The sequence below is a fragment of the Emys orbicularis genome, chromosome 6 (genome assembly GCF_028017835.1).
Source record: "Emys orbicularis isolate rEmyOrb1 chromosome 6, rEmyOrb1.hap1, whole genome shotgun sequence".
Taxonomy (NCBI): Eukaryota; Metazoa; Chordata; order Testudines; family Emydidae; genus Emys; species Emys orbicularis.
The window spans coordinates 97244724-97388902 of record NC_088688.1 but is presented as its reverse complement, the minus strand read 5'-3'; the positions used below and the strand labels follow the sequence as shown (position 1 = coordinate 97388902).

Sequence of the window (144179 nt, the reverse complement as noted above, 5' to 3'; positions counted from 1 at the left end):
AATAATATGCAATACTGTAGTTAGAGAGAGGTAGGGATATTTTTTTTCATTCAGTTCTGACGGGTGCGGGGGAAGTGATAGTGTATTTGCACTTAAAACATATTGATGCAAAAATGTGTATAATTCTCATAGTTCCATGGAGGCTCATCACATTTTTAAGCATTAAGCAGCACTTAAGTTTTAACAATGATTCCCTGAGGTATTATTGCAGTAACTGTTACAGTTAACAAAAGAACTTAATTATTAGCCTTAACAAAAGGTCAGTCTTAGTTTAAGTGCTGGCATGGCAGGTTAGGCTCCAGCTCTTAATTGTTTCTATTTATGATATTCTTTTTAAAATAACCCAAGCAAAACACACTTTCTGAAAAGCACATAAGGGTATGGTAACACTGAAGGGAAAAACAATAAGGCAAATAGATTTGTCAGTCCCAGTTCAATGCACTACTACAAAAGGTCCTGATTCTGCTAACATCCATGTGCTTAACGTTAAGTAAAATGAGTGATGTCAGGCTCAGGGCCCAGCTTTGTGGCCTAATCCTGCAAAATTCTAAGTGCTGCCAGCCTCCAATAGAGCGACTACATTTTACATTTAGATACATTTTGTCCTGAAATGCTTTACAGACTTAAATAACACAAGAAAGCAGGCAGAGTATGGTTTAAACTACAGAAAATGATGTGTTAAGATGTTACAGGACTAAGGCTTGGTCTACACTATAGACCTTACAGTGGCACAGCTGTATCACTGCAGCTGCACCGCTGTAAGGTCTCCCATGTAGCCACTCTATTCTGTCAGGAGAGCTCTCCTGCCGGCATAATTAAACTATCCCTCACAAGCGGCAGTAGCTATGTCGGTGGTAAAGCATCTCCCGCCAACATAGTGCTGTCCACACCAGCACTTTGGTAGGCGAAACTTTTGTTGGTCGGGGAGTGCGGGAGGGTTTCACACCCAGGGCCAACAAAAGTTTTACTGACAAAAGTGCTAGTGTAGACAAAGCCTAAATTTTAAATCTAGCTTCTAAGCTGTGCCCATAAGATTTGCACACACAAACATTGCTCACGTAAAATAGATAACTGCACACAATTACAAATGCTATGAGCATTACTTGTTTGTATTTTGGTCATGTTAAAAAGTGGGATATCCTCCTACCCCCCCCCCCCCACACACACACACACACATACATACAAAGGAAAATACAGTCCTTGACCTGAAGAGCTTGTAATCTAAGAAAATAAGCAACATATGAAGAGTGAAAGAGAGGAACACAATAAAAATACATAGTTTTGTATACATAGTTGTACGCATTGTTAATATATTTTGTAAGTATATACAGTATGTCCATTAGTACCAGCAAATAAAGGTTTTACACTGGGAGACATTTCGGGGCATGATGGAGGCAATTTAGGATGGTTTGGAAAATGTGGCCTTATATAATGTATGATGAATAAATAAAAAGCAGCTAGTCGTAAGACAAAGAGCACAGTGAATTCTGTTTCAAAATACACAACCTCAACAAATGTGGATTTTGTTCAGTTAAAAACTGGTTTTCATTTAAAAAAAGCAATCAAGGAACACTAAAGAAACTAAAATCATGACCAGAAGAAAGGAGTTTGCTGCTTGTTGTTACTCTCACCCTGGCATTGCTTTCATCAGTGTTCAGAGTACCAGCCTGATTTCATTTTCAAGCTGTTAAATTATTACTTGCCTCAGAGAGCTGCTGGGGGGAAAGAATTCTGACATTTGCACAACTACAATGAAGCAGTGAGATAAATGTCCTGAGTGTTCAAGCCATTTGTTGACGTATTTCTAAAGTACTGTCCAGGGGATTTGAAGTTCCTTGATCCAGTCCAACGTCTGAAAGCTGCTATGGTATTCTGCAGACCCAACAGCTCTGCCTCACACAGCAATATGGTCATACTACATGCCTAGAGCTTTTTTTTTTTTTTAATACAAACCTTGGACTTTTGTAATGAGATTGTAATTGAAACTGGGCTGGTGTAGGAGGGAGTACAATTTAATCCAAAATACTAATTTAGTCCTTTGTGGCAAATTCTAATTGTTGAATTATCAGCAAAAGGCAGGTTTTTTTCTCTGTAATGTGGTAAATGAAATAGTGTTATCAGATTTCCTTAGCAGCCTACAGCTGGGATTTATTTGTGAGCAGGCAGGAAAAGTTCCCAGCCTGTCTCAAATACATATTTTATCTGTTGGAGACAAGCTAAATTTTGGTGTGTTGGTCAGAATTATTTTAGCTCACCTGAGGACCACATCAATTCAACGCCTCTCTAGAAAAGCAGTCTAGAATGGTTGCCGTTAAAAGACCTGATTCCTCAGGTGTAACACCAGTAACTTCAATGGCATTGCCCCTAACTTGTGTAGAGAAGACTCAGGGCCAGTCAACATCAACTCTCATTTCCTATACAGGGGTATGAGAGTTACTGCAAACCTTTCCTGGTCTAAGGATGAAGAATTACTGTGGTGTTCCACACACCATATTCACTTGGGTGACTTCAATAAATGAAAAAAATATTAAGTGCCAAATTCTAGGCCAGACTGAAATATTCTTCCTTACATTGAGTAGTACCTTAATTTGCAAGTAGTCCCATTGATTTCAATGGGCCTCTGCATAGAGTAAGATACTTCTCAATGTGAGTAAGGGCATCACAGTCTGGCCTTCTGTAAAGTCAGTGAACTACATTCTTTTCTTGCTAATGTAAACCTGGAGTGAATCCACTGACTACAGTGAATTTACTATGGATTTATATCTGTATAATTGAGATCAGGTTTTGGCCCAATGTGTTTATTAAAAACATATTAAAATATAGGGGGGAAAGAGCTTAGTGGAAAAAAAAGGAAAAACAACCAAAAAAACATTATGGCCCACGTGGACCTTTCTAGTGTGGGGGGTCTTTTAATTTTGAATTTCCTGGCTTTCAGATGTTCATGTTTGTGCTTTTAAAAGGAGATTGTAAAGCACTTTTTTTTCCTCTCAGGATATTGATACGAATTTCCAAGCCTAGGGCCACCTTACTGAAGATGTTTGTGCTGGAAATATATAAAATGTATCTCAAACATTAAATTACAAAATGGGTTATTTTCAATATATTAAATAGTGTCGGTTTCCACACAATTGTCACTAGTATTTTATTAACCTGCTCATTGAAAACACTGTTAAAATTGTCTAGTTTTGCAACATTTGAAATACAGGGCCTGATTCCTCTCTCACTTACACTGATGTAAACCAGGAATAACTGCACTGAAGTCAGTGGAGTTACAGAGCGTACAACTGGTGTGAGAAGGAATCAGGCCTAGAGTATATACTAGTTCTCTTTCTCCATTCCATGGCACCAGTGTTACCCCAGTGTAACATTGCTGAAGTCAGTGTCGTTATACCAGTATAAAACTGGTAAATTCTCACGGATTTGAGAATTGAGCCTTCTGTCTTGTAAGCTATGTTTTATAGCTGTGTGGGTCCATTTTATGAAATTTTATAACAAATATGTGCAAATTATCTTATTCCAGAGGGGCAATGCTGCATATTCAGCTCCTTGAATGGAAGAGCGATGGGAGTTGCACCTCCAGATGGAGATACTCCTCTGACCTCTGAGACAGAAACAAGATACCATGATGACAGCTGCCAAATGAGATAGAAGGGATGTTTACAATGGGAAAGAAATAGAAAATGAGGCTGTTTGCCACAGTCTAAACCCAAACTCCGACCTCTTTGTTCAACCTTAATTGATGTCACGCACTTGCCATATGTGATACTTTGATATCTGAAGGAAATATGGAAGTGCAAGCATTTTCCAAGCTTATTTATTCTAAAGCTGCAAATGAAATACCCCGGGACTGATTTGCATTCTCACCATTTTTATGTCAGTGTACCTCCATTGACCCCAATGAAGGTACTCCTGCTTTACATCAATGTGAGAGATGACTCAAGTCCAGAATCTCCAGAAAGGTTTTGTTTGATACATTGTTGCCTTCCTCTGTGATAAATATGATATTGAGCCATTAAATAGTATAGCTAATTTGTCATCTCTAATTAGTACCTTACCATAGCAGCTCAACACTAAACTTCCAGTACATTGCACATAAAGATCAATAATTTTTTTCATTTATCCCATGTGCCTTGCACTTAGAAAATAAAATAGGCTGTAATGCTTTAAATTAAGGTTTCCATTTACACGTTTAGGGCCCAATCTTGTACCACTGAAGTGAATGGGAATGTTGTGATTGACTTCAGCAGAGCAAGGGCAGCCCCTTAATATATTAATAAATATATATGGATCTTGCATACCAATTAATTATTCAAACATATTTAGTAAGGATTAATATGTAAATGCGAAGTTCTGTCCAAATAACTCTTGTGAACTTTTTAAAGCCGTATTTTAAAGAAAAGGAGGCCTAAGGTCTATCACAGTTGAATACCTATAAGTGCATATTTAGTTACCATGACTGTGCCTGTAGATCAGCTATTACATTATTTGCACATGCTATCATATGAACTGTGCATTCCAAATCAGTATCGATGACAATATTTGGCTACTCATATTCGCTTACACTAATTTTCTGAAAAACTTACACCCACATATAACCCATTTATTTATCTGGCCCAGAGACTTCTATGGAATTCCACCCATTTACTTCAAGCTAAATTTGGACCTTAAAGTATTGTTTTTCATCAGCAAATATTAGGTATAATAGAGAAAAATTATATACTCTGTCTATTTGACAGTATAGCATGATGGCTTCTGTGACATTTCCTCTTACAAGGGCGGTGGTTTCAGAATTATGCTGAAAAGCTTTAATGGCAAAAGCTCAACAAAAAATTAACACAGAAATTAAACAGGGGACCTGACACTTAAGTCCCAGTCCAAAGTCCATTGAAGTCAATGGAAGGATTCCCACTGACTTCAAAGGGCTTTGGATCAGGGCCTTTTAGCTATCAGTTGGACACGCTTGCACTTAGGGCTAGTCTACATGCAGATATTTACCAGCAGAACTAGATGTGTATAATTGTACTGCTATAGTTATACCACTACTGTAATGACAGCGCTATAATTATACCAGTATCATTATGGCAATAAATTTCACCATGTAGACAAGCCCTTAATCTACTAAAATGACTAGTAGCAATAGTACAAATTCACCTTATTTGTCGATCCACATTTCTTTACTTCTGCATTTGTATTTAGATTTATGAAGAGGGAAAATCAGTTTACTCTCTGTATGTTAGGGAAATATTCCTGTATAACAGCCCAAGTGGGATAGGGGTCAATTTTTTTTTAACTATATGGTATTGTATCCTTTTCTTTTTTTTTTTTTCATTTATATCAAGTCATTTTAACAATTTATACAAAGCGTATGATAGTATGATGTGACTCAGAACATAGGGATGCAAATAATGATACTATATTTTTGCTCTTTACCTCCCAAAAGACTGACTGACAGACAGACACACACACACAAAACAAAAAAACCCTTGATGAGCTAAGACTTGGGGGGGGAGGGAGGGAAGAAAGAATTGGCAAATTCCCTATTTCTAATAATTAAACGTAATCACAGCTGACAATCAACTGTTGCCCTGGGCGTTTACAAAGTCTGTTTGAAAGGCCCAATTCAAGATAAAATCAAAGTACAAACAGTACTGAAAGGCATCCAGATAAAGTGAGCACCATTGGAATATTAAAATATAACATCAATCTTCTGACACAAATCAATTAATTTCTTATCTGGCCAGTTCTTGCCTTGGTGAAAACCCCTGTTCAATACCCATTCATCTACTTTGCCTTTACTCAGTCATTTGCTCCTTTCTCCACAGCCAGCAATAAACTCTGGAGGTGGAACAATACACTCTTTCACTGAGAGAGAATTAAATAAAACCCCTTTCACTGGAAGTCTTTTTCTTTTGGTGTCTCTTTTCCTGTAACAATGAGAGCTGGCTGGCGAGGCACTTTAAAAAAGAAAGAAAGAAAGAAAGAAAGAAAGAAAGAAAGAAAGAAGCAGTATGAAAGTTATAATGATCAAAGAGGTCAAACGTTTCTTAGCAAATGTCATGTATGTAAAATTGGGCATTCAAGGCTCTAGATCGTCAGCTGGTGTAAACTGGTGTACAGAGAGCTACACCAGTTTACACCAGCTGACTGTCTGGCTGTTTGAATATGTTAGAGATCAGACACAAACTCCTTATAGACTATTAGGCCCAATCAGGCAAGTACCTCTATGTGGGTGACTCATGCACCCTTGATGAGCCCCACTGACAGTCTGGGCAAAGAAGTCTGTTGCTGCAGAGGCACTTGGGGGATCAAAGTCTTAGGAGATGAAGATTGCACTATATATGGCATGTCATTAAAAAAGTAATTTTCGCTAGGCACATAATAATGGCTTAGATTTGACCTAGGCCTCTGATGTTAATGACCTCTATATAATGCGTGAGGAAGACAAAGGAAGTACTTTTGTTTAGTACAATTGCTAGATTTTGATAATTTAAGTGGATAAACATAATGGTTAAAATCCTCACACTGGTGCTGTGTAGGCATCAAGCTGCCCAGAGCTCTGTAGCCTGGCTTAGCTCCTTGCAGTGCTAGTCTATTTATATAGATATGGGATTTATGTGGCCCCCTTTGCTGTAGGGTTTACACAGCTATGTTGGTAAAATATCACACCCCAAGCCCAACATAACTATGTTGATAAAACTTTTAAGCGTTGACCAATCCTAACACTCAATTTCCCTGGCTTCTCTCTTCTCACACAACCCCTCCCCCCAGCCAACTTTACATTCTCAGGACGCTATGCTGCTAATTGCTGGAATTAAATGGGCTGGGGAGGGGGAGAGTCTGCCCATATGGAGCAACTTGTAGTATTGGGGTTTTTTTCTTTCCTTGTTTTTTGTTTTTTTTTTCCCCTGTGGAGTATCACAGGCTGAATGATGATTTCCATAAGCATTCCTGGAACATTTTTATAGATTCACCGCATGCACTCTAGATTTTAATTGCAAGTGGTGAAGCTGAATAGTACATTCCATCCACCATCCCAAAAGAATTTTTCTTCAAAGTTTTGTAGGTTTTGATTTTTAAAATATGTTGTTGTTCCTCTGAGCCTTTTAAAATGCCTGCATTTTAAAAAAACTTTCTCTTAGACTGTCTCCAGGAGTTTGTTTAAAAGCGAATTTCTTTTGTCACTACATCTTTTTTTCATTAGAGAAATATGTTCTCGTTTACCACGCAGACCCGAACCCATGAGAAGATCAGCAGCTCCTGCAAAGTGCTAATATTCAGCTCCTCACAGGAAGTACTCAGCACCTTGATGGACTGGTGAGGGTAATTTGGGAAAAAGCTTCATGTATAGTTCATCAAACTAGGAATGGATGAATGGACACCATGGGAACAAATGAGGTATAAATTCATAAATTAAATTGACTCCTTTTGCCTAATTTGAAACTACTCAAGCATCACAGGTTTGGAAATTTGACTCAGATTTGAACACCATTACATTCACATTCTGTTTAAGAAATAATTTTGAGGGAGAGAGAAGAGGGGAAAACATTCTAAAGAAAAAAGAGATGCATCATATTGTAGATGATGCAGGTGGTGATGCCTATAGTTAAGGTTGCCCAAGACTTTCCATTTCACCCTGTTTTCAATGGCTTTTAATTTCACCAAATATAAACAATTCAGGCTTCTGTGGCTACCAGTTACTCTGTTGTCTGAAATGGTAGAAGAATTTGCTGTGGATCTAAAGATTCCAACCCTGGTGATGACCCATGAATAGGGAGTCAGGATGGTTCCACATGATGAAATTTTTGGTTGTTTTTTTTTTCACTTTTTCAAAATTTTAGGAAATTTATATCCTCCCCTCTAATCTGGCCACAAATAAACAAACAAAAACACCCAAATAAATGTAAGTTAAAAGAACATTAATGTTGCAGAGTCACGCATTCAAAAGTTAGGAAATGTCAGAATTAAGGTTGCCAGTGCAAAATTTCCTATGGGAAAAAAATAGAATGTGATCATGTAAATAAAGATTGTGTATGCACAAAGGGGCTGAATTACAACAACCTGAGTTCTGGCATTTCCTAACATTTAAGTCCAAGGCTTTGCAGCCTTACTGTACCTTTAACACTGTTTTTTTGTTTGTTTTTGTTTTTTGGTGACTTGGGCGGGATGCAATATATTCACATCAGGGCACCTACTTCTGTCAGTCTTGCTTGTGTGGTATGTGAAAAGCACAGGCGTCTCTTTGAAAAACATATTTACTTCAGAAAAAAGAATGAGGAGTACTTGTGGCACCTTAGAGACTAACAAATTTATTTGAGCATAAGCTTTCGTGGGCTAAAACCCACTTCATCGGATGCATGCAGTGGAAAATACAGTAGGAAGATAGATATATACACAGAGAACATGAAAAAATGGGTGTTGCAATACCAACTGTAATGAGAGTAATTAATTAAGGTGAGCTATTATCAGCAGGAGAAAAAAAACTTTTACTTCAGACACATGCATAAAAAATATGGATGTTCAAAATAGTCTGAATCACTGTTGCACAAAAAGATAAACTAAAGTACACAACACTACATTAACAACTCCAATTAGTTTGCAAAATCTTAAAGTGCACGAGGCTCACCCATTCCTAAAGTCTGGCCAAAAGTTAAGGTAATGTTGATTGCAGATGTTAAACTAATGATTCCTTTTCTAATTTTTGAAAACCACTACAGAACCCCCTATCCCTGTTCTCTTTTCCAACAAATATGTTTATTTTATTGCACAATTTTTACACAGAATACCCAACCACTTTGCTGATATCCAGGGCTAGGGTCTCCAGTATTAGAACCTCGACTCTAAGATTTGTATTTAATTAGTTAGCAGAGTAGAATTTTGCTAATCTATAATTTTCTAAACTACACAATATAATCGTCACAAAATTAGGTGGTCTCTTCTCTCCTCTAAGCAGAGACAGATACCAGGTGTATGCTAGAAACTTTTGACAATATAATAATGTCAGTTAGAGGTATGATTTTTTTTATGGAATTTTTATACCAGCAAAAAGTTCGAATGTAAATGCAGTTATACTCAGCCAAAATCTTCTTTAGCTGGTATAAGGTTTCCCTTCACTACAGGGGTTTGCTGGTATAGGTACAGGTATATCTATACGGACAAGCTCTTTCTAGTGTAGACAAGACATTAGTACCAAATACTGTGGTGAGATCCCATATTACAAAAATGTCATAGTTTTTTATTAAACATAATACATTGTGCTCACTATTATACCCTGAAATATTATCTTAATCAAACACTGTTAACTTTTGTTTTGTTTTAATTAACTGAGGTATTGCCAGTTACAGCCCCGTATTCTCCAATAGCTAAACTAAAGTCAATCACTAAGATTACAAATTACTCCTACTGATCAAGGGAAAGAGAGAACCACTGAAGGAAAACAGACACACAAATGGCACTTTATCACTGTTACTGGGTCTAAAATATAAAGCTCATCCTCTACAAACTTTGGAAAGCTTTTAAAACAAGCAAACCCCAAAAGGTCAAAGTGTCTGAATGCCGCCACAGTATTCTGTCATTTGTCACTGCATTGGGAATGCTTGTTGTAACAGCTGGTTGACTTCAGGCAATACTGTACACAATCAGCCTTCTTCAAAGATAACCTTTTAATCTCATGAGCCTGACTTTTTGCAGTATGAAGTAGCTTAAAAACAGACTTTCAGCGGGTAAAACCAGTTGCAATCTCCTTTAAAAATTGACAGTTACTTCATCCTCCAAAATGTTAAACTGATATCATCATAGTGTTTTGTGTATGTTTAATGATGGCAACACACACACACAAAAACTAAAACTGTATCTGTGTTGTCTGGAAATATACTGTATACTCGGGCTCTGAGTCTCCCAGTCAAAAATAAGTGGCAGAAACACTGGGAACAGAAGACATAAAGCATGAATATTAGAAAGTCAATGTAACCTAAAAATAGAAGAAGAGAGAAATATCAGGTGAAATCCTGGCCCCATTAAAGTCAATGATACCAGGATTTCGCCCCTTGTCTTGATATGAAGTCAGCTAAATATAACAGCATAAGCAGAAATGTGATTTCATGATGCAACAGGGATAGCCTATGAATTCCCCTCTCTTCAGCAGTTTTGAGCTTGTCTTGGCACCAACAGTCCACAGAATAATGATTTCCTGTGAGCAAACCCACAATCTTGAATAAAACCTACCCAAAGCCACTGGTAACCAACAGACGGCCACAGCACTTACAAGCATGACTAATTTTGCACTTGAAATAAACAAATACACCACCCAAAAGGGATATGGAAGCCAGAAGTGTGGAAAGCCTTCCATCATTCTCCTTGACAAAACAGAACTTTAAAAAAAAGACCATGAACAGACAATTCCAGCTCCTTGTTTTCAGTTGCACAGTCACCGGCACCACTATACTGCTTAAGGATGTGATGTATTTATTTATTTTCCTGACATAGCTATAGTTTAACTTCAGTCATGTAGTTTCTAAATATAGCCTCTAGGGTATCATTTCTAGGCTGATGACTATCACCTTTATGTTTTCTTTGATTCTTCCAGTGACGCAAATGACTCCACCCTCTCTTCATTCTTTGATTCCCCATCCCCCACTTGCTCTGGCCCAGAAACCTTTATGGTGGAAACCTTAATCTGCCTCTGCCCATGTGCTGCAATGGAGATATCCCCTATGGATTTTGTCTCAATAGCACAGAGGATGCACAGCTTTCCTGCATAGCCTCCCTGCTTCCCAATGACCCACTCCCATGCAGGGGAGAATTACAGGGCTTAATTCTCCTTTCACATACACTTAGCTTTACAGCATTGTCACTGCATTGACTTCAATGGCTTCACTCCTGACTTATAATGTCATTAAGTTAGAAAAAACACCTGTTAAAAATGACAAGGACATTAAGGTTGCAAACTCATCATTTAGGAAATGCCAGAATTAAGGTTGCCTTTGCAACCATAAGTCACTTCCTTGTGCATATGCATTATGATATAATCTTTAATTACATAATTGCAAGTTTGGCCAAGTTAGTAGCAACTGAAAATGGGCTGATAATGGAAAGAGTTAGGCGACCTTAATTATAGGCATCATTACCAGCTCCACCTATAATAAGTGATAGGAAAATCAGGACTCATCACATGATTCTACTGCCTCAGGGCTTTGTGGATCTGTAGGTAGGAGGACTGAGCTTTAACTCTGAGAGCATTTCCAAAGCTAAAGTTATTAGTCTTAGAAAAAGTTCTCACAAATATAATTTCAGCTTCTTGGTTATATTTTTAGACATAAATTTCTCTTTTGCCATCAAAGTCAGAAATCATGGAGTTATCCCATTTTCAGACTTTCTCTTTACTTCGTATACTTATGAGATTTATAAATAATCACTGTAACAATATTGTTTATACACAGTATTGGCTTTGTCTTGGCAGAATCCCGTCTCTTTGGAAGAGACCATTACACCATTAGGTATAAGTCCATTGTGCCTTTTAAATGTTCAAGTGACAGATCAGCTGGATGCAGTGGAAGAGTTACTGGGTCCTGATGAATCAGACTCAGCTGTTCAGCTTCCCCCAAAAGATAAGTCAGAACTGAACTGGGGGAACATGTCACATCCAGAAGAGAAGGGTAGATACCAGAGCAGAGAAGTGGGCCTTTAATTACCCATTGAAAAATGCACATTTATGGGTAAGTAACAGGCCAATGGGCCTCCAGAAGAGAAAGCGTTAGGTGGGACAGCTGGGGCATATCGATAAAGAGGGGTTATGGAGTAGAGATCATATTGTTGAGCTTGGTGGTGGTATACGGTGGGGCTCAACAGTTTAGTTAAATCTGATAAGCTTCAGAGAAGTATTCCAATTGCATCTAACTTTAGAACCTCTTCTGTTTCCAGATCATTAGTCTTATGATGAGAAGGTCTACTAGAATAAAATGTAAGTCTATGGACAGAAAGTTAACAGGAGTGATGTTAACCATGAAAACACAACACAAGAAGCTGTGCAAAAAGTTCAAAAATGAATTAAGGAAATAAAATGAAGTTCAGTCAATGAAAGATAAAAAGGATAAAAAGAAGGTGTAAATAAAAATGCTAAACAGAATGCAAGAAGAAGCAAAGAAAGACAAGACAAGTACAGTACACTTGCCTGAAGAGTAAATACCAGCTTTTTTTCTACTGATAACACAAAAGGATATTTTGTTTTGTTTGGCTTTTGGGATGTTTATTTTACAAGAAAATGAATTGGCTTTGTCAGCCTGAACAATACAAAGCATGCAAAAGTGGTATTGTTGAGCCATGGCAGACCCGGCCTAAACTTTCCTGGGGGTTACTGGAACTGTTTAAGAGAGCAGCAGTAATTTAAGTTAGTATTGAAAGACATGGTGCTAGCTTACAAAGGAGATTCTCTCTGTACTTCAGGCTGCTACAGTGGCTTTTGACCTCTGGATTACAGAGCAATCAAATTTACCTCATGGTACAATAACTACGCTGTCAGTTCACTGAAGATCAGGACAGAATAGTGATATAACATCATCAAGAGCTATATTTGGAAGGGCAATTTTTCTCGAGATTGTCTGGAGATAAATTTGGTGAGTGTGTGTAGAGTGGCATGGATTGGTTGGGCTAATGTTTCATTTTAAGGAGTAGCATAGTCCATACAGAAGCAGTGTTTTCTTGTGGTTAGGACACATAGCAGGGCATCAAGATCCCTGGGTTCTCTTCCTGACCTTACCACTGACATGCTGGCTGCCTCTGGGGAGGTGATTTAGATCAAAATGTTCAAGACTGGGTAACTGTTAGGTAAATGAATCCATATTTAGGCACTTAAATAAAAGTGATCTCTTTTCAGAGGTTTGGAACAGAATTCCTATTTCCACTGCCAGGGGCCCAGGGGATATCTGTAGGTAACTGGATTTTCTCCCTTGTAATAGGCATGTTTATTAAAGAAGTAATAAAACAAAATATATAAACTAATGAATAATAAAATGACTACGTAATTAGCTCTCAGTGAAAAGGTCACTAATGCAGTTGCTACTTTTTGATCATTTCAGATTAGAATACACCGAATGCAATGGAATATCCAGTGTTAGTACAAAGTGTCTGGCAATACTCCCTTTTAAGTCTGCACTATATTTCATACCTTCACTGCCTTGTATTGATGCCCAATCAAATATTATTATGTTTTATTTTTATAAAGGAAATTCAATATTATTTTTCTTGTATGAAGAATCAAAAAGGCAAAACTAGTCCAGTGCTATGAATTTATAAGCGGAGTCTGTCAAATATCTGGAGGGGGCCAGGAGAATACAAAGGAACAAAGAAATCTTATAAATGATGAGCGATGGAGGGGAAGGAAAGGTGATGTTTCTCTAGGCTTGTCCCTTTGGAGTGTAATAAGGAAACTGCCTGGCCTGGTTTTCTAATTTTACATATTCATCATCTGTCATACTGTATTTTGGGGAGCTTTGTGGGAAGCTCTTTTTAAAAAATATCTTATCTCTGAAAATGTAATGTGAATGATACTCTTAGAAGTTCTAGCGAAAATTTGTTTACAATCAGGGGCTTAAAGTAGGGTGGGTCACACGGGGTTATCGACTAACCAAAACAGGTAGGGTCCTCTGGGGTAGGTCTGAAATAAACTTCTTATGTGTGAAGGACTATTGTAAATGTTTTTAAACACAGTGCTATCGTGGTTTTATGGACAGAAAAGTGGTCTCGGAGTCAGGAGCTGATCTTTTTTAGAGGGGCCGAGAACCCAAAATTCCAGCTGAAGTTATGAGGAGCCAGAGGTATTGAGAGTCTCTAGAAAGCAAGCTGCAAGACAGCTTAGTTCTATTCCTGGCTGTGCTATTGGTCTGCTGTGGGACTTTGAGCAAACATCAGGGACGATGGCTCTGAAACACTGGTCCATAGGGCTTTTAGGTATTAGTACGTTCCAACCCACCATCCAGTGCACTGCTAACAATTGTCAAAAGAGGAATTGAACTCTGACTGAGGACTCCAGTCCTGGGATCTGATTGGCAGAATGACTGGAGTCCTGATTGGCTCCTAGCTTCTATTTAAACCAAGCATAGAAACAGGAAGCTGTCCATGCCATTGGGTCCTCTCTGATTTGAACTGCTTCCCCCTGCTCCTCTGGTAATCTGACCCTACCTTACTCTCAGTTTGCTCTCTGGGCTATCTTGGATTCTGAACTCCTGGTATCTGATCCAGCCTGACTCCTAGTCTGACAACTAGGTCAGACTGCCCATGTCCCAGTCATGACAGCAAATCACTTAAGCCAAATTTTTTACTTCTATTTTTATCTCTCATGTTTTAGATGCTGAACTTGAGACATCTTGAAGGTAACTGGTTTTCCAAGGGTGGGTGCTGAGAACTTTCTGAAACCAACACCTTCAAAAATCAACACCTTCTGAAAATCAACACCTCAGGTAGGGCACCTCAGTTTTTGGGTGCCCAAAGTTGCTAGTTACTTTTGAAAATGTGATCTTAATCTGTGTCTCAGTTTCCGCTGTATACAATGGGGATAATAATGCTTACTCACCATTGTAAAGAGCAATATACAAGTGCTAAATATTAAAATTTTGTTATGAACTAGTTAGATTCCATCACTCTGTAATGACAGACATGGAACGTCTCTGCAACCATATTAAGTTATGCTTACACTTGTAACAAGTTTTACCATACTATGCCAATAATTTCACATGCATACAGTAAATTAAAATGCAATATTATATATTTCAAATGGCACATTCAATTAAACAAACTCAGTTCAATAAATAGACTCTTTGTTATATCTCATAAGTCTTAACATTTTAATTTAAAAAAATGTGTGGGTGGTTTGTACTATCAACTCCTGTGCTGAACAACTTTAGTATCGGTGCTTTTGAAGATGACGTCCTCCGTACAATATAAGACAAATTTTCAATTGGCTTTAATGATTCAAGAAAAACTTGTCAGCATAAAAACCTAGGTTTGTAGAGGGAAATCATGAGAGTGCATGTGCAACAGGGACGCTTTTTTCCCCTTCATCTTACTTGCATGCACAAATTTTGCAGGTATAATTATAGGTTCCTCGTTGAAAATTTGGCCCCAAATGTAAAATTTATTTGTAAACAGGCAATGCCAAAGTATAGTCTCCATTCATTATAAAAGTGTGATTAAGATTAATGGAGAGTATGAAGTGAAAAGTACACGCCACTTCTTTCCCTTTTCCCAGTTAGCTAGAGTCAGGTCTCTGGATCAATATTTTCCAGGCTTGCCAGTCTAATGTTCGCTCTGTATGTATTCTGCCTTCCCATACACAGTCAATCTGCTGTTTTCTTGGCCATTCTCTTGTCTCTGCCTGCAAACTCTAGTCTCAAATGCCTCCTGAACAGGATTCCCTTCATCTATCCTTTGTAGATGGCCACATCATCTCAGCCTCCTCTCACTGCTCTCTGATATTGCAGACCTTGGTCTCACTCCTGTCAAATGCTTTCTCCAAATCAAGGAAAGCCCAACCATTCTTGATGTTTCCCTTCAGCTTCTTTTCCACCAACTGTCTAGCAATGAACATACCATCTACTATATTTTTTTCCTTTTCTAAAACCAAGCTGCTCTTTTCCTAAAATGGCCATCACTGTTCAGTGAATAAAACTATTTATGATTCTCTCTAGTCTCATGCTGTGAAACAGCATCTTAATTCCTCGGTACATCGAACAGTGATGCGTGTCACCTTTTTGTTTGTATAGCAGTACTAGCATGGACTTTCTCCATTGTCTTGGGATTTTCTTCTCTTTCCAATCTCTGCACCCACATGAACCAGTGTACTCCAACCTCTTTCAAGCATTTGATCGTTTCCACTGTGCCTTCATCCGGATCTGCTGTGTTTCCAGGTGCCATCTTCAGCAGTACAGTACTTGATGTCTGCATCTGATAGGTCAAAGCAAATTTTGTGTCACATTCGCTTTAATTTTTCTTGGTTTATCTCATGTAATATTAGTTTGGTTTTTTTCCTGGGCCAGGGTTATGTTAGTTGCTGTGTACCCTCAAGTCCCATTGAAGTCCATCTAGTAACAACTGATCATCAGTAATAATCAACATTTCACCCCCTGCAGATGGCCAGCACAAGGCCTAAGAACCATTTAAATGTCATTTTAAGGGCAATTTTGAGAACTTCGGTTGGATGTAAATTTTGCATAGGCCTTGGTCTGACCCTCTGCACAGGGCATGAGTTTCACCCTTAGTTATTGGGCTTGATCCAAGGCCTGCTGAAGTCCGTGGAAGACTTTTCATTGACTTCAGTGGGCTTTTGAGAAGGCCTACTATGGACTTTTAAAAAAACTCACTGTGTAGAGTTTTCTTCTTGTGAAAGAACTGACACATAATTCTGAACTATGTCTTTAAAACTCTGGTCTTTTTAAAGATCCCAGTCTGTGTGTAAAATAAACATTAAAAATACATTTGCTTCAGTATACCTAAAGCTCTGGTACCCCATTCCTCAGAACTTTGCCAGTCTTGTATGAGCTTCCACAGTGCAGACTATGCAAGGCTTTTTCTTACATTTCTTTGTGGATCTAGTCTTATCCACTCAAAACCAAAAAAAATTCTGAGTGTGTGTGTGTGTGTGTGTGTAAAGGAGTTAACCTCCTTTCCAGGGTAATATCATACATTCCTCTCAGGGATCGTTCACTCCAAATTCACTTACCTTATTTCTCTCAAGACATTTATGATAAGTTGGTTTTGATCTAGTGCTGTAGTGCATACACAATGATCATACAGCAACGTAACTGAAGGTAGAAGCATAACCATGGGCTGTGGGGAAATGGAGGTGACATTTTATTTAGTTTGGTGAATTGATCAAGCATCCCTTTAAGCCCTCCCTGCTTCAGAGAAAATAGCAAAATAAAATTGCCCTGAAAACTCCTGTGAGTAAATGCGCCCACCCCCAGCCGACCTTCACAGTGATATTAACAGATAATTGGCAGTGTCTGACCAAATGTTCCCGTCTTTGTGGTGGGCAAAAACATAACCTATGTATCCAAATTACCTCAAGAAATGATGGGAAGGCTTCCAATTCTGAATATAATCCCTGCCCTTAGTACATGATTCATTGCATAACACTAAATGCATATGCAGAAATCTGAATAATTGCTTTCATAAAATACTTTCATCTATTTACCTCTATCTTTTTTAGCAAAATCCGTTCCTTAAATGTTTCCTGCCTTCTGAATGAATGAAAACGTGTTCATTATTTCTGTTGGATCAGGGACCAGGTTGGTAATGAACTAGGCTTTCCATGTCTGGATATGTGGCTTGTAGATATTTGTCCAGATCCAGCACCACCATCAAACATCCGTTGAAGGTCTTTGCTCAGGAGACACCCAGAAATAAAAGAGAAGGTTAGAGCAGGAAAAAGAAGGTGGGTCTCCTCACAGGACAACTATGTGGGGAAGCTCTAGCAGTGTCTCCCCAATGAGTCAGCATATGACTTTTATTAAAATGTATCTAAAAGTGTTTAAAAATTACAAAAAATACAATATAATTAGTCTGGACAATAAAAGAAAACACAGTTTGAACAAGGCTAGAAACTAAACTGGGAGATCAGTGGAAACAAAATGGCCAGCTCTGCAGTTTTCTCAGGGGAAGCATTAGGAAGATGATATATGGGCTGAGAAAGGGGAGTAATCTGGCATATGAAAAACTGTGGACAACACATGCATGGACTGTAATTTGTTAGCACTTTAGCATAGGATTTTCAAAAGCACTCAGTGTAGTCATAATTCTGCTCCCATTGAATCAGTGAGAATTGTACTGTTAATTCCAGTGGAGTGGAGTCAGGCCAATGCTATGTGCTTTTGAATGTGCTTTTGCCAAAGCTGTATGGGCCTGATAGTTTCTTGCACAATAATTCTACACTGGTGTAACACCAGTGACTTCCATGGGGCTATTATTAATTTGCACAGATGTAAATGAGAGCAGAATCAAGAAATCTAATAATAGCAGGGGGGAAATCTTTAAGATTTTCACTTACTGTTTGTTTTCATGCTTTAAAATGTAGTTCAATTAATTCAAAAACACTTCAAAAAAGTACTGGTGGAGTAGGGCCACAAGGATACTAAAAACTGCAATTTGAGCTAAAACTGTCGTGTAGTCTTGGGCACAGCTTTAGTAGTGTGGCTCCTGCCTTTGAAGTATTTCAAATGAATACTCTCAGAGCAAAGAAACCACTCATAATTAAATAGTAAGTCGATTTAAAAGATATCTTATAAAACTGGTAAATGATCTTAGGTTGAAATTCAAAAGAGGGTTAGGTGGTACTCAAGTGGTGCATAGGCCTTGTGCTGGGGCCCTGCACAGAGGGGAAATTCACCTTTTGCAGGGAGTGGTTCTCACATCTACTTCAAAGGCAAGAGTACCTGGACTAAATTCTGTGTTCCACTCTGGCACCTCAATTTACAATTGAGTTAGTTACTCCTGTTTCTCACCCATGTGTGAGAGAGGAGAATCAGGTCCTCCACCTATAAAGAATTTTTTATTGTTGTAACTGCACGTGTTCACATCAGAAATACCTGCTTCCAACTAGAGAACAGAACAATATCGTGATCTAAGTGTTCAAACAAAACTCACCAATAGTTCTTGAATTTCAAATATTTACAATACATTACTCGTGAATGATCAGCTGCCCAAGGCTTATACATTGAAACTATTCAGTGAATAGTTTTGAATGGTAAATAAGCTTGAAAATCCAGTTTCGTGACAGCATTCACCAACAGACTTTAAGATGAAATAGGATCCTAAAGTACAATGTAATGACATTTTTAATCTCTCTCTCTCTCTCTCTCTCATATCAATATAATGAAAAATGTCTTCAGCACATTGTCCATACTGTTTCCCCTGCTTTTTCATAAGCAGAAGGAAGAATGGCCTTGTGATTAAGACGTGATGAGGAGCTTGGAGTTCTGGGATCTATTTCCAACACTTCTGCAGCCTGTTCTGTGGTCTTGAGCAAGTCAGTTAACCTCTCTTTCCTTCACTTTCTCTTCTCTGTTAAACTGGGATAATAATACTCACTTACTTCAGAGCGGTGTTGTGAAAATGAACTTCATTCATATTGGTAAAGTGGATTGAAATCCTCAAATGGAAGGCCTACATAAGTGCATGTTGTTTTGTTGTGTTGATTTATTATTATTTTATTGTTATATGAGGAAGGATTATATGGTTATGTGATATATCTGTGCAGATATACACTTAGGACAGCCAGATGGTTCATAAATGTTGTTGGCCACTTAATTTTTTCTTTTATCTATTCCATTTATAACACCATTTATAAACCCGAGAAGCACAGTCCTGTTCCCATTAATGGCAGTGGTGACACCTCCATGGACTTCAACAGGAGCAAGACCTAGCAGAGTAGAATATTGGACTCTTGAGTTCTGATGTAAAGACTATTAGTCTCACTCCATTAAACCCTGGTTAGAGTAGGATTTTATTTGAACATGACAAATATGGGTTGTGTGAATGAAACTCCTAGATCCTAACATATGTGCTTTCTGATGAATAAACAGGGCAAAGGTCACAGCTGTTCAGCAGGCAAAAGAAGACAAATGGGAGAAAACCAAACAATCTCTTATTGTTCATATCTCAGTTCCTTTTTCATTCATTTTGCATAATAGTTACAATTGTAAGCACTGAAAAAAAAATACATATGTTTCACTTACCCTGAAAGTGCAGTAAAAGCAGATAAGGACAACTGAAGTTATTTCTAATAATTATTCATTCAAATCCAAATACAGATGAATGGTTCAATGAAATACATAAGGGTTTGTGACAGAAAGAAAATATTAAAAGACATCAGGGAATGTGCTGAGAAATGATCTTGCACCCACTGTCATCAAAACCAAAACTCCTGTTGACTTCAATTGGAGCAGAAGCAGGCCTAAATTTGTTTAATTTGATTCATTTATTTTTAATGTAAGTGTGATCTCTTCCCTCACCAAAAAATCGCTGATAGATAAATTCATGGAGGATAGGTCCATCAATGACTATTAGCCAGGATGGGCCGGGATGGTGTCCCTATCCTCTGTTTGCCAGAAGCAGGGAATGGGCGATCACTTGATGATTACCTGTTCTGTTGATTCCCTCTGGGGCACCTGGCATTGACCACTGTTGGAAGACAAGATACTGGGCTAGATGGACCTTTGGTGTGACCCAGTATGGCCGTTCTTATGTTCTTAATCAAGATTGTGTAAAACAATGTGAAAAGGCCAAAAAAGTCATTTTGGAAAAAGTCACAATTATAAGTGGTTTTAAAAATGAAAAACAATCATTAAAAATGTCAGGGTTGTTTACTGTTCACAAGATTTGAAACTGACCCATTTTTTTCAAAAGTTTTATCAAGATTTATATTAAAATCATTATCAAAATGGTTATCAAAAATTTTCATTTACTGAGAATTGAGTAATTAGTAAACAAATTTTCTATAACCATTTCTGTAAAGTTTTAAATATTTTGACAATTATTTTGATAACATTTTGATATAATTTTCACAAAATATACATTTTTAAAAAGTCAACAATTTTTCATGAATATTTTTGTTTTGTTTTTTTAAATGTATACGATGTAGTGCATAATGAATGTTTCAGGAGCCAAGTAGCTAGTTACTGTGCTAGCAACCTTGATGTAGTTTATGTGATGTATAGTAATATTTTTTTAAAATGTGTATTTCAGGCACAGAGCATATTTTATCTGCTCCCGGCCATTGACACAAACTTTGACCAGACTGAGGTACAGGCAGACTATATCCAACCCACACCATATACTAACAGTCTAGCACAGATCCTGTCAGTAACAGGTTGGTGAGGCAACAGTATTACAAGATTTAGAAAGGTGCCCGGCCTATTGAGCTGCAGGCTATGAATTAGTAAAGCATTGTTCTCCATCTAGAATTTTATAGAAACTATCTGCCATTCAAAACCATACAAAAGCTGTGGAAGCTAAATTAGGATCCAGACTAGTTGTCGCTGGGAGCAATATCTTCTGAAACACCTGCAGATACAGCATGGAATATCAGAGAGGAATCCTTGGCTAGAGCTCACAACAACTAAATGGGAGACAGATAGAAGAATGGAATAAAAGGAGAGAGAGAGAGAAAACAGACTATCCACAGTAGGTATCCACCAGATTCTGAGAATGAGATTGAATCCAGACAAGGCTGAGATAATAGTGGTACAGTGGGGAAACAACCCAGAAACACTGGCTGTGTTATAATGTCACCCTTAATTGAGATAGTGTGTCAACCAACTGTTTCAAAGGTCCACAAAAACAAGGGCTATTCCTGGGATGTTCAGATAACAGCCATAGCCACGAATACTTTTTCCTTTCTGTGCCTGATGAAGAGTACCATTTCTGTCAGATGCAGACCTTGCTACAACTGCCCATACGTTTCCCACCTTGAGACTGCTAGATCATTGTAAGATGCTGTCTGCCTTGAGACCACTCAAAACCAGAAATCAGTGCAAAATTTTTAGGTAGCATTTCATGCAGAGCACATGATTGCACCATTGCTCTGTAATCTGCACTGGCTACTGAATATGTTCCAAATATATATCAAGGTGTTAATTTTGACATGTAAAGACCTAAATGGTTTGGAACCTGATTACTCAAGAGACCAGATCTCTCTCCATATATACTTTACAGCTCTGATTAGCAGAGATTTTTAAATGACAGCTTCTTCTGTTCAAATGAGAGGGGACTGTCAACAGGATATTTTCCATGAAGGCCCACTGACTCTGAACCTTGCGCTATGCCTCAATTCACCAGACCCCAGATTTGCTAACCTTCTGACTACTCTGCAATGCCCATCTGCTGTCCCAGGATTGTGATATGGTACTTTTGATAGATGATGGAAATTGAATGAGATTATTATCATTATTTATTTTTGGACGATAATAATGTCTAGTTGGCAGCCGCTATCAAGCGGAGTGCCCCAGGGGCCTGGGGCCGTTTTTGTTCAACATCTTTATTAATGATCTGGATGATGGGATTAATTGCACCCTCAGCAAGTTCGCAGATGACACTAAACTGGGGGGAGGGGTAGATATGCTGGAAGGTAGGGATAGGGTCCAGAGTGACCTAGACAAATTGGAGGATTGGGCCAAAAGAAATCTGATGCGGTTCAACAAGGACAAGTGCAGAGTCCTACACTTAGGAAGGAAGAATCCCATGCACCACTACAGGCTGGGGACTGACTGGTTAAGCGGCAGTTCTGCAGAAAAGGACCCGGGGATTACAGTGGATGAGAAGCTGGATATGAGTCAGCAGTGTGCGTTCGTTGCCAAGAAGGCCAACGGCACTGTATTAGTAGGAGCTATATTAGTAGGAACATTGCCAGCAGATCGAGGGAAGTGATTATTCCCCTCTATTTGAACTGGTGAGGCCACACCTGGAGTATTGCGTCCAGTTTTGGTCCCCCCACTACAGAAGGGATGTGGACAAATTGGAGAGAGTCCAACGGAGGGCAACGAAAATGATTAGGGGGCTGAGGCACATGATTTATGAGGAGAGGCTGAGGGAACTGCGGTTAGTTAGCCTGCAGAAGAGAAGAGTGAGGGGGGATTTGATAGCAGCCTTCAACTACCTGAAGGGGGATTCCATAGAGGATGGAGCGAGGCTGTTCTCAGTGGTGGCAGATGACAGAACAAGAAGCAATGGTCTCAAGTTGCAGTGGGGGAGGTTTAGGTTGGATATTAGGAAACACTATTTCACTAGGCGGGTGGTGAAGCATTGGAATGGGTTACCTAGGGAGGTGGTGGAATCTCCATTCTTAGAGGTTTTTAAGGCCCGGCTCGACAAAGCCTTCGCTGGGATGATTTAGTTGGTGTTGGTCCTGCTTTGAGCAGGGGATTAGACTAGATGACCTCCTGAGGTCTCTTCCAACCATAATATTCTATGATTTTATGATTCAATGATTTTGACCCAGGGAATCCCCCAATGCCAAGTGGCACAGGGCACACCATTACATAACTCACATCAGGCCTCACTCTCTCATTGCGCCAACACACTGTTGTCTTAATCTGTATCTAAAAGGTGTCATGAGGTATCATATGCAAACTGGTAATACACTGGTCACTAATATGTGTGTGATGTATAACGATATACATGTTATACGGTGTATAACAATTAGAGATTTGTAATGAAAATATATTCTTAAAAGATGTTTTGCAAGCAGTGTATTCTAGAGCAGTGGTTTTCAAACTTTTTTTCTGGCGACTCAGCTGAAGAAAACAGTTGATGCCCATGACCCAACGGAGCTGGGGCAGAGGGCTTTGGGGTGTGGGAGGGGCTCAGGGCTGGGGCAGAGGGTTGGGGTGCAGGGGTTAGGGCTGTGGGGTGGGGCCAGGAATGAGGGGTTCAGGGTTTGGGAGGGGGCTCAGGGCTGAGGCAGGGGGTTGCTTCTGGGAGGGGATCAGGGCTCTGGGCTGGGGGTGCAGGCTCTGGGGTGGGGCCAGAGATGGGTTTGGGGTGCAGGAAGGGGCTCTGGGATTGGGGGGCTCAGGGCTGGGAAAGGGGATGGGGATGCAGGGTTGGGGCATGGGCTTACCTCGGGTGGCTCCTGGTCAGCAGCGCAGTGGGGATGCTAAGGCAGCCTTCCTGCCTGTCCTGGCACCGCGGACTGCGCTGCACCCGAGAAGCAGGTCTGGCTCCTAGGTGGAGGCACACAAGTGGCTCCTTATGGCTCTCGCCCGCAGGCACCACCGCACCAGCTCCCATTGGTCGGTTCCTGGCATATGGGAGTGTGGAGCCGGTGCTCAGGGTGGGAGCAGTGCGCAGAGCCCTGTGTCCGTTTCCCTCCCCCCCCCCCCCGCCTGGGAGCCAGACCTGCTGCTGGCCGCTTCCAGGGCGCAGCGCGGTGTCAGAACAGGTAGGGACTAGCCTGCCTTAGCCAGGCAGCACCACTGATGGGACTTTTAACGGCCTGGTCAGCAGTACTGACCAGAGCCGCCGTGACCCAGTGCCTTACATTCCACAACCCAGTACTGGGTCACGACCCGCAGTTTGAAAACCACTGTTCTAGACAAAGGTATATTGTTTTCCTGTGTCTCCAGTGTAAATTGAGCCAGGTAACACCTCAGAGGACAACGAGAAGTACATCCATACAAAAGATAAACAAAACCATCAAACTAACACAGTGGGGGAGAAGGCTGCTTAACAATCACGATGGGGGATGGAACCTGCACCCTCAGGAAACCTTCCTGGGTCTTGAAGCAGACACTATAGACTTTGGGAAATGCAAGCAAAGGCAGAAAGCCATTTTGGCATCCATCACTGGACGGACAAAAGAGGCCAGAGCTCTTGTAATCTGAGAAAGACGGATCCTTCAGCTAAGGGGGTAAATACCTTTTTTCAGGTATTTAAAAGGGTGTCATAAGGAGGAGGGAGAAAACTTGTTCACCTTAGCCTCTAAGGATAGAACAAGAAGTAATGGGTTTAAACTGCAGCAAGGGAGGTCTAGGTTGGACATTAGGAAAAAGTTCCTAACTGTCAGGGTGGTTAAACACTGGAATAAATTGCCTAGGGAGGTTGTGGAATCTCCGTCTCTGGAGATATTTAAGAGTAGGTTAGATAAATGTCTATCAGGGATGGTCTAGACAGTACTTGGTCCTGCCATGCGGGCAGGGGACTGGACTCGATGACCTCTCGAGGTCCCTTCAAGTCCTAGAATCTATGAATCTATGAATCTATAAGTCTCTGGGAACTGACTATAGGTGAGAAACCTGCTTAGACAAAGATTGCAACTTGCTGAAGTTAAGTTTTAGCCACCAGATAGCACATTTTGTTTTGTTTTACTTGTAACCATAACTGTGTTTTCTATTCTTATTGCCACTTAAGTATCTGTTCTCTGTTAATAAACTCACCTTGTTTTATTACAAAACCATCTCAGTGCTGTGTATTAAACTGAAGGGTGGATCCTCAGTTAAACTAACAGGCAGAGGACTTCATAACTTCTGTGAGTATCCACTGAGAGAGAGACTGGACATTGTAGGGGAGACTCAGGATTGGAAGGGTTGTTGGTGTCACCCTGCAAGGAGAAACTAGGCTAGTGAAAGCCAGGGTTAGGCCACTGTGCTGTGAGCAGGCTGCTGGTATCAGGACTCTGAGCCAAAGCTTCACAACACAAGCACCCAGGGCTACAGGGCAGGTAGTGATAGAGCCCCTTACTGGTCTGGGTGAACCCCCAAAGCATCACAGTGATATTCTTCTGTTTTACATGGTTCTGTCTGGGCAGTTCATTTCTGTCATAATTTTTTAATTGTTTGTTGAGCACCTAGATGTGCTTTATAAATTGACATAAATATTTGAAAGAATAGTATAAGTTTTAATGTTTTCATTAAACTAAATACAGAAAATATCAATTTCCCTTTGAGCTCTCTTGCATGTTTAATTTTATAATAATGTTTCTTAGACTAATTCTAGAGAAAACAGCAAAAAATATTGTGTTTGTTTATAAATGTCATGGGAATAAGATTACGTTTTATCATGACATATTTTACTTTAATTTTTTCTACTAGGCCTTTATGACAAAGTATTTTAAGGATCAATTATTGTAAGTATCATCAAAAATACAATTTATTATTAAGAAAGACTAACAACCTTTCTAGCAGTTTATTACTTCACATTAAATATTTATTAGGAAAAAAATTAGAAGTAGTAAGCACATTTCATTTCAATAATAATGAATAAAAGTATAACTGAAGTTAATTTTTACAAGATAGAACTAGGAATGCTTATTAAAATTGACATTTGAAGCCTGGACCTTCAGCATTGCAGCACAGATTGTTACTACTTGAACTACAGGACTAATAACATTAGTAGTCAGCAGGAGAAGGCTGTTTTGGGGGGGAGGGGTGTAATGGGGTGCAGCTAGGTCTGGGAAATGGTTGCAAGAAGCTAACCCTGATGTGATTTGCTCCCTCTTCCCTTCCCCATACACCCCGCCTGGGAATTGGGAATTTGGGGGAGCTGCCACTCTGGAGACTGGAGGGAGAGGGAAACTGGACCACTGATGCTATTGCTAGGTGTGCTACAGCTGCTTTGGTAGCAACCTGTGACCCCAAAGCAGCAGCATCTGCCCTCAGCCCAGTCTAGAAACAGTCAGTGATTTCATCAGCACAGCGATGCTGGAACAATTTTTATTGTGGGGGTGCTGAGAGTCATTGAACCAAACTGTAAACCCTGTATATAATGGAAACCATTTCAAGACAGGGGGTGCAACACCCCTAGTTCCAGCACCTATGTTCCAGCACATAAGCAGGCAAAGCAATTGCTTAAGTGCCCAAACAGCTCAAGGGGACCCTGATTTAGTATTGCCACCAAAATACTGTTAATCTAAGGTATACTTTTTAACAAGTGTATCAGTATGCATTGGGTTGGGTTTTTTCCTGTGGTTTGTGGAAATAATGCAATAGGTATTTTTAGGGGGTGAGTGTGAGGAGTAAGGGGCTGGCCACCAAAAATATTCCTGCTCAGCGCCCCCCCGTGGGCTAGCGCTGACTCTGGTGAGAGCTGTTCAAAGGAAGGCCACAACAATCCTTTGCAGTTGAAAATGTGAGGCCATCTAAGTTGAGGAGTCTCGCTGCCTTGGCACTCGGATCCATACTACACTATCTGCCTCCGCTACACAGAGAAGGGGACTGGACAATGCAAGCATGCCTGGCCAAATCCAGCTTAGCTCTAGCTGCCGCCCTCCAGTCATCCCATCCCCGCCCCTCAGACCATGCAACTGAGCACACTCCACCCCTCCCCCCATGGCAGCATCTGCCTCATGCAATGTGCACACCCCACACCCCTCCCCGTTGCCTCCGTCCCATGCACTGTGCAAACCCTGCCCCATGCACTTTGCATACTCCGCACCCATCGCTGCCCTGCCCTTTGCACTGTACAAACCCCGCCCCGTAGCTTCCCCATGCACCGTGGACACCCCTCCCCGCATCGCTGATCCCGCCCCTCCCCCATGAGGGAGGTGACCGTGACGATGACTGTGAGGTGACTACACTGCCCACGGCCCCCAGCCTCCTCTCCCTACGGCTTCGGTGACATCACGAGAAGCCCCGCCCCTTCCGGTCTCCCCTTCTCTTCCTCCCCCCGCACACCACCGCCCCCGCGCCAGAGTGATTCCAGAGAGCGCGCGCGGCGGCCGCAGCAGCGTCGGCGCTGGCTCTGAGCGGCCGCTTCGCATTCAGCCTCCTTCCTCCCCGGAACAGCGCGCGGCGGCATCGACCGACCGACACCAGCGCCGGTTTCTGCGCGTGCGGCGGCGCTTCCATCCGGCCCCGGAGCCTCGCGGCGCAGCAGTAGCAGCGCGAGCCGGCGCGCGTGGAGTAGGAGGATCCGCCTCTCTTCTCCCCCTCCCCCCCGCGCGGCGCGTCTCTCTCCGCGCTGCTGCAGAAACAAAGGAGAGGAGCGGCGGCGGCGGCGTGAGCGCCTCACCGGGCCGGGACTCGCCCCGCTCGCGCCGGGACAGCCAACCCCTCCCCCCCGCCGCCTTTGTCTGGCCGCAGCAGAAGCGACCACTCGCCCGGGGCCCTCTCCAGCAGCCCCTTCGAGCAGGTCAGTGGCGCCTCGCGGCCTGTGTGTCTCCGCCGGCCGCCCTTCGTGGGTGGGGAGGGCCGAGTAGCGCGGGAGATACCCCCGCCTGTTCCGGGGAGAAGGGCCCACAGCTCCTTAGAGCCCCGAGCAAAGGTCCCGGCCGGGGGGCGGGGAGGGGGCAGCGAATGGGGCCCTTAGCAGCCCGATCCCCGACGCCGGCCCTGGGGGAGTCCCCGCCCGGGGTTCGCGGCTGCTGGGAAGAACAAAGAGCCGGAAGGGGCTTGGGAGGCCGGCGGCGCTGAGCGAGCGGCTGGGCGGCGTGACTCAGGGATTTTGAGAGGGGCCCAGCAGGCCTGGGGCTGCCGGTGGCCGGGCGAGGGACAAGGCACGTTGCCGCTCTCGCGGCTCCGGCTCGAACAGCGCTTCCCCCGCGTGCCCGGCCCCTGGCGAGTGTCTCCTGCCGCGGGAGGCTGGCGGCGCCCTTCCTTTCTGTTTATTTGTCTGGCTCGGCTTAATTTTGCCTTTGTCTATATTCTCCGTGTATCTAGGGAGCGCCTCAGCTCCTCTTTCTAACGCGCAAAATGCCCTGGGTCAGCCTGGGGTCTGGAGGAGGATGTCAGGGTAAATAAAGATTTAGGTCAGCCAGCGCATTCTGCCCCATCATTGACGCAACTCCCATTTTAGTATTGATTTAGATATTGCTTTGATTTTTCTGTTGTCCTTTTCCCCTCACTAAGTCCGTTTTAAAATGTGAATTTATCTGGTGTGGCTATTGCAGTTTGCTTGTGGCTTGGTCAATAAAGCACTTTTGCTTGGAGAACTAAAGTTCATTGTTGCTGTTTTATGGTATTTTGTTAAGCCCACTCCAAATTCATTGTTAATTATATTATTAAAGGGCCCTTGAGTTTAGCTGTAATTCTCAACAAAATACCTCCTATATAGTCTTCAGCTGCTTACATATACTGTAGTATTTTCCTGCCCTTGTTTAACTTGTGTAACTAGCAGCTATCCAGATTACTGTAATAGAATCACTAGCTGAGCTAATGCAAGTTGCAAAACGTAGTTCCTTCTGTAAAAGGAAACTGGAGGGAACAAGAACCTTAACCTTTTAATCAGACTCTTCCTTGTATCTAAAAAGGAACAAACTGTGATATGCAGGCAAATGCTTCTGTTGAAACCACCCACCCAAAAATGCTGAGTACTGTATATGTGTGAGCAGAGGCAGTGCAACAGCAGTCATCTTTTGGGCCTCAGATCATACTCAGCTGTTTTGTCTTTATGCTGTATGTTAAAAATGGTAATGGCTGTTTGAGATGACTAGCCCATGATGCTGCATTTTCTAAGTAGAATTTAAGAATGTCTCCCTCTCTCTTCAGAGAGGAAGCTGTAATCATCCTGTTAATTGGATTTTATATTTCTCCATTACAGTGGGTGTATGCTTTGCTGCTTTAGTTCTGTGGGTTGTGTAGGAGTTGGCAACCTTTTGAGCTATAAATAGAAGCTGATTTCAGAGGCCCCTGTTGACGAGGTTGTGTTTGAGCCTCTTGCTCAGCCTGTCACATTGCAGCCTTGTGACAGGCGGAAGCTAATGCATTCACCCATGTGACCTAAGCTTCTGAGAAATACTAAGGAAAGCAGGCACACATGTGATACTATTATAAGCTGGTTTTCTAAGGGAAAGACAGAACTGAATGTGTGACATTAAGTGGATGACTGCTAAATTATGAAGTCCCATCCTAGTTGGCAGCTGCTGCTGTGTGACAAGCAAAACACTTCTGTCGTAAAGAGCTTGAAACAGTTAGGTTTATGAAACCCATAGTCATTTGAATTTCCCCTTTACATTAATCCAAAGGTACAAAGAGCATAATTTAGTTTCTGGTTGATAAATACTTATTAATGGATGATGAAGGTATGTTTGTCTTCATGCTGGTGTGTGCTTTTTAAAGGAAACATTAGTCAGGTGATACTTGGACCTGGTACAAGAAAAATGAAATGGCACAATTTCTTTAACAGTCACTGGAAAATAACAACTTGTCCTTTTTAATTAGGGGCATATATTTCTCGTAAGGAAAGAATGTGCTGACAGGAGCTATGAAAGTGCTTGTATTTACATTATATCCAAAACAACAGTTAAAACCTAAAAATAGATTTAAATAGCATGTAGTAAAACATGTTTACAACATATTCATTTTTTAAGAGGAGCAAGTTGGAGTAATGGAGACTCATTCATGGATGCTGACATGTTTAGAATTATTAAAAGGGACACCACTCACTTAAAATTAGCACTTCTATCCTCTGAATATCTAAATTGTAAAGCCTAAAATTACTATAGATTAGAAGAAAATATTTTCTGTATTTTTAGGTCATCTGGCAGCACTTCGTATAGTCCATTGTTTGTGCTGCATAGCTGATCAGTTCCATCTGCATGGGTCCTTAAAATAAATAAAAGAGAAGTGGTTGTAAAACCACAATTCGGTAGGAGAAGCCTATGGCAAGTGTCAAAAAGGCAGGTCTTGTACTCAAGGTACTAAACTAGAGATCTAGATCAAGAGATGTCACAAATTATCTGAGTGACCTTGTGCAAGTCACCCAATTTCTTTGCTTCAATTCCAGATCTGTAAAAGGTACATGTAATTGTTCCTTTTTGCCCCTTGGTATGCCTTGTCTAGTTTGTAAATTTTCTGGGTCAGGGATTGTTTGTGTATTTACAGTACTTGCTGTAGTGGGCCCTAAATCTCCCTTGGAGCCACATAGTGATATGATACCCCAGCATAGTTTCAGCTACTATAGTATCTCTAAAGAAAGGCTGATCACCCTTAGGAGATGCAGACCTTTAATTTACAGAATGTATGTTTTGGTCCATAGCAAGCACCTATGTATCAACATATGTATATTGGGTTGCTGTGAATCTTATACTTGTCTTTTCAAATATCTGTAATTCACTTTGGATGTTACTAGAGAGGGAGACACTAATATGGAGAGGCTGTTTTGTCAAAATATCTAGCTCTTTTCAAGCTTTAAAAAGTTCAATGTGCCCCCAAAGGTGTATTGTTTTAAAACACAATTTTTCTAATGGCCCAGTCTAATATTTTAATTTGCCCTGGATTTGTAGCAGATCACTTGATTATACTGTGCTCCTGTTATAATAGTGCTCTTGGGAGCCAAGGATTCATTGTTATATCAAGTTTTCTACTAAACTCGCATTGCAGCGATAAATCACTAGTGAAGGTGAGGTATTTATTTTGTTAATTTTTGCTGTTCATGTTATGCAGAGGGGAGGACTTTTATTATCCAATGCCAGACATGGGTACCTTGCTATAAATTCTTGAGCCAGAGTATTTTGCTGAGCTTATGGAAATGAGTAGGCTGTGTAAATGGGTGTCTTTTAGCAGCCAAAGGCATTTCTTGCAAGATTTCTGTTCAAGTTTGTTGCAAATGCAATGTTTAAAGCACTGTAAAATAAATTCATGGTGTTTCAGAAATGCCCACAGATCCCGAATACGGAAGATTCTGCACACATGTTGCTGCCAGTTAACATACAGTGTCCTCTTTCATACACAACAAGACTACTTACTCTGTTTTGGAAATTACTTCTATAGTTAGAAGTGCGTATTGAAATTGACCCACATGTCATAAGCAGTAAAGGCAGTTTATTTGCTGTTTAGTCTGTTGATAAATAGATTATATTAATTTCCAGAGTTGATTAGTGTACACAGATTTGGTGTGGCTTATTCAGTGGATCTGACTTCTTCAGGAATAGAAATTAGCCAAAGTGAGTGACAGGTGACACACAGGAAATATTGAAATATTTTTCTCCTAGGATTTTATAAAGGTATAAAAATATCAATGCTTTCCATTACTGCAACTCTACATAACACAAATGTAGCCTTTGTTAAGAATGCTGACATCATTAGAAAAAGTAAAGATACTAATGACTGTCTCATACAAACTGTGATCGATTTTGGTGACATGCCAACTTTTAATGCAGTTTTCTGGTTTTATTTACAGCACAGAGATGGCTCAGGAGACAAACCAGACCCCAGGGCCCATGCTGTGTAGTACCGGATGTGGATTTTATGGGAATCCTAGAACAAATGGAATGTGCTCCGTCTGCTACAAAGAACATCTTCAGCGACAGCAGAATAGTGGCAGAATCAGTCCAATGGGTAAACTTTTTTATTAGGAGAAATCATGTCTGAGAAGATGGCAGGAATTGTAGGACAAATGTTAGAGGCAGGAACATCTGCAATGGCTATGCTGAAAACAAGCAATGATTTGGGGTGGGGGTTAGCAACGAATAAAACTGTTATGTTCATTTGTACATTCTGGACAACACACTATGCTTGCTGCCCCACCCTAAGTCTCTGCTGAGCACTTGATCCATATATTTAGATGATCACTTTAGTTGTATTTCATTGGCATGCAGTTTTAAAGACACAAAGCAATCTAATAAAATATCAAGTAAATGGGTGAGAACAGCTAAACTAATATTATACATAAGCGTGCTTGAGTAGCTGATATTAATTTATATTCTATGCATTTACTTAACTTTCAAATTTCTGTTACATAGGAACAGCCAGTGGTTCAAGCAGTCCTACCTCAGACTCTGCATCAGTTCAGAGAGTAGATGCTAGCTTAAACTGTGAAGGTGCTGCTGGCAGCACATCTGACAAATTAAGGTAAGTTGTAGATTACTGTTTTGAGGCTAAACTGAGTTAAATCTATAAAACAAATAGAGGGTTTATACTTAAAACAATCATGGACTAGGCAGACTGATATCACCTTATTGTAGTTAGTTTTTGGAGGAATAAATAGCTGACAAACTGTGCCTGGTGGAGAACTATAATTGACCAATGCTTTGTGAACTTGATTGAAGATGTAGTGGTAGCATTTGAGAATTCTGATGTAAGTGGTATATGATGTTTGGCATTGGACTGTTGGATATTACAAGAACGCTTTCTTGACTCTTAGCTGAACAGCAGTTTGCTACATAGCTCCTTCGGTCTTCTAGAGCAGTATTTCTCAACATTTTTGATACCAGAGACTGTCTTGCTGCCTTCCTAAACTGTGTCAGGGAGATCTCAGGGACTGGTGCTGGTGCACGTAGACCAGCTGTTGAGAAACACTGTTGTAGAATGAGTGAAGTAATTATTAAAAGAAGCCTCTTTCATTATTTTCTTTAAATATGGTAGAAGCTACCTCTGTAATGGCAAAACAAATAGTTTAAACTGCTGAGAATATTTAAGTAGAGTTTGGACAACACATGCATTTAGTGTAAACTCAAAACTAACATGAATTGCTTTTCTCATTGAATGTAACAGAAATGTGCCTGTTGCTGCCTTGCCCGTAACACAGCAAATGACAGAAATGAGCATTTCAAGAGAGGAAAAAGTAACACCGAAAACAGAGACAACAGAGCCAGGTGTGCCATCAAATTAACTTTGAATACAACTAGTGGCTTTTAACAGAAGTTGACAGTTTATATTACCGTCTCTTCCCTCACCATCATAACACTGTCATAGGAACAATATTAAAAATGGAAGGTGGTGGTTCTGAATATTTGAGTATACATAGTAGTGCAGAGAAAAATAGCTGGGGCTAAATTTAACAGTTGGACATGCACACAATTCCCATTGACGAATTTGACAAGAGAGCAAGTTTGGCTCTTAAACTTGCAGTTTAAATTTTGAAACACTTAGAATGTACCCTATTGTTGTTTTAGAATTGTAAGGGAAAAGAACAGAGGGCTAAAATGGTAGAAATCGCTGTTGAAAATCTAAGAGTAGCTTTGTCTTAAATTTCTGTTGGCTTGTGTATTCAGCCGTATTAGAGAAGGAAATGCAGCTTTTATGGAGGATAAATAATTACTTGAGCATACTGGCTAAACATATTTTAAGAGAATATTTCTTTTATAACTCTGTCCCAAGGCTGTGCTCTTAGTTTAATGCATGTAACAGACTTGTCTGAAGGACAGACTGATCAAGCACCTGTGGGTATAATTGATCCATTGTTCTTGAATTGGAGTGAACTTAACAGTTGGGCCATATTTTCATAATCCAAGCGGATACTTTAGAAGTTGTACTTTTATTTTGGGAAGGTTGCAGATACCTTACAATGGTATTATTTAAATTAAAGAAAAGTTAGAGCATTAATCTTTTTTGTGAAAAGCAGGTCTACACCAACAGCTACCAAGTCCTTGAACCAATATTTTTGTTAAACTGTCACATACAAGTTTGAATAATGTGTAATTATTCTACAGCTACTAACACCAATATTGTCTCTTTTCCTTTTTCCCATTTGGTGTGTGTCCTTCAAAACACTTCATTTAAATAGCTTTATAAAATTGGTGTTTGTTTTGTAAATGCTGCCATGGTTTTACAAGAGATTTTTTTCTGTGATACTTAAACAAAATTATCATTTTTCAAAACTGGAAAAACCTGAAGGTTAAGAGTCGCAGGAAGATTTCAGTAACTAGCCCTTTATTTCTGTGTAGGGTTTGAGCTGCTTTAATGTCTTGCATTAAACTGTTTTGTATTCATACTTAAGCTCTGGCTATTTGGGATGTAAAAGACGTGCATCAGTAATATGATTCTGTGACATGGATTGATAAATACAAGTGTATTTATTGCTCTGATGTTTTTTGGGGTGTGTACAGAGTTTAAGGAGACTTTTTTATAAGCTATGCAAGTTTCAAATTATCTCCTGTAACTCAGTTGTGTGCCTTTTAACAATGCATCTTGAGGTCATACCTGAGAGCGCCAATGAGGAAGGAAACAGTACATGTAAAATAAGGTAGTAATGACCGTGTGGCAAGTGAGTCAAATTGAAAATTCTTGTTAACAGTTAAAATTGGTTACCAAATTGCAGAAGTCATCTTTGAAACTAACTTGTAAGCTTCTGATCTCCTTGGGGGTGAACAGATGACTAATTTACACCAAAAACTATGCTATGCAAAACAGTACTTAAGGCTTTCTATGCTAACAGAAGCTGCTTGGAGAAAGTTGCTTATAACAATTTTTAATTTAATTACCAGGCTAATAGTAAATGCCTCTGTGGAACTCAAAACTCAGGGTTTTATTGCAATTTAGATGGAAAGGAACAGAAATTGCATACTGGAAGTCCATGTAAATACCTGGGAAACCTTAAGTTGGTTTTTTTTTCCCTTCCCCTCCCTCCTTCTCTTCCCCCCCCCACCCCACCCCCGCTCCCCTCCGGGCTTTGAAATCTTTACACTGGCATTCTTCCAGCTTATTTGGATCTTTAGGAAAACTGCTATCTGCTCCAGTGTGTTTTCTGCAGTCCGTATTCCTTAAACTCTGCATATGGCCACTCAACGGGTATCTTAAAGCCAGTTTTGCCAGACCATAGAATCTAGCCTCTAATTTTGTTTTTATCAAGTCCTTGTATTGTGCCTACTGTAGTATCTGAGCACTTTTCAAAATTAAGTAACTTATTTGTAGACTGTTCACATCTTTCTTTTCTTCCTCCATCCAGCAGCACCTAGGATTTCTTTGATTCATTCTTTCAGAACAGGAGGGAAAACGTCATGGGGGAAATAGTCTGTCATGGGGGAAATTGTATCAAAGAGGAAGGACTTGTTCATCTTAAGTCGTGACAAGATTTAGGTTCATTGTCATCTGCCACTCTTTAAGAGAACATCATTGGGCGGGCTTGCTGAAAAGGCTTTGGCTGCTCCTCTCACTAATCTTGTCCTGTTTGAGTTTGGTAGTCTACAAGTATCACAGATGTTTGGAGGGATCATGATCACAAAGAAGAAAGATGTCCTCTGAACAGACTTGGTCAAAGCCCATTTAGCATTTTGAGGATAAATACTAGGACTTGATCCATTCACTTAGTGGGTAGTCATTAGAGACCTGAGCACTAGTGTTGTGTCCTTCAACTCTTATCGCATGTGGATTTGTGCTTGTGGTCACAAATGCATAGAATACTATGGCTTGGGTCAGAATTATACCTGACAGGATGCGATCTTCTGGCAAGCTGTAGAAAGAAGGGTGCTTTGCTTGCTCCTGTTGCTATTTGGAGGTCTATTATTGGATCCAAAACCACATACCATTTTGTAACCGTAGGAAAGATGCCCTGTTTGGGGAAAAAAACTTGATCTTTTCATTATTTCCCTCTACCCACCATCGCTTCAATTTTCCCAAGATTGAACTTCAGCTAGCTGCTCCTCCAGAAATAAATATACCCAGGTACTGTGACAAGTAGTGTGGCTATTACTAGCATTTGGGATGAAGATATTTTGAGTATCTGTGTATTGTAGGCACTTCGGATTATGGCACCTGGCAATCTCTCCCAGAAGCTTGTAGATGTCAGAGTTGGGGAGAGAATGTGTAACACTCCATAAACAGTCTATCAAGAAAGGGTAAGCAAATAGGGCTTACCTGCGTTTACATGTCCCAGTCTTTCAAGCAACTGAAACTTTTATCTGTTATTTCCATCTGTTTAATTTTGTCATTCATCTAGATTGTAAACTGTTTAGGGCAGGAACTGAACATGCTATATATGCTTAGCATGTTATTTTCAGATGTCTAAGTGGTTTGTTTTTTGTTTTTTTTAAAACAGTCAAAACATACCTTGTTCAGAATTACTGGGTGTGAAGGGGAACCTTAATGCAAACCACCCCTTTTAATGATTAAACATGTCTTTTTTTTTTTTTTTTTAAAGTCACAGAGAAAGAGTCTTGACCCTTGTAAAACTACATTGCACTTTTGGACTTACAGTCCAAGAAAAGCTTCTTAAATGAAACTAGACTCAACCGGGATCCCAAATGTTCATGGGAGAAGCAACTGAAAACTAGCATTAGAATGAATGAGTCAGTTTAGCTATGCTACCTTTACTGCCGCGCTGAATTTACTGTAATACAAGAATGTCTAGGTTCAGCATAAATGTGGGCTGTTGCTCTTTTCTAAATTACTGAAGGAGTGCTTGTATGAGAAAGTGGAGAGCATTCTCATAGGCAAAGGTAACTCTTCTCTGACTGAGAATAGAGCTCATAGCAGGGAACTATGTGAACCAGTGGTGTAGTGATTCAAAAATTCAGCTGCTGTTGCAGTCTTAGGCCTGACCTACACTAGAAAATTAGGTTGGCATAACTGTCACTCAGGGATGTGAAAAATCCATACCCCTGTGCAGTGTAATTAACCTAAGTCCCTGTGTAAACCATGCTAGGTTGACAGAATTCTTCCATCAGTTTAGCTACCACCTCTTGGAGATGGATTACCTACACGACAGGAAAATCCCTCTCATTGGTGTAGGTAGTGGCTACATTGAAGCATTACTGTCGCACCTGGCTATTGTTAGATTGGAAATTGTTACAAACAGTAGTGCATTAATCTGGATTGTTAATTGTGCAGTAAGTATTGTATAGCTTAATGCTTTTAGGGTTTTTCAATTTACTTGATTTCTGAAATAAAAAAAACTTATGTACAATTTAGGTTGTTTAAAGAGTAGGTGGTCACAATGCTTTACCTATTAAACACAGGGGGGAAATCTCTCAAAGGAATACTAAAAACACAACTATACACTTGGTTTACCATGTGACCTTAAATTTAAACTTTCCTGTATACATTGATATTCAAAGTAGGTCTTATGGCTTACATAGCACTCACCGTGCACTTATGACACTTTCCATTCATAGTTCTTTATGTAGGTAGGTTAAATAAAGCTTACCCTTCTCTCCATTTTCGCATGTAAATGGTGAAGTGGCCATATTATTGACTTACTAGTACTTGGTGTAATAGACACAGCTGAAGGTTTATAGCTAAAGACATCAGTATTCATATAAAATAACCTTACACATGGTATTGTATACGTTATGAATTTTGCATAGTTTCTGGGAAAGGAATGCAGTGTCTTGGGCTGTACCTACATTCTTGAACAAATGCTTGTTGAATTATTCAAAATTAATCTGGAGCTCTCATTTCAGTTTGCTTTATTTTATTTATTTATTTATTTATTTTGCTTCTTTTCCCATAGTTGTTACTCAACCAAGTCCATCAGTATCTCAACCCAGTACTTCTCAGAATGAAGAGAGTGCTCCTGAATTGCCCAAACCAAAGAAGAACAGATGCTTCATGTGCAGAAAGAAGGTTGGCCTTACAGGTATATGAAAAGGCTTTGTTGATACTTAACAGCTTTTATTGACTAGCATTTGCATTTACTAGTTCTCTGGATTGAACTTTTATATTTAGTATTTTGTAAAACTCATTTTGGGTAGGAAGCATTCCAGAAATCATTGGGATGAGACCCCGTGAAACAGCTGTGTTTTTTGAAATGCATGGAATCTTTGTTCTTCCTATATTGCTCTTAACAGAACAGTTGTAAATATTTGGTTCTTTCTCTGTAGTGACTAAGCCTTAAAATCATAGTTTAGGTAGAGCTGAAAGTGACACTGCTTCCTTTTGTTTGTACAGGATTTGACTGCCGATGTGGAAACTTGTTTTGTGGACTTCACCGTTACTCTGACAAGCACAACTGCCCATATGACTACAAAGCAGAAGCTGCAGCTAAAATCAGGAAAGAAAATCCAGTTGTTGTGGCTGAAAAAATCCAGAGAATATAAACTAACCTACTTGTGAAAAGACTGACTTTGTTTTTATTTTAATATATCCTAGGAAAACATTAAAGAGCAGATGCATGGCATTTTCTTTTGATGTTCTCCAGAGTTTTACTTTAGTCTTGTCTGTCTTATTGATATTTCAGGATGTTTGGGTGTTTGTTACAGGCAGAATTGGATAGATACAGCCCTTTTAAAATGTATATGCCCTCCCCAGAATAAAATTGGATTAATTAAGACCTGCACAGAAAGCTAAAAATGCACAGAGGACAAATTGTCTAGTTCACATGTGCCAAACAAATGTGTAAAATCTGCATGTCTGCAGCAGATCTGCCTTGTGGGAATGTAATTGAGGTATACCATCTTTGGCTAGTGTTACATGCCTGTTTGGGGGGAAAAGATACACCAGAAAAAAGTTGGCAGTCTACTTCTACCATAGTTAAATCTTCTCCTATCTTTAATTTCCACAATTCATTGTTTTGAAGCAGAATGTGAGCTTACATAGAGGAGTGTCGGTGCCATATTTAAGATATAGTTAAAGTTGTTTAATGCAGCAGGAAAAGTGAGAAATTCTGAGACTTAAAGGGTGTGAATGATCCTGGAAATGACTACATTATATAGTTCAGAACAATCAGAGCAGGTTCCCAAAGGAAATGCCCTCTTAGAAACTTGATGAACTGGCCTGCAACAGAAGGTTTGTCTGCTTTACTCTTGCATAGCTAAAAATGTTGTGTAGCACAATGCTGTAAGATTTTTATTTACAAAAGAAAAAAAGCTATTTGTTTTTAGATTTACCACAGCAGCTCTATCAAGTAACAACAATATGTTGGCATCTAAGTTGCAAAGATATTTGAGCAGTTTAATTTTTCATGTATCTTCATGTTGGGTTCAAGAGAATAAGAGCTTTTTTATTTAATAGTTTTTTAAATATAAGATGGCACCAATCTGCATGGAAAACCATACCCAACATGGCTGCTGTAGACTTAAGTGGTACCTGACACCACTCTGAGGGCTGCTTTATCATTTTTAATTGTATTTGGGTGTAGGACTCTAGTGTTCTTGGGTGTATTGCATGGGCTGCATTATCTACAGCATTGTACAATAACTCTAGAAAAGGCAGTATACTTCACTGATGCTTGTCTGGTAATATCACTTCTGTGTTATAATGGAAGTTTTTTTGTGATGTATGAAACTTGTTTTTTATATAAATCAGTACAGTTTAGACTAGTGTTGTGGTAATGCCTGTTATCATCTGTAAATAGTTAACTATGTACACAAGGCGCTACTTCTGATTTTTATTGCAGTGTTCAGTCTTAGTTTTTACTTCACTATTAAAAGCATCAGGTTTTTTGCTTTAACTTTGTCCTTCAGTTCTGAGTTATTAGATATGCAAATGTGTACAGATAGTTCATATTTATGTATTGCACATAATCATGCTACCCAGCATCTATGCTATGTTGTATTATGTAAATAATAAAATCATGTACAGAGGGAAATAATTCCTTTTGTTATAGTTCATTGGGTTTTGAGTTACTGGGTAATACGAGGCTGTCTTGTGGATGGGGGAAGGGCTGCAACTTGTTTCTAGATTCTGCTATGTGGGATTTTTTTTCTATGTGCCTTAAGCCTGCATATTTCTAACCTGTTTGGCTTTCATTTACCAATTTAAGATGGCTTCTTTGGGTGAGAAAAGCATAGCAGATGGAATACAAACTAATTTTCTTGATGGCCAGATAATTTCACCAAATAACAGTAACATCATGTCTACAGGGAAGAAGGAGAGCATTAGCTGTGAACTTAAAGGCTTTTTCTTCTTACTGCTTTGCCTACGAATCTATTTCCAATGGATCTCTGGGACCACATAACTAGTATACTGTACAGCACCATTTTATCCAAACCTCTGAAAGCAGGAGCATTTCCACTGGGCCCCTCCCTGGGATCTATACCTAAATGTGGATTTCAAATATGGGGCTGTGAGAGTTGCCCTTCCCAGCTATGCGAAGAAGCCACAGGTTGGTGTGCATGACACATGGTAACTTGTTGGAAAGAGGCAGCCTTCACCAGTGGATAATACATGGGAACTTCTTGTAATGGAAACGTAAAAGTTGTCGTCCATCCAGCCTACTGACTCTGCATGTGCTTGCTTATTGTCATTGCTTGTTCTTATGACATGGGGAAAGGGCTTGCTCTGGAGCTTCACATGCCAAGATGAGGATAATCCATATCGGTATAAGCCAAAAGGAGCCACACTAAAGCAATGAAAAGTACCATTTCTCCAGCCCTGGAATTTAAAATAGAAAGCATGATGAGATCTGTTACCTTCTGATCCTGAGAAGTAGAGATTTGCACATGGATATTTGAAGAGAATTCAGGTTGGGAGTTTGTGGGTAGAGAACCCTAACTATATGCCATCAAGAACAGTTTGTGAAAACATGTCAGTGATGTCATGGGTTAGTATGACTTAGGGATTATCTGAGGAAGTATGGGACACTTTAATTAAATATTTCACGAGAGTTTAAATTCACATAATGTTTCCGAAAATCCCTAACTGACAGCTATAGTTTATATCACTTCCATCCCTTTCTCAGACAAATGCCCATCCCTTTGACTTGTAAGATAACAGAGTATATTGTGTGGGAAAGGAGTGGTATTCCCTTTCCTGTACAGTATCTATATATTGGTACAACTGTGTCCACACTAAGGGAATAATACCACTTTAACTATCCCAGTATAGTTAAAACTGTATAGCTTTCCAATGTAGACGAGCCCTTAGGGACTAAGGTGGAGGCACTGGGTCTTGTGTCAATGCTTCACCCTTCTGCAGATGTCTTGAGAGCTGTGGGACCTATCTACCTTTGACCACATGATGTGAGGGCAATTGTATGCCCCTCAAGACCAATGTCTTCTAACTAATTAGCCCTTTCATAGGAAGCCAGGAGCTAGGTGTAATATTTATAATCTTCTTGGCACCCCAAACCCACTGGTCCATTCCTTGACTAGAGTGGTTGTCTTTAATATCTTGACAGATGTCTTTGCAAGTGCTTTGTGTCACCCCAATGTGCATAGTATTCCTATGTGTTCTCTATTAAGAGCCTACTTGTCAAAGCAAACCTGTAAAGATTTTATTGGCAACAAACAGCAGCTAGTGTCTTAGATTGAAAATGCAAAACAATGCTTTTTTTTAAAAATCTGTTAAGTGTAAGCCTGATGCAAACTAATAAAGCAGTTAATTTTGCTTTGGGGAATGGGTCCATAAATTCAGCAGTGATGGGTTTGTCAGTCCTCCACACTGCTGGAAGCAGAGTCAGATGTTTTTGATTGACTGACTTGGCTGACTCACTCCAGATAACTCCTCCCACTACAGAGACCTGCCAGAATTTCCCTGCCTCCAATGTTGTAGCAGTGTACTCGGGTGCTCTGTAGAATGATCATACCATGATTAACTTGTTTTCTTTTCCCTTTTTTTCTAGGGTCTTTTTTTTTCTCCGCTCTCCACTTCGTAATGCAGAGATATTGCCTTGGGAAGGGCCATTAAAATTCACTTCACAATTGCCTGGAGTGCCATGGGGACTCTTACCAAGATTTCCCCCAGATTAGTCTTGGTAATGGCAAAAAAGCAAAATAGGGAAAGGGCAGGGTCTGTGCTCAGCATCCTTGGCTGAGTGCATTGAAGGAGGAAAGTGTTCATTTTATTCCACTAGTTTTGATACTACTGCAGTTAGAAAGCAGGCTGCCAGCATGCCCCATAGGACAGGCCAGCAGTAACTGCAGACTAATAAGAGGTTCGGAGAGGACAGGTGTTGATACCAGGTGTTTAATCTGTGGCCACTGGCACGGACAGTGCCCCATCACCAGGTGAACTACGAAGGTCTCAGGAGCTCCAGCCTACTGATCTGGCACGGTCATCTTCCACCAGCCAAAGAATCATGATAGGGCTACATATGTTGCCACGGTCTCCTCCCTCTCCCACACTACTGTGCATGTTGTGGTCAGGACATTGCCTCCATTTCTCAGGGGTACTAACAACCAGTAGTGGCACAGAGAAATCAATTTCCTGCTACTACCCCTTCTCTTTATAGTGGGGGCATAGTGGCTATTTTGGAGTCGAAATCTTGTGCACCCCAAGTAGCCATTTTAGAATTGGCTCTTAGCCTGCCTTCTTAGTGGTCATCTTAGAGTTATAGGACTTCCTTTCTGAACTCTTATGACTTTGAATCCTTAGCCCTCTCTCCTGCTAGTCATCCCTTTAAGTGGAGTAAGGGTCTGTGACACAAAAACCCCTTGGAAAGGGTCCTCTGTTCTATGTGAACTACTCTCACCTCAGACCTGAGAAACTCACTACACCAAACGTCTTACAGGGTATCCATAAAGAGTAAAAGGAAGGGTCTCTACAGAAAACTCATCAAGATTCGTAATCATTGTGAGATGTATGTACAGGGAACATTTAAGGAATAATGTATTGAAAATATGCTTTATGTACTTGAAGTAGAAATTAGTCACTAGGCGATAATGTGATGGCCCATTTGGGCAAGGAGTTGTTGTCACCCCGCCCTGTTTGGCCGGGGGGGGGTGCAATGCAAGGTGCAATGGTTTAGCCTTGTCCAGTACTAAGACTTTGAATGAGAAACCATCAGAGGCTATGACAGACAAGCAAAGCCACTTAAAGGTTAAAAAAAGAAACTTTACAAGACAGCGGTTTGCCCAATCTGTGAATGGAAACAAAAGGTTGTTTCAGTATAATACAGAGGAGAGAGAAGTACTGTGTCCATGCACTGAGACAACCCGTGATGGAGCATGGTCTCCTTTTATGAACATTTGGATCCTGAGAAACCAGCCGTCTCTGCAACACAATGAACGTCGTGGGGGGTGGGAGAATCTACTTTATGAGATGGGAAAGGTAACTGTTGATAAGCATTGCCCTAGGTTCAAGTTTTATGATTTTGTGTTGTATTTATAACTTTGCTTCCACCACTCTCATTTCTAGTTAAATCCTTCTTTAATAAACCAAATTTTGTTTTACTATTAATGCTTGCAAGTGCTGTGTAGTTTAAGGGAAAACTGATAAACTGGGGAGTACACTGCTCCTTTGGCTGTAGAGGATCTGGAATTGCTATTTGTAGCCTCAGGTTGGATATCATAGCGAGACTATTCTAAGGGACGCAAGCTTGGGTGGACCCGTTGTTAACTTTCAAGCAGGGCTGGCTCCAGGCACCAGCTGAGCAAGCTCGTGCTTGGGGTGGCAGATTCCAAGGGGTGGCATTCTGGCCACCCTTTTTTTTTCCTTTTTCTTTTTGGTTTGCTGCTCCGGCCGCCCTGTAGGGGGCGGCGGCGCGGAGGAGGGGAGCGCCCTGCAGCAAACTGGGCAGGGCAGCCCACATCCTTCCCTCCCAGCCGACCGGAGCGGCGCAGAGCCCTCCCGGCAGGTGGCGAGTGCCCCCCTGAAGCCCTGGCCGCCCCGCTTCTCTCTCCCCCGCTAGACTGGGCGCGCACTCCGCTGCACGTCTGCAGCACAGGGAGTCCCCCTGCACCCTGGCTCCGGCCGCCCTGCAGGCTTTTTTATTTTTATTTTATTTTTTTTTCTGCTTTTCCACTCCGGCTGCCCTGCAAGTGTGTTTTGTGTGTGTGCGCGCTTTGCCGCTCCGGCCGCCCCGGGGGTTTGTCTTTTTTCCCCCTACTTTGCTGCTCCGGCCGCCCTGCAGTTCGTTTATTTATTTATTTTTGCTTGGGGCAGCAAAAAAGCCAGAGCCGGCCCTGCTTTCAAGATGAAGTTAGGACTGGCATAGCCCTGAAGACACTGTGTGAGTGGCTGAAAGGCTGGTGATGGTAGGGAGATGACACCAACTTACCACAGGAAGTTGAACTTACCACAGGTGTCTTCCTCTTGCTGAAGGCAGGGGATAACGTGAATCACCATGTGAACAGTTTTGCAGGGTAGCAATCTTGGGCATCACTACATACCTTCACAAAATTCTATAATGTTGATAGACTTCAATCAGGGGAAGCAGACCATGTCAGGAGAGGGCTGCGAGCCATAGCTCTGCCTTAGTCCACCCAACAATTGATAGTGATGGGGGGAGGGTACTGAGACAAAAAACTCCCATCACTAATGGATTTATGGACCCATCCAGGGGAGGTAAGAACAAGAAAATTTCTCTCACTTGGAAATTTTCATTCTGGGCAGAGAGAGAGAGTCCACAAATTCATCCCATCCTGTACTTTTCATCTCCTACTGAGAGAGCTTTTTTCAATAGTGTTGCATTGGGTTTTTCCCTCCCTCCCATTTTAGAGAATTTCAATGCATAACCATGTGCTTACATTTAATCTATGACCCAGTTAATATGTTTTTGTCAGGTTGGACAGCTCTACTTCCTGATGGTTGGGCAGATTTATGAGCTATTGTGAAAATGTTTTTGAAATAATGTTTGAGATATAACAGTTATCAGCTTTTGGAAGTGACTCTCTGGAGGGGCTCTTCAGTGGGAGGAGTTATCTGGAGAGTCAATCCAGCCAATCAAAAACATCTGACTCTGACTCCTACAGTGACTAACCCATAACTCCTGAATTTATGGACCTATCCCCAGAGCCGGCTCCAGCGTTTTTGCCGCCCTAAGCGGTGGGGAAAAAAAGAAAAAGAAAAAAAAGCCGCGATTGGCGGCACTTTGGCAGCGAGGACTGAGGGACCCACCGCCAAAGAGCTGGACGTGCCGCCCCTTTCTGTTGACCACCCCAAGCACCTGCTTGGTGCGCTGGTGCCTGGAGCCAGCCCTGCCTGTCCCCCTACTCAGAATGAAAATTTCTGGGTGAGACAAATGGTGGATTTATAATGAAACCCTAATCAAAGCTTAGCTGCAATTGTGTCCGAGAGAGAGAGATAATATGCACATACATGAATGTGTGTATATAGAGTAAGTGGAGTTACAGTATAAATAGTCTATTAGTATGAGTTTGGGAAGACCAAATTAGTCACAAGTGTAAATAAAACTTGTATACTACAACACACTTTCATGTATTCTGTGCATGTCATGTCTCTGTCTCATTCTACCAAAGATCAGTTGCAGGATGGCGGACATATAACGTGAGGCAAATGATGCAGAAACAAAATCTGTGACAGTTGCTCAGCATTCTTAAGAAACCCTATAATAGCAAACCAGCGTAGGCACTTGAAGGAGGAAATATACTCTGAATTAGGGTGACCAGATAGCAAGTGTGAAAAATCGGGATGGGGGGTAATAGCCTATATAAGAAAAAGCCCCAAATATTGGGACTGTCCCTATAAAATCAGGACATCTGGTCCCCCTACTTTGAATAAGGTCCTCCATTTCTGCTTTAAGTATCCAAGGGTATTATTGCAGGCAATTTCTACTGAAACTTAAATAGGAGGAGCTAGTGAGTTATAGCCCCACAAAACTTCAGTGTGCTCTACATAATGGACAATATGAAATTACCACTCAGCACTGAAAATAATAAATGACAGATTTGAACAGTCTACTAGGAGAGCAATCTAAAAAGGAAGCCAAATCTGGAGGAGGGGAAGGAGAAAGACAATGATGACATTGTCAGGGAATTTTAGAAATTACAAAGATCAGAGTTCCCTGCTACAAGTGCAATAAGCATCAATTACTCCAGTGATGGGGGGGTCAAAATCCACCAGAAGAAAATTTTATATGTAGTTTTACTTCTCAGAGCTTTGATATGAATAATGATGATTTCTCCTTGGCATTGTATGATATGCACTTCAGCAGAATGTACTTTGGCCTTTAAATTGCCAATTGAAATTTAACCTGCTAGAGGACAAGTCCTAGTTTTGTTTTAATTTGCTGTGTTCAATTGAAGGGAATATAGGGACAGTTACTGTTTTCTGCTGAGCACAAATTTATCCAAGGAGACAGCAGTGTAATCAATGGAAAAGAAAGGAAATCAACAGCAAGGAAATAACACCGAGGTCCGGATTCTTCCCTCAAATACCCGCCCACAATGCCGATCTAGTTCAATGGGAGAAGCACGTGTTTATATGTGAGAATGAAAGTCAGCAGAATTTTGCCTGAAGCTTGTAATAAGAAAATATGTGGTGAATGATTAAGGAAAAGGAGATGGTCCAAATGCTTAAGGGCTTGGGCAGATTAGAAGGAGTCAGTGTGGACAGGCTATAACAAATAATCTTAAATGCGAGTGGATGTATGTGCTGGGTAACACCAAAGAGGCGACAAGAGGGTTTGCTATAAAGGGGAAAGGAGTCGTAGTGAAAAATTTAAAATCTCTTACGAGAAGTGAGAATACAGATTTGAAAACTGATATAAAATGGGACTATTGACACAAAAGAAAAACACACGTAATGTACATAAGAATCATGGATGGAGGGAAGAAATCTCATCCAGTACATATCACTCTCCAGTGAGCCAGCATTCTAGACTCTTAGGCTTATTCATGACACAATGAATCACAGCAATAATCGCTTTGCATGAATTAGTTTGGAGAGTGCACAGAATGTGCTTTTCTTGCATAAATTACCATTTCTATTATACATTGTTTTTCTCCTGCATATTCTCCTTACAGGCCCCTCAGGGGCATAGTACAGGATTCCTAAAGCAAGCAGGCAGCTGAAAACGTGATGGTTTGAGTATTTAAGTGCTGAATCTATATATTAAATCTCTATCTATTTAAAAAAAAAAATACTGGTGATGATTTTTAAAATGAAGCGAGTCCATACATTATTGAAACCCTGGTCTTTCTGATGTCTGTTTTCAGATGCGTCAGGGTGTACATTATGTAAAGAATTTTTTAATGGTCATTCCCTTTGTCTTCAAGCTTTCCCATACCACAAATAACCAGAGCTGTCTATATAAGGTCAGAAGTTTGGGTTGTGGCAGAAACCACCTTTTTCACAAACATCACATGGAATGTGTGAGTTGCGGCATGGTTCCCTCCTCTCCTTCTGCCCTTGCAATATAGTTCATTAATTCCTTTTTAATAGTGTGTCAAGAATTTTCAAAAAGCTTTCATCCTGCAATTTTACATCGGTGAATGGCCTCCATTTTCAAAAGTGACTAGTGATTTTGGATGCTTCTGTTGTTGGGTGACCAACTTGAGACACCTTAAAGGAGCCTGATTTTCAGAAAGTGCTGAGCACCTGCCCTCTAAAAATCAGGTCCTTTTATGGTGTCTCTAGTTGCCCAAAAATTGAGTCATCCAAAGCTAGTGGAACCTGAAGAAATTGGCTGTATATATGTTTTAGCTCTTCTCAGGTTATCACAGACAGACAGAGCCTAGACAGGACCTGAATTTTATAAATATTTTATTTTATAATTTTTTTCTGTTCCTCTTTGTATGTCTAAAGAAACAAAAAAGGACACAAGGATTTGGGGAGGGGGGGTTCCTGCACATCACTTGTAACTTGCTCTTTCAGGTTCAGTCTCACAAATTTCGGGCTTTTCCTATAGCACCCTCTGATGGTTCCATAATAAAACTAGTATAAGTGATGGAGGCAGCATGTCCCAGAGGAGAGGGTATGTGAGTGGGAGCCAGGAGACTAGACCGGGGTTTGTTTTTCAAACTCATTGATGTTAGACAAAATCACTTCACTTCTGTGCCCTTCATCTTCCCTATCTGTAAAAAAGAAGATTATGGTGCTTAGGTACATTTAAAAAAGTATATCTAATGACAAACGTGCTATAAACATATGAGTATTTTAAATTACATATTTACACATTTGCTATTTGGGCCTCTGTCAATTTTGGGATTGATTTCACTTCACATTTAAAGCTCATGGACAGCTGTTTTCACGCATATTTTATTTATCACATGAGTCTGCCACTCACCCTGCTGACCTATTAGTATCAACTTTAACAAAGGCCAGAGTAGTATAATATGCAGGGAAGTTCCTGACTAGGATTTTGGGACAACCAACTGTAGTAAGAGGAGGCCCTGAAACATAAACCCTTATCAGAGGCCCAGTATGAGGCCTGAGGCCTGAACTAAAGTAATGGTCAAGACTTTGCTAACGTAAAGCAAAGTTAAGCTGTGAGCCAGAGGCAGGCCCTGCTCACAGAAGCTGGCAAGGAAAGGGCTGATGCTGCAAAAAGAGACATACCTAAAAGGTACTGGACACCAGATATCAGAACATTAGCATACTTGTACATTCCACACACAACAAGGAACAAGCTGACCCATCCCAATGACAGGGCCAAAAGGGTAATATGATGGATAGAGTTGTTTTGTTCAAACCAACACGTACAAGGTGAGAGGCGGTGTTGGGGTCCACTAGGCATAGCTACCAGGTAACTCGGGAGAGCGGAAGACCAAAGTGTCGATGAAACTCTCTTGCTCTGGGTCTATCTGAACCCCCAAACTCCATCTTGTGAACTCTCACCTACTTCTGTGTTTACTGCTTTACATGCTCTGTAGCAGGCTGAAGCAGAAATGTATTGGTCAGCGTTTCTAGTAGATGGCTGCAGTTTCACTCACACTAGCAGAAATAATAGAGATAAGGAGCAGGGGTAGTTAGTTTGCAGATGTCTAATTCAAGGTCGCAGAGACTGGGAAAGTTTTCTCACAAGCTTATGTAGAGCTTATTGTAACAGTTGTCTGGAAGGGAGGGGTGAGGGGGAACAGCCAGACAAAGAGATGTATGCAAACAGTTTGGGGTATAAAAGGTAAAAGTTATTTGTATTTGTGGCACTGGATTTGAGACATGCTGGTCTCCTAGTGCCATTTCAGAGCTCTGAAATAAACTTGGCTTGCTTTCTCCCCTCGGTGTCTTTATTGGTGCCAAGCACACCGGGCGACGGACCTTTGATGTCCCCTCGAGCCCCTCGAGCGGCCAACAGCGGCACCTTACTACGTAGAGGGGTTGCACCTCAATACATCAGGAGTGATGTGTAACTTGTTTGTACCTGTGTATAAGAATGCATCCCTAGGGCGGTGTCTTTGTCCCGCCTAGGGGGCAGTGGAAAGTCCCGCCACTGACTGAGCTGAGTCCATTGTCAGGGAGCATGTAAGTACTAGCGAGCCGCACCTCAGCAACACCTTGGACTTTTATGCCGGGAGCTGAAGACTGTGTTTTTCTTCGACAATAAACCTGGCCGACGTGCCTTCGTACCTTACTAGAGTCTGTGGTCATTGGGGGTTTTTTCGGGGTCTACTGTGTCAGCTATCTGCGCAGAGCTGGGGCAGCACATAAAGGGAACACACGCACGCAGCCAATTGATATTAACATTGAACAGAGCAGAGCACCACACCGGTAGCGTCTGACAACGCTGGTGACCCCGACCTCTGATCTGGTGAGTAAGCGAGCTTTCTGCTGTACCAAAATGTTTTAAAATGTTTTAAAATAACAATTTATGCATAAAGCTAACCAAACAATTTCAACAGGTTTCCACGTTTTCAACAGGTTTCCACCTTTGGCTCCCAAACATAACATAGCATCATAAAAGTATACCCTCAAATACCCTCAAAGTATTTGCATGTACCTGTATTTAAAATTTATTTTGGTTTAATTTTATAGTTGGTTTAATTTTATACGCTTTTCTTTTGTTATGTTATGTTATGTTATGTTATGTTATGTTATGTTAATGGGAAGCAATGGTTGTTAAAGTTTGTGCTTCTAAACAGTTAACAAGAGTGAAGTTGGTATCACAAGCAAATTAACTCTAAAAAGCTTGTTAAAATTATGTTACTAACTCTTTTGCTGAAACAAAGTGTTCGGCAAGGGAAAGCAATACACCTTCTCATAAAAAATTGTGAGCATTTATTTTAGCCGTTAAGCATTACATTTAGTATAAAATATTAGTCATGCACCTCAAATGAAAATGAATGTCTATACAACAATTGCAAAAGTATAGCTTGTGTTATAAAAGGCTCGGTCCCTATTACACTGTTCTTATTACATTGTAAACAAACTAAGTTAAACTGTGTATTAGGTTTCAGGCCTGGAAGTGGGATGGAGATGGAGTTGGTCTGTCTAGTTGATCTCTTTCTAACCATGGACTGAGCAATTGATTCCATGTTGATTCATTCATTTCTGTCAACAGCCTCTGATACCATCAACCATAAGGTTTTGTTGTCTTATTTGCAGGGTGGGTGGGATCACCTTTGAATGGTTCTCAGACAGATAGCTCTCAGACAGATCTCATAGAGTGGTGTTTGCAATTGCTCATCAACCCAGTGGTTCTCCTCAGTAGGATCTGAAGACTTCTCCTTTGTAATCTCTCATGTCTGACATGCTCATGAGGCCTCTTGGGCGGGAGCTAGTGAGGTGATCTGGGCTATAATGTCCTCACTATGTGGATGGTACACAGCTCTGTGCCTCTTTGTCAAAGGAAATGCTGTAGTGGTTTCCCACTGCTTGATGAAACAGGCACTTTGGAGTAAAAGCCCAGGCTGAATACTGATAAAGAGAGAGATGGTGGTGGGTTGGCTGGGGGAAGCAGCCAGAGATTATGGGAGGGGTGGTGCCTACCATTGTGACTCAAGTGTTTGTCAGTGAGGTCGGTAATAGAGGGGTGCTGAGGGTGGGAGAGATAGCTCAGTGGTTTGAGCATTGGTCTGCTAAACCCAGGGTTGTGAGTTCAATCCCTTGAAGGGGCCACTTAGAGATCAGGGGCAAAAATCAGTACTTGGTCCTGCTAGTGAAGGCAGGGGGCTGGACTCAATAACCTTTCAGGGTCCCTTCCATCTCTATGAGATAGGTATATCTCCATATATTTATTTATTTTATTTAATCCCAGCTGATCCTGTAGTTCCTGGTGGTATCAGGAGCTGGGATTGCTGAATTCCATTTGCACCTGGCTCACTGACACTGTTTTTCTCATATGTGGAGCTTGCTATTGTCTTCCATTCCTTTGTCACCTCTGTCATTGGATTATTGCAAGGTATTCTGTATGGAAGCTGTGAAGCATACGCAGAAGATACAGCTGAAGGACAATGAAGCTTAATTGGGCTGGCTGAGAGAGCACATTACACCACCACTCCAAAGACTGCACTGGATCCCTATTAGCTTCCAGCTGCAATGATCTTTTAAGCGTGATCATATGGGCCCAGATCCTCAGAGCTCTTTAGGCACCTCACTCCCACTGAAATCAAGGGGTCTGAGGTGCCTAAATACTTTTGAGGATCTGGGTCATGGTGCCTAGGAGACTGTCTCCCCTTATCTTCCATCACAACAGATACCATCTAATGAGTTGGAGCTACTTTCAGGGGTTGGTGGCAGGAGGCTACCTTTGGAGGGCTCTCTGGTCCCCCATTTGTTTCAGATAGCCTAAGCCCATTGATCTTTAGAACATATCTGTTTTCTCCGGCTTTTGTCTTAGGCAGTGGAGACAGTGGGTACCAGTCTTATGTTTACCTTTGATCTTGAGGGTGGCATTGTAGCTGACTTGGGTGACGAGGGTTGGTGGTTGGTTTTTTTTTTTAACATATATGCACCCAGATACATTTGTGAAAGGTGCATTTTTATAAATATAGCAGTAAACAAATGACTGACAAGAGGAATAAAAGTGTTTCTTTGGCGAGCTTTTCTAGACCTTTAGCATTTGTCTCATTGGAAACTTATATTATGTTAGAAAGCAGCCCTGAGGAGTTGTGGTAACTTACACAATGCTAAACATTCAGCGTAAACCGTGATTGTATGTTTAACAATGCATCAGGTGTTGGCAGTGAACAACCAGCCAACCTAATGTAATTAGTGTGGACAAGCCCTAGCAAGTACTGACATTTAAATCACACATACAGATCATGAAGGAAATTGAACGGACAGGCTAGTGAATAATACTTAGTATTTAAACAGCCCTTTTCATCTGTACATTTCAAAGTGCTTTACGAGGATAGGTAAGCATTATTGTCCCTATTTAAGGGATAAGGAAAAAACTAAGGAACAGAAAAGTTACACAACACTTTAGTGGTGGAACTCAAACCCAGCTTCTTTAGCATTTAGATGGGTGCCCTAGCCATTAGGCCACATTTAACTTCCCACTGTTGTTATCTGTCACAACTATCTCTGGCCTGATCTCCTCAGAGGCGTATATTAAGAAGAAGAAGAAGAAAAAAAAGAAAAAAAAAAACCCACCTCCCTCTAGAGATACCCAGAATTCCACTGCTGCCTTCAAGACACCCCACCCCACAGACCCATCTTCCTCCAAGCTGCTTTCTAAGGTAAGGATGGGATTAGGGTAGGTTGTACACCACTTGTTGTCATTGACCAGGCCTCTAAACTGCAAGTCATGCTTCCAAGACATGCTGTTAACAGATAAATTGCAGCCTAGATGCAACTTTCCCTGTTTGTAGCAGAAAGTGTACTGTTTTTCCATTCTGTTTCTGTCTCACCAAAAAGATCCATCTGCTCCAATGTATTTTAATGAAGGCTAAAGGTGTGTCCCTAATTTTCCCTTTTCCCCCAAATATGCCTGTGAATAACCTTCAATTGTTGGTATTTTTGTACAGGAAATGACTGTACCACACCCCCACATAACAATGAAAACAGCATGCAGCAGTTCTCTTACTCTTGAGGTTTTTATGTTTGTGTCCCAAAATATCCATCTGTGCCCAGCCTGTTTTCCTGCTCACCCTGTTTGCACTTTACTTCACTGTTCAGACCTCCTTGGTAGCCGATTAACACTGTCTGGAGCAAATTTGCCAAGACTTATTTAAAGCAAGCAGGCACATGGTTTGAAAAGCTGCTGAGTGGGTTTATTTTTTAACTAACTAAACAGAAGCAGAAGATTATGCCAGGAACGCATCTTTGTAAAATTTGATTAGTACTGGAGAATATATGCATTGCTTGCTTCTAAGTATAAAAGTAGTATGCTGTTTTAAGCTAAAAATACCAAGATATTTAAAAATAAACTGACACAAGAAGATCTTTACTGGTGGTAAATGCTGAGTGGTTTTTGTTAGTTTCCCTCTAATTCTGTATAACTTTCACATTTCTTACTGGTGTTTCTTAATATTTTTTGCTAGGTTTGGTCTTGTTTTTCAACCAAATATAGTTTTTGCTTAACCTAATACAAAGTGCTCAAACATGAGTCCATATATTCTCCTGAAAAAACAAAGGTTTCCTATTTCTTTGTGTAAATTGATTTTAAAAATGTGTGTATTGTCTCTGTTGCTGTAGTGCTTGTCTTCCTCCATTTATGGGATAGTTCTAGATGAATGCTAGTACTGAAAGCACCTTTTTCTTTCAGACTATAGTCTTTTTCTTATCCACTCAAACTCCTTCAGTGTCAATACTCATTGCTTCCTATAGAGAGCTAGATCATTGGATTTTGAAACTCAATTGCACGTTGTAGCTTTTAAAAGAACTTTCCTGGGCAGTAAGTTACAGCTGTTTCTGTTTGAGGGAAGCTCTGTGCAATCGGCCACACCAGTTTTCTGCACAAAGGGAGAAACAAGAGCAGAGCAGACGCCCGACAAGCTAAAATAGCTCCCTTGTGGCCAAAGTTTGTTGCCTCTGTAATGGAATTCTAAGAGTGGAATTGAAGCCTTGGGGGCAGATGCGGAGGTGATTATATGGCAGGATTGCCTGTGATAGCAGGAGACTGAACCCAATGACCCAGGTACCTTCTGTGTTTTCATTTGTACTGGGGACATAGGCAACTTTCTTTCACCTCCTCCTTTTATCCTGTGGTGCAAGTAAGTGCAGGCTCAAGGCTGTTCTAACTTGCCCTTGCTGAAAAAGTCCCTTAAGGGACTAACTGCTAGACTTAAGAACACAGTGATCTTGTCCCTTCCTACCACCATGCCCCTTACAGAGGAGTGGGGCAGAGTGCAGAGCTGGGGCCATAGTATTCAGCACAGACCATGTTTTTAAAGGAATTCAGGTACCCAAAGATGCAGATAGCTACCAAGTGGGATTTTCGCCTAAACACCTAATTCCCAAGGAATCACTCACTCCTGATCCCAAAGAGCCAGGTATCCAGGCACTTTTGAAAATCCCAGTAGGTGCCTATCTGCATCTTTAGGTGCCTAAATACCTTTAAAAATCTGGCCCTAAGGTCAGAAGAGAGGTCTGGTTTGCACTTAGCTGCAGTAAATTGGCATACTGTAATTCCATGGAAGTCAGCCCCGAGAGCTCCATTTGATCTGCCATTGGCTGGAATGTGAATGTGGTCAGTGCTGGTTGTCTATTTGCACAAGAGAAATCAGTTTAAACAACATGACACTGAGTTTGAATCATCACCACAATGATTCATTCTTAACTTTAATTCCTCCAGCAACTTGAAAGCATCCCCAGTGGCTGCAGCCTCTGAATTTAGCCAATGGCACCCTAGCTTAGGAGAGGCACTTTTTTTATTTACACCGAAATAGAAATTAAATAAGACAAAGGTGATTCATGAGTTCCCTTTACCACAACTGCAGGTTAAGTACAAAGCTGATCTGCTTGCTTGTCAATTAAATTCACCAAGAATAAAACCTGTAATTCCTATTCACCAAGAAGTATCAAGCACATGAAAAAAATATTCATGTGTGTATTTAGATTTGATGCAAGGGTAGCCCCCAATATCATAAAGTTTAAACACTCCTGCATCCACTTGAATCAGTAGAGGAAATTCAGGTAGGCAGGACAAACTTGTCTAAGCTGAAATTTGTCCAAAACATCGGGTTTATATGCTTACTAAAATTGGTCATAACCTTTTATTTTATCTATCATTCAAAAGCCAGTAACCCCAGTAAATAGTGTTCCCTGACACCAGGCTGATTTATTACTACTGACTCAGAGGGAAGAGTGCCACCTATTGAATCACCAATCTAAGGTGCATATAATTATATGGTTTTTGTTTGTTTGTTTGTTTTCCAATTCAGCTGACAGACACAATTCTTTGCACTTAATTTCCCTTTATATCCCTTTGGCCTTTTATTTTCTATAACAAGTTTTTTATGCATATAACTTTCTGCAATACCTAGTTGTCCCTTGGCATTCTCCCATCCAAATACTGGCTCAACCCAGTCCTGCATGTGAGACTTTAAAGCTGCACAGCACAAGATAATATAGATCTATGTAAACTAAAAGGGAGGCAAGATAATGTTTTGAATGCTTGTAATATCATGTTAGGGAATTTTGCAACTGATATTCTAAACTGTTTTGTTGATTTGATATGGAAACAAAAACATGAAGACTTGTTCTATTGCATGATGATGGGATAAAATATTAAAACAATATTCTAAAAGCCCATCTTGCTAATACCATCAGTCAGTGGTCAGCATTTAGTTGAACTTGGATTTTTGCAAAAGGCAGTAGTTATTTCATTGGGCTACTGAATGTGCAATCCCTCCACCGAATCATCTGGGGATTGAGTGGGACAATTTACCCAGTTCTTAGTATGGAAGTGAGTGGGCTGTGGAGGAATTTTCTTATTAAATCCTCACTGAATCCATTAGCTCAGCCCCCATATTTGGGGAGTTAAACAAGTGGAGATTTCGAGAGCTAAGTGAGTCGTCATCTAGTGTACATGGACGAAATCAGAACATTTGGCACTATTGTCGTATACACAATTAAGCTTTCAAAAACCTAACTCAATATTAAAAACACCCAACGTAATTATTTATTAGGAAGTTACAATCAGCCTGTGAGATCTCCAAGCACCACGTGCTGTGTTGGAACAGGCAAAGGGGGATAATTCCCTTAGTATAAATCTTTCCATAGTGTTAAAAACAAAATAATAGCAAAAATAAGTATAATTAGGGCTGCAAAATTATTCATTTTCCCCCGAAGTAGCATAGAAATTTAGGATGACAACTGTACTCTGTTTATACAGGATAGGAAAAAATGTATTACAATGCTAGTCATTCTACTCTAGGCCCTGATCCACCAAGGCACGTACTAATTATTATTTATTGTTATTAGTCTATATTGTGATAGTACGTAGGAGCCCCATCATGAAATATGACACCATTTTGCTGGGCACTGTACAGACCCATAAGAAAAAGATGGTCCCTCCCCCAAAGAGCTTATTATTATATGTTTAACCATGAATTTAAATGTACATGCATGTGCAGTCCCATTTAAGTCAATGTAATACAGTAGTTATTTCAAGTAAGCCCTAGTACTACTAACAAGGGACTTAATTCTATAACCCGTAATCACAGAAGCCCTATTGAAATCAATGGGACTCCTTGTATGGGAAAGGATTGAAGGACTGGGCTGTAATACTGGACACTGAAAAATAATTATGCAATCCTGTCCTTGTTACACTCTAATATAATGCAATTAACATCTTTGTATGTATGTATCAGTCGATCCACCCATGCTTGTCACCATGATATGGGAGTTCTTGCCTAGGTGTGCTTTTGGAGGACAATTTCGAAAACAGAATGTAATAATTCCAAGTGTTTGTATGAATAATGGTCTGAGGGAATAATTTGTATTTTGTGCATCTATATGTAATCAACTGCTTTAATAGCCAGAGCAAAATAACGCTGTTCTCTGTTGGAATGAAAGCCCAGCTAGAATGATGGTATTGTTTCAAATATTTTGAGTTACCCCAAAGAGAATTCTATATTTGGGCTAATTAACTGATCACTTATCAACTAGGGTTCTCAGAGTGGCATGTGAGGAATGGCATGTGAGGAACAGTGATAATGTTAAGGAGAACTGGTTAAGTGTGTGTAATTTTCACACTTGTTACAATCATTTCATCATCACTGGAATGGATGAATGTAGCATGATTTTCTATTTTCATTAAATTCTTTGTCACCAAAATGGGGTCACTTTTATATCGCAAAGAGGTAAATATGAATTAGGCTTTATATAGGTAATCTGCATGCAGGTGAAGGAGAAAAATCCACCCACCGACCTGAGATCAGCATTATGGGTTGTAGCACAGCTCTCTTCCTCAGCTGCTCTTTCATGTGTTAGAATAGCCGCTGCTTCCCCTCCGCTCCCCCTCCGCTCTCCTTTTTGTGGGCTGTTAGAGCCATAGGATTCTTGCTAATTTGGTGGCCTTTCCCCTGTCTGATCCCCATTTTTCCACCTATGTGAGGCTGGCACAAAGCTCCCCCCACCCCTTCCCCTGGTGCTAGGAGGCTGCAGACACTCCCCACCCCTTTCCTCCCTGCAGCATCTGTGCTGGCAGGCATCTTGCACAGTCCCACTGTGAGGCTTAAGTGGTATGGAGACTTTTGCATTTTACCCACTGTGTGTTAATGGTGGGGATGTGTTGTTCCACTCTGACCTTTCCATAGTCACTCTTTCCCGCTCTTTGCTCACTTATTTTCTACCCCTGTTGCGTGTGATGTTGCCAGCCAATCCCACAATACTAATATTTAGAATGTCAGAGCACTGCTTTGAGTGCTGAGTTTCACCAAATGAATTGGCAGCAAATTTCTGCTAGCCTGTAATTTGTGTGAGAAAGTCAGGGGTTAAGGGTGCTGTAATGACTCATCACAGTCAATACAACATTTGTGAAAAATCCATCTTGCTTAATTAAATATGACGTAGGGATGGGCATAAGTTTTGGCCTGGACCCATTTTAGAGATAAAGGGCAGATCTACACTTAAAACGCTGCATCGGCACCGCTGAAGCGCTTTAATGAAGATGCTCTATGCCAGTGATACTCACACTAAGGCTCGTGAGCCATAAATGGCTCTTTAATGTGTCTCCTGTGGCTCTTTGCAGCACATGATATTAAAACACCGTGTTATTTAATTATTGACCAATCAGGATGCTTTTACTATGTTATTAACCAATTGTTGATTAAATAATAATACTTGGTTACTCATTTTGCTGTGAGAATAATATATATACAAACTAACTATGAATATATAGCACTATAGTAAATTAAACCATGAATTCACACTACTGTGGCTCTTTTGGGTAATGCTAATTTGGCTCCTGAACCACTGAGATCTGGGGATCACTGCTCTACGCCACCCATAGTTAATCCACGTCTGTGGTAGCGATGTCAGCAGGAGAAGCTCTTCCACCACCACAGCACTATCTACACAGGCACTTAGATCAGAATAACTATATAAATCAGGGGTGTGGATTTTTCACACCCCTGAGCCATGTAGTTAAACTGAAGTAATTCTGTAGTGGAGACCTGCCCAAAGGCTGTTATGAGTTTCTTTCACCCAGAGTGAATTAAGCTAAAGCAAACTTCACTTTACTTTTGAATGAGACTGCTACAAAAGACCTTAATGTGCTTTAATGAATGCATGTTACATTCACACTGTTAGTTAATTTGGCTTAACATTCCTGAGTGTCCCCCTGACAACATGCCCTTAGTTTTCCCATGCGTGAAATGCTCATAGAAATTATCATCAACCTTTGTAAAGTACTTTGAGAACTACAGATAAATGTGATGTATTATAGGCCTAGAAACAAAAAATAGGAAAGAAATGGATTTATAGCTCTCTAACAGTGTAATTATTTGTGCAGGCATGTGGAAAGACTCTGCCACATTTTCTTTTAAAGTATGGTTTCCACGAAGGGCAAGCAATCGTGACTTAAATTCCCACTCATTTGTATTCATAAAGCACTACATATTCTATGCAGAAGCACCAGAAAGGTATCTTGAAGTCCCAGGTGTGAAGAAATGAATGAGCACATAGCTATCTAGTACCTTCAGATAGGCAAATAGGAGGTGTAAACAGACACCGCCTGTCAAGACTGCTAATCAGGTTTGTATTTGGGTCAGGAAGTTGAGCTACACGGTAACTGAAGCTTTCTGAAGTCTGGCCAAATCTGAATCAGGTTCACCCCTGCTTCTGAGTCCTGGCAGGGTCTGCTCAAAGGTTTTGCTGTGGCAGGCAAACTGGAAATTGTCTGCCTCCTGCACAACTAGCACAAGACATTCTGAGGCACCTAACCGCTGCTGCTGGCTCCCATCTGCTCTGCTTGTGTGGCAGAGCTGGCTGTTATTCCATGTCTAATATGAGCATGAGCTCATTCCACTTCCTTTTTTGCTGATCTGGATCAACGAGCTTTTTTCCTAACTGAATTGCAAAATAAAGGTATGAAAACACTCTTTTGCTCAATCCAAATCAAAACTACAACCACCCCAAAATATTCCCAGTATTTCCTTGCAGCTGATAGCCTAGATGGGAAAGTCTCTATAGTTTAGCACCAAGCCCCGAAATCACCCAATCACTCCCAATGAGAGTTTAACAGCTGAAGAGTGTGGCATGTTGACAGGCTTCCAGGTCAAAATGAATCCCGCAAAGAGGAGCACTTTAGTGGTGAGCTGATTGCTGCTGACTAATGTGCAAAGACCAGAGAATGGCCAGTGTTGGAAAGGAATACAGTAATTAGAGCCACCTGGTTTTGTCTCATTTTACCTCCCCTTCCTATCAAGAGAAGAACTGTAGTTCCATCTTGAACTACCCAGGGCTCAATTCCTGGCAGACTTTGAAACTGGTAATGACCTTCCAAAGGTGAAACTGTCTACTTACTGATGTGTTTATGACATAGTTAAAGAGAGGGCTCTGAGATCTCACAGATGCTGCTCTCAAGTTTCCAGGTTTTGACCCACACTCCTTTTCTATGAAGAGAATTAACATCAGCTGAAGATTCTTCTACGACTGAGATGTCTATACCTGATTACACAGTACTCATCATTTTTCTCAGTGTCTGACAACATCTTCTCCACCAGTAGTTAGAGATGTAGATTGCATTGAGGGTCTTTTGGTTGCAAATGGCATGCACGGCATGTCTCAGTCTTAAGGTGGCCATATTTTCAAAAGAAAACCTTGGGACACTTTTGTGGCAACACTTTGCAGTGTCATGAAATAGTCAGACAAAAGGCAAAAGTACTCTTTTTAAAATATGTGCTGGTGCCCATACTGCCAGCTTCTGACTCAATGGTGATGTAGGCATTTTGCTCAGAGTGGAGGATTTTCTCCAGTAACTTAAGTGCTCTGAATGAGTTTCTCAAGCAACCCTGAACAAGTGTCACTAACACTCGTTTTGAGCAAAACCAAAAAACACTTTGACGGTGTCTATGCTAATTCAACTTTTTTCTTAAAACATTGTTCATCACATGGAACACTCATTCCACTGGATGATTCCTGCGTGCATTCATTTATCAACGAGTATTAAACAAATAGTTTGTAGTTACAGAAGAAAACAGACATGATTCGTGAGACGAAAACCTGGGGCATTTCAGGTGTTCTGAATGAAATTCTTGGAACATAGGGACATCATATGAAAAACTAAGAATGTCCCAGTAAAACTGGGACACGTGGTCACTTTACCCAATCTCTCAGATTTTAATTATCATGTCCATGAGCTATGCAGCTGCAGCAGCATGAACCTTCATTAAACATTTCTAAGCTCAGTCTCTTTCTTAAAATACAGCTTTCTAAACAATTATTTGTGGCCAAATTGTGACCTTTTGTGGAAAATGCCATGGGAGAACCAGGAAACGCCAGACATTTCAATTTGTAGAACTTCCTCTAAATCATCCTGTCAGGTGGTGAGATACAGCTGTTCCCACCCACCAAGTGGTCAGATGCATTCCCTTAATCTGCAGATGCCTCAAGATCCACAGGGAAATTCTGTGGATCTCAGGGCATCTGAAGACAGCTGGTGCATTAGTCTGGAGACCCAGTCACTCCATACTACTGTTCAGCTTCCTCTGATTTCCTGTAGCAGCAAAGATAACTCATAAACTCTGCTCCCATTGATTCCTTGCATGCACCTGTCAACCTCATCCACACAAGGAGGGTGAGACTCTAGTGCATGAGTGTCTGTAAGATAAAGCTAACAGAGAAGCGGAGTAATCCCTGTGAGTTTGGAGAGTGGTTGTCTCCTGGCCCTGCCCAGTGCTCCCCATAAACCTCCACTTTTATCAGCAGACATTGCATGGTAAAACTTCAGAAAAAGGAAGGTTAATGCTGCATTAACCTAAAAAAAAAAAAAGCCCAAGGTATGGGTTTGCCTTCATCCCCCTGGGGGCAGGAAGGAAGCAGAGGGGATTTTCTGGCTTTTAGTACAGACAGGGTATGAACTGAAGCACTTGGCACATGAAGCTGTGAGGGAAAGGAGATAACTTTGTACCTGACATATACTGTCCTTCACTGTCTATGTGTACAATGTGTCTGTAAGTAGCACTGATATTTTCTGCATTTCCTCCTCTCCTGGAGAGCTGCTTTCGGTGACCTTGCCAGCATTGCTCCATTTCAACTCCAGTTCATCCCCCCCCAGCAGTGAACCAAGGAGGAGAGAATGGTTTGAACAGTTTTGGTGTGGATTGTATGTTGTCTTAAGTGCACCTGTCACAGCCTTACTGGTGAGCTGTCTCAGGAATTGAATAATGTGCTGTGATCACGCAAACATACGTTTGCCTGGCTCTTTCTGCAAAGTAACATATTTTTTTTTTATCTTGCCAGTCTTGTCTCACCCTCTTACACAATCAGCTGTGAGAAAAACATGTGTGGCTTGCATTATTGCTTGCCAGCAAGTATGGCAACTAAAGTCACCGCTCCCAGCATTAAAATCAGATGCCCTTTATTTTTCTTTGGGAGTTCGAGATACACACCTCGGAGATGTGTAGGAAAGATGTAGGGATGACTACCGTGCTAATACCAGAAACAGTTCTCATGCCTTTGGCTTATTTGAAATTCTGCATTTATGGGTAAGTGACACCTCTCCCTTGTTCTCAAGCCTGACTCTGCCACCGTCAGATATTTAACTTATTTTATTTTCAACAGTAATTAAGCCAGACAGCTTTTAAAAAGAAATCTTAGAGACTGTGATCATTTCCATACTGTTAGCAGCTGAAGCCAAAGCTCATTCTTAGTTTCCCTGTTAAAAATCTTCTGCATTAACTTCTCTTACTAGTGGGAGCCAAGGAATGAGTGGTTTATAGCTGTGTGCATAATACGATGGTGCTGTTAATAAGGAACTTCCTGGAGCTCAGTAGCCTTATGAATAAAAACTCTAAAACACAACTCCCTGAAACAGTTTTAAAAGTGAACAGTAAAGGAGTGTTTGCTGCTCCCTACCCCAACCCCTCATGGCACCTTTTCGGATGAGGATTGCAAATCCCTTCTCTGATTACGATTACTTTATTCCTCTTTCCATCCCTGGAAGGTCAGACTTCAGTTTCCTTTCCCCCCAGTAGTAGCCCTCCCTGAGCTAACAGTTTAAACAACCAACTTCAGACACCGCAAATGCAATCAACTTACTGAGAGAAAATCACAAAATACAAGAGTCCAACGCAAATACACCTTAGAGTAGTACTGTGAAATACGTTGCTAGCGGAGTCGGAAGTTTAGGTTACAAAGTATGGCCCAGCCCCTGCAACAGCTGCTAAACAAACTTGACACAAATAAGAAGTCCCAGTGACGTGTCATATACAAAGTTAAACACGTGTCTAAGTCTTTCCAGGACTGGGGCCTATGACATTGTTGTTTGCTGTATCTTTTGCTTTTTACACGATGGACATAAAATAAAGAACCATGTGAGCAGTGGGGACTAAATAATTGTGTTTATTAATTATAGGAAACTTGCAACGCTTACCTACCTATTTACACTGCTCCTCTGGTGGGCTTTTAGTGGCTTCCAGAACACTGTGGGTGCCACTAAAGGGCTGAAAAACTATTGGAAGGGATAGTATCCAATTCTTGTACATTATATTAGCTAAAATTCTTAGGCTTTGTCTACACTGGATTTTGAGCCACTGGTGTAGCTGTAGGACATGCCCTCTCCCATAACCTAGCAGTTTTTAGATGGATGGTTGAAAGTGACTAAAAAAAAGGTCTAAAATAGTAGTAATTTTTTGGTAGTGGATATATATTTCTTCTAAACATCTGCTTGTGTATCTTATGCACCATTCATCTGAGGATTTCAAAGTGCTCTACAAACATTAATTCCACATAATGCCATTATGAAGTAAGGTAGCATAAACCTTAAGCACAGAGAAATTAAATGAACTAATGCAAATCTAATCAAATCACTATCTTCCGATAACTGTTTCATATTTAAAGTCAAGGAGAGCTAAAATAATCCCCTAACTGTGGATTCCATATACACCATGACAGGTGTGTTCAGAGTTTCAGAAAGAGGCTCTTTACTTGTGAGAGACAGAGGAAACACGCCCATTGGTCCTAAACACTGCCATATCTTCCCTAAATATGATGTCTTAAATACTGAGTAGGTGAGTCCACGACTACATGGAGAAAAAGAGCAATTTCCTCTGGGAGGCAGCGAGAGTTGATTTTTTTTTTTTCATATTCAGACAGCACAGATAAGAATTTGCCAGGGTTTTGCAGCTGCCAGCCAAGGAGCCCCAGACTACACAGAAATGAGCTGCTGTGCCACCAGGTGGAGTGAAATAGTTAAAATCATGGGAGCAGGACATTAATTAAAGTGTCACATGCAGAAATCGCAACCAAATGTCACACACACCCAATAACCCTGTTGTCCTCCAGATGCCTTCACAAGGCCCATCATAACTGACTTCCTTACAAAAATAATGTATTTGTGCAACCAAAATATAAAGACCAGTCCTCCCAGAGAGCTTCAGATTCTTTCTAGTGGTGAAAAAATGAGGGAAAGAATAAAAAAAACTGTAATAATCAAGTGTACAAAATGCCCATCCAAATACAGGCAGTGGGCTTCAATTCTGAACTACGGCTGAACGAAGCTATGCTTAGCTTGGGGGTGGGGATGGGAGCACAGGTGTTACATTTATGGCCTCTGGGTTGATTGGTCCAGTCCTTCTCATAAGTTAGAGAAGCCAGAGGGTTGTGCTAATGTATGTTAGGTGCTTTGGCTATTCTTGGTCATTTTCTGGCCAAGAACAGCCAGAGGGCCGCAGCTCCCCGGCCATGTCTTCTCCCCCAAGAACACCTCCTCAGCATACTCCTATTCTGGGGACCCTGAGGGTAGAGTAGGGGAGTAGCAAAGTGCTTTTTCGGAAGCTCTGTGCTACCCAAGGAAGCCACTTTCACAAGGGTATTTCCCAGTCAGAGCCCAGATCCAACATAAAGGGATTATAACAGAGGCCAGAATCAGAGCCCTGAGTCTTGAATTTGGACTTGGGAGGGCAGAATCTGGTGCCTGATCTGGATCTGGTTCAGAACCTAGAGCATAGATTCTGTCAAGAGAGAAATATAACCTACAACACAAAGAGAACTACACAGTTCCATACAACTTCATCAAAAGTTTTTGATAACCATGAGATAGAAGCATAAGGGGCTTGCAGCTGTTACATGTAACATCTAAAAGATCTGTTACACTATCCAGTATATGAAACATCTGTATCCTAAGTGTGAGATGTAATGTTTGATATATTTCATGTACCTTGTGGAAGGTTAATGCTTGTTTCTTTTTTTCTTTTTTTTTAAGTCATATACAATCCTTCTGTCCTGTTCTTTCATACCAATCAGTAAGAAATATTTTATTTCAAGACCTTTTCCTGCTCCCTCTTGTCTCTTTCCCGTTATATTCAGGGGAAGCCATTGCTGCTAGAGATGCAGATATATATTCTGACCGACCCTGATAGCACCAGTCAGGCCATCAATTTGTTGGTTAAATAAACAAGACTTACTGGGGTTATTTCTTTCTTTCTCCCATTAAGTTGTTTATTTTGGTAATGGGAATAGTTTTATAACTGGACTATAATAATGTCTGGGAAATTTTATGTATGGCTAGATCGTGGCAAATACAGCAGGGCACCTCAAAGCAGCACTATGGGGCAATAACTTTGGCTTTTTTTTCCTGCCAGTAACATAAAGCAGCAGATGCCTAACCATAAACATGCTTAAATCTATCTGCTCTGTTGCTGAAAGGAATGGAGTGTGTGCATTTATGTGGAGGGCTGTGCTCATATGATGTGCTACACCTAACTTACAGCTGCTATTCTTGCTGATGTGCTGGGGCTGAAGTGTCCTGGGCTGAGCAAGTGTTTGTCCTTAGGATTTGTCTATTTCTTGCTGCTCTGTGTTTTCTCACTTTAAAATTGTCTGCTCTCACCTTAGAGCTCATTGGAGCCTGGCAAACTCCCACACACACACACTTATGAATGAGAAGGAAATGTTCACCCTGTATGAAATTCTCCCATGGTACCAGTGCCAGGCCCTTTACACTGCTTAATCCAGGACTGAGGCTGGGTGTGAGAACTCTGGATGAAACAGCCTCTGAGAAGCCTGTGCATTTTTGGAGTGGTGGAGCTTCCATGGTGGCCCCACATTGACCAGAACTAAGGATTGCAACGGGGGTAGGCCAGAAGATGGGCCATGGGGTCCTTGATGCAGATCCAGTAACATTTAAAGAGGGGGAAACTGAAGTGCGGGAAGGTTAAATGACTTGCCTGTGTTCATGAAGAAAGTCAGTGACAGAGCTGGGAAGAAAACCTAGATCTCTTGACTCCCAGTGTGGGAACATGACCATTGGATCATTCTACCTCTTTTTTTGGGAGGAGGGGAGGGGCAACATAAGCCTCGCGTCTATCACTTTCTCAGGGTCTGTACATGTAGATCTCATGCCTGAGTCTTAATTAAAGACTCCAGCCTAATGCATCCCAGACTCAACCCCAGGGGGAAAAAACCAGCATTAAATATAAGAGACAAGCATGGCAAGAGTAGATTTTGATTCATTAAAATACTCTTTTGGGAGCAAGGAGCTACTGAGAAAACAGCAAAGGCGTTAAATACGAGTCATTTGTTACTGCATGCCGGGTGAGGTATTATGGAGGCCTTGAGAGAATCGTGCCTTCTTGGTAGAGTTGTTATGTTAATCAATAAGGTTAAAGAGGGAGCTGAAGGAAGGATTTTCTAGTGGTTAGTGCACTAGCTTAGGAGACCTGGGTTCAACTGCCTGCTCCCCCACAAGTTTCCTGTGTGACCTTGTGCTAGTCAGATTGATTTCAAAGGCAATTAGATGCCTACATATTTTTAAAGCTCGGGCTCAGAGGCTTTTGGTGCCTCAGTTCCCCATCTGCTATAGCCTCTGCTGTGGAGATCAGCCTGCATGATCATAATGGTCCCTTCTGGTTTTAAAATCTCTGAATCTCTCCTTATTTAATGACCTCTTATTGGAGTCTCGACTGGAAATGGTCTCTTCTATGCAGCATCAGTTCCTCTCTTTTCTCAAATATTTTTGTTGAGGGCATGAATTTTATCATTATGATGCTGGAAATGATACCAGCATCTTTAGACACATAGCTCTGATATGCAACAACATTCAGCAATGTCTGGTTTATTCAGTATTTCAGCTTGATTCTTGTTTCTCACATCTGTTTGCAGTTTCATCAGTCATAAAGTATAACAATGGCGACTGTTAATTTTAAAGGATGCTATAGATACACCACACAGAAAGAGTGAGAGGCAGTCAAGTAGCCAGAGTGACTGAGTGGTGTCAGGCAGAACTCACTGACAGAACAGAATTCTACCTTCACTCAATAAGAGTTTCACCCACATATCTAAGAGCAGAACTGCTCCCCCCTCCTCCCCATTATTAGTTTTAGACATTATTGCAGAATATTAGGGAAATATTTTTGTTCAACATAATGGATTATTCATGATTTTCTGTAATTTCATATGCTGTCAAGACCAATTACAGCTTCTGCCCAATTACAGCTGAGAAGGAGGATGTTTGTCTTGGTGCTGACATATTGTTCCCTCTTGGTTCAGGATAAAAAGGAAGCTATTAACACAACCAAAAAGGAAAGTGTCTCTCCTAGGCAGGTGTGAGGAATTTGTATGTCTTCCATGTAGTTCAATGGAAAACTTGCAAGATTTTCCACTCCTTCCCTGCAGGATGACTTCATGTTTTAGCTGCTTAAACAAACACAAAAAAGTGACATCTTCTAGTATATGTTGAAAAGAATAGGAAAAATACAACAAAATCTGTTATGAGAAGTAGATTTGACAGAAATGAATGTTTATCAGAATTGCTTTTTAGGCTTGATTTTAATAACTAATTCAGGAGAAAAACTTTATCCTTCTATTATGTGGGACTTCAATAGAATCTGGATTCAGAAAATGTGCACCGCATCAGCATTAAGCAAAAAGACTGCTGTTTTCATAGTTTAAAAGCCCTGATATCAGTATTTAAATGGGACAGTTCTGTGTCTGTCACTGTGGGTGTTGCAGGACATTCCAGAAAGGGAATATTCCAAACAATTGAGTCTGTACACTGTTAAATTCTTGGATACATGTTCAACTGCTGGGGGCAGGGCCAGGCTGAGGATTTTGAAAACAGAATGTGCAGGGAGCCTTACACATACTTCCATAACCTGTGCAATTGTACTTTGGGGGTGGACAGTGGTGTACTTTTCACTAGTGAGTGGGTTAGGTGAGAGGTGGCTTATGGCACTTGCCACTGTAGACAAGGTAGAAAGTGACTAGAGTCCAAATTCACCTTTCCAGTTCGGGTGGTGGCGGCTGTATAACAGGAGGGCTAGGTCCCCTGCAAGGGGATGCTGAATGAAGGAGCCGCCGCTGCTGCTGAATCTTGTTCCTGTGCCACTTCTGGCTATCTAACTTGGGAAGCTATCTAAAAGATGTCTGTGCTTGCAATTAGCTACAAGGATGCAGTTGTGAATTCATTATACACACATTGCTCTTTCAAACAGAAGACTTTCACAGGGGGAAAGAAGAGCGCGAGCATCATGCTTCTTGCATTATAATTGTGCCCTTTATTTACAAACTGTAAACCAATAAGCTAATTTATAAACGATGCAGACATTGGACCTAATCCAAAACTAACTGAAGTCAGTGAAAGTCTTTCCTTTCACAGCCTTGGGATGAGGCCCATGAAGAACACACTGAAAGTATGAAAGTATTACATCATGGTTATCTTTATTTTGGTTAAAAGTCAACAGCTAATTTAAAAAGATAGTTATGCCTAATTTCGTGCTCATTTGTGTTCTTAAAGTGGGCTTTTACACCACACCCGTATTGACTCACTGTAGTGAAAAATCTAGTTGTATCCTTACCCAAAGGCTCTCAGGCCTGGTCTACTAATGTTTTTTTATATAAGTATAAGCACCTTACACCAGTCTAAGGCCTGGTCTACACAACAGGGTTAGGTCGACAGAAGGTGCCTTGTGTCAACCTACCTGTGGAAGTGTATTCACTTAAATTTGGCTCCTGATGACTTAAGTGCCTCTCTATGCCAATTTAGTAACACCAGGTCCCTGAGTGGTGTAGAGTCACTGTCGATGTAATTAGGTCAACAGGGTGTCAGTTTAGACACTGCATTGCTTACGTCGACTGTTTCTGGCTCTCAGGAGCCATCCCACAGTGCCCCACACTGACAATACAATTGATACAAGTGCTCCTAGTGAGGACATGCACCACCAACACAAAGACTCAAGCCTGTGCCCACACAAGTGATTTAATAGCTGCAATAACTAATTATTGATATAATTTTGTAGTGTAGGCATGGCCTAACTGTGTCCACCACTTCAACTATACAAACAGTACAACTTTTGTATGTAGACAATCCTTTAGAAAAATCTTTACATAGCACCGCTAACAAACATTTAGCAAAACAGTTGTCACAGCTATTTTCCAAAATGAAGTGTTGAGCATTTACAGCAGCAGAATTCCTGTATTGCAAAGTTTAAATGGGCCTTTTTATTAAGAATTGTAACAAATAAATCAGTTTAGTTTCAGTATTTTACTGACCAGTTTGTATGACTTCTGTTGACAAGCTGCTTGATAGGGGGAAAAAATTAATCTGCACATAACTTTGCATATTTTAGTGATCACTTGTGCATAATTCTCAAAACCTTGATACATAATTCCTCAGTGTGTAATTAATAGTTCTACGGGATTTTTGGTTTAAGGAAATCCATGTCTACTGTGCTTCATAGCTGCTGAGATATGGAACGCTTTTATGCCTAAGCTTTGCAAAATTATAAAGCAGAGAAAAATATGTTTAAAAAAAAAAAAGTGATTCTTTTCTGCATTTGTGTACTTGCTGCCAAATGCGTTAATGAGGCATTTCAGGATGGTCTATTTAAGCACAAAATAATAAGTGTCAGTGAAGCAGTTATGTTGACTTATCAGGCCTGTAAACGTGGTAATAAAGTCACATAAAGCACAACTAGCATTTTGATTCTAAAAAAGATTGGTAGCTCCCATAAAACAAAGCTATACATACTAAGCAGGCTTTACAGATTACAAGTAATCTGTATGTCAGAGATCCACAGGGCAAAAGGTAACTTCTGTGCATCTCACTAATACTCTGCACTGTACTATGATCCTCACCGTATATGTTTTACATAGTGAGCTGGCCAAGTTTATCAGTCAAACACTGAATCAGATGGTGATTAATGTAAACACAAGGCCTCTTTATTTTGTTTCAGCAGTACATGGGTGCTCATTCAGCACAAGCAGAAACAAGCAGAACAGTGCAAAAAACAAATACCATTATTCCAAATATACTCCCCCCTCCAAGATATACTTAATTAGAATAGAAAGGAGGAACTGAATAACATTATTTCTGTTGGGTGTTTTCCTCAGAAACAGCTGGAAAGAGAGAACTGGGACCTATGTACAACAGGAACCAGGCAGACTGGACCATTGGCCAGTTTCAGCAAAACTGGCCCAAGGAGGTGTAAATTACATGCTGGGTAGAAAGGGGTGTGTTCCCTAAGGAGAACAGCCAGTATTGCTGCCACAACCCTCCCTCTAGGTTCCTGCTGAGGGAACAGCTTAAGTTGCACAAGAACTTCCCCAGAAGGACCCTGTGAGGGGATGTACTGAATCAGCACGTTGCCCATACTGCCCAGCACTGCTTCTTGTGCTGTCCGTGGCTGCTGAAGCTTAGTAGAGGTTGCACGATTGCTTTGCACAGCTGCAGCCTGGTCCCCTAGTGAATGTCCTAATGTCAGTGACCTACACTAAGGTTTACATCAACGTAGGTCATTGTCACCCTGGAATGAACCTAACCCACTAGCTTGGAACCTTACTGGACATGGAACGGGAACATAAAGATAAAGAGGATAGTCTCAGTGCAGATTCTCTGGGATAGGCATCCACCTCACAAAAGCCACCAGCATTCCCTGGTGGCGGTCTCAGCAGAAAAGCCATTGAAGGCTCATCTGCATTAGAAAATGTTATTGTGTTTCAACATGACTGGGAACCCTGGAGTTAGATGAGACGATGGTGACCATGACTTTGTGGTCAGTGTAGATTAGGACAAGCCATGTTAGGGCACTCGCCTAAGATGTGGGAGACCAAAGTTCAAGTCACTGCTCCAATGACTATTTATAACAAGTGAAACAACTTCAGCAAGAAAAAGTGAGAGCTACCCTAGGCTTCCCCATAGCCCAGTGGTCACGGCACTCTCCTGCACTGTGGGATACCCAAGTTCAAATCTCTTTTCCACATCAGGCACAGAGGAATGGTCTTCCCCATCCCAAGTGAGTACTCTAACCACTGGAATAAAAGTTATAAGGAGGGCACCGTCACTGCCATCTTCTAAGCCTGTCAGCATTTTGTGAATCTAGCCCTTTAAAAATATCTGAAACAAAACATTACTAAATGGATTTTTTTGACTTATCAAAAATTTTTGAAGTTTCTGGGTTTGGGTTAACTGAAACCATATTCTTTTTATTTTTCAGAACTGCCAGGGAACCAAAAAATCAGTTATTCACCCACTGCTAATTATAATTCTCTGGATATTCTTGATGTCTATATAAATGTCCAGTTCCCTTTTGAATCTTGTCAAGTTCTTGGAGTCACTGACTTCTGTGGCAATGAGTTTCACAATGTATGAAAAAGAATTTCCTTCTATCAGTTTTGAATGTCCCACATTTTAATTTCACTCAATGTCCCCTTGTTTTTGTGTTATGAGACAGCGAGAAGTTTCTTATATACCTTCTCAACACTATTGATTATTTTATATTCTGGTTTCATGTTCCCTCTTTCCACCTTTCTATGGAAAATAATCCCACGCTTTTCCATCTCTCATTATATGAGTGTTTTTCTAGGCCCTTGATCGTTCTTGTTGGTCCTCCCCTCTAATTCTGCAATATCCTTTTTGAGATTGGAGTGACAGTACTACATATAGTATTCCAGATGAGGCTGTACCATTGATTTATATAAATGCATTATAAAATTCAAAAGCTACACATCTTGTCATGCGTTATGGATTACCTATGGGAACACTTAAAACTATACATGTTTTGAAGTCCTTGTCTGATTATGCTGGTAATATCTTTGATTTTCAGAACTGAAATATTCTTTAAAAGAACTCCAATTTACTTTTGTCCATTTATGTTGCTTTTTGTTGTGCTTTGCTGTCCACACTACAGGCTAAATTTAAAAGCCAGTTTCCACAGAACTTTTCTTAATTCAATGAAAATATTTTTATTCATATCAGGTTCTATTAAAGGACCCCTCTCCTCCGGTCCCCACAACCTACACTTGAGCATAAACTACTTGACAGGGTTCCTTTAACTCTTTCTTTACTAGCAGAAATTACACTCCAGCAATGAAAACATTCAGTACAAATGAACAAATACAGAATCTCTCTCCTCAGTCTACAATGCCTTCTATTGGCAAAAATCACAGAATAACTATAAACATTAGGCCAAGGCAACATTTTAAAGTGCAGATCACCACTTGCTACACATGAATAATTCAAATAATGCTGCATAAAGCATAGGCAATATTTAGTAGCAATTTCATTAATAAATAAAAGCAGAAGTTTAATAAGTGACACAGTAAGATAAAGACATAAAATTTCAAATAGATTCCATTTATAATAAATAAAAAGTGCTGGTCTTAACATAGTGCATATTAAGCATATTGGTCCAGCAAGCTAGCCTCCCACAGCCCATCTTTTTTCTGAATTGCATGCTGCCATTGAACATAAATGAAAGACACAAATAACATCAAAGATTCCATCCAGAGTCTGGGTAGACAACTGGAAGCAGTTGGTTATATGTGCTTTAGAGGTTCTCTCACCCATTTGTACTCTTTGGGCCAGACGCTCAGCTGAAGCTCATTGTGCTATGACAAGTTACACCAGCTGGGGATCTGGCCTTGTCCTTAGTTCTGTTTCATATCTTCCCTTTATTCCTGGTGGCCTGCTCATATTTTGTTTGTGGTGTATTTTTGTGGGGGGTTTGTGCTTTGATTTGTCTTTATTTAGGCAATTTTGTGCAAATGGCGGGCTGGTGGCAGAATTTCATAGAAAACCTTGGGGGGGAGGGGTAAAATTCCACAATGGGATCCTCAGTGACTTTTCCCCAAATTGTTCTGCTGTGTTTTGGCTGCTATATCTTGCAGATTTTTAGGGATCCTCTGGAGCTGTGGTGGCAACCTGTGGCCTGCAGGCTGCCACTTCCCACTGCTTCCATTGGCCGGGAACGGCGAACCGCAGCCACTGGGAGCTGCAGGCGGCCATGCAAATGTAAACAAACGGTCTGGTGGCCCGCCAGCAGATTACCCTGATGGGCTGCGTGTGGCTCATGGGTCGCAGGTTGCCCACCACTGACCTACACTGATGGGAGGCTTCTCCCATCAGCATCGGTACTCCACCTCCCTGAGATGTAGTAGCTATGTCCACAGGAGAATTCTCCAGTTGACCTAGCGCTGTCTATGCCTGGGGTTAGGTCGTCACTCAGGGGTGTGGATTTTGCACACCCCTGAACAACATATAGTTATACTGACCTAATTGCCTAGTGTTGAACTGGCCTAGAGGAAAGGTCTCGGAGGGTATTTAAATTCAAGTGCACTTCCATTATGTTACAAAGCAATCACGAAAAAGAGGCATTAGGCCAGCAGGAGGTAAACCAACTGCCTAACCCCAGAGGCAAAATGGCGGAGCTAAAACCTAGGGAAATGTGCTCTTCAAGGGAAGAGTTTAACCTCACAGACTTTTTCAAAAATTAAAAGGGCATCTTTAAACTGGAAGCGAACCAGACTGGGATTATGCCTGCCTCTGTGCTCAAACACAGATAATAGTTCCTGACAAGCACTTTCAGGAACAAGTAAATTCTATAAATTTAGACTGCTCTGGTTTTGCTATTAAAAATCCATCTCAGTTCAAAACTATATTCTACAGGAATTACAAATATTGTGAACACACAGGGAATATTTATGGATCCTCTGTTTTTATCCACTCATTTTATACAAAACTTCTTGATCATTTGGAAGTTGACAGTTGGGGTGGGAGAACTTTCCCTTTCTGACCTTAAAAACTATGAAGTTTCTTTACCAAAAGAAAATTTCTGATTGCAGAAATCACTGGGCCTGAGTCTGATCTCTCACCAGTTTAAGTCAGGAGTAATCCCACTGAAGTCAATTCAGTTAACTGGTATAAATTGCTGTGCGCGAAGAGAATCAGGCCCAGAGGTTCTAGGCTTAGAACAGAACTAAAAACGTGCAAGGTTTGAATTCCATTTGTCTCTGGCAATCTGTGAGCTCCAGACAGCTGCACGGTTTTCATTTGGAACCTCTGGTAGAGTAGGTATACCGCACTGGCTTTAATCTAGCTGCCCCTGCTTTCTCTTCTGCCTGCCCCCCACTGCTCATGGATGTAATTTGTAAAGATGGACTTAAAAGCTTTTTTCTTATACAAATGTGATCATCTTGGTAAGGTAAATTGTAATCTAACAAGGCTCATAATTATTTTGCAAATTCATAGCATTAAACAAAGAAACTGAGGTGTCACTCTTGACAATGAGGCACTGCATTTAACCAATCCCTTCAAACTTAGATGCAGAATGATCCATAGAATGTTTTGCAGAACGGAAATGAAATTATACTGAACTTGAAAAAGGAACCACTTGCTTGCCTGCCACATATACTTCATTAATATTCCGATCATCACCTGAAACAATAAAGCCAAAAGATTTTTGCATAAATCTATACATCTTATGCAACTAGTGTAAGTGACACAACACTCAGCATCAGGTGTGGAACTGATCACTTCCAAAGACCCCTCTTAGACTGGGAAAGGGTTCATGTGGCATGGGCCTTCTATTAGGAAGATTTCCTTCCCCTCCCCTAAATCTTAAAAGAATGAAACTGGCAGTGCTAGTCCTGTAGATCTAAAGGCTGGTTTACACTTTGGTTTTTGCACTAATTAAAAAATGTGGTTATTCAAACAATTCCATTAAATTGATGCCAGAATTGAGTGTAGGCCAGCCCTTAGTCCAGCCAATCACAAGTAAAGAGTGTGTATGTTTTCCTGAGAAGTGACTTCCCATCTTTCTTGCTGAGAACAAAGGCATACTACATGAAAGGGCATTAGGCTTTGTAGAGACTGGGCAAGTGATTTGTGTTTAAAAACGTGATTTGTGTTAGCGTTAATGCACTGTTAAACACCACTTAGCTTCCAGTGTAGACACAAATAGTCATGGTTAAAAACCTGCTAGTTGGTTGGGTTAATCTTAGCCTAGCAGATCACAGGATTTTGTGTAAAACATATGTTGTGTAACCACATAACATAGCAAAAATGCTGTACTTCTCAATTCTTATTTAAACATTTGTGATTTTAAAAGAATAACAAGGAAAAGCAATCAATCTCCATATTATGTCAGAAGATTATCTAGATAAGTATGAGATAAAGAGAATTTTTCTGTATAGTGAAGGCTGGGACGTACCTAGATACAGGAACTTCTGGATAATATCCTGAAAATATGGAAAAAGCACAAATTTCAGAAAGCAGTTCCTCTCCTTCCAAAACACATCTGTATGAAACTAAAAAGACTGCAAAAACAAATTCACATAACACATGCTTTTTAACTGTAAAATCAAAATTTGATTTGTCTATTTGCTAAAGAGGCTATATCTCTTAGAAGAGCCATATCAGAAAAATGTGGCACTAGAAATTAGATAACACTTCAACAGGCATATTGTTCAAGTCATAACATTTTCCTCTACCCACTCTTTTGTCTTCCCACTGATCAGCTAATAACCTTGTTTAATTTGCCCAGTAAAATCTTTGTTCTTTTTTCTTTACTAAATAAACCCAGCTAAAAGATTATGCTAGCATTAAAAAACAAGTTTTATGTCACTGGCATCAACAGGTTCAAATTCATGACACTAGATTTCAGTAGAACAGTCCTAGGGATTAATCTGGCCTATTGTTTTTACCAGAGGTAATGGGATAATGCCAACATTCAGGAGCAACACTGGTCATTAGGGACTAATGGGGCTAACCCTCACCCATATTGTCACTGAGTAGTGTGGCTGATATACTGTAGGGTGCAGTACCCTGGCTGTCACTTAGGTACTCCTGGAAGGACTCTTGCTGCTTCAGCCCCTGAATGCTACAGCATCCCGTCTCCCTCCTGGATCTGCAGCTTGCTCTTTTCAGTAACTTTCTGGAGCATTTCAATAATTTAGTGGTTTGATTACCTCAAAAGTATCTCCAGCAAACAAGTCAAAAGGACTGTCTGAAGCCTTGGGGTTGATCAGCAGTGCATCAAATTCTTTGCCAACTTCAAAGTTTCCAATCACATCATCTAGTCCTAGGACTGCGAAACAAAATTAGTTAATAAACGAGCCTCTGGTCTTCTGCACATTCCATTTTGTACAAGTGTCTGGCAACTTGTTTGAGATCTATGTCCAGATGGAAATCTGCAGATGTTTAGATTGCTATGACAAAAAGCAGAGCTTTAAAATAGCGAAATAACGTAACCTCTGAATTCTTAAGAGACTTTTTTCATTAAAAAATTGTTGATATTAGAGAAAAACGATAGGTAAATAAGGCAAGTGAGAATGAAATTTATAGAACCTTTTAAATTGTCATTAAATGTCTTTTTGTTTTACCTTTTTAACATCATCCTATGTCTAGGTTCCACTGCGTCATCAAGTGATTGATTATTCTAATTTCAAACACCTAGGATGAGCAATCTCTTACATTTCCAAATGTCTTTTCATCCTGCAGAATCCAAAAGCACTTTAAAACTACATACTTATACCGAAATGCAGCCACTTATGGGGATAACATGGACATAATACTTGCCTACTTCACAATGGGGATGTTAGGCTTAGTTCATTAATGTCTGTAAAGTCCTTTGAGGCTGAGCTTCTCTGACAGAGGGTTATATAGACTAGAAAGTATTTATTATGATCATAATGTAAGGTATGTATTATTATTCTGGAAGGTGTAACAACCAATAAGCACCCAGAACATTACGGTTAGAGAAAATTTTGGCCCAGGACAAATGGAGCACACCCCTAACTTTTTATAAAAAATGTCACAGGATGTCTAATGTCCACACAGAGAAATTGTTTTACAACATCATTTTACGCAATATGAACCCACTCAAGCATCACAGGTGCAAATGTTTTTTTAAAAATTGAATGACACTTGCAATATAACGGGCTTAAACTATAAATAAAAATTGGTTTGTGTATTAAGACTAGCTTTGCAACCCCCCAAAAACTGTCCTGGCTCCTAGAGGCTTGCGCAACATCACGCTTCAGAAGGTTCACTCTATCCTGATTTTTTTCAAGTTCTGTTCTAACAGATCCTCACACAAAGTCAGATCATGCATGGTGCTGAGTGCCCTTAATGGCAGCTGAAAGTGCTGAGTACCTCATAGAAGGAGTGAAGCTCTAATTCTTTAGCATGAAGGGTGCAGAGCTAAACTGACCCCTGCCAGGATTTGAACATGTGGTGTGAATAGTTTAGCTAATGCAACCCTGAACACAGTGTGGCCTCAGTCCTGCACCTAGATCTGCATCGGCAGTGCCTGCATACAGCCCCACTGATTTCAAGCATTTGCCTGTGCAGAGCCATTTGCAGGATAGAGGAGATGGCTTAGGCTCCAAGACAACTCCTGGGCAAATTCCAGTTATATAGTTATTACTTTTTGCCTGCAGATTTATCATCCTATAGGGCCAATCAGATAAAGCATTCTTCACTTACAGCCTGATTCAATGTCTAATGAAGTCAATGGAAAGACTCAAATTGACTTTAATGGGCACTGTATTAGGCCCTTTAGTTTCAATGACGGGTGTCTACATAGATTGTAATTAAGGCGGGCATGTGTGCAGACTGCTTTGGGATCTCTGGATGAAAGTGCTCTTTATAAAGTCATTTGTTAAATTAAAAATAAATTAAATTTAAATTATTGGAGATATCCTATCTCCTAGAACTGGAAGGGACCTTGAAAGGTCATCGAGTCCAGCCCCCTGCCTTCACTAGCAGGACCAAGTACTGATTTTGCCCCAGATCCCTACGTGGCCCCCTCAAGGATTGAACTCACAACCCTGGGTTTAGCAGGCCAATGCTCAAACCACTGAGCTATCCATCCCCCCCCCCCCCCAACTGTTATCAACTAAAACACAGCAAAAATTCTGTTAAGAGTTTACTGAGTCTGCAACCAGTTTATATTTTTCTGGTTCATCTCCAACTGATCTAGTATGCTGCCAATTCATTCAATTGGGTAAATCTCACATGAAGCCTTGCTGAAAAGAACTCTGGAGTTTTTAAAGCTGTATGTTGTCTGCAGAATTGTTTCTTGCACTTGGACAGGAGAGCATGAAATGAAGGCCAAACAGAGGGCTGTAAGGCTTGTTTTATTTGTTAGCAGGGTCCTTCTCCCCCTCCCCTTTTTTTCTTCTTCTTTATTATTTTGAGCCTTGTACAGTAATATAAAATGACAGCCCTTTGGGTCTGATTTTCAGAGGTGCTAAGCATCCACAGTCCTCACTGAAGTTAATGGGATTTGCTCAGCACTTCTAAAAATCAGGGCTTTTGTTATTTTAGTTTCCCTTTGAAATGATCTAGGATAATTTTAAGTTTGTATGAATAATTTGTAATGTGAAATAAACTTTACAAATACCCCAAAATTGTCTTAGAAGGCATTGGGATTGCAGAGGGTGTAATATCGACACCGAATCTGCTCTTTTGTTTTTTAGATAGTTAATGGATGGCAATGGAATTTCAGTCTCTGAAGAAATTTGAGAGCTACACACATTTCACAGCATTCTAGAGATGTTTTTAAAAAAATCAGAAATGATAAAATGTTAGCTTTGTGGAACATGGTTTTGAATGAAATTAAACACCAAAGGTATGTCCAGAAGCTACTAGACAACTGTGGCTGGCCCAGGCCAGCCAACTCAGGCTCACATGACTTGGGCTGCTGGGCTGTTTACCTGCAGTGTAGATGCCCAGGCTTCTAGGACACTGCAAAATGGGAGGGTCCCAGAGCTCCAGCTGCAGCCAGAGCCCAGAAGTCTACACTGCAATGAAACAGCCCTGCAGCCCAAGTCAGCTGGCATGGGCCAGCCGTGGGTTTTTCTTTGCAGTCGTAGACATATCCCTAGTTCACCTGAAAGGGTATAGTGAGATTTTTCTCTAGTGTGCTTCGTGCAGTTTCTATGTTAAACACAAGAGGGTGTTAAAAGATCAGTAGTCTCAGCAGTCAAATCTAATAAAAGAGAGTAGCACATGTCAACAAAAAGAAATCTATATAATCCACAGTTTCCTAAACTGCAGAGGTCTAAGGGAGATAGGGGAATGTGTAAATAACTAATTTAGAAAAAGGAGATTCAATAAAATTAAAATAATTTTAAAAATCAATATATGACATAAGCCCTATAATGGTGTGTCTCTTTCAAGACCCCATATTGCTGGAACCTGAGAACCTCATGGCAAATGTAGACTCGTGCAAGATGTGACTGAGGACAATGCCTCTGCTAGTTAAACAGTATTAAATCTGTACCCATGCTTGGGTTTGCTTTCCACTGAACAGTATAAACTATATTAAAAACCTTATTACAAAAAACATGAAGTGTAAGTATTCATTCAAAACATATAATTAACTGGAACACTGGATGTGCTGGCTATATTGCTATAGGTTAAAGACACTACTGAGTCTCTCAAAAAACATATTGCATATGTTGTTTATACTTTCTTGGCGCTCCGGTCTGGCTGAGAAGTGATTTGGCAAGGAGGACTGTTTTGTGCAAAAGATTGTGGCAGGCAGGGCTGTCCCTACCTATTCTGGGGCCCTATGCAGCCCCCCCATGGGGGGAGGGCGGGGCTGGCTTGGGGGACAGAGGGGAACCACCCCCCAGCACTCACTGGCGGCGCAGCTGGGGCCAGGCCGCTGCACTTCCCGCTGCCAGTGAGTGCAAGCCCGGCCCTGCAGCAGTCCTCAGAGGAGTGGGGGTGGGGCTGGGGTGGAGCAGGGGCAGGAAGAGGCAGGGCTGGGGCAGAGCAGGGGTCGGGGCTTTGGGGACAGGGTGGAGTGGGGACGGGGCTGAGGCGGAGCAGGGGTGGAAAGAGGCTGGGCTGGGGCGGACCGGGGTGGGGGCCATGGGGAAGAGGTGGGGCAGAGGCTGGAGCAGCATGCAGCTGTGCAGGGCACCAGGAAATGTGATGCCCCAAATTTCCTGGTGCCCTATGCAGCTGTGTACTTTGCATATGGGTAAGGATGGACCTGGTGGCAGGACTCAAAAGAAGAAAGAAAATGCATGAATGTGATGACAAATATAAGATATATGGTTTTACAGCAATTGTGCAGTGTTTTGAAGTGTTGGCTGCTGAAAATACAAAGCATTTTAAGTTACTGCAACATTTAGAAATCCATCATCCGCAAGTGAAAGAAATGTCTGAGGATTTTAAAAAAATGAAAAAGTACCTAAAAATTAACAAGATTCGACTACTCAAACTGGCTATGTCAATATGAATGCCCTTCTGCCATCATATGGTATCTCCATGAAACATTCACCAGTGTTAAGATTTTCTGCAGTGGTATGAACCTATCTTTCTCTGCACAACAGATGTGATTGTAAAGTTAGAGCCAGAAAAAGGGACCAAACTGAAAGCAAGGCCATTGTCAAATAACTCCATGTTGTTGCCAAAAGTTTTACAATGGAGGGGGGATCCTAAAATCTGGCCCCATTTTAAGGACGGAGGACAGTATGCTGCAAAGCTGTAATCAAAGCATCACACACACATTCTAGAGGGAAAAAAAGTTTCTTTACCTTGGCTCCCTCCAAGAGTTGCTAGTCTGAAAGCTTCTTTAAGAGTTAAGACTGTATTGTTCACTTTATTGAGTAGAAGGGTATTAGATGCAGACATCGTTCTCCTGATAGCATCAAGCATAGAAGATGAATACCCACCAGCAACATCTACAATAGATCAAAATCTTAAAAGTTAGCTTTTGGGGATAATGATCTGGGTGGAAATTGTATGACTTTTAATTTAATGTTACAGAATGGCAGACAAGATAAATAGGGAAAGGTTCATCATTATGTCCAGTCTTCAATGAGTCTATTGCCTAATTCCTAAAGAAGGTTTTTATATGTGCATGAACATCTCTATAAGGATAATACAGATCACATGCAGAATAATATAGATTATTTTCCTACAATCTAAAAAATAATTCCAGACCCCACTCCAGTTCTTTTTTGACTAGTGGAACAAAAACTATCTTCATTCACTTTCAAAACATTTCTCTAAAAATTTTTTGACCCGTTCTAGATGCAAAGTAATGGAAAATCAGGCCCACTGGTTGGGAGCATGTTAGTGCTTTAACATGAATATGTGGCTAGCCATTTGTGCACTAAATAGGCTCTCAATAAGTGATTCTACAGTAAATTACTAACCTGTGCCAAGACCAAGCTTCACATTGTGCTTCAGAACATTTTGTACGTTTAAAATGCCACTGCACAACCTGGATTGGAAAGAAACAGATCCTCCATGACAAACACAGAAAAAGACTAAAGGCTCATTCCTGCATTCAAGCAGTATGTGGGGGGGAGGGAGAGGTTGCCTTAGTGACGACAGAAGAAGAAGGCCCTAAAACAGTTCCATGGCAATGTCTCTTCAGTATATAAAACACTTCCCAAAATGTATGTAGCGCAGAGGTGGGCAAACTACGGCCCGCAGGCCACATCCGGCCCGCGGGACCTCGTCCTGCCCGGCCCCTGAGCTCCCGGACAGGGAGGCTAGCCCCCGGCCCCTCCTCCACAGAGCCCCGCCGCCGCAGGGGCAGCACTCTGAGCAGCGGAGCTGCGCACTCCTGCTGAGCAGAGCGGCAGGCCGGCAGCCAGACATGCTGCTCTGCTAGGTGTGGTAAGTGGACTGGGGTTGGATAGGTGTGGGGTCCCAGGGGGCCTGTCAGGGGACGGGGGTGTGGATGGGGTCAGGGCAGTCAGGGGACTGGGAGCAGGGGGGTTGGATAGGGGGTGAGGTCCCGGGAGGGGGCGGTTAGAGGTGGGGGGTCCCGAGAGGTGGCAGTCAGGGGACAGGAGCGGGGTGTGTGTGTGGATGGGTCAGGGGTTCTGAGGGGGGCAGTCAGGGGGCAGGAAGTGGGAGGGGGCAGATAGGGGCTGGGGGCCAGGCTGTTTAGGGAGGCACAGCCTTTCTTACCCGGCCCTCCATACAGTTTTGCAACCCCAATGTGGCCCTTGGGCCAAAAAGTTTGCCCACCCCTGATGTAGCGGATGATGCCTACACAATAGAAATAAAAAAATTGTGTTCATAAACCTGAATTATAAAACCTTGATCATTAAAAGGATAAAGTAAAATTAAAATAAAAACTCAGTATGCCACTTTTGTAGTCTTGTATTCATTGAGTGCCTCACTTACTGAAAAGCAGGGCCTTAATATATTCAGGAAGGAAGACAGCAAAGAAGGCCAAAAATCAAAAGCAGAGATGAAGAAATGTAAATTACAAACTGGCCGTGTGTAACTTAATGCCATAAATGATTCATCTGAGCAGTTAGGGAAGGTTCCATGGCAGTTGGAAGGTGGTTGATGGGGATTACAGGGCGTCAGGCGAACTGACACGATTGCTTGGATACTTGGCATGTCACCAGGGACTGTTTTGGGGCTAAGACTGGTGACCACAGCTCTCCAGAGACCCCATGAAGGGATGATGGTTACATTACACAAGAGGGCAAGAGCTAGAGGAGAGTAAGTGGTGGGAGAAGCAACTGAGGAGACTATGAGTTAAGGCAAAGAGGGGGGCTAAATTCCCTGCTTCTTTAATTTACATGACTTCCAGCATTTGGCATGAAAATAATACCAATAAAATAAGACTTCTTTAGGGCCTGAGTTTGATCTTGCTTACACCCATGTAAGTCAGGAGTAAATACACTGAAGTCAATAGGAGCAGCTGAGTGCTTTTGAAAATCATGTCACTTATTTAGGTGCCTAAATAAAGACTAAGAGCTTAGCTTTAGGCTTCCATTTTTAATATCTTGGCCTTCTTTCATATATAATGTGATATGTTGATGTAGAAAGTCAAGATGGTTGATTTATAAATATGAAAAATAAAAACAAAATCCATTTTATGATAAAATCTGTTTCAGGAGAGCAGTTGAAACAAATCTGAGACTCCTTATGGAGCCAATTAATTGAGGCTACTGGGTTGCATGGCTTGTCTAGTTCTAGGGAAATTATGCAACACTAATGTAAACCCACTGCACTAGAGCAAAATGGGGCTTGCCCCATGTGACTTATCTTGGTAACACGCACTGACAGTGTTCCCAGGGGAAGTCACACCTGTGCAAACCCTAATGTAAACAAGCATGGAACTAGAGCTGTGCAAGAACTGGAATTTCTGTTTCATGGGCAATTCCATGATTTCGAAATCTGTTTTCAGTCCAAATAAGAACACAGTCAGAAAACTGAGAAATTTCCTGTAAAGTATTTTTGTTTTGGAGTCAAATGTTTCGTTCAAATGTTGATATTTTTATATTATAATATACAATAAATTTTGAAACAAAAGGTTGTTTTGAAATGAGACATTATAATATTCTATTCCAATAAGAACATGGTCAGAATGCTTTGTTTAGTTTTTTTTTTTTTAAATAAAATTTAAGCAAAATCAACACATTTCAGGAAGCTTCAATTTTGACAAAACAGCATTTTTCAAATGAAAAATGTTCCATTGGGAAAATTTTGATCAACTCTACAAAACACAAACCTCAGTAATCTAGACAACTCCTCAGTATGCAACATTCTTCCCTTGTACCTTCCCCAAACTGCTTGGCCATGTCAGCTGGGTGCTATTCAGTCCTACAAGGAATATGTGGAGAGAGTGAGGGAACAATAGGGATTTCCTGTAAACCAGAGGTGAGAGTGGGGGTTTCCTGCTAAATCTGTCATGTGCTTCAACAAGGGCAATGTACTAAAAGGGGAGATATCCCAGTTCTTACAGTTCAATATATGAACAAAGAGCTCTGTCCGCACAAAGCAGTTCCTGTTCCACATCATGCAGCAATGGAACATGAGCGAGTATTCCTCACTCTAGTGCAGGGGTAGTCAGTAGGCGGACCGCGAGCCAAATCTGGACTGCCAAAGGACCCCAAAATCTTTTTATTTACTTATAATCATGATTATTGGTGGTGTTTTATTATTTTATCTGGAATCTGGACCTTGACTATACCTTGACCAAGAAATTTGGACCTTGACCAAAAATAATTGACTACTCTGGTTGCCTATGGTCCTATAAATCATGACATTTAGTCACTGCAGGTAGAATTTACACCACTGAATCACAGCTCTGCCTATTGTATCCCATTAGCTATTTCTTTACTTACGAAAAGTTTGAATTGGGGCAATGGGCAATTGCAGCTCCTCGAAGACTAAAAAGTTTCAGCTCTTCGTCAGAGAGATGACAGCCATGGGCCATCACAGTCTAGAGAGAAACAACATAACACAGAAATTACTTTTTTTTGCCTGTGAATTTATTATTATTTTGTTTTTATTATCCACAATGCCATTTCCCATTGTCAGAGGTGAAGTGTGTATTAAGGACCTGATCCAAGACCTATTGAAGTCAGTGGAAACCTCCCATTAACATCAATGAGCTTTGAATCAGGCCTTAAATAATCACTTCCCTTGGCTTTCTCTCCTTGCTTTAGAGGAAAAATAGTGGAGCTGATTCTTGCCCTGGCTCTATAACTGTCGCACAGGAGCCACAAGGGACTGGGCACGAATTCCCCAGGTGTATGAGCAGTGTAGGTCTGCTTTAATCACCCTTATGCTGCCCCTCACAGGTCCTGAGATAGGGAATATGCTGGGGTACACTAAGGATAAGAGGATAGCACTAAACACTACAGAGATTCTGGGTTATTTTCCAGCAACAACTTGTTTCCTGCAATCCTGTCTTATATTTTGCACAAGAATGTCGACTCTGGAATGTTTTTAAATTAAAGTTTGGTGTGGAGATTATTATTTTTTTCTTTTTTAGCCTCCTACAATGTGGATTTTAAAAAACACAATTTCTTAACATACTATATATATATATATATATATATATATATATATATATATATATATAAGATCCTATACCTGTATGCTTTGTTATTTAACAGGTACATAAACCCAGTACTCTCCAACCAGCAGTCTGACATTTCAAAATATAATAAGTATCTTTTCCTTTCCCCAAATAAATCTTATTTTTTTAAGTATCTGACGTCATCTTTAGAATGATCAGATTTCCTGGAGGAGCCAAAGGGTTATACTGTCCATTTCACTGTTTTAGAACACAGTATGTTAGAGTGCCCAAACGATTAAAATTGCTTTTCTAATTTGGGTAAAGGGCTTGCGGCATTTTGGATCACAGTAGAAGTGTGTTGATGAAGTATTTGTCTATCACACACTACTTTATGACTGAGGCATGCCACCTAGCCTGTGAAGGTGTCAGCATCTAGAAATATAGTAAAAGTTTTGGACAGTGATATTTTGCATGGTGAGTACTAAAGATTTACATGGGCTTCAACTCAACAGAAAACTTAAGCATATTCTTAACTTGAAACACTTGAGTAATTCCACCTGGGTAGTCCCATTGGAGTCATGGGCTGGATTCTCTATTCTGCAGAGTCTACCTTGCGCCACAAAAATATGCCAGATGCCCCCTCAACACCTGGTGTAGGAGTGAGAGTGGCTATGGCAGAGTGGAACTCTGCTAGGCCCAATCTTCTGCTGACAAATAAGTTACAGCTGTTTCCCTTGAAGCCCTAACTTGCACAAGGGCCATCTGGCTCAGGACTCCCGAAATTCAGACTCAGTCAAAAATCCAGCCCAATGGGACTGGTCACATTTAAAGTTAAGGACATGCATAAAGTTCTCTTGGGTCTTAGAGAAGAAAAACCCTTCATCTCCAAACCTGCAAATGTGTGTTTTGAAATGTTGGCATTACTTGTTAAGAAGTAAAACACAATGACGTGATGTTTTAGAAATTTTTACTCTTTAGTTATGATTAGTTTTAAAGGAACAATTTATAAAGCAAGGAGTCTTGTGTCAGAAAGCACTGTTTGGTTCCTAGATTTTCCATAGGAATGTTCAGTGCTTTACATAACACACAACAGGGCAGGGATATGTACTTTAGTAAGTCCTGTTTTATCATTAGTCAACCTTGATCTGTGGTATTGTCAGGGGCATAACAGCTTATGGTGCATAGACTTTATCACTGTATGATAAGGGTAGTAATACTGCATTATAAACTAGCAATTTTATATTTATTTGTCTAATAGAAATGCTATGTAGATGTGTACACTTGGAGGAGCCTTTCCAAGGCACAAAATTCAGTGCCTCATTTCCAATGACTTCCCAACTGCCCTTTGAACCTTGGAAATCTCCCCCTAAGATTTTAAATGTTTGACAATTTTAAGAAACGTATGCATATTTCTCCCCCAAATTTACATGTTAATATAAACCTAATAGTAACACTAAACACAACTGTATTCACTGATAAAGCAGAAGTTAACATTGCGCCCTTAAAATATGGTTTGGAAAACACCACACACCCAAGATGTGTGTGGAAAAATTGGAGATTTATATTGCCACTAGTTCAAACACACACGTATATAAACAAGTTTTCATACAACATATTAGGAATTTGTAAACTTGATTTGAAATATCTTGAAATTGCATGTCTACTACTCAGTGGGGGGGGGGAAGTGTGGGTGTGACTTCTAAATAAAAATTTTAAATATGCAATTCATAGAATTTTAAAATGAAGTGGATCATACACAAGTCAATAGGCCAAATCCTCAGGCAGCAGAAAGGGGTAGGAAAACTACAATAGCAGGGTAGCTGGAGATTTCTCTGGGGAAATCCCCAGATGCTGCATAGTCCGTTCTAAACCATCTGCTCCTGTCCTTTCCCCACCCAACTTCTCTAGGGGGCCATTACAAACCAGATTGGGAGCACAAATTTTCTTTACCTTTGTCCTCTCCTAAAGAGTGTTGAGCAGAGCTCTGGCACACCTGAATAGTTAAAGCTTTTATTGTCTGTGATCAGTAACTATCCCTATAGTAAATCATATTTACATTATCTTCTCTGATTTCATTGCATCTCCTTGGATGTACAGAAATGCAACTCGTTCAAGCCTGAGGACAGTGAATAAAATTCACCAGTATATTGTCCATATTGATAAATCTCATAACTTATACTATAGAATGTTCCTTAACGCTACCTTGCTTGTAAGTAGCTTGGTTTTATCATATAAATCAGTATAATTTTTATAGTCAGGAAACATTTGCTCCACAAGTTTGATTTCTCCATCATTCTCGCTTATATGACTCTGTAAGGGGGAAAAAAACAGTAATCAGTATTTGCTTTTTTATTTAGATTTAAACAATAAAAACTGACCACACAAATACTCTGGGTGGCCTAACAGTTAACTAGACTTGCAACTGTGATGCTGGCAGATCAGGTGTCAGCTCATGCCAAAGCCCCAAGCCTCAGTGAACACTGACAAATAGATAGCTGGAAACCAGTCTGGCTTACCTGTGTATTAGCATTGTTAAGATAAATATTAGAGTGGTAAGTATGTGTTTGGTGTCTAGGTCTTATGAATAGTGCAGGATGCTGCATGTATTAATCTCATTCATAACCTCTGTAGTACATGCTTTGCATTGTAAACGTCTGTAATTGTGTAACTCACTGAACAGGAAAGAAGCATTAGTTAGTGTAAAGTGCTGGTCATGCAGACAAGAGGGCCTTGGAAACCAAATGAGACATTGTAAGACATCACAATGTCAAATACTTTATTTGCCCTCCCCACTCATATGAAGAGGAATCAGGGGCCAACACTTGTTCTATCAGTTTGGACTGTGAGGAAAAGGGGATGAAAATCCCTGATAAGGAGAAACTGGATCTTTATGCTATCTGGAGTCTGAGGAGCAAAATTCCTTTAACCAGAGCCGTCCCTAGGGTTGCCATGCCAGCTCCTTTCAGCTGGCTAAATTCACAATCCCAGCAGCCGGACTCGAACTCTCAGCCTCCCTCCGGAAAGGTAAAGCAGCTGCATTTCCACTAGTTAGTTTTGCTTTCCTAGTGCCTGGCGGAGAGCAATACTTAGATAAAGACAAGCTGGCAAAAGCTTAGTTTGGACATAATGGAGGCACTGATAGTGTGTTAAGGGAAAGTGGGGGAAGTGATTTGTCCTTCCTATCCTTTCATTTAAAAAGTTTTCAATTTGGGGTGCTGCTGGATCCTCAATGACACCTGGAAGTACAGGTGGCACCAGGTCACTGGTGGTTGACAAATGTTAAAGCAGCACTTTGGACCAGTGGGATAAGGGGAGAGGTGCCAGACCAACACAGACTAGACCCAGATTCAGGGCATCACAAAGGACACCTTTGCCCCCATTAGTCTTCCTCTGATCTGCTGTGTACTCCTCTGGTGTGGCTGAGAATCTCGTCCACTCTGTACTGTCTCTGGAACATATGTTTCCAATATTTACAAATATCCCTTCTTGTAATGTTAAATAATGCAAACGTAGTTTGAGTGTAGTATCTAATTAAGACTATGTAACCAAAAAGTGTCTCCCAGCTTTAACACAGCTGTAAGCTTTAAAAAGCACTTTAATTCTAAATTGCAGTTACTTAATGACACAGTAAGATGCACTTCTCTTTTAACTATGCTAAATTAAGATGCTTTGAATACAAAGGCTCATTCTTTTCTGTGCTGAGATCTGTTTTGTGCAGGAGAAATGAGGAGCTGTTGGTTATAGTTCTCCAGGATGCTCTCACCTATGCCAGAGCTGGCACAGGCATATAGCAGCAACATTAAACAAACAACTGGTTATGGTCCCCAAAGACCATGCACCAGCTGGCATTGCTGAAGCACACAGTGATCCAGCTATGACCCCCCTGCCCACTCCCTGAGCTAGAGAGTGCAGGGGGCTAACAACTTCAGTGGAATTTAAAGACCGGCTCAAAGTTAAGTATGCAAATTAATTGTTTTGCTGAATTGGGCAGTATGACAGATATGCCAATATCCTGCAATATCTTTGGGAGATCTTATTGAATTAAGTTTACGTATCTTTGAAGTCCGTTGTGTTAAATGCAAAGGTGATGTATGTAAGGGCCTCACTGATCAATGGACTACACCAAACAATGTGGCAGACAAGAATGAACTTTTGGGAAAATGCATGTGAAGTGGATTTCCTGGGAAATATCTAGGGGGAAGTTAATGCAAATCCCCACCCCTGCCTCTGGTTATGCAAAATCCCAGCCCTGTGAAGCTATGCCCTGAAGAGAGAGAGACTGTCTGCTAATTACCTGTTCCCAGGGTCCCAAGCTCGAAGACCCAAACTGTATAAAGGAGTGACTCACACATTTATAGGTGTGCTCGTTCTGAGCTAACAGCTGAAAACCCCTTGGTGGGGTTTGAAGAACTGACCACTGGCCAGACCCTGTGTTGGAGAAGGGGGGTGATCTTCGGTAAGCTTATCAGGTTCATGTATTGTTTTAATATGTTTTCCTTGTAATGCTTTTACCTTAAGAATAAACGTGCTTGCTTAGAAAGGGCGATTGGTAACTTCTAACTGTGGGCAATTACACTGTATATAGCCTTGGAGGAGAAATCAAAGCAGGCCTGGTTAGGCAATCTGACTTGCTGGGGAATTCACAGAGTAGGCAGGGAACTGCACAGCCTGGTAAAACCTTAGTCAGGAGAGACAGAGACACATGTATCCACCCGAGACAGGTGAGATGAGGATCTGGGAGTCTAGTGTGGGTGTCCTTGCTGGGCTGTGAGGGGGAATACAGGTGTAGTTGCCCTGAACTATGACAGGCAATATCAGATAAACAGTGAAGCTTCTGAAACTGATTTCTCATTAATATTTCCTGCCCTGTGAGTTTTCTCCCAGTGCAAAAAGGTATTTAGAGAGCTCACAAATCCTACCTGCACATAGATGTCACGAGCCTTCGCAAAGTCACCAAGTCTACTCAGCAACTTCTCAGTGCAGGAAGGTCCAAAACGAGGCGTCACTATGGGTTGTACCTTTTGATACTGAAAATATTCAAATTGCATACTTGAGATTGCAAATAAGAATCTGTGCATCAGGGCCAAGAGTGCACTGACCCTCCAGCTTATATGATGATGAAAAAGGAGTGGGCTTTATTTTGTATTGTTTTCTTTTTCTACTGCATCCATTGCTCATATGAATGAATCTCTACACAGCAATTTTCTGATTTTTATTACAACCATTGTCACAGGAATAGAGAATCAAAGTTTTTTCAATAAGTCATTTTAGTAGACTATAAAGATTTTTCCATAAGCAACCTTCCCTGAAATCACTGAGATTTTAACTGGACTGGAAGAATATATTCATGTCCATTGTCAAAAGGCAGCTATGCATTGGCCAGTAAGGGGTGAATTAGGTAATTTAATAGGCTTTTCCCATCTCTGATTTCTATGATCCAGATTGTGCCACTAAGCGTATGTCCACACTGCAATAAAATATCCAGCGCACAGCCACTCAGGCTCATGAAGCTTGGGCTGTGGGGCTATAAAATAGTAGTGCAGACGTTTGGGCTCAGGTCGTGAGGTCTCAGAGCCCGGGCTCCAGCCCGAGCCAGAATGTCTACACTGCTATTTCTAGACATGCAGCTTAAGTCCCGCGAGTGCAAGTCAGCTGACCCAGGCTCTTGGACTTGGTGTCACAGGTTTTTTATCACCGTGTAGACAGGACTTAAGACACAGCTTAAGTAGGGGTTGATGCAGGCTGCAGGTAGTTCCAGGAAGCACTGGACTTCCTGTGCCTTCCTCTTGTTCCAGTTTCTCCACCCTATGCAGGTGCATTGGCTACAATCTGGCTCCTGGCTTCCATAGACAGGAAGATTAGTGAGATGACCAGACATATTAAGTAAGGAAGGCATTTGTGATCTATAGTATACAGGAGGCCAGACTACAATATGATCTACTGATCCCTTCTGGCCTTAAACTCTAGGCCTCTAAGATAACTATACTCAACAAAGTAGAATTAGCCGTTAAATTTAAGCATGGCATTTTGGGTTGAAGATTGCCAACAGAATAGAAAATAGCATAACATTCACAGGGGTCCGACGGGCAAGTGCCAGGCAACTACTGGTCTCTCTGATGGCCCTCACATGCCAGCCTGTCATTGTGCATGTGACACCACTAGAGAAGAGTGCCAGATGTTTTGGCCTGCAGTCTCTTCAACTCAGCTCCCAGCTGCAGTTTGAAAATCAGGTCACTTATTTAGGTAAGTAAATATGGATTTAGGTGCCTAACTTTAGGCATCAATCTTGAAATCTTGGCAACAAGTGTCATACAAATGAACCACTGAAAAAAGAAATTTAACAAGGAAAAGCCGTAACATTCCTTGACTATAGTAACAGTGCCATAAAATATATCTGCAGATTTTCGTTAGAATCTTCTTCACACATGTGACCGAATTTGCTGATCCAAAAAAATTATGTGGAAAAGGATTATTAACTGCAGTGTAAAGTTGTGGCACCATACTGCCGTTACCTTAAAAGGCAACTATTTTTTCTGAGTTAAACAAAGATTTCTCTTCGTAGCATGGTTTATAAACAGTGAAATGATTTATTAGCTTATTTCTTCCTATGACCATAGAATTGTTCTTTGTAGGAAGCTGAGCAGTTTTAAAGAAAATAAGTTATTTTTCAAAGTATAGTATTCTGCAGTGCTCTGACCAAACAATATTGAATGCATTGTGTCACACTGACATTTGCCAACTCAAACCCACAGCTCCCAAACAAGTTTGTACAGATTAAGGATTTAATTAGTCATTAAATCTATCTTTACTGATTTGTCACTAGGGTTAACAATTTTATTCATTCAAACTGGATTGTTTTCTTCCAAATCTTCATTTTATTTTCATAGAAAAAAGGGAATGCAAAAGTGAATATAAACAAAGGAGAAATGAATTTTAGCCATTTCATACAGCAAATAGGAAAAAAAGTACATGACAGTACAGAATGTGGGTTACGCTGCTGATAAAAAAGCAACTCTACTTACTTTCTTTTCTAGTAGTTCTTTAACAAACCTGAAGGGGGGGGAAAAGTAACCAGTATTATAAATTAAGAAATCTAGGAAAAATATTTACCTTAGTGTTTTATTAAGTGTTTCACATGTGAATCGGTTTTATGTAGAAAGTTGAAAACTGTAAGGGTCAGTTTCTGAGCTAGTGTAAATCAGCATAGATCTATTGAAGTCAGTGGAACGACACCAATTTTTACCAGCTGAGAATCCAGCCCTAAATATGCAGAAGTTTTATCACATGTAGTAATTAACCCCAGACATGTGGTAATTACTCTGTGTTCTCATTGGAAACCAAATACATGTTATACTAAATCAACAGAAAGCATGATTATATGCTATAGCAGCCCTATTAAAAAATACATCTTAATTTTGGCTGCACATGAATTTAAATCAGAGCATAGAATCTATTCTATTATTTAAAATCCTATTTTTAGAACATTGCAATATTTTATGCTTCATTTACAGTAGTTACATATATTGAGATTTAAACTGATAGACTCTCTATCCTTCATTCACTTAAAGTGCCCAGAGGGGTATCCTTTTATTTTCCAGCGAGCATTTATGTATGTTTTAGAGTATGCAATATTTACACATTTGAAAACACAATGTGGACTTGTTTGTTCCATTCAAAACTAAAGAGTAGAGCACAAGTGGCTCTACAAATATATTTTTTTTAAAAATGAGGTCAGGACATTAGAGATGAGCTAAAGCTGGCCCCCAAATCATACCATGTCCCCACATCTTGGAATGTGGGAGTATTCTGAGGGCCTGTGATGCAGGGAGACAAGATTCTAATGTTCCTGTAGGTGAGAGGGTCCTAGGGGCCCACCAGTGGGTGGCAGGGTGGGGGCAGGAAAGGTCCTTGGCGTCTAGAGGTTCACCGGCAACAGAGGTTCTTGCAAATCTTGGACAGTTCAGGGGTTTACACTGAAAACTGAAACCAATCAGTTTCATCTACTGTAGTTTCAGGTTTAAATACAGGTTTTTTTAAAATCTAGACTTTCCCACCTACTTTCCTCCCAGTCCTGCCCACTTACCACTTTCTCTCCACACTTTGGTACAAGATAAATGCAAGGTATTATATATCGCCTCCATATATATGATATAAACAGTTTGCTGTAAGTTATTGGAATCTATATGATAAATTATTGGACTATGTGATAAACCACATTTATTTCATTCTTTTGACTTCCTAACCTAACTATGCTCACGAATTTACCTCTAATATTCTAAAATTCTGAGCAGTTTTCAAATAGTGACCATATTTAAAAAAATTAAGTTGAACATGCTGAAAAACTTTCCTTTTTTAACAGAAAGGAAGAGTTTCTCCCACTTCATGGCTGAAGTCCATGTCACACAAAAGCAAACGTTCCAGGCTGGACACAGCTATCTTATCCATGAGAGTTGGAATTCCTCTTTTCCAAAATTATAGAGCATCCATTCTTATTATAGTCATGATACTGAATCTCAAACACATGACAGGAAAGCTGTTTTAGATCATTCTGATGTTTTAAACAAGTACCAGAACTGAAGGTCCTCTCTCTCTAATGCAGCAGTTCTCAACCCGTGGTTCAATTAGCACACAGCTGTGGCCCAGCTCAGCTGGGTGCTCAAGGCTGGCCCGCCTGGCAGGGTCTGGGTTCCTGGCTGCCCAGCGTGGTGGGGCCTGGGCTGCCCCGCTGCCCAGCATGGTGGGGTCGGGGTCAGGGTCAGGTCGGGGCTGCCAGCCCACTCCACGTGGTGGGAGTCCGGGGTTGAGGCTGCCGGCCGGCCCCGTGGGGTCGGGGGCCTGGGGAAGCTGCGGGGGTGGGGGTCCGGGGCGGTCAGCTGGCCCCATGTGGTGGAGTCTGGGATCTGGGGCGGGAAGCCCCCCAGCCCCACACAGTGGGGGTTGGGGGCCAGGCTGCCACTGACCTACCATTCAGCCCCTGCGGCCCAGGTAACACAGTGTGGGCTGCATATGCAGCTCATAATGATAAATAAGTTGAGAACCACTGCTCTAATGCTTGTACTGCTGGAGTTGGTACTAAGGAAACCTGGGTGAACAGCCAAGGGAAAAAAACATTAGTACAACACTAATAATCTTTAAACCTTTTTTTTTAAAAAAAACCCTCTTCTTTAAATATATGCCATTAAAAAAAATCCATGATAACTTGTAGTGGTAAAAAGATTTTACTAGCATTCACTTGGGATAACCTACATAAGTAATGTGGGAATTCCAAACTCACTCCATAAAATATTTAGATTGCCGTATGTTACCTTATCCTGTATTCCCAATACGGTCCTGATCCTGCAAACACTTAAGCATTTGTGTGACTACTCATATGAGTAAAATTACACATGTGCTCAAGTACTTGCAGGGTAGTGACCTCACAAAATGGCTCCCAGATCAGCATGCATCCATACACCAATCTGGTGCCCAGTCTAATTCATTGTTGTATCAGGTCCTTCATGTTAAACCTCAGCCTTTTCAGAAGAGTCATTAAAAGAAGCATGTGTACACTGTATGGACCAGATTCTTCTCCCATTTACACTGTTGTAAATTAGGAGAAATTCCACTGACGCAGATTTTGTTGCATTAGTGGAAAACTCATGAGAGGAGAATCAGACTTTTTTTTTTTTTTTTTTAAAGGATGAATAAAAATTACTTCCTACACTTTAAAGTTTTAGGCTTAATCATTAACTAGCCTTCCTGTCCTTTTTCACTTTTATTAAAAATACAATTTCTAAAAATAATACTATCAGTATAATCATTTTACCTTTCTGTCTCCTTGAGAGATTCATCAGTGGTTTCCTTGTATTCTGGAACAATTTCATTGATATCCATGCAAACTTTTCCAACAAACGCTCGCTGACCAAATTTATCTGTGAAATGTATAACAGAATAAAACTCAAAATTAGTTGTTTTCCAAACAAACTGCTAGCAAGACCTGCACTTAAAACCAGAGTAACAAATTCTGGCCCAGATAACTTCATTTAAGAGTGAACAGGGCAATGTTCTTTTCTTCATCTTTAGACTGAGACTTTTTAGCCCAAAAGGAAAATATTTTGAGAAAGTAATGAGCAACAGAGATTTAAATGGACACTCTGAACATTACCCTAGTACTCGCTACTGAAAACATTATAAATAAGGGCTAGATCGTGCCAGTTAAACATAGTCCAGAGTGCAAAACTGCTGAAGGAAGAGCACTGGCAGGCAAACTGCCTCCCAGAATTCTCCAACCACAGGGGGAGCATGCATGCCACCACACCCTTTTGTGGCATGCAGCCTGCTCCTTCCTGTGTGCCATCTGACTGCCCGGGTCAGTTGGAAGTCAGAGCCCACCTTCCTGTCCCTTTTGTGCAGTGCTTAATTTGTAATGAAAGAGATGCTCGGGCTCAAGCAATTTTTTTACATTAATAACTGGTGCAGCAAGCCCAGAGGGGACAGGGCTAGGAATCGCCAAGCCTAAAGGTGCCAGGGCTCAGCCCTGGCAAACATTAAGCACTGCTTTTTGGGCACTGTGCATCCATTAGGTATTGGGGAGGGACTGCAATTCTGCCTGGATCTTCCATGGACCACACCAGTGCTGCACAACCACTGCAGCACACCTCCAAAAGAGCTGGGCAGAATCTAGTCATTAGTGAACACACTGTTCCTGTCTTCATAGGCATGTGGCAATTCTCCAGAGGGCCATATTATTGGAGGTTAACGTATCCCCCATCCATATTACATATCATTTGAAAGCTTATTTTATGTACATTTAGAAGAGGTATAATGTGGAACTGTCCAGTGGTGCTGTAGGTGAGGTGAAACAATGGTACCCAGAATGAGAGCGTGTCACTTTTGCACAGTTCCAGAAACACTGCAGCATGACTACGACTGCAGTTTTTCTGTTTAAATTAAACAGCAGATTAAGGTGCTAAAATTATAGGTCAAAGCTACCAAATGACAATACATTAAAAGACCTTTTGGTGTTTTTGCATGGGCAAGCATTGGGTTTTTTGCCAGAAATGATTAAGTTGTTTGGCATCTGCAATATGCAATTTTGCAATATACTAGCACAGTGGTTCTCAACTTATTTATCATTGTGGTCCGCATATGGATCCTGGACCCCCACCGCGTGGGGCCAGCCGGCTGCCCCGGACCTCTGCCATGCAGCTGTCCCGGGGTTTGCAGGGCCAGGCGGCTGCCCCAGAGCTGGCGGGACCAGGCACCCACCCCTGACCTTGCAGGGCCGTCGGGAGCCCTGGACCCCCAACCCCACCAGCCAGCAGCCTTGACCCTGGACCCCCACCACGCAGGTCAGGCCGGCAGCCCCGACTGGACCCTGACCCCACCATGCCAGGCAGCGGGGCAGCCCGGACCCCACTGCGCCAGGCAGCGGGGCAGCCCGGACCCCACTGCGCCAGGCAGCGGGGCAGCCCGGACCCCACTGCGCCAGGCAGCCGGGAACCCAGACCCCACCATGCGGGCCGGCCTGTAGCACGCAGCTGAGCTGGGTCACACCTGTGTGCTAAATGGGCCAAATGCAGCCCGCAGGTTGAGACCGCTGTATTAGCATGAAATGTTTTCACATCGCATATTCTTAATTGTCAAAGTACCTCACAGTGATTATAATAGTTTTTTTATATTTTCAATTGATATTTTCTGACCAGATCAGTCTCATACTGAAGGTTGTGTACCTGTAGCAGTAGATTGCACGCCCATACTTTGTACTGCATAGTGGGTAGATATAGATGTATGTGAATTACTAATGCAATGCTTCCATTTGTAAGCTTTTGTACATACAATGTAGCATCTAGTCTGCCTGGTAGAAGGTTTTAAATTGTAATTGCCTGTGCATACAGGACTAGCCTTTGAAATATTCTAAAAAAATTAGCTTTTTAGTTCAATGACACTTATGCACAGTTTACTATTAGTATTAGAGATGACAATACACAGCTTCAATCAAAGTGCTCACTAATCAAAAATGGGCATTTTGATACTGACATAAAAACATAAGCATGGCCATACTGGGTCAAACTAATGGTCCATCTACCCAGTATCCTGTCTTCCGACACTGTCAAATATCAGACACTTTAGAGGGAATGAATAGAATGGAGCAATTATCAAGTGATCCACATACCCTGTCATCCAGTCCCAGCATCTGGCAGTCAGAGGCTTAGGAATGCTGAGAGCATGGAGTTGCATCTCTGACCATTGTGGCTAATAGCTACTGATGTACCGTATCTAAATCTTTTTTGAATACAGTTATAGTTTTGGCCTTCACAACATCCTCCGGCAATGAGCTCCACAGGTTGACTGTGCATTGTGTGAAGAAGTATTTCCTTTTGTTTGTTTTAAACCTGCTGTTAATTTCATTAGGTGATCCCTGGTTCCTGTGTTATGTGAAAGGGTAAATAATGCTTCCTTATTCACTTTCTCCACATCATTCATGATTTTATAGACCTCTGTCATATCCCCTCTTAGTCATCTCTTTCCCAAGCTGAACAGTGCCAGTCTTTTTCATCTCTCCACATACCAAAGCTGTTCCATAGCCCTAATCGTTTTTGTTGCCCTTCTTCGTAACTTTTCAATTTCTAATATATCTTTTTTTGAGATGGGCTGACCAGAACTGCACACAGTATTTAAGATGTGGGCATAACATGGATTTATATAGTGGCATTATGATATTTTCTGCCTTATCATCTATCCCTTCCCTAATGGTTCCTAATGTTAGCTTTTTTGACTGTTAACTGCACATTGAGCAGCTGTTTTCAGAGAACTATCCATAATGATTTCAAGATCTTTCTTCAGTGGTAACAGCTAATTTTGATCCAATTATGTATGTATAGTTGTGATTATGTTTTCCAATGTGCATTACTTTGCATTTATCAACACTTAATTTTAAGTGGCGGGGGGGGGGGGGGCGGGATAGCTCAGTGGTTTGAGCATTGGCCTGCTAAACCCAGGGTTGTGAGTTCAATCCTTGAAGGGGCCACTTAGGGATCTGGGGCAAATATCAGTACTTGGTCCTGCTAGTGAAGGCAGGGGGCTGGACTCGATGACCTTTCAAGGTCCCTTCCAGTTCTAGGAGATAGGATATCTCCATTAATTAAAAAAAATAATAATTCAATTCAATTCATCTGCCATTTTGTTGCCCAGTCACTCAGTGTAGTGAGATCCCTTTGTAGTCTGCTTTGGATTTAACTATCTTGAGTAATTTTGTATCATTTGCAATTTTTGCCACCTCACTGTTTACCTTTTTTTCCCAGATCATTTATGAATATGTTGAGCAGCACTGGTCCCATTACAGACCCCTGGGGGACACCACTATTTACCTCTCTCCATTCTGAAAACTGACTATTTATTCCTATCCTTTTGGTTCTTGTCTTTTAACTAGTTTCTGATCCAGAAAAAGATCTTCCCTCTTATCCCTTGACAGCTTAGGCTAGGTCTACACTACCCGCCTGAATCGGCGGGTAGAAATCGACCTCTCGGGGATCGAATTATCGCGTCTCGTCGGGACGCGACAATCGATCCCTGAATCGACGCTCTTACTCCACCAGCGGAGGTGGGAGTAAGCGCCGTCGACGGGAAGCCGCGGAGGTTGATGTTGCCACCGCCCTTACAGGGGGGTAAGTCAGCTGCGATACGTCGAATTCAGCTACGCTATTCGCGTAGCTGAATTTGCGTATCTTAAATCGACCCCCCCCCCCCCCTGTAGTGAAGACGTAGCCTTAGTTTGCTTAAGAGCCTTTGGTGATGGACCTTGTCAAAGGCTTTCTGAAAGTCCAAGTACACTGGATCACCCTTGCCCACATGTTTTTGACCCTCTCAAAGAATTCTAGTCGATTGGTGAGGCATGATTTTCCCTTTACAAAAGCCATGCTGACTCTTCACCAACAAATCATGTTTACTGATGTCTGATAATTCTGTTCTTTATTATGGTTTCAACTAATTTGCCTAGTACTGAAATTAGGTTTACTTGCCTGTAATTGCCAGGATCACCTCTGGAGCCTTTTTTTAAAAATTGGCGTCATATTAAGGATCCTCCAGTCATCTGGCATGGAAGCCAATTTAAATGATAGGTTACACACCACAGTTAATAGTTATGCAATTTCATATTTGAGTTCTGTAGCGAGGAAGTGTGGCCTTCCTCACAGGCAGAAGTGGAGGGATGCCGCAAGCCATCTGGTGGGTGGAACCAGGAGGGCCACGCCCTGCACGCTAGAAACAGAGGGGGGGACGGGAAGGGGAAATATAAAAGGCCAGCCCAGCAACTCATTCCGAAGGGAGCTGCCGAAGGAGACACGTGCTTCTTTCCCGCTGCTGGAGTCGGAAGCCAGGGAGAACCGCTGCTGGCATGAGGACCAGCTTGAGCTTCCAGAGAGCCCTGTCACCCCCAATGCTGAGGAGCTGCTACCACTTGGCAGAATATCTTGAGGAGACTGATGGGGAAAATAGGAAGCAGCCCAGGGGAGCCACACTACCATCTGGCTATGGTGACGCTGGAAACACGCTCATCATGTTGCGGGTGGATTCCCCGCTGACCCAGTTGCAGACCATTCTGCCACTGTTAGGGCCTTGGGCTAGGATGCGGTGCAGTTGGGTGGGCCCGCATCCCCCCTGCCACCCCACCCCTAGGGTTGCAGTACTCCCCCCTCCTTAGCCCACGAGGCCTGCGCTCCTTGGGAATACCTACTTGAGCCCCATTGACTGTGTTTGGCGCTCACTCCTGCCGGAGCCCTGCTTAAAGGCGGGGTGAATAAACTGCTACAGCTCTGCCTGACTGCAGACCAAAGCCCAGCCTGTTTATAGCCCTGCCCTTCTTGAAGGCCAGAGCCCCTTGAAAACCACTAATTCCCCCCTTTTTTTCTTTGCTTGGAAAAGACTCTAGCAGACTAAGGAGGAGGTGTGGCCTCCCTCAGAGGCAGAAGCGGAGGGACAACCATGCCAGCTTACAAGTTCCTTCAGAACTCTTGGGTAAATACCGTCTGTTTATAGTGACTTATTACTGTAAAACAATTTGTTCCAAAAAATCTTCTATTGACACCTCAGTCTGGGACAATTTCTCAGATTTGTCACCTAAAAAGAATGGCTCTGTTGTGGGAATCTCCTTCACAGCCTCTGCAGTAAAGACTGATGCAAAGAATTCATTTAGCTTCTCCTCAAAAGCACTGTCTTCCTTGAGTGTTTCTTTAGCACCTCAATCATCCAATGGCCACAATGATTGTTTGGCAGGCTTCCTGCTTCTGCTGTACTTAAAAGTGTTTTTGCTGTTCGTTTTTTAATCTTTGCCTAGTTGCTGTTCAAATTCTTTTTTGGCTTGTCTAATTACCCCTTTTACACTTGACTTGCCAGAGTTTATGCTCCTTTTTCTATTTCCTCAGTAGAATTTGACTTCCAATTTTTAAAGGATGCCTTTTTGCCTCTAGCTGCCTCTTTTACCCATAGTGGCATTGTTTTGGTCCTCTATTTTTTAATTTAATTCGAGCCTCTATTATGGTATTTTTTAAAAGGCTTCCATGCAGCTTGCAGGTATTTCACTCTTGTGACTGTTCCTTTTAATTTCCATTGAACTAGCTTCCTCATTTTGGTGTAGTTCCCCTTTCTGAAATTAAATGCTATCGTGGAAGGTTTGTTTGGTTTTTCCCCCCTCCTCAATAAGGATGTTAAATTTAATTATTTTATGGTCACCTGTTACTGAGCCGTTCAGCTATATTCACCTCTGAACCAGATCCTGTGCTCCACGTAGGACTAAATCAAGAATTGCCTCTCCCCTTGTGTGTTCCATGATTATTGCTCCAAGAAGCAGTCTTTAATGGGGTCTAGAAACTTTGTCTCTGCATCCCATCTTGAGGTGACATGTGCCCAGTCAATATAAAGTTAGTTGAAATCTCCCTTATTATTGAGTTTTCTATTTTTATAGCCACTCTAATCTCCCAGAGCATTTCACCATCGCTATCCTGGTCAGATGGTCTGCAGTATATTTCTACTACTATATTCCTATTATTCAAGCTTGGGATTTCTAACCATAGAAATTCTATGGTATAATTTGATTCATATAGATCTAATTTGTATCTAATTTAGCAATGGTGGTGATAATGCTAACAATATACTTTGGGAATTCTACCTCTACAAGGGAATTACAGTATATGAAGACACACATAAGGGATACAAGCCCCTTAAAAGCATAGAGCAAAGAGAAAAGACCCCCCATAAACTCTGAAAAATGTGTTGTTTGTCAAGAAAATCAAAAGAATGAAAAACCGTCAAAAGCCACCAGTGCTGGACAGAATTCTGACAGCAGAAACCAGGAGACATGAATTGTATTGGCAGCTACTGAATGAGTTTTCTAGTTTAGATGCTGCATCACCAAGACTCTGTCACAGGGGCTGCTTTCAGAAATACATAAGCAACTCGTATTTGGCACATGTCAGAATTGAACCCAGGGGGTGGGGGGAAACAGACTCTGAATCTGATCAGAGAGCATCATGTTTATCTGCTTCTATAGCCACCAGAGCAAGCCTGTCCTCCAGCGATTGATCCTGTTGCATTGTTTGCTTGAGGAAAAACAGACAAACTCCATACAATTGAAACAGTTGAGAGAGCAATCTAAGGGAGGCAGCACTTCAAAAATGATGACATATTCTGCAGAATATCTGTGGAAGACTCGTTTGCTAAGGATGCAGTTTATAACTCAACGTGCTTTTCTTCCTACTTAAGTAAAATGAATCTTAAAGCAAAATCATCTAATTACACAGCAACAATAGTCCTCTTATGGCATTGAATTTATCAGCTAATGGGAGAGATGTACATAAGATCACTGTCTAACTACAAGGTGATTCTTCTGTCTATGCTGCTACAAAGATATAAAGCCCTACTTCCCTCAGACAACAGTAACTCAGTGAAAACTGCAGAGGGAGACAGCGCCAGACAGGATCAGAGGCCTGGTCTACACTAACCCCCCAATTCGAACTAAGGTACGCAACTTCAGCTACGTGAATAACGTAGCTGAAGTCGACGTACCTTAGTTCGAACTTACCGCGGTCCAGACGCGGCAGGCAGGCTCCCCCGTCGACTCCGCGTACTGCTCTCGACTAGCAGGAGTACCGCAGTCGACGGTGAGCACTTCTGGGTTCGATTTATCGCGTCCAGACAAGACGCGATAAATCGAACCCGGAAGTTCGATTGCCAGCCACCGAACTACCGCGTAAGTGTAGCCAAGCCCTAAGTTTGTATATAAGAAATACCAGGTGACTGGTAGATGCCCTGTGCCTCCATGGAAAAAGTTTCTAAACATGGCATCCAACAAGCAGTCACTTGTAAAATTCCTCTGTGAATATTTAGTTCAAAAATGCACCCGAGAGTGTAGGAGCACACCCAACAAAAACACTTCTTTGCTGGAGGCTTTTCCAATGGTGAAATAGCAAAGTCCATCACCAGTAGAAGTGCTGAAGAAGCCCAAGACTTGTACAGCACTCAACGGGCAGTGGACACAAGGATGCTTCTGCATACTATATGTGCCAATATGGCTTTTGGGTCTCATGGTGTCAAAGGAACCATAGTGATTATTAGGTCACCTGACAGATGTTTTATTCCTTCCAGATCACTACTTTCCAAAAATGGAACACATAGATAACGTGTGTATTGAACCAGGCACCATTACCAGCACAATTGACAAGCATCACTTCATACTTGTGCATGTAATTTGTGACACACTCACTCCTGACTTCTACAACAGACTTCCTGCAGTACACTTCTTTGTCATCCCTATTTGGTATTGGGGGAGGAGGGGAATTGTGTTTAATGTCAAAATGAAAGGAGCTCACTGCTTCTGAGATCTTGCCAAATTGGGACAGAGTGATGGACAAGCTGCAATTGCTGTAGCAAGGAAGTAGGTAGTAGTGCTGTATGACAAGAGCGAGAAAGAAAAGGAGATCCACAGTGACCTGAAATGCTAGCGCTTCAATCTAGCTGCTGAAAAGGACAAGTCACTGGCCAAACTCCCACCACATGAGGACAAACACGTATCTTGGCAAACAAAGATTTGGATGTCTTTGCACACAGGCAAACCAGATATTGGGTCACCAACACAACATGAATAGAAAAAATTTAGATTGTGAACTACTTTCTATATTCTTCTAAGGCCCAATGATCTTTGAGCCTCTATAAGACCTTATTTGTGCCTTTACCAGTGGGGCCTGCTGCACAGTCAACCACGTCTGGAGTCTGAACAATCCTCCCTGCATAGAACTGTGTACTTGCCATGTCAATGAAGACTGTGGTAACCCACACGCTCTCGCAAGAGATCATAATGATGAACAAGATTATGATAATGATGACTAGAAATGTACCTAGTGCTATTACGCTTAAGTGATACCTGTACATTATTGACCAAATTGGTGCTATCTGCTATTCATCTATGATGTCACTTAAAAATGAATAGCCAAATATGGTAGCCACAATTCTTTTTGCAGCCATGATCACTATTAAAGCAGCTCTTGTTCAAATCCCAACCAAAATGGCCCTTCCTAACCGTTCAAAAACTCACTACTTCCATGAGGCAGATGGCACTCTAAGGGCTTGTTGACACTTGAAATGCTACAGCAACACAGCTGCACCACTATACCGCCTCACTGTAGACACTACCTACGCTGAGGGGAGAACCCTTCCCCTCAAAGTAATCCATCTCCCAAAGAGGCGGTAGCTAGGTTGACAGAATTCTTCCATCAACGTCACGCCATCTACACTCAGGGTTAGATCAGCTTACCTATGCCACTCAGGGGTGTGGATTTTTCATGTCCCTGACTGACATAGTAAAGTCAACTTAATTGTCTAGTGTAGATCAGGCCTAAGTCAGCAAAATCATCTTGGTCTCCCATTGGTCTGTTCCCATTCAGTCTTTGCCTATTTAGACCCTCATTCAGGAAAGGATTTAAGCATGTGCTTAAGTCCATCCCTATTCAGCACAGCACTTAATCACAGACTAAACTTCAGGCAGCTGCTTAAGTCCCATTGAAGTGAATGGAAGGTAATCATGTGCCTAAATATAGCATGTGCTTAAATGCTGTGTTGAATAGGGATGGCCTGCTCTCTGCTGAATTAGGGCCTTAGATTGTAAACTCTTAGAAGCAGAAGACATGTCTCTGTGTGTCTTGTACAGCACTGAAAACAGTGTTGGTGCTTATCAAGTAATAATGAGATCAAGCAGACCCTCTACATCTTTGTCATTTTGAGCACTTATGTTTTCACAGAGTAATACCATACAAATCCTATATTTGGTTTAATATATAGTTTGTCTATGACATAAAAGTAAATGCAGAATCTACATTCTCAAACATGGCAGTATTTAATCATCTCTGAAAAGGTCAGCCATGACAGGGCACAGGACTTGTTACATACTGTGAGGCATTTTCAATTAAAAATGAAATGAGAGAATTCATAACTGGGTTGAAGTCTATAGCCCCTTTATAATATATAGGCATAAGGTCCAGGGGCACTCAAACTTAAGATACCACACAATAATGAATAATCAGATAAGATTGTGGGCCACATGAGTCTCTTGCGTTACTCCACTGACTTATCTTTTATATTGCTCCTGGAAAATTATATTAGTCCTTTAATCAAGGCCAAATAGCAATGAGAAAAGGAAGTTGGACATTCATATGCAAAAATGAGCATGCAATTGTGTGCTGATATTTGCATGTGCAATTACCATAAATGCACATATAAACAGGGCATTTGTACAGATGATTCGCCAGTTAGGGCCTGATTCAGCAAAGTTTAACATATATGGTTTCACACTTGGTTACAAAAATTTTGTTGGCTCACATTATTTTGTTCCATTTGCATGAGATCTCTACTATATAATTAGGAAAGGAGATATATGCAAAATTAATAGTAATGGCCTCTTTCAGTCATTCCACTAGGAGCATGTTGGTCATGGTCACAAAAGTTCACATGCTTAATGTTCCTAGGTGTTGAGGAAAGAGCCAAGAGTATATTCCACATTTATTGCATGCAAACTATATCAGAACAAATCCATCATACTGTCTAAAGTGTTCAATTCAAATAAGTCATTACTCTGATTTGTTTTTATTTGGAACTGAGGCCGAATTTGGTCCTTATGAAAACAGAAGACTAACAACATCGGAGGACTTGCACATGTCAGTTGAACATTTGGGACGCAGTAATTGTATGGGCAAGTGCTATACAAAAGTGTCCGCCCAAAGACATTTCAGTCCTGGACCTTAAAAGCACAGAGAATCAATTCTACATTTGATTTGAACATTCATATAACATTTGCAAATGCAAACCAGCTTAGATTTTGTTTGCATGTGCAAAAGCACACATTACAAAAACAAGGAAGTAAAATATTTATTCACAGACCATTGGAATCTGTAAACTTTTATTCCAATAACTGCAGTCAGGCAAATACTTCTCCTTTGCCCCAGCTGAGGTTTCCCCAACACTAGGCATCCTGGTGGCAGACATATGCACTGACCAGTATCTCCTGTGCATGGGAGCTCCTTAGCCAAGAGGCATGCGTCTCCACTGGACTCTCCAGGCCAGTTCACCAAGAGACAAAACTGACCCTTCTCACTTGGTGGAGGAGGGAGTGAAGATCCCAACAAAGCCCCTCTCCCTGCTAAGCCAAGGGAAAGAACCAAGATCCTGCCTCAGCTCCCCTTCCCCAGGCCTACTTGCAGGGGAGGGGAAAATCCCCAACCATTCAAAAATAATGAGTACAGCCTAAGCCCCTCCACGAGATTGGGTTACAAATATTGACTAGCTTTAAAACAATGAGACTTAAATAAACAAATATTGGGTTCTTTTTTTCTGTCTTCAGGTTTCTTAGCCTTCAGGGTTCATTCGCTTCAAGTTTTCTCCACAAGCAGCAGGGCTAGAAACGTACTTTTTAAAAATGAAAGCTGAGATTCTCACAAAATTCACTTGATTCCAGAAACTGAGGATTTAATAAAGATTCCAAGTTCTCCCAAGCCTTGCAATAACATAGTGGGAGTTGACAACATTGCTTTCCCTGTGGATTGGAGAGAAGATCTTGGTGCAGGTCCCTCTCTCCAGACTTGAGGGGTGAGTGAAAATCTTGGCACTGACCCCACCCCAGTGCCTGAATGGGGTAGGGAGCAAAGATATTGACTATTTCTCCTGCCATTTAGGCATAGGATCTTCCAGTACCCAAGCAGCAACAGAGCAGGAGCAGCACAGCCACATAAAGAGATGAGTGATGTAACGTACCAGTTGATTTGGGAGCTGCAATTGTTTATTGGGACATGGGGTGGCAGTGGTGGTAATTGATGGAGCAGAGGGTAAATGGGAGTGAATGAGTGGGAGAGGGATTGAACAATTGAGCGAGGATAGTTGGATTTCAGGGAGAGAATAAATAGAGGGGCAGATTCTCAACTGGTGTAAATCAGCATAGCTCCATTGATTTGAACAAACTATTATTTCAGCTGAAATCTCTCTTAAAACTCACTCTTATGTTCTTACCTATAATTTCAGCAAGTAGCAAAGAAGCAGCTGTGTGAATTGTTGCAAAGTAGCATGCTGTAGTCGTGCCATTCTTTAGCGTTCTTCTCTATAAAAAGAATTCAGTTTTGAGCTGTATGAAAACTGTGTCACATTGCCAAAATGACAAAACATGCAATCAGTGGTTTTAATCTGCAAGATGGCTCTACGGAATTTTGCACTGACTGGGACTGAAAGAGAAGTGAGGAGTGAAAAAATACCAATTTTATAGCAGATTCTTAATGTATTTAATGGGAAAACTATGACAGATATGGGCTGATATACAGTAACTCCTCACTTAAAGTCATCCCGGTTAACGTTGTTACGTTGCTGATCAATTAGGGAACATGCTCGTTTAAAGTTGCGCAATAATCCCTTATAACGTTGTTTGGCAGCCGCCTGCTTTGTCCACCATTTGCAGAAAGAGCAGCCCATTGCAGCTGGTTGGTGGGGGCTTGGAACCAGGGTGGACCGGCAGCTCTCCTATCAGCTCCCTGCTGTGGCAGCCGCCCAGCAGGCTATCAATTGCCAGCAGTTCAACTGTCCCACCCCCCCCCCCCCCTCTGCCTTGGAGCTGCTCCCGGGAGCCTCCGACTTTCTGTGCCGGGGGCGGAACGAGGGGGGCTAATGTCAGGGTGTCCCCCTCCCCCCTGCTCCTGCCCCCCCCTTACCCTATCTCCATAGAGCCGGGGGGTGGGGAGAGAGTGACACGACCGGGCTCAAGACGGAGGCAGCAGCTGCTGTCTCAACTTGCTGATCTACTTAAAAAGGCAATGTACTTAGAGTGGGGTCAGCGTACTTAAAGGGGCAATGCGCATCTCTCTCTCACACACACACAGGGGGTGTGTCTCTCTCTTGTCTGCCATGCTGTCTCCCCTCCCTCCATTTGTGCTGCCTTGTAGAGTGTGAGGCTACATTAACAACGTGTTAACCCTTGAGGGCTCAGCCGAGTGCTAGTTCATCATTCAGCACTAAGGCATTCCCTGGGAAATATTCCACCCTCTGACTCCACCACCTCAGCCAAGATTCACAATCATCATTGCTGTGTACAGTATTACATTGTTTGTTTAAAACTTATACTGTGTATACATATATATAATATAGTCTTTTGTCTGGTGAAAAAAAATTCCCTGGAATCTACCCCTCCCATTTACATTAATTCTTATGGGGAAATTGGATTCGCTTAACATTGTTTCACTTAAAGTCGCATTTTTCAGGAACATAACTACAATGTTAAGAGAGGAGTTACTGTACTTATTAGTTCAAAACTGTAATAGTTCCCTTCATCCCACAGCATATCCTTTGGATTCATGTCCTCCCTCGATGGTGAACTGCTAGGAGATAGGAGACTATCAACATCTGCTTCAGGGAGTGGGCATCTCTTAAGAAAGCTGCTGTGAGGCCTCTACTCAAGAAAGCAACGTGTGATGCTGACAATACACTATCTAATCTTTCATGTTTGGGTAAGATCATAGAGAAACTGTATCTAGGTATAATCTCCCTGAAGTAGATGTTGATAGTCTTCTTCGGCTTGGGGTTGTGCAGCAGTCACTGGCTTTACTTGTGTTGATTGCATTTTTAAATGTTGGCAAAGGTGCCTGGAGCCTAGGATAGGTGATATATATGTTAATTGCTGCCTATCATGTGATGAAATGAGTTCTGATGTAAGCAACTAGGCAAAAAGACATATATTCATTATGGATAATTTGAATTAATTTATACTTAGTCTTAACTGAGAATTTCCCAACTATTTCATATTCTTTTTATGGACTTTTACAACTGTTGAAGTAGGAACTATTTTGGTGATGCACATTATATAAAGGCCTATCTAGATTCTTATATTGGTCCCCATCACATAAGTATCTTAATTTTTAGCAAAGTACACATTTAATGTAAAATACATTCTGTAATAAAGGCGATGCATCATAGATTAAATGCTGTTTCACTGAGAAACACATATTGATAAAGTCCATAAAGCTGGTATTTTCAAGTAACAGACTTGTGCAATAAGTTACTTTTTCATTCATATTACAATTTCAATGGAACTACATCGTAGTTATTATACTTGTACTAGATTGCTAAACTTGAACCAGCTTTGCAAATCACTAAAACCCTAAAAAAGAGAAGCTAAGAATACCTTGAACTTCGCTGGGTTCACACAGACCTAATCACACTCCTAGACATCAGAATTAGAAAGATAATCTTGGTTTACAATCTTGAACAATGACAATATTCCCAATTTATTTAGTTCCTATTTTTCATAATATAAATTTTAATATAGTTCCTTAATTTTTTTTGAGTTGTACTGTCACCTTCTGAAAGCTGATATAGTTCATTAATGTGCACTTTACCTTATAATAGTACGCAGAAGACATTTGCTGTACTTACTACAACTCTGGTGTATACTTCTTCAGCAAAATCATTATCTTTGTATTTGGCTTCTGTTGGAAATGTATATGTGTTTAACCATTCCAAAAGAGGTAGGTCTACTCTTGTTCCAGCAAATGCATACTGAGGTGCATGGATATGTGTATCAACCATTCCTGGCATGAAGAATTCACTGTTTAAAAAAAAAAAAATCATAGTAGTTTGGATTTTTAAATAATTGCTCTTAAAGAATAACTTATGTTTTTGTTTTGTACAACATGCTTGTGTGATGGCCCCCAGCATGAATGGTCTGCGGGGTTTGAACCCCAGATCTTCAGCATCCAAAGTACAGACTTCTACTAAGGAAGTACATCCTTTTACTGTGTGCAGCATCAGGCACTCTAGGACACTGCCTTGTGCAGGGGCGGCTCTATGTTTTTTGCCGCCCCAAGCACGGCAGTCAGGCGGCCTTCGGCGGCATGCCTGCAGGAGGTCCACTGGTAACGCAGATTCGGCGGCATGCCTGCGGGAGGTCCACCGGTCCCGCGCATTCGGCGTACCCGCCGCCGATACCGCGGGACCAGCGGACCTCCCGCAGGCATGCCGCCAAAGGCCCCCTGACTGCCGCCCTCATGGCAACCAGCAGGCCGCCCCTCGCGGCTTGCCGTCCCAGGCACACGCTTGCTGCGCTGGTGCCTGGAGCCGCCCCTGGCCTTGTGTCACCACAACTACCCCTCTGAGTGGACTTCCAGCACCAGAAGCCCTGGGTCATGGGCTCCATCAGGAATTAAAAGTAAATATGTCAAATATTTTTAAAATAGTAGAAAATAATAATTTTCCCCTCTTGTAGTATCACAAAACTCTTATTCTCATACTCTGAAGTTATTTTCTTGGAAACTAATTTCTATGGCTATAAATATTTCTTCCAAATGTGATGAGATCTCTAAAAAAATGCATTTGGCAACGAAGCTGAGTGAATCGTCCATAATAATGTATTTGCTGAATTTTTTCTGATTATGAAATATCATAAACCATGAATTCTGACTTATTTGTTCAACATTATTCACAAATTTCTTCATGAATTTTCTGCATTGTTAATTAAGAACATTTTATACTCAAACTTTTGAAATTTGCTCTGTGTTAATTTGTTCCATAAGTCACATGCTACAGTTTCTGCCCCGATTGGGTGACATATGTAACTAACCTACACAGCATGTATTTTGAATATTACAATTAAGTATACAACTCAAAATTCACATTTGCCAAATATTCAAGCATTTTTGTTTCAAATTTGCTTTTCATTACTATTTTGATAATAAATATTGACAATTTGAATGTTCTCAAAGCACAAACGCAAGAATTGCAAGTATGGTTGAATCAAAATTCATTTTTGAATTTGGATGAATATTGGCAGAATTTTGTTTGTATGTTTTATTTGCTCAACTGTTCAATAGTGTGAAATGTACAAATGTGTCATATTTTGAAATCTATACCTCAGTCTTATCAGACAGGTAGCTAACACAAACAGACATCATGCTAACTGACAGCTGAGCCAGAATTTTAAAGTGAAGTGCTACCCCCACTTATTAACTCTGCTGTGTTTTCCACCAGGATCAACTGGCACAGCCTGCTGCCAACAAAATGGACAACAGAATGTAAATTTACACTACTAAAAAAGATAGAGAATATTGTTTACAGTTATGCAAAAAGCATAGGTTATTTGTCAAGCCTAAATATGGCTTTACAATCTGAGAGTTATGAATCAGTTACCACAATTCACTCATTGCTAAACTCCCAACTCAAGGAATGACAAAAGCGTATTCACTGCCCACATTTAGGGCCCAATCCAAAATGCCTTGCATAGGCAAAACCACAAAGGACAGAATGGAGTCTGGATCCATAAGTGCAAATACATATGTAATACTTCAGCCATCCAGGGAACAAATTGAAACTAAAATGACTAAATGAACTTAAATACAATACCTACTGACTACTAAGCTCTCTTATATCAGATGCTTTGAAGCCCCACTTCTTAGCTAGTTGCTCTTGCTGATCTGCTTGCTCCAAAAACACAATCTAAAGGAGAAAAACAAAATAGTTAAATGTTTTAATATTGCATTTAAATATATACACAACATTAACATCACATGATGACAAAACAGTAATCATTTTACAACATCTGATTTTAAGTGCATATTTCTTTACAGCAGAAATGTGCTTGTATTAAAACATCTGTTCTACCTGATTTCCCAGGTCTGACTTTGAAATGCCTACTCATGGTCCACTAAGCAAACCAACCCACCTTGTACCTGCAACTTCTTATGGGAAGTGAATCCAGGCACTATCTACACTCAATAACAAGTCCATCACTATGGCCTGGTCTACACTACAAGTTTAGGTCGACTTTAGCAGCGTTAAATCGAATTAAGCCTGGACACGTCCACATGACGAAGCCCTTTCTTTCGACTTAAATGGCCCTTTAAACCGGTTTCTTTACTCCACCTCCGACGAGGGGATTACCGCTAAAATCGGCCTTTGCGGGTCGGATTTGGGGTAGTGTGGATGGAATTCGACGTTATTGGCCTCCGGGAGCTATCCCACAGTGCTTCATTGTGACCGCTCTGGACAGCACTCTCAACTCAGATGCACTGACCAGGTAGACAGGAAAAGCCCCGCGAACTTTTGAATTTAATTTCCTGTTTGCCCAGCGTGGAGAGCACAGGTGACCACGCAGAGCTCATCAGCACAGGTAACCATGATGGAATCCCAGGATCGCAAAAGAGCTCCAGCATGGACAGAACGGGAGGTACAGGATCTGCTCCCCATATGGGGAGACGAATCAGTGCTAGCTGAACTCCGTAGCAGTAAACGAAATGGCAAAATATTAGAAAAAGTCTCAAAGGCCATGAAGGACAGAGGCCATAACAGGGACGCACAGCAGTGCCGCGTGAAAATTAAGGAGCTACGGCAAGCCTACCACAAAGCCAGAGAGGCAAACGGAAGGTCTGGGGCAGAGCCGCAAACATACCACTTCTACGCGGAGCTGCATGCCATTCTAGGGGGTGCAGCCACCACTACCCCAACCATGTGCTTTGACTCCGTCAATGGAGAAACACGCAACAGGGAAGCGGGTTCGGGGTACGCGGAAGATGATGATGATGAAGACAATGAAGATAGCTCACAGCAAGGAAGCGGAGAAACCGGTTTCCCCAACAGCCAGGATATGTTTATCACCCTGGACCTGGAACCAGTAACCCCCGAACTCACCCAAGGCATGCTCCCAGACCCTGAGGGCACACAAGGGACCTCTGGTGAGTGTACCTTTGTAAATATTACACATGGTTTAAAAGCAAGCGTGTTTAATGATTAATGATTAATTTGCCCTGGCAATCGCGGCCAGTACAGCTACTGGAAAAGTCTGTTAACGTGTATGGGGATGGAGCGGAAATCCTCCAGGGACATCTCCAGAAAGCTCTCCTTCATGTACTCCCAAAGCCTTTGCAAAAGGTTTCTGGGGAGGGCTGCCTAATCCCGTCCGCCATGGTAGGACACTTTACCACGCCAGGCCAGTAGCACGTAGTCTGGAATCATTGCATAACAAAGCATGGCAGCGTATGGTCCCGGTGTTTGCTGGCATGCAGACAACATCCATTCCTTATCTCTCTTTGTTATCCTCAGGAGAGTGATATCATTCACGGTCACCTAGTTGAAATGGGGTGATTTTATTAAGGGGACATTCAGAGGTGCCCGTTTCTGCTCGGCTGAACAGAAATGTTCCCCGCTGTTAGCCACGCGGTGGGGGGGGAGGGGTGAAGTGATCACCCCAGAGAATTGGGTGTGTGTGTGTGGGGGGGGGGATAGTTGGGTTTGTGCTGCATGTTAACCCGGAAACCCCAGCCCCTCCTTTTACATTGCAAACCCATTTTAAATGGCCAACCCAATGGGTCCTTGGTATGGGACATGAGGGCGCTGCTGTTTGAAACCATTCCCACATGTTATGAAGGTTAAAAAAGCCAAAAGACTATGGCTTACCATGGCTGCCTGCAAGCTGAATTCTGTTGCCTGGCACTGCGTGAGTGATCTCTCACACCAAACTGGCAGGCCCTCAATATAAGAGGAAAAATGCGACCTTGTAACGAAAGCACATGTGCTGTGTAATGTGAACAGCAAAATTTAACGTGAAAGAGTGTACCCATTGTTCTCTAAAATGTGTCTTTTAACCACCTCTCCCTTCTCCACCACCAGCTGCAAATGTTTCTCCTTCACAGAGGCTAGCGAAGATTAGAAGGAGAAAACGGCGGACTCGGGATGATATGTTCACGGAGCTCCAGATGTCCTCCCACGCTGACAGAGCACAGCAGAATGCGTGGAGGCAGTCAATGTCAGACTACAGAAAAGCACAATATGAACGAGAGGAGAGGCGGCGGGCTGAATCGCGGGCTGAACAGAGCAAGTGGCGGGCTGAAGATGATAGGTGGCGTCAGCTTGCAGACAGAAGGCAAGAGTCGATGCTCCGGCTGCTGGAGCATCAAACTGATATGCTCCAGCGTATGGTTGAGCTGCAGAAAAGGCAGCAAGAGCAGAGACCGCTGCTACAGCCCCTGTGTAACCAACAGCCCTCCTCCCCAAGTCCCATTGCCTCCTCACCCAGACGCCCAAGAACACGGTGGGGGGGCCTCCGGCCACCCAGTCACTCCACCCCAGATGATTGCCCTAGCATCAGAAGGCTGGCCTTCAATAAGAGTTAAAGTTTTAAACTGCAGTGTGTCCTTTTCCTTCCCTCCTTCCCCACCCCTCCCGGGCTACCTTGGCAATTATCCCCCTAGTTGTGTGATGAATTAATAAAGAATGCATGAATGTGAAGTAACAATGACTTTATTGCCTCTGCAAGCGGTGCTCGAAGGGGGGAGGGGAGGGTGGGGTGGTTGGTTTACAGAGAAGTAGAGTGAACCGGATGGGGGGGGCGGAGGGTTCATCAAGGAGAAACAAACAGAAGTTTCACACCGTAGCCTGGCCAGTCACAAAACTAGTTTTCAAAGCTGCTCTGATGCGCACCGCGCCCTGCTGTACTCTTCTAACCACCTGGTGTCTGGCTGCACGTAACCAGCGGCCAGGCGATTTGCCTCAACCTCCCACCCCACCATAAATGTCTCCCCCTTACTCTCACAGATATTGTGGAGCGCACAGCAAGCAGCAATAACAATGGGGATATTGTTTTCGCTGAGGTCTGAGCGAGTCAGTAAGCTGCGCTAGTGCGCTTTTAAACGTCCAAATGCACATTCCACCACCATTCGGCACTTGCTGAGCCTATAGTTGAACAGGTCCTGACTACTGTCCAGGCTGCCTGTGTATGGCTTCATGAGCCATGGCATTAAGGGGTAGGCTGGGTCCCCAAGGATCACGATAGGCATTTCAACATCCCCAACGGTTATTTTCTGGTCCGGGAAGAAAGTCCCTTCCTCCAGCTTTCATAACAGACCAGAGTGCCTGAAGACGCGAGCATCATGTACCTTTCCCGGCCATCCCACGTTGATGTTGGTGAAACGTCCCTTGTGATCCACCAGGGCTTGCAGCAGCATTGAAAAGTACCCCTTGCAGTTTATGTACTCGGTGGCTTGGTGCTCCGGTGACAAGATAGGGATATGGGTTCCGTCTATCGCCCCACCACAGTTTGGGAATCCCATTGCAGCAAAGCCATCCACTATGGCCTGCACGTTTCCCAGAGTCACTACCCTTGATATCACCAGGTCTTTCATTGCCCTGGCAACTTGGATCACAGCAGCCCCCACAGTAGATTTGCCCACTCCAAATTGATTCCTGACTGACCGGTAGCTGTCTGGCGTTGCAAGCTTCCACAGGGCTATCGCCACTCGCTTCTCAACTGTGAGGGCTACTTTCATCCTGGTATTCTGGTGCTTCAGGGCAGGGGAAAGCAAGTCACAAAGTTCCATGAAAGTGCCCTTACACATGCGAAAGTTTCGCAGCCACTGGGAATCGTCCCACACCTGCAACACGATGCGGTCCCACCAGTCTGTGCTTGTTTCCCGGGCCCAGAATCGGCGTTCCACGGCATGAACCTGCCCCAGTAACACCATGATTTGCACATTGCTGGGGCCCGTACCTTGTGTGAGGGCTATGTCCATGTCAATTTCCTCATCATTCTCGTCGCCATGCTGCAATCGCCTCCTCGGCTGGTCCTGGTTTTGCTTTTGCATGTCCTGGCTCTGCATATACTCCAGGACAATGCGCGTGGTGTTCATAGTGCTCATAATTGCCGCGGTGATCTGAGCGGGCTCCATGATCCCAGTGCTATGGCGTCTTGTCTGAAAAAAGGCGCGAAACTGATGGAGGGAGGGAGGGGCAACTGACGACATGGCGTACAGGTACAGGGTATTAAAATCAACAAAGGTGGCTGTGCATCAGGGAGAAACACAAACAACTGTCACACAGAATGGCCCCCCCCAAAGATTGAACTCAAAACCCTGGGTTTAGCAGGCCGTTGATTTCACGGAGGGAGGGGGAAGCAAATGAATTCATCTATTTTTTACATCTTAAGCTGGCAGCAGACGGTGCAGCATGACTGATAGCCCTCGGCATCTTCTGGGTGCTTGGCAGAAGATACTGTACTACGACTGCTAGCCATCATCATCAAGACGGTTCAATAGGACTGCCGGCAGGACTGAGTCTCCAGGAGACAAAGCGTGTCTGCCCAGGTGCCTCTGATTGAACTGGAATACGACGATGACGGATACCAGTCTTAATACACCATCTACTGCCAAAAGGCAAGGGGCTGCTGCTGTGTAGCAATGAGGCCACACGTCTGCCAGCACCCAGATAGCCGATGAATGCTACCAGTCATACTGCACCGTCTACTGCCAAAAGGCAATTAGCTGCTGCTGTGTAGCAATGCAGTACCACGTCTGCTGACACCCAGATGACATATGGTGACGGTGAGCTGAGCTGAGCGGGCTCCATGCTTGCCGTGGTATGTCGTCTGCACAGGTAACCCAGGTAAAAAGGAGCGAATCAATTGTCTGCCGTTGCTCTGACGGAGGGGGAGGGGCCTCATGACATGTACCCAGAACCCACCGCGACACTGTTTGGCATGATCAGGCATTGGGATCTCAACCCAGAATTCCAATGGGCGGCGGAGACTGCGGGAACTGTGGGATAGCTACCCACAGTGCAACGCTCCGGAAGTCGACGCTAGCCTCGGTACTGTGGACGCGGTCCGCCGACTTAATGCACTTAGAGCATTTTATGTGGGGACACACACAATCGACTGTATAAAACCCGATATCTATAAAACTGGCTTCTATAAATTTGATCTAATTTCGTAGTGTAGACATACCCTATGTGATTGGCATAGTTCCAGCATCCACCTTCACACTTCATAACAGCTGGTGTACAACAATTCTGCTAGTAGTAGTGGGTTTCTCAGCTTACAGCTCTATGCAGGGCCAGCTCTAGGCACCAGCATTCCAAGCATGTGCTTGGGGCGGCCCTTTTCAAGGGGCGGCACTCCGGGCCCCTTTTTTTTTTTTTTTTTTTGCTTCGGTGGCAGCACTCCACCTCCCCCCCCCCTTTTTTTTTTTTTTTGCTTGAGGCGGCAAAAAACCTGGAGCCGGCCCTGGCTCTATGGATCCGTTTTAGCGCCTGCACTGTTCAATCTCTATATCAGCAACACTGCAGTCATATCATCCTGTAAATTCATCTATGCAGATGATATTGTGCTAGCAATGCAAGCATCCTCTCTGAAGGCCGCAGAGAAGGTTACGAAAAATGACTTCCAGATGCTTGAGACGTATTTCAAAGCTTGGCAACTGAAACCCTTTGAAAACACTCATCTCTGCCTTCCACTTGAACAGCCACGAGGCCAAAGTGACACTGAAAGTGGACTTTTGTGGTCTGCCTTTATTGCATGACCACAATCCATGGTACCTTGGAGTTACCCTCGATTGGATGCCAAGCTATTGCCAATACCTTGACACCACCAAAAAGAAGGGTTAACATCATTCAGAAGCTTGCTGACACATCCTGGGGATGTGATGCCTGTGTGGGATGGTGCTAAATTAGTGTGGCCATACTGAATGAATGGTGTGAGCATAACTTGGCGTGACTTAAACATGGGTGAATGGCTGCAGAGGATCCTGGGAGCAGGTTCCCTTTAGGCAGAAGCATATTTGATAAAGAACTAGCAAAGTCTGCATGTATGATCAATATTGAACCTATTGGTCAGCAAATATGGGCCCGTGCAAAAGTAAATATCACATGCTTAAAGTTCCAGCATGGAGCACAGGTCGACCTGGTTGTAATGATCTTATAAAGAACCAGAGTGAATGATTGATAAGTGAGTAAACGTGGGGTGAGCTTCGTTTGGTACCACCCTCCCCAGCCCTTTCTAAAACACTAATTAGGTAAAATTAGTAACAATACGCCCACTGGGCATGCTTTTAAGACATGTGACTCCTTTGAGGCAAAAGAGTATAAGAATCAAGCAAAGTAAATTACTGTGGTTGGGATTCCTTAATTGACGGTTGAAGAAGCAACACTGCCAGACAGAGTAGCCAAAACTCTGCACCGTGGGCTCGACTAGGACTGTGAACCAGAGGGGTCTCAAGGCAACCAAGGCCTTGCCTCAAGGGAATCTGAGACAGACCAGAGGGCTGAGAAGAACAGACCAGGAAGGAAGAAGCCATCTATGAAATTGGTAACCACCTTCTCTGCTTGCCAAGCAGGAACTGTGTGAGGCTAGCACAGGGCCTGGTTCTGTGTGTTTGTGAAAGAGAGACTCGTTAAGAGGAATGTATAGCTCTTAATGTCTAACATAGGAGTTATGTACTTAATATAACCCTTTACCGCTTGTGTAATTTCTTCTCAATAAAATGCTGTGTATTGAAGATAATTACTGTGGACCTTTTTCACTGGTATGACAGTAATCTGCTCCACCGGGAGCCAGTAAAGATCCATTTCAGGGGTAGTAGCACCCCCTATTGTCAACAGCATGCACACTTCGAATGTCAGTACAAGCTCTTGTTTTGTCACCAGTGGAGTACTGCGCACCAGTTCGGTGCAGCAGCTTCCCCACCATTCTCGTTGATTCTGCCTTCCCTGTAGGAAGGGGCCTGCACTCAACTGCATTCAGACAATGCATGGAAGGTGTAGATATTTCTTCCACAAATATAAAATCCAAGAACCACCAAATTGTAACTGTGGTGAAATACAAACCGTGCAACACATCACAGACAACTGCCTTATTCACACTTACAGTGGTGGTACAAAGGGGATTCACCTAGCTACCCCAAAAGCATTAGAATGGCTTTCAAATCTTAAAATACAATTATAATCCCAGCCCATTGCTTTTCAAATGCCATATGAAAGAAGAGGCAGCTCTATGGTGGCCTTACTGGAACTCAAATTTACAGTATCCAGCAACATAAGGGTCAAAAGAATTGCCTAACATAAATATAAGGGAATAAGATATAATGCTAAAGCAACTTTATATGGGCATAATTGCATCAACACTAGGGGGCTGTACAATATTAACTATTCTAATTTCTAAACGTATATAGTTATAGTGGTACAAAAACTGTACATTGATCAGTCCTTAGACAAGATTTAATAACTGATGTAAACACACAATAAGATGGAGCAGGGAAAGGGAGGACAAGGACAACAAAACAGCAAAAACCCCACCCATGGTTTAACATGGACCAGCTAGGTACCTGGATACATGGTTATTATAAGTTAGTTTTATTTAATGAAAAGATATAAATAAGGGTCTCCCTGGGGAAAATCTAAGAATTTTTAAACAATAACTAAGATTTTAATTGAAAAAGCTGTTTTTTTTTTTCGGAATCCTGCGTATTTTTGAATAGTGTGTGATTGCAGATTTTTCACTAAGTTCCTTTGGAACCTTAGGACACTACAATAAAATATTTATTTAACAACAATCAGAAAAGTGTAATAATCCATTGACACTTCAGATAAGGCAACATCTCTCTCTCTTTTTTGAAAGCATGTTTGGTGTGTTCAGCCAGTTCAATCAGTTGGACACCTGCAGGTGTTTTATATTCCAGACCTACTGAAATTTCTGATGAGCAATAAAGAAAATGTCACAGAGATACTGAAGTAAAAATGGATGGGGAATGACTAATGCTAGCTGCTGAACAAAGTAAGTAAGAGACAAACATGAACTACCAGATGGCAAATGCTGGAAACAGACTTGTTGCCATGGAATGGGAGTGGGTATTTTATTCATAGCAAACCATTACTCAAGATGTTTTGAAATGATTCAGTTCTGGAACAACAGAAAGCTTTACTGTAATCAGTCATGTAGAATTCATCCTAGCAGAAATATACAGTCCCTAAAGACAGAAAAATTAGGCAATAACAGGGCTGTGTGAAAGGTTAGTCTAGAACCATGAATGAAATTAAAGCAGAGTAAGGGTGGGTTCTAGTACTTCCCCTGAAAATCTACCTAGGTCAATGAACATTCATAAACGTGGACTCATGCTGTTCACACAAACATAGGTTCCCCACAAGGCATCACCTACACAGCCATCAAGTGTCTTTGTTTTTGAGTTTTATGTGCCTGTGTATAACAACTGACACCTAATTAATAATGGTCGCTGGGTCATATTTTTTATTACTCTGCAGTCATTGCATGTGCAGTCATTGACATCAATGGAAAGTGGATGCAAAATGCTGCCATATCAAAATGGTCATGTACTGCACTCTTCTTGCACTGGTGCAAACAATTACACTGGAAAATCAGGGCCTCTGTGTCTGCGAAAGAACTAGAGATCAACCAGGGACTTTATGATGCAGGAGAATTTTTTAATTACTTCCTAACAGTTCAAATAGGTGAATGCACCATGGAAATTAATTCAAACTGTTATTTTCAAAGGAATCGGATAAAATCCTTTTTCCCACCCAAGTACAGTTACATGATCTGGAACTAGTTCTCCCATATGGCCAGGGTGGATTGGTTGTACCAATGATAGAATGCTAAACGGGGACTGGTGCCCAGTTTCAATCTAGTGCACTGTAATAGAAAGAAATGGAATTTTCAGATTAACCTAGATACCAATGGTACTTCTGATCGGTACCAAGAAGAGATTGCCAGTACTCGTGAGTACCTTTTGTCTTTCTGAAGTTATTAAAAACGTAGAATGAGTTAATACAATTATGTATAATTCAAAATAGAATTGAAGTTTTCCACATCAATCACTCACCCATAATTCCTGGTAGCCTAAAGCATTTGGGACCCAACTTTTGCAGTGTGGGAAACTTAGAGAGAAAATTGCTTTACAGGTTTGTTTATAGGTGAGGCTCTTATTTCATGGGAGCAATAAGTTGAAATCGCACACTCCTACCTTTTTCACTACCTACTACTTCATATGTAAATACAAATCAGAATAGAAACAAGCCCAAACTTCCATTTGATTATACTGAAGTACAGTAGTAACTGACTCTCCACTGCTGAATAGAGGTGGTAAGTCATTTATGTATCTTTTTTTCCTCCTTAGAGAATAAACCTTTCTAAATAAGCTATGTCACCAATGAGAGATGAATTTAAACATGATTTATTTCAGCTCATAACTAGTCTGAAGTTTGCAGTCATGTTCCAACGCATTTCAGTATGGTCATTAGTATTTTTATTTATATAGCAACCAAAACCAGGCTTGGCACTTCACGGATGAGGTTGCAAATCTGAGGTCCCAATCCTGCAAAGATTTGAATCCCACAGAAGTCAATTAGGACAATTCACATGCTTAACATGTGTGTAAGTCTTTGCAAGATTGGAGCCTAACTTTAGACAGAAAGGAACACACCAGTATAACGTACAGAAGAGGTGGGATGGGGAAAAGGTCAACAGCAATAAGATCACATGGTTATTCAACCGAGGCAAGTTCACATCTAATGGTTTAATTAAATCACTATCAATTTATGGTGATATTTACAGAATCTGTTTTAGCTCAACCAGGCTAAATAAGCTTCATCTTGGCAGATGCACTTTGCACCAAATGTCATTATCCCATCTTTGTATGGCTGGACTTTTCCCATCTTGGATTTTATATATTATCAATGTAAGTATGGTTTGTTTTGGATATTTCTCTTTCTGGGCGTAATACAGATTCCCTTGAATTTAATGCCTAAACTCTCATTAACCTCAGTGGAAGCGGATTTGGGCCTTCTTTTTCTCTTGGCTGTAGAAAAATGGTTAGATTTTCTATCATGGGAAATATGAATAGTTTGAAATTTTAATAAAAATATAATGGTGTGGAGAAAGGAAATAGAGGAAGAGAGATTACAGAAGGCACTTTTTAAAAAAATTATCTTTCCACACTTTGTGAGTGTAAGCCACATCCACAAGTATGAACACACTAAGTTGACTCTTGAACAACGATGGTTACTAGTGAGTAACCCATCTTTCTGAGCAACGCAGCTATCCCAAACTCATGCCACTAAAAACTTTATACCATACCTTATCACCATGCATTCTCTATTGAACTTGTACCTTTAAATATGTCACTGGCACTTTGCTTGTTTATCTATCTTTCCCAGGAGGCTTTTAAAAACCAAAACAGACAACTATGTTTTGTTTTGTTAAAAGCCCATAAAATTGTTTCCTTCTTTCTTCCAAATGTGAATTTTTCCACAAAATTTCACTGGCCCAAGGCTCAATATGGATAATATTCAGTCCTGGTCCAGTGCATACATAAATTCTATTATCTCGCAAAACATCAGGGCTAGTATTTGGTCTTGAGACTCCATCCTTTCTCATGCTTCTATCTTTATCGGATTATGAGATTATCAGACTTTAAAATTACAACATTAGAAAAAATTGTAGAGCAAAATATAAAAACTATTTTTAATATCTTAAATTTTAAGTGATAATTTTTCTTGCCTTCAACGGTGTGTACAATTATACTAATGATAGTGAGAAAAATCAAGGTCTCACTGATCACCATACTTGGGATCAGGAAGGAATTTTCCATGGGTCAGATTGGCAGAGACTCTGGGAGGTTTTCGCCTTCCTCTGCAGCATGGGTCACTTGCAGGTTTAAACTCGTGTAAATGGTGGATTCTCTGTACCTTGAAGTCTTTAAACCAGGATTTGAGGATTTCAGTAACTCAGCCAGAGGTTAGGAGTCTATTACAGAAGTAGATGGACTAGGTTCTGTGGCCTGCAATGTGCAGGAGGTCAGACTAGAGGATCATGATGATCCCTTCTGACCTTAAAGTCTCTGAGGGCAGGGAGATGAAAAAATTAGGACCATTAAAAAAACAACTCTAAAACCTCTGTAAAATATGGAATAAACAGAATATATGATGGTATGGTAAGAAAGAAGTGGATTTTTTGGCAGTTGTTTTAGATGACTTGTATAACTACTGCAAAGTCATTCTAAATTCATGCTAATAAAACCATCATAAAACCCCACACTATCCTGTTTAATTGCAATACACATTTGAAAATGTACAACTGAGCATGCACAGTATTACATTCCATTAAATTGTTAGCTGCCCACTTAAAGATCAACATACTACACATCTTTGCCTAGCTTGTTAAATGAGCAACTGGTTAGAAAAACATTTGCTGGCTCAACAAACTGATAAGCTGAGATGGTCAAACCAGCAGAGTTTGTATGCTACGCAAGACAAATAGCAGAAAACGGCACTCACAAGATCGTCTGGTGAAGGCAGAAATGTCTGTGAACTGCACAAGCCAATTATGTTCCACTTTTTATTATTTTTAATAAACCATAGGAACTTAAATGCAAAAGAATGTTTACTGAAATATGAAGGTTGTCAGTCTAAACATTCAAAGGTTAAGAAATTACAAATTAAGGTTGCTCTAGCTATGCTAAAGTCAGCTATATAGATGTAGGCCGCAGCAGAGGCACCATAGATATTACCTTTGTTCAGCACCAAAGGGGCACTCTGTGGGCCTGATTTTCCTCTCTCACCAATGGAAATCAATCTTTTATGGTTTTCTGATTTTCACCCAAATCATTAGGGTTCTGTCTATTGGTGCCTTGAACATCCCTGGAAATTTTGGGACTGATTGCATGTGCAGTGCCACAACCCTTCAAGCTAAAGTTTGTGATTGCTTAGGAGCCACCAGAATTGTTTGTTGCAGTAGGGAGTGGGAGGGGCAGGAACTTACTCTCTATCCCAGAACCAAAATGCCCTGCCCTCCTAGAGCACCACCCAGCTAAAGATCTCAAAGAGCTTTACAGGCCTCAGGGAATTCCCCTTCCCACCATACCCAGGCCAACTGGATGCAAAGGAAAAGAAGATTCATTACCATCAATTCCTGCTGCCTTGATCCCCTCCTTCTCTGCCTCTCTGTCCTGGATCTCCCCAGCATGCAACCTCCATGAAGCCCACACCCAAGCTGCCATTGAATACTCTGTTTTTCCATCCCTTCCCCACACGCTAACTAAATTCTACTCCCTTCTTAAGTCATCTCTCCTCTTGACTCCTGCAACTGCCTCTTCTCCGGCCCAGCTGAGATGTGCTCCCACTTGGCTCAGCCAAAGTGCTGCTGCTAAAATCACCTTTCTCCTCTGTGGTTCTGTTCATATCACTCACTTCTTCAGAGTCTCCACTGTCGTCCTTCTGCTTCCTGCATCTGGGTCAGACTTCTCCTCTCCTCTAAGACCCTACCCAGCTCCACTCGTGCCTGCCCTCCTGTTTCCACCTTGCTCAGCCCAAGCCCCCACTCTCACCACCCCTTTGTAACCTTCTCCCCATCATCTTTCTACTGCCTTCCAAGCCTCCCCTTCTGCATGGGAGTCTCTTCCGCTTCCCATGGGTCACATGACTTCCAGCTTCTCCTTCTCATCTCTTCCCCAGGGCTCATTTCTTCCTGCAGTGACCTCTGTGAGATTCCTACACACAACCCCTGATGTGCTCTGTGAGTCTGAACAATCCCATTTTAGAGTCTTCTATTTTAATTCTTCAACAAAAATATTGAAATATTTTCCAAATATATAGAATATATTTGAATGATAAGGCTAATCAAGTTTCTAATCTTGCAGTCTTTACACAATCAAATTCTCACTGATTCTAATGGGAGCTCTGCATGAATTAAAACTACAGAATCAGGCACTATGTGTGGGGAAAATACAGTGATTCAGCGGACACTGCAATAATAAAATATAACCGTAGAAGTTTAAAGTACTGAACTCACTAACTTTGAAATATATTAAGCAAACTCTTTAACCATTCACTCAACTATATTGTCTTTAGTTGGCAGCCACTCAGCTGTATAGAAATTTAACTTTTTAGCCAGAGCCCTTTGAAGTTAAGAAGAGTCTTTCCATTGACTTCAGTGGGTTTTACACCAAGCCTTAATGAGCCATAAAAAGGCTCCCACAATGGCCCCTGAAAGAGGAAGTTAGGTCCTAATCCTGCAATCAAATCTGCATTTGATGGAAACCCAGTCTGATCAAAGTGCAAAATTCAGGCCATGGTGAGAATAAGAAGAGGGGGAGGGGGCGGGAGGAGAGAGTGTTTTTAAGGGCTCCATAGTTCAGTCTGCTAGTCATACCTGTCAAATTTTATGCAAGCCAGACATAAATTGCTGTATTCCTCCTTACAACAAAGAGGAGACGTGGTGATGAAAATTATCTTTCTATAATTTATCTACACATGAAGCTCCATTGAAGTCAGTGGGATTCCACAAGGCTCAAGGATCTACCTGTGCAGAGCTCATTGTAGGATTGAGGCCTAGATTTAATATTCTTAGGGCAATAACATAGCTTCCCCATCATATTTGTTCTTGCACAATTAATAAGAGTAATTTTCTTTTTTTTTAAATTGGCTCACATCACTGAATCAGTAATCCATGAGTTATATTAATAATTCTTATTTCATAGAGTACTTTCTATTTTCAAAGCTCTGTAGTCATCAGTCAGTTATTACTCTGTATATACATTTTTTGCTTCTGACAAGAGAAAATGTCTAGTGAGACTATTCATCACTACAAAAAGAATTGTGCTATTCTTATAGAAATAATTTAAAAAGATATAGTCTGAATTTTATTTTTACTGAGAATGGAAAATTAAAAACTGGAGGAAACATTTATGGTCCAAATTAACTGCTGTTTTGAAAACAAAGTAATCTATACATCATGGGCAGGTTCCTCCAAAGATGCCAAGTGGTTTATCCTGTCTATGAAGCTAACTCTTTGAATTACCAGTTACCTCTAGCTAACTCCTACCGATCATAAAATATTTGCTTCTATTGCTTCCCCCAATTTAACTTGTTTCCTTAAACATTTTCAACCTCTTCCCAGCAAAAATGAGTCTGGAACACTTTTCCCCCTACCCTTTGCAGAACATTGACTCAAGAAATCAAATTACAATTTCAAGCCACAAGTGAGAGCAAATGAATACTTTGGGAGGCATCTGTATACCTAGAAATGAATATACCACAGCATTTCAAATCTTCCTAAAGAAAAGCAAAGATATGCCAAAAATACATCCACATCATTTATGTCTGCTTTTTGACAGCGCGTCAGACCACTCTGCTTCATGTCCTCCTCGGCTAACAGCCTCATTGAAAGATCGCAAAGAAAGTCACTCAAAAACACAGCATGCATGCGCCCACAGTAACCACACACCTGTTAACCTTACATGTACATACCCCCACTAGAACACACATATGCAACGCTACAGAAAACCCATCTCACCCCCACATGGTACCACATGCAAAACCCCAACACTGTATCCTCCCACTCTTATGCACACCCCCACAGAGGCACCCCAGTATGCCATCCCTCCTCTCCTGCAATACCCCTCCCTACACACCTCGATATTACCTAACCCCTCCACACACGCACCTCTGCCCGCGCCCGGCACCCCAACAGAACACACAGACGTCCTTGCCCCGCACCCCAATATTCCAGCCCCTCCCCCTTGCCACACGTGCCCCGGTATTCCAGCCCCCGTCCCCCGCACGCCACCACCACGCCCTTCACACCCCCGCCTCCCACTCACTCTCCCGTCATCGCCCACGCCCAGCAGGTGGCCTTGCAGCACGTCCATGGGCGAGGAGCGGGTGGCGTGCACGAAGGTCCCTTTGAAGAGGTGAGCGAGGGGCGGCTTCTGTGGGGAGTCCATGGCGGTGTCCGGAGGGAGGCGGCCGGTGGCGCTCAGAGTTGCCGCGGGGAGAGACGTGGTTCGGGCAGGAGCGGGATGCTGCTGCTCCGGGCTGTCGCTCGCTCTGCCTGGCTGCCTCCTGCACTCAGGGGGCTGCTGTCAATTCCCTGCGTACCAATAGCGGCTTCCCCTGCACCTAGCGCTGTCTCTCCACCCCCTAATGACTTTCCCTTTGGGGAGTGGTTACTGGCGCTGGAAGGCGCTTTCTCCTCCCCGTTGCTGCCGAGTCAGCCTTGGACGCTACAGGTTTCCGAGCTCCAGCCTGCAGAAAACAAAGTCCGCTTACTTGCTGAGCACCTGGGCTGGGAGCAGCATATTTTGCGATTAGGAGGAGCGGGACCTGGCAATGATCCACCCGTTGGTTGGGCTGCAAACACATCCCCAAACACACACACTCCTGCTACTCTGGTGTCAGCCGTCAGCGAAAAACACTTGTGCGAACTGCATTGGCTACATGTCTTAAAACAAAAACAACCGAAAAAGGAAGGGGAGGGGATAGATCTGGAGCCCAACGCCTGATAGCGTTAGGCTGCAAATAAAATGGAACTGCCCTCTCCTATCCAGGGCCGCAAGGGGGGGGGCAAGTGGGGCAATTTGCCCCGGGCCCCGCAGGGGCCCCCACGAGAGTTTTTCGGGGCCCCTGGAGCGGGGTCCTTCACTCGCTCCGGGGCCCCCGGAAAACTCTCGTGGCGCCCGGGCCCCCGGAGCTTCTTCCGCTCCGGGACTTAGGTGGCAGTTCGGTGGCGGGGGTCCTTCCGCTCGGGACCCGCTGCCGAAGTGCCCTGAAGACCCGCGGCGGGGGGGTCCTTCCGCCCCGACCCGCCGCCGAAGACCCCAGGCCCCCTGAATCCTCTGGGCCCTGCTCCTATCTAGGGTGACCAAATAACAAGTGTGAAAAATCAGGACACTTGGGGAGAGGTCGGGGGAAGGATAGTTGCCTATATAAGACAAAACCCCTAATCTTGGGATGGTCCCAATAATATCAGGACATTTGGTCACTCTACTGCTATCCCAGTTTGCCAGGCTACCAATCTCTCACCTCCTAGACACTCATTTCTTTCCAAAGTACCCACACAACGGGAATTTTTCATTATTTAAAAAGAAAAACTTGCATTGATCCCAACTTCTGGACTCCCCATCAGGGCCGGCTCTAGCTTTTTTGCCGCCCCAAGCACGGCAGGCAGGCTGCCTTCGGCGGTGTGCCTGCGGGAGGTCCGCCGTTCCCGCGGCTTCGGCGTACCCGCCGCCGAATCCACGGGACCAGCAGACCTCCCGGAGGCACGCCGCCAAAGGCTGCCTGACTGCCGCCCTCGCAGGGACTGGCAGGGCGCCCCCCGCAGCTTGCTGCCCCAGGCACGCACTTGGAGCGCTGGTGCCTGGAGCCGCTGCTGCTCCCCATGAATCCCTCCTTCTGTGGACTAGATCCTGGGCTGCTAAGATACCTTCAGGGCAGAGTGCAGGCAAGGGTGAGGTGAGAAGAACAAAGATGTTTCTAAGCCACCAGGAACCCAAAAGTATCGATTTAAGGGTTCCAATAAAATAGGATCTGAATTTGTATATCAACCCTGCTTTTGCTTTATCAGCACAACTCAGCCAACAAGATATTGCTAAAATGAAGCCAGAGCAAATCACTTCTGCTTTGGCACATCTCCAATGTGCTCATGTACAATGGTGACCTGACACCATCAGATAAGAAAGAAAGCGCGTGGCTATTTTAATTCTGAAAAGTGTTGTGTTTTTCCTCCTTTTTTCTTCAATGTACAAAAAATGATCTTTGGATCTATAGAAAAAGATCACATCATTGTATTTATATTATGTCACAGAGAATTCAGTTTTTTAAAACATACTATTCACAAAGTACAAGATGATAGCCAGTCATAGGCCTTGTTAACTTGGTTACACACTGGTTTTTGTCCTTAATAAATTGCTTTAATTTTAAAAAAGGAGTTGCAACGTTTCAAGAGCTATATCTGTTTAATGTGGTCAAACTTTGTGGCCTGAGGGCCACATCAGGGAATAGAAATTGTATGGCGGGCCATGAATGCTCACAAAATTGGGGTTTGGGGTGGGGGAGGGGGTGCGGGCTCTGGGGTGGGGCTGGGGATGAGGAATTTGGGGTGTAGGAGGGTGCTGTGGGCTGGGACCAAGGGGTTCGGAGGGCGGGAGGGGGATCAGGGCTGGGGCAGGGGGTTGACACATAGAGAGAGGCTCAGGGGTGCAGGCTCCGAGCGGCGCTTACTTCAAGCGGCTCCCGGAAGCAGTGGCATGTCCCTTCTCTGGCTCCTATGCGGAGGCGTGGCCAGGCAGCTCTGCACATTGCCTCATCCACAGGCAGCACCCCTGCAGCTCCCATTGGAGCGCCGGAGGGGGCCATTGGAGCCAGAGTGGGGCCATGCCGCAGCTTCTGGGAGCTGCGTGATGTGGCCCCGACCCTGCGCCCAGGCCTGAGTGGGGCGGCCCCAGCCCTGCGCCCTGGCCAGAGTGCCAGGGCGGAGCTGAGCTGCGTGGTGCAGCCCCTGACCCAGCACCCACGCCGGAGCGGGGCCGAGCCACGTGGTGCAGCTCGTGGGCCAGCTTAAAACGGCTCACGGGCCGGATCCAGCCTGCAGGCTGTAGTTTGCCCACCCCTGTCCTATGCTGTACATGCGTGTGAATCCCTCATTGTGCAGGATATAGGACCAGAGACAGAAATGCCAACAGGCAGCCTGAACTGTAAGAAGAAAGCAGTCAAGTCTAGACCAAATAGAGAGGGTCTATGGGAAGAGAGAAAAGTGAGGGAGAACTTCATAGGGCGTGAAAGATGAAAAGCACCTTGAGATGGGAAAAAGAATGTGGGGCATGGAGAAGGTAAGAAATAGGGCCTTAAGGAAAGGGAAAGACACAGATCCAATGGAGGTAGAAAGGATAATTGCTCAGGGGAATTTTATTCCATTATACTCTATTAACAGATGTCTGCACTGGTTCCTTCTTCTTGTCCCAGATGTCATCGCTAGGAACCCCTGGAGACTCTGCACTCTAACAAGAATCCAGGGTAGACATAAAAAGTCTGAAATTTGATTTCAAAATCAATTAACAAGTTGGACTTTTTATAAATAATAAAAAAATAGATATCTGGGGTTCTTTATTGTAGGGCTTTACATTTTTGCAAAGTTGTGGGAGTGGTGAGAGCAACACTTTAAGAACTCCATGAGTGCATCATGCTGAAAAGTATGAACTCTCAGAGATTTGTTACCAACAAAAGGCACCACATGGTCTGGGCCTGGCCCTCCTCTGATTTAAGTCAAAGGAAAGGTTTAAGTAAGGAAGGATACAGATGTGTGTTTAGTGGAGCTTTAGTGAGAATGTTGGGAACACAGGCCATAGGGAATAGCAAAACCTCATTGCAAGAAAAGTCAAGAATGTTATACTAGAGCTGATCGAATCATGGAATTTCTGTTTTGTGGGAGCACATGGGTGCTCTGGACTGTAGAGTCATTTTTTTGCTTTGTGACCCAATGACTGTTTCACTTAATAGTCATTGGGCCAGAGAAAGAGAGAGTGAGAATGACTCTGTAGTCTAGTGATTAGGGTACCCACGTGGAAGACCTGGGTCCAGTATTCTTGCTCCAATCACTCTTTCATTATTTATCCACAATGGAACTTCAACAGGAGACACTGAGGAGGCCCCCACATCAGAATGTCCCAGAGTTTAGTGATTAGAGCACTCTCCTGAGAGGAAGGTGACCCCTGTAGAAATACTTTCTCCTCCTCTGGCAGAGGGAGAAGTTGCACTTGCACATCCCAAGTGAGTGCTCTAACTACTGAGCTAAAAGTTATAAAGTGGGTACCCCAATCACCCCATTTTGTATGGAGTGAGGCAGGCACATAACTTGTTCCTGCAAGAAATGGCTTAGGCACCTAAGCCATCTGACTTTTCCTGGATTGCTAAGCAGAGATAGGTCCCTGTCTGTGAGAGAAGGGTGAGGCTTAGCACACACCCCTGTTGTTGGCATAGCTTAGGTGGCTCCCCACTTAGCCTTCTGGCTTTTGTGGATTGCATTCCTAGGTGCCTCTCCCTGTGCATTGTATAGTCTAACTTGGCTTTGTGGATCACAGTGTTGTTTCTGTGATTTTCAGGGCACTTAAAAGTTAGGTTGCAACATGTAACTAGATTGTATCTCTTTCCCTAATGTGATGGAGTGCATAGACTCCTTATTGGGATTGGCAGAGGTTAACAGACTACTTTTTCTTCTTTTTTATTTTTTAAGTAAAGGAATGATCACAGCTGCTAAATGCTGGGGTTGTCAGAGTAGCAGAGATGGGCCAGCTGGGACGAATCACCCAGTAACACTATAAGAAAGTTGCTTTGGCAAGTACTTGGGTTCCTCTGAGTTAGGAACTTGGGCCTCTTCAGGGGAAGTAGAAAATTGCTAGCTGGCAAGTATTTCTGTTTGCTTCAGCAATGTCAACTTTTGTTGCACAAACCCTTTTTTGGTTAAATTCATGTATAAGCCAGAGTGAAGGCAATCCTTTTTTACCTCTCATTGCAAACCATTCACTGGGGGAAGGTGTTGTTTGTTGTGATTGCTTTCCAGAAAACCTGGTCACATAATTTACTTAGCCTTAAAATCCTTTGGTGTTGTCACACATTCACATTATGCTACTTTTGGGGGGGGGGGGGGGGGGGGGTTGGCCTACTGCTCTATAAAATCTCAGAGTCGCAATCATTTTTCAGTAGCATTTCAGTCTCTCTTGCTCTTATTTTTTTAAACCCTCTGCATCCTTCTGCTAGATTTTAACAGATGGGCTAGAATTTGAGTTCTGATGCTGAGCAACAATAGGAGATGAAGTCAAAATAGTTCTAGGAACAGCAGGAGAGATTGCAGCAGCATTAGAAGGTGGTCATAGATCCTGTCTGTTGCTTCTACTTTTCAATCTTTCATTTCACTTAGTGCAATTTGCTCCCTTTATTGTACAACACATGGATTTAATTAGTTGCTTTCTATGTTTGAGAGCTGCTCTGTAGATCGGAATAGTAACTGATCAGTAACCTGAGCAGTAGTAAGTCCTACCCTACTTTGGAAAAGCTGAGAAGTTGGAGAGTCTTTTTCTCCAATTTAGATAAAATGTACTAGAAGTTCTATGGCATTTGCTCAACCACTTCAATGAGGATGGAAGGTTCAAAGGAATTCTACAGAGTACAGGTTTCAAGGAACAATCGTTAATTATTATTCCTTTATACAAGTTAACTTTTTATATTTGCTTGATTACAGAACATACACAAGATTTGCTTTGATAATTATGCAGCTAGGCCAATAAAGTTAGCAAGTTACAAAATGTCATTGATCTAGCTAATGCTCTTGTGCTGCTTGGAAGATGAAGGCAGTAAATAAATGACAAATATTATTAGGGCATTCAGAGAACAAAAAGAATGAGTCGCATACCATTTATTGATTCAACATAGAACAATAGATAGAAAGATGCAAAATGTGTCAGGAACAAAGGTTGCACAACAAAGATCCATTATGACCTCACTGGCACCTAATCTACCTTGGCACAGGATCAGGGCTGTCCCTAGGGGGGTGCGGGGTCTGGGACACATCATCCTCCCCACGAGTCTCCTTGCCATCCGCCTGGTGCACCTGCCCGCCGCTCACCTCCTTACCCACCGCTTGCCTCCTCACCCCCCTCCCACCTGCTGCTGGCCCCCTCACCCACCTGCCCGCCGCTCGCCTCCCCGCTAGTCTCCTCACTGTCTGTCCGGTGTGCCCCCCCGTCCGACTGCCGCTCTCTTCTTCACCGTCCGCCCGCCTCGCTTCCCCGCCCGCCTCCTCGCCTGAATATCGGGGCAAATGGCGTCCCGATCATACATCGGTCGGGTCACGGGACAAAGGGCTAAATATTGGGACAGTCCTGATTTTATCAAAGTGCCGGGCCGCCCAAAGCGCGGGGCCCAGGCGGTCGCCCCAACTCGCCCTACCCCAAGGGACGGCTCTGCACAGGATCATAGAATACCAGGGTTGGAAGAGACCTCAGGAGGTCATCTAGCCCAACCCCCTGCTCAAAGCAGGACCAACACCAACTAAATCATCCCAGCCAGGGCTTTGTCAAGCCGGGCCTTAAAAACCTCTAAGGAAGGAGATTCCACCGCCTCCCTAGGTAAACCATTCCAGTGCTTCACCTCCTAGTGAAATAGTTTTTCCTAATATCCAACCTAAACCTCCCCCACTGCAACTTGAGACCATTACTCCTTGTTCTGTCATCTGCCACCACTAAGAACAGTCTAGATCCATCCTCTTTGGAACCCCCTTTCAGGTAGTTGAAAGCAGCTATCAACCCCCCCCCCCTTTCTCTTCTGCAGACTAAACAATCCCAGTTCCCTCAGCGTCTCCTCATAAGTCATGTGCTCCAGCCCCCTAATCATTTTTGTTGCCCTCCGCTGGACTCTTACCAATTTTTCCACATCCTTTTTGTAGTGTGGGGCCCAAAACTGGACACAGTACTCCAGATGAGGCCTCACCAATGCCGAATAGAGGGGAAATGATCACATCCCTCAATCTGCTGGCAATGCTCCTACTTATACAGCCCAAAATGCCGTTAGCCTTCTTGGCAACAAGGGCACACTGTTGACTCATAGCCAGCTTCTCATCCACTGTAACCCCTAGGTCATTTTCTGCAGAACTGCTGCCTAGCCACCCAGTCCCTAGTCTGTAGCAGTGCATGGGATTCTTCCATCCTAAGTACAGGACTCTGCCCTTGTCCTTGTTGAACCTCATCAGATTTCTTTTGGCCCAATCCTCTAATTTGTCTAGGTCCCTCTGTATGCTATACCTACCCTCCATCGTATCTACCACTCCTCCCAGTTTAGTGTCATCTGCAAACTTGCTGAGGGTGCAATACACGCCATCCTCCAGATCATTTATGAAGATATTGAATAAAACCAGCCCCAGAACCGACTCTTGGGGCACTCCGCTTGATACCGGCTGCCAACTAGCCATGGAGCCATGGATAGTGGTAAATATTTCAACAGTGTCTACTTCTAATAGATTATTTCTCCAGGTATCCAGAAGTCCTTTGTTTACCATACAAATCAGCCAATACTGTGATTACAAAATGAAAGGCCCTGTTTGAAAGGCATGCCACACCTGGAAAACTATTAGGTGCCACTGTTCCTTTTGCAAGCATAGAAATGTGTAATGTGGGGTATGCAGCTCAGCCATTCCAGCCCAGGGTAAGCACAATCTAAAATAAGGGCTGAGAGAATTAGTTAAATCAGTGTTTCACAAAATAATTATATCAGACAAGGAAGAGATTAGAAATGTGACTGTCTTGAAGCACTTTCCAGCAAGAGGCATTGATGGACAAAATGCTGAAATAGTTTCTGATATATGGTGCTACAATCCAGAATACTGCAAAGAGTTAATGCAAAACTAAGACTGTGACAGGGAAAAAAGTGTAAGGGTACGTCTACACTTACCGGAGGGTCCGGCGGCAGGCAATCGATGTTCTGGGATCGATTTATCGCGTCTGGTTTAGACGCGATAAATCGATCCCGGATCGATCCCGGAAGTGCTCGCCGTCAACGCCGGTACTCCAGCTCGGCGAGAGGAGTACGCGGCATCGACGGGGGAGCCTGCCTGCCGCGTCTGGACCCGCGGTAAGTTCGGACTAAGGTACTTCGAATTCAGCTACGTTATTAACGTAGCTGAATTTGCGTACCTTAGTCCGAAGTGGGGGCTTAGTGGGGACCAGGCCTAAGATACTATGACCAAATGGCCAGGCTACTGCCTGTTTTCTGTCATGGGGATCCAGTGTGAATTCCAGTACAGAGCTGGCAGTGTGGAACACAGAGAGTCATGAGTCTACAGCCATGGTCATAGTACATTGACACATCTACAAGTGGGAGTTAAAGACACATTAGAAGGCACTTATGAGCGGGGCATACATTCCCAGTAAGAGAAACACAGCCTGCCAACTGTATCTGAATAGCCACCTGAGTAGTGTCATGAACCATCGCAAAACATCCTGTTATCATACTGTAGCCCGCTCACCGGAGGGCATGTCAGCCACATCAAATATCACTGACATAAATTCACCTGAAGAGGGTATTAGCTATAGCTATCGTGCACTTATAAATACTTTATATTGCATCAGCAGTAAAGGCTGAAATCCAGTTGATTAAGTGCTAGTAACTTCTGACCCACAACTATTAAGACTTTCATGGATCAAGTGTGATGCCAGAGACGCTGATTGTTGATATACTGTCACTTATTGGAAATGGGGTAGAGGAGAGAAGTGTTTTGTTGAAATATAAGAGAGAGATGTGATGTTGTGCATTACTACTTTAAAAGCCAGGGTGTGGGGCCAGCATCTCAATGCATCCCGCTGATAGAAGAGTTCAGATTCAGGCACAAAGAGTTTTGCTCCAGTTGAGCTATTGAATTGACCTGTCACTCTGGTTCTAGTTAATAAAGTGTTTACTGTTTCATAAGTTGATCGTGGACCTGAGTGAGCCTTCACTGATGGGTTGAGTGACTGTGCCAAAGGAGTTCTCACAAAGCTTGCTGGAGTCAACTACACAGGTGATGAATAAAACATATCATGTACATCAAGTAGAACAGTGAGGGTATGACCTCAGCATTGAGGCCTTTGGCACACACACTTTTCAATCCTGCCAGATACCTTGGGTGAATCAGTGACCCTGTTTAACCTCCCACCCCTACCCACATTAGAAGCAGTAGTGTAGAACAGTTGTTGTGTGACTTTGTCACAGAGGCTTGTTGCGGATGAGCAAGACCAGGATCAAGCAGGGGCTGCAAGGCACATGATCCCATGCACTTATAAAACTTACATGGAGTATAAGCAATAGAGAGAGAGCAGATTTTTGCCTATTAATTAATTATATTTTGCTGGTATATAAACAGGAATAAATAGTTAGCTATAGTGAATCTTGCTCACATGTACATGGTTGAACTGATGACCAGATTTGGAGACAAGAAGGAATTTTTCCTATGCCTTATTGGCAGCAGGCTTGTTTTCTCATCTGGAGCACTGTTTCTCAACCTCTTCAGGTTGGCAGCATCTTACTCAAAGTCAAAAATTTTCATGACCCCTCTTACATTTGCTATAAAAGTAAGAATAAAAAATGTATTGATTATAAGACTATAGAATTTGTGTGTGTGTTTTGAGAGGTTGACAGGGCAAACTTGACCTGTAAAGGTAAAGATACATGGAGAGTAGGGGAGAGCCACATATTTTTCATTTTAGATTGTCAATACCTTGTGACCCTCCTGATTGCTTTTCCTGACTCCCCCACCCCTCCCAGGGTAAGCAACCCACTGGTTGAGAAATGCTGATCTAGACTATTGGTCATGCATCATCTGACAGCATCATGAGTGTATATCAAAAACATGGTGGATTTCTTGTAATTGCAAAAGAGTAGGCACTGGTGGACCTAGGTCTTTCCCGTGTCCTTTTTCTTATTTCTAGTTACTAGCAACTTGTTTGCCATTTGTTTGTTTTTCCTAGTGTTGCTATTTTCATCTTGCGTGTTGATGCTCAGGCATTCAGTGATAGTCCTGTGAAGCATCGTTGGAACACACATTATTAGACTATTTCTGAGGTACGTGGAGGCCATTCCTTATCTACTGAGATAAAAATAATAACAGTAATACTTTGCACTTTTATATAGTGCTTGCTATCTGTAGATCTGAAAGTGATAGTCATGTGAGACTAACGTATGGTAGGTGCTGCTGTAGAAGCCTCCAGGAGAGTAGGCTGATGGAGTTTACTGAAGGAGGAGAAGGCATGTTCCAAAGTCAGTGCCAGAGGCTAAGTATCTCTGGAAACACCACCAGCGAAGGTGCCCAGACACCATTTTGGCAGGTGCATTATAAATGCATAGTTAGCTAGGAGGCTGTCAGAATGGTGGCATTGGAGCAGTATTCTTTGCAGCTGAGTATTGTCCTGTACTACCAGGGACACTGTTTCCTCGTGTGGTGACTGCTTCATTGTTTTTTCCTTCATCTTTGTTTTTCAGTTAGAGAGGTAACTAACTGCTTTCTTTCATGTGTTATTTCAGTTCTATTTTTATCTAGCATCTATTTATATTACAGCTTTTCTGCAGATTGTGTTGGATTCTGCTTTAGGTTTGCTTCCAAAGTTGTTTGATATTTCAGAAAAGTGGCATTGCAGCATTTAGGGATGTTATGGCTCATATAATGTCTTTCTGATGCTCTTAAAATCTTACTAAGAATGCTAAACTTCACCTTTAGAGGAGCTATACTTTTCAGTTTACTAGAATAATGACATTTAGAGATGGCATCAAGGGTTCCCACTTTAAGCTAAAACACACCCTGCTCAAGGGGCTTACAGTGCTCTGACTAAAAGGCATGTCTATGCTGTTCCCTTCACACACACAGCTAGAGCAGTGCAAACAATTATAAAAAAAGGTGAGAACATTTGGGTTCAGCTCACTGTTACTGGGGTGATCCTATTTGTTTTTTTGCCACTATTTGTATGACTACTGGTTCATTTATAACAACATCCACAGAAGGCAAAAGTTTTGAAAACTTTAATACAAATTAGATTTTGCTAGAAATGTTATACCAGAAATTCTCCATTATAAAAACACTTTGTTGATTAGAAGGTAGAAAGGAAAGGAGGGAGGTTTAGGAGCAGAAGAAGTGAAGCTTTACAAAATAAGACTGCAGTGAGCAGCTGTGGCAAGAAAGTGGAGGTGAAGTGTGCCGTGCCACTACTTGTGTGTATCTGTCTATCTCCATCTAGGTTTTCGTACCACACCCATCACCTCACTATCCGATTCACTGGGAATGGCAGTATCAGGGTAACTAATCTGGCAGTATTTGAGATCCCATATTTCCTGGATAATCTGGCCATCTGCATGTAATGGAGACTGGACCTCAGGAGGGGGAATGATTTCTGTATCACATATGCACTCTGATAACACCTGGGAAAGGGGCAGCCAGAGGTGTATGCTATAGAGCACCAGGATGGGCAGCCCCTGCTCTGACCACTAGAAAATGTTGGGCCAGACTCTCTGCTGCATCCAGCATCTCCTGGGTCCAGCTGTGGGGCAAAGGGCATACTGTCAGGGATCTGAATATGGCTTCCTGATTCACTTCCAGACCCCAGGCACAGATTAAAACAGCCATGGGGCTACCTTCACTCACACCAAGTGTCAATGGTCCCCAAAGGACTGTCTGTCAGCTGGGGATTGCTGGAGCACATTGCACTCTAGCCACACCCTCAACATGCCCCCTCTGTTCAGGGCTGCAAGAAGAGTGACACAGGTGCTGGCTCTGAGGCCACTGGGGACTCCCGCAGGGCAGGGGAATTCCCAGCTAGGAGGTTGCCGTCAGTCTCTGCTCCCTTTGTGCTGCCCAACAGTGAATCTGCCCCACTGTGTCTTGGTATCAAATGGACTTTGTTTTGGCATTGGGCGTCACTGTGGAAGTGAGGCGCCTTTTTTTCTTCTTCTCCTGTTTAAACATTTCATTTCACCGTAGCAATGGAAATCCTGATTTTAAAAAATGGTGGGGAAATGAGACCTGTTCATTCCTTTACTCTCGCCGCTCCCTTCGGTATTTCTGGAGAACAGCAGTGGCGCTTGTTGCTTGAGAACACCCACTTGCACTAGCTCGGTGAAGTCATGCTAATACATAAATGTCACTTCAACCATGCCGTCAGTATTGGGTTAAAAAAATTAGAGAACAGAGTTGTTAAGGAAGGTTGTTTCTGTGACTCATGGTTATTGACATGACTCATAGGCCCTTTGATATGTAGGTTGTGAGCTCTAAATAGTAAGCTCTAGCAGAAAGGCAGAAGAAGCAGGAAATTGGCTTATTCTCTTTGAGAACTCTATTCTCAGGCATGTCACACTCATTCACAGACTCCCTGTGTGAAAGTGCTGTACTGTGTGTGTTTTGGATCAGATACAAAGGATGCACAGAGGAATTATCTTATACAAATAAAATGGATGTAGCTCTTGTTTCCCAGTCACTTGCACAGCCAGCATTGCACCTGCACAGGTTCTCTGGGAATGCTTCATAATGAATATAATTGCTTGGGTGGCAATGAACAGCATATGAACAATACTTAAAGCTGTTGCACCATGGCCACATCCTTGCGGAACCACTGGGATAGCACCAGTGTAAATACCAACAGTGCAGCATATCCACATGCTGCTTTAGGCTTAGGAGCATTGCATTTTTGCCCTGAGACCCACATTTTACACTGGTGCAGTTAAACTGCCCTCTGAATATGTATCCCCAGTTCCCAGCTCCCTGAAGTAGTGGGAAGACCTTCTGAGGTAATTTTGGAGAGGGGAATTGAGAGAGAAGAGAGGAAATTCCCATAAGTTCCCTGAAGCTGGCACCATTTCCTGGTCCTTTTCTCAAAATGGAGGCCAGGGTGAATGCTCAGTGTTTGTTCCTTGCTCATCAGGAAAGGTTTCTGCAGGAACTTCAGACAAGCAGGCAGCTGCAGTCAGGCAGTGGAAGCTGGTGTGCCTGTGGAGAGCCAGAGACCAAGGCGAGCATCTCACAGAGCTATTTGCAACTGTCTTGCACCTTCCAAGTAGATAGCTGCATGTACTCAAAGATGATGTTCGTTGGGTGGAGGGCTGCTTTTGGGTCCAGACCACAACCATAGACTGGTGCGACCAAACTGTACTTGAGATCTGGAAAGAGCAGCCATTCATGGTGAAGATGGAGAGTTTTCTGTAGCTCTGGTTAGCTGGCCCAAAACTGCACCACCAGACCATAAGGATGAGAGCCATCCTCACTGTGAAAAAGAGAATGGCAGATGTCCCAAAGGGAACTGGCTGTCCCCAGTAGTTAACAGCCTGTTAGTCACATTTTGGGGTTGGGAGATCTGCAGTAAGTACTGTTGTGTTGTGATAGAGGTTTTGAGGACAATGCATAGTGTGGTGTAGTGGCATATGAACAAGGTAGCAAGTGTGTCTGGGAACACTGATTAAGCAGTAGGGGGCTCCTGGATTATGTAGGAGCCACTGATCAAACCCAGGTGTCCACTATGGTGCGCCTCACCAACATACCCTGTATGGAGTATATTAAACAGAAAGGGTTTATCTAGGACTTAGTGGATCATCATGAAGTATTCACTGGCCAGGCAAAGTGCATGGTGCGAGAATTTCTGAAACTTCTGAACTTTTAAAGGGGGAATTCTATTCTCACTGAACAACATTGACCTCAGTGGTGTTTCTGTCCACATTATGATTCTGGGTGACCTGGTATGCCTCTTTGGCCATTGCTATTGAAACCTCTTCCTGATTAAACACAGCTAGACATGTGCAGATTCAATTGTACATTCACCTGTAGAACATGAGTAGAGTTTACACTTGGGAGACCTAAAGCAAGATGAACTCTGTTATCACAATAAATGTTTAGTGATGAAGGTAGTGATTCTCATGTATGCCTCCTGCATTCAGCTTAACATATGTGAAAGAACAAGTGAGGTTTTCAGTGCAGACTTAGACTGCCCAGGAAACCAGACTGGCATCTATCTATACACAGCTGGCAGATTCACCTGAATCTGTTCATACAGCCAGTAGGCTGAAAAAATCAGAAATGCTTTATGCACACAGCCACACTGATGGTGAGGAACTGGGCATAAAGCAGAAGTGTAACACATTTTGATGATCAAGATCTCTTTATTTGTATGCTGCAGAGATTTCTGGAGGAGGAGATGGTACCAGGTAGTGATGTATTATGATGGATGGTTTTATGATGGAATAATTTTGTATAGAGGATTTATTTATGGAAGAGTGAATTTGTATTTCTATTCCCTTACAGAAACTTAATTAACTTAGAGTTAAGGTTGATCAGCTACATTTCCAATCAGCATAATTGATACAAATCAAGGAAATCACCATTTAAAGCTATCTTAATATTCACAGTAACTTCAATTCACATGCCTCAACACCCACAAACATTCACAGACTCTTCACCTCCATAACAAACTTCCATTCACTGCCCACGTACATCCACCCACACTGCACACGTCCAATTCCTTTAAATCACACTCAGATGTACCAGTTTAAATACTGACTTGGAATGATAAATACATTACTGTATATACTTTTACTGTGCAAGTGTATCTGCTAGCAACATATCTCCTCAGGATGTAACTAAGCTTGTGCATTTGAAAATAGTGGTTTGAACCACCTTTGAACCACTATCTTTGAACCACCCCTTCAGCTGGTGCAAATCAACATGACTCCATTGAAGTCAGTGGAGCTATACCAGTTTATACTCATCTGAAGATTGAGCCCATGTGTCTGCTTGCTAAGGACCTTTTCATCTCAGTTCCCTAATCCAGAACTTTACAGCATGCAGTTTGGAAGCACACTAGACTAAGATGATTACATTCTTAATTTGGTCCTCATTCACTTTTTTTTAAAAAAAGCTCTTTGGGGACCTAGTCTCATGTCACTTACTTGGCAAGTCACTTGGGTTTTCATGAAACTTAGAGGAGAAAAGGGCATAATGGAGCTCTTTTATCTACAACACACAGACTTGGTATTCTACCAGCCAGAGTACTGACTGTAGTTTGGTCAATGCTATATTTATAAGAGCTGGGACTGACCCACTGCACATAGAGTGAAAAGGACCAAATAAGCAATTCTCCTGGAAAAAAATCAGTCATACTGAATAAGTCAGTAGTGACCCTGAGCAAAATAAAGTGAAATTATCTCATTACATACCAATTAATGCTAAAGAGATTCCCTATTTTTTCAACAGCAGCATGACTTCAAATTTGAGTCCTTGAGACTTCAAGCAATAGCATTTGTAATGATGCTGAACACTGAAATATATACCTAGCCACTTCCTCAAATACCTATACTTGGTGAAATAGTCATCTATGAATCAAGGTCAAGGGCAACAGTAAATAAGGGGCAACATCCAGCTGTCAGAAAGAGATAGAAAAGGGACATATCAATGAACGTTTTCATAATATTTTTGCCTTTTGCTTCAATTTGACTCAGCTGTGTGTTTCATTACAACCCATTTAATGCAACATCCAATGTATTTTTGTTTACGCTTGAGGTTTTGCAATTTGTTTAAATTGGCCCCTGTACCATAGACAGCCTATGTGTGGTTGGGGTAAGTTATTTACTTCCTCTGCTTAGGGATGTCAGACAACATATTAGTCTCAGCCTAGGAAAATAGAAAAGGTTAATACTTCACTGTCTTCACTTATGGTTTATATCAGATCCACAAAAAAGGAGAATCCTCATGGCCATATTTGAATTTCCCAACTTTTGATAGATGCTCAAAATTGCATCTCAACATCAGCATGCAATTATGCTACGCTAATATCCATAAGCCAGCATGTGGTGTAGTAGTCAATGGAGCTGATTTACACCTGCTGAGGATCTGGCCGTATATTTCTAATCAGCTGTGTAAAATATACAGAGATAGCCAGAAATCTAAAAGATCATTAGAGTTCCCTCACTATGGATCCTGACTTCCTTCTCCTCTCTGAACAATCCAGTGTATTTTATTAAATCAGATGTTTTCAGCTCCTGTTCAGCATGAAGAAGTAATTAAAAAACACTTTGCTTTTTACTGCCTATGAGTGTATGAAAATTAGAATTTAGTACTGTTAGAATGGTATGTATCGACTGCTCTGGAGAATGGTCATTATTGTATCTAGGGAAATGCAGTAGAAAGAAATTAGAGAGGCGTTCTGCAGAATATGTACTAAAAGCACTTGTACAATACATTATGTGTGTACTTAAGCAGCCCACTCAGCACAGCCTGCATAAAGAAGAATAAAAAGGAAAAACTAACTAAATAAAATAATATGTATTTGTATTGAATTGGCAAAGAGTCACCTGATCTTTTATCTAGTCTGGAGAGTCACAATAATTGGATTGGCCTACATGCCAGTGTTCAGTATGAAAGCCAGGTTTTCAAGGCTGATGTGACTATAGATCTATTTTAATAGAATCTTCAGTTTATTGTATTACATGCAATTCTTGTATTGAAGGTTTTATCAATGCTTCTTTCTCTATGGCAGCAAGCAGAAACCCAGTGAAAATACAGACAAATATAATGTGCGGGGATCGATTCAATCTACAACCAGAGTGCACATCTGTGCATAAATTAGACAGCTATACGGCAACTGGTATTCATTGCTGTGAGTGTAAAATCAGAAAGATGCAGTACCTGTGCACACATGGGTGGGAGGGGCTTGATTTATGTAATGAGTGCACACAGCAACATCGCACTTAGGGATCATTCCTGATGATTCTGCTATGCAAGGGTGCAGAAGAGTTTCACTTGTTAGGCTGATGATGAGGAATAAAAGGATTTATGAAAGACACCTGATTGATATTGTTGATCTCCACAGTGGACTGCAGTGGAGTTCTGGCTAACGACATATTGCCAATTCACTTTAAGATTTTTTTTGAAGATAATATTATGGGTTGGGTTAAATCTCACTGAAGCTGGTGGATGTAACAATCGCTTTCCATTCAGCATAAGTGTAAAAAAGCAATTGAGCTCTTTATGGAAACAGATAGCTGAAACAATAGGAGTACCACCCAAAACACAGACACATGGCTAGGCTTGAGTAGAAGCTGAACCATGTGGCCCAAGGGTTTCCTTGGAGACTGATATAGCAAACGCAGAGGCTAGGGCATTGATTTGTGGAGCTGTGTGTGGGAGAGAGAAAAGCAGCGAGAAACACCACAGAGCCAGAGCAGGCACAGTGAAGGAGACAGAAAGCCAAGGAGACAGCAGAATAAGTACTGGGAGCATGGCCCTGAAATAAAGCCTAGACAGAGAATGTTTGGCTACAGTGCTGGCTGAAACTGAGAGCAAAGAAACTGTCTCATATTGTTTGCTTCCTATTTTGTTCACGAAAACAGGACTTCGTGTCCATTCTTTGTAAATAAACAAGATGGCATCAAAGAAATACCTGACAACATCAATTTCTCCTACTAATGGAAACAACCTGCAAGACCCCAAATATTGGCTAACCACTTGAGTCGAAAAGTGGCAACAATAGTATGCTTCTGTGTAGTGGCTGTTTAGAGACCAACTTTCCATGGTAGCTGGCTGCAAATCTGGGTTTCTGAACTATTTCATACACTGAATACTGCCTGAAAGCCACTGTGATGTCAGAGTTAAACTGGGTTTAGTGTGGGCAGGGCTAATTTAACACGCGTTAGTCATCACACTTATGCCACAAATGCAAATGCCAGAAAGACTGGATTCATTGGCACCTACACGAGCCATGGCCCTTTTCTAGCCTGCAGTCTGCCTCTGACTAAGGGGATTGCCAACATCTCAGTCGTTGCACCTCACTGTGTCACCCGTTACATTGCCAATGAACTGAGAATTGCATTTTCTCCCAAGGTTTCTTAAATGAGAAACAATTTCTGCCTAATATACATAATAATAACGTGATCCTGGATGAAATCCTATAATTGTTTAAAGGATTATTGCCTTGTATAGATTAGCTGAGCTGCACTCTCATGATTTATAGCTAATATTTGAGTCTTCAAATACAGGTTTGAAACATTATTCAATGGCAATTTTGAGATCAGATCGATTCTGCTGGACAATTAATTCTAAATAAGGGATTTATTTTATTCCTGTAGCATTGCCTCTGGAATTAGGTGTCTTAGTTATTGGAATTGCTTACTTTTTATAAATGTTTACATTTTAAAACTGTATCACAACACACACATTTATCAAAAACAACAACACACACTATTATTAACGGAACAACAGCAGAGAAGACGTGAATGTCTCAGAGAAGTGGTAACAGGTTACAGTCTTTCACCCTAGGTCAGTAATTCAGTTCCAGGCTGCTCACCGATTTTTTTATTCTTTGATGGTGGTATGGTGGCCCTGGAAAAAGAATTTGTGGTCTCCTTCCAGATCTTCCCAGAAATCACCACCATTGAAACTGGCAACCCTGCTGACAGTCTCCATAGAGGGGCCAAGAACTGAATGCATGGATGCTATATGCTTTGCCTCCAGGAAAGACCAGAACAATATCAGATATTGAGATATCAGTTGGGCATTGCGTTGCGACTACTCCTGCAGGAGATTTGTGAGCACCAGAACTAAAAATGACTGCTGGACAGGCTTTACAGTGTTCAGTACTAACTGCAAAACTTATTTATTCAACTTAGTTTCCTATCAATAAGTTCTTCTCTCACACACAACATTAATAACTTAAAAAAAAATCCTGGATCATCTGATCAGGGAACTGACTTTCATGTGCTGGAAGGAAATGAAGGAGATATTGTTTTGTTATTTCTTTGTAAATACTTGAGAGGCATTCTAAAGCAAGAAAACCATATCAAACACAGATAAATTAGGTAGCTAGAAAAGATTAGGCCTGGAAGCACAAAATAAATTGTTGTTCTGCAATCATGCTTGGCCCAAGGTGCTCAAAAGTGATCCTATATTCAGTGACACAGTTGCAACTGCCTCAACATAACAGAACATGGGCTTCTGCAGTGTCCCTCTCCCAGACCTCCTATCTGGGAAGCTAAAATACTTTAAGATACAGTTCCCAATACTACAGAGCCTATACTTAGGTATTGTAGTAGTCCTGTTTTAAGCCGATGCCATCACAGGCAGAATATTGTGTCTACAAACACATGACAGACATGAAACAGGCCCCCAGAAAGTCTGCTTTATGCTTGCGTCCCATGCAGGTACTGTGTATTGGCCGCAGGGACATTACCAGCTCCTCCTTTTCTCTGTTCAGCAGTTAAAAAGACCCGTTTTGCTACTATAGGTCTAAAAAAATAGAAATCCAGATAACATGCCGGCATTTTGTTTGATGAGCAG

The 144179-nt window shown here is 42.0% G+C and overlaps 2 protein-coding genes across 3 annotated transcripts; one reads left to right on the top strand and one right to left on the bottom strand.

Moving 5' to 3' along the window:
* Positions 1-27476: 27476 nt before the first annotated feature.
* ZFAND5 (zinc finger AN1-type containing 5) lies at positions 27477-39652 on the top strand. Of its 2 annotated transcripts, XM_065406230.1 has the most exons (6): positions 27477-27609; positions 31597-31754; positions 32159-32267; positions 32910-33010; positions 37585-37710; positions 38022-39652. In XM_065406230.1, the coding sequence occupies exons 2-6, from the start codon at positions 31604-31606 to the stop codon at positions 38168-38170; spliced, it is 636 nt and encodes a 211-aa protein (XP_065262302.1). In that variant the 5' UTR covers positions 27477-27609; positions 31597-31603; the 3' UTR covers positions 38171-39652. The 2 variants fall into 2 exon arrangements, with proteins under 2 accessions (XP_065262302.1, XP_065262301.1); XM_065406229.1 differs by lacking the exon at positions 27477-27609 and having other exon boundaries at positions 31571-31754.
* Positions 39653-47690: 8038 nt separating this feature from the next.
* GDA (guanine deaminase) lies at positions 47691-125492 on the bottom strand. The gene is made up of 15 exons (XM_065406532.1): positions 125179-125492; positions 110154-110242; positions 108188-108359; positions 105782-105869; positions 94062-94167; positions 91279-91306; positions 89176-89283; positions 86459-86566; positions 83577-83674; positions 80634-80701; positions 80010-80156; positions 75423-75541; positions 74666-74693; positions 73831-73890; positions 47691-47767 (listed from the first exon to the last, which is right to left on the bottom strand). Exons 1-15 carry the CDS (start codon positions 125299-125301, stop codon positions 47691-47693), a joined length of 1419 nt encoding a protein of 472 aa, XP_065262604.1. The 5' UTR covers positions 125302-125492.
* Positions 125493-144179: the final 18687 nt, after the last annotated feature.

Coding starts and splice junctions, on each gene's coding strand:
- ZFAND5 (XM_065406229.1), top strand. CDS start 31,571: ATGCAGTTTTCTGGTTTTATTTACAGCACAGAGATGGCTCAGGAGACA. Junction 31,755..32,158: donor TGGCAGAATCAGTCCAATGG/GTAAACTTTTTT, acceptor TCTGTTACATAG/GAACAGCCAGTGGTTCAAGC. Junction 37,711..38,021: donor AAAGAAGGTTGGCCTTACAG/GTATATGAAAAG, acceptor TTGTTTGTACAG/GATTTGACTGCCGATGTGGA.
- GDA (XM_065406532.1), bottom strand. CDS start 125,301: ATGGACTCCCCACAGAAGCCGCCCCTCGCTCACCTCTTCAAAGGGACC. Junction 105,870..108,187: donor AAGTATACACCAGAGTTGTA/GTAAGTACAGCA, acceptor TTCTTTTTATAG/AGAAGAACGCTAAAGAATGG. Junction 80,157..80,633: donor GAAGCTTGGTCTTGGCACAG/GTTAGTAATTTA, acceptor GATCTATTGTAG/ATGTTGCTGGTGGGTATTCA.